Source organism: Felis catus, chromosome E3 (genome assembly GCF_018350175.1).
Source record: "Felis catus isolate Fca126 chromosome E3, F.catus_Fca126_mat1.0, whole genome shotgun sequence".
NCBI classification, from domain to species: Eukaryota; Metazoa; Chordata; class Mammalia; order Carnivora; family Felidae; genus Felis; species Felis catus.
Window position 1 is genome coordinate 32,185,208 of NC_058383.1, and position 110,401 is coordinate 32,295,608.

The 110,401-nt window shown below is 53.6% G+C and overlaps 2 protein-coding genes and 1 long non-coding RNA gene across 18 annotated transcripts; 2 read left to right on the plus strand and 1 right to left on the minus strand.

Moving 5' to 3' along the window:
- Positions 1–287: 287 nt before the first annotated feature.
- On the plus strand, positions 288–12,989 carry DEXI (Dexi homolog). The gene is made up of 2 exons (XM_023247033.2): positions 288–1,221; positions 12,321–12,989. Exon 1 carries the CDS (start codon positions 785–787, stop codon positions 1,070–1,072), a length of 288 nt encoding a protein of 95 aa, XP_023102801.1. The 5' UTR covers positions 288–784; the 3' UTR covers positions 1,073–1,221; positions 12,321–12,989.
- A 3,149-nt stretch (positions 12,990–16,138) lies between these two features.
- On the minus strand, positions 16,139–62,555 carry CIITA (class II major histocompatibility complex transactivator). Of its 16 annotated transcripts, none has more exons than XM_045047500.1 (21): positions 54,318–54,575; positions 49,267–49,426; positions 39,157–39,300; positions 38,846–38,941; positions 36,583–36,645; positions 36,327–36,401; positions 33,986–34,030; positions 33,284–33,436; positions 32,727–32,861; positions 31,290–31,454; positions 30,712–30,780; positions 28,319–29,969; positions 27,340–27,498; positions 26,387–26,458; positions 23,786–23,866; positions 23,105–23,197; positions 21,152–21,238; positions 18,667–18,750; positions 18,403–18,486; positions 17,690–17,796; positions 16,139–16,933 (listed from the first exon to the last, which is right to left on the minus strand). In XM_045047500.1, the coding sequence occupies exons 3-20, from the start codon at positions 39,278–39,280 to the stop codon at positions 17,721–17,723; spliced, it is 3,312 nt and encodes a 1,103-aa protein (XP_044903435.1). In that variant the 5' UTR covers positions 39,281–39,300; positions 49,267–49,426; positions 54,318–54,575; the 3' UTR covers positions 16,139–16,933; positions 17,690–17,720. The 16 variants fall into 16 exon arrangements, 14 of the variants coding, with proteins under 14 accessions (XP_044903435.1, XP_044903432.1, XP_044903434.1 ...); XM_045047497.1 differs by lacking the exon at positions 49,267–49,426 and adding an exon at positions 40,771–41,202 and having other exon boundaries at positions 54,318–54,574; XM_045047499.1 differs by lacking the exon at positions 49,267–49,426 and adding an exon at positions 51,302–51,383 and having other exon boundaries at positions 54,318–54,574.
- A 30,403-nt stretch (positions 62,556–92,958) lies between these two features.
- Positions 92,959–103,509, plus strand: LOC123382594. Its single transcript, XR_006591181.1, has 3 exons — positions 92,959–94,616; positions 101,800–101,979; positions 102,101–103,509. It is a non-coding gene; the product is annotated as an uncharacterized LOC123382594 (long non-coding RNA).
- Positions 103,510–110,401: the final 6,892 nt, after the last annotated feature.

A 110,401-nucleotide genomic window follows, 5' to 3' on the forward strand; every position in this document is an offset into this window, starting at 1 on the left:
GTTTGCGGTTTCCTCCAGCTTTCGTAGCCCCTAGGATACGTGCAGGTTCGAACTGTGTTCTGTCTCTTTCCCCTCCCGCTACTCCGTGGGGGATTCTCAGAGCGAATTGGATTTGAGACCTGGGCGGAGCCCGGAACCAGGAAAGCAAGTCAGAGGCCAGCACCCCGAGGGGCGGAGCGAAGCGGTACCGCCCCCGGACGTCTCGGACCAATGACCGCGGGCGTCGAGCAGGCCAATGAGCGCGGGCAGCGGGCGGCTGGCCAATGAACGCGGGGCCGCTTGGGAGGCGGTGCTCGGAATGCGACCAGGAGGGCGACGCGGCGGCCGCAGCCATGGGTGCTGGGCCTGCGGGGCCGCGGAGGGGGCGCGAGGAACTGCCGGGCGGGGCTGAAGAGACAGCCGCCGGGACTGGCCCTCGACGCTGAGCTGCGGTGGGGCCCCCGCCTGCTCTTGGAGGGCCAGTGAGCGCGAGCGGGGCGCGTCGGAGGAGCCGGGCAGCCGCGGGCCACCTCAGGGGGGCCTCCCTGGCTGCCGGGAGGATCGAGAGGGTCGTGTGGGCACATCTGGGGGTGCGTGGACCCCGCCGGGCGCTTTTCAGGGGCCAGGGAGCGTCTGCAGGGGCCGCGGCACACCGGCGGGGGCACCGCCGGGGCCCAGCGCCGCCTCGGTCGAGCCCCCGGGGCGTCCCTGCATGGCTGAGCTGCCCCCTTGCCGGCCGCCCGGGCGCCGCAGCGGCTGAGATCGCTGGGATCGCCGGGCCGCCGCCGCCCTCGCCGCCCCCTGCATGCCCGGCGCCCGGGTCGCGGCCCACCTGGACGCGCTGGGCCCCCTGGTCCCCTACGTGCCGCCGTCGCTGCTGCCCTCTATGTTCTACGTGGGCCTGTTTTTCGTCAATGTGCTGATCCTATACTACGCCTTCCTCATGGAGTACATTGTCCTCAATGTGGGCCTCGTCTTCCTGCCCGAGGACATGGACCAGGCGCTCGTGGACCTCGGCGTGCTCTCCGACCCCGGTTCGGGCCTCTACGATGCCGACTCGGAGCTCGATGTCTTCGATGGTTACTTGGAGTAGGCTTGGCTACCGTCCTCCCCTCCCCCCCAACGACCCGCAACCCTCGGCCTGGACCGGCCGCCCAAATCCTGCCGCCGCTGCTGGTTGGGGTCATCGTTTGGCCAGGGATGGGACCCCCAGGACGAGGCCCTCACTGGCCTCCAAGACCTGTAAGTGCCCTTTCTGCACCAGATGAGGATGGGTTGGGGCGCTGGCGAAGAAGAGGGTGGCATCTCCACACCGGACACACACCCTTCCCCCAGGCTTGGGATTCCTCCATCCACCTCCTGGAGGTCTATTTAAGATGCCAGGAATGGCCAGACCCCTGTTAGGCCCTTAGTTGGGGCTGCAAAGCTTTCCCCGGTGAAGGTGACAGTCATTGAGGGGAAGGGAGACTGAGCCTGAATGGTGTTGGGTTAGCCACGGTACCTACTGCCACAGCTTGTGGAAAAGCCTTTGCACCTAGATCCCTTTGAGGCAGATCTGTCAGCACCTCGCCTCTGCCTCCATCTGGCTTGATGGTGACCTTGGTTTTTCCGGAATTCCCATAGTCCCGGAAGGATAAAGACTTGGAGTGTCAGAAGAGCTAACACGCTGGGCACGACCACCTTTGTCCCGTAGCCCTTTCGGGGACTGGGTGGGGACTTGAGAGCAAGGGCTCAGGGCCGAGGGCGTAGGAGGTGAAACCTCCTTCAGCAAAGTCTGCACTTCCTTTTGGCCTTGGGTTTGCTGCTGTTCGGGAGTCGGGTTTCAGGGTGCCGGGCAGTACCGCAGCTTGGATCTGCCAGGGCCGCCCGTTTTGCAGGTTGCTTTTGCAGACTAGGCAGGCTGGGGCTGGCTCCGCCTACGGGGTTTGCAAGATCTCAAGGAGGAGTAGGGGCCACCGGATCTTTGCACTGAGGTGTTAAAGCCCTGCCGCTGGGCTGGGACCAGGAAGCTGCGCGTCCTGCCTGCCCCACCTTGTGTGTCGATGGGAGGAACATGAAGGTCCAGGAAGGAGGAGGGCTTGGCCACAGTCTCCCAGCCGGGAAGAGAGGCGACTGCACAAGATGAGAGGACACACAGGCACTTTTTGGCTGAGCCCCTCCGCTGTTCGGTGCTGCAGTATCACTAAGCACAGGGCCCGAGTGGCAGCGAAGGGAGGATATCGAGGCAGCAAGGGCTCCTTTGAGAAAACAGACACTAATGCCGCTCGCCCCGCGCAAGCTGAGTTAACGCCCCTCCTCTTGTTGCCTGTCTTTGCCAAGATGACCATAGTCAGAGGGAATGCCGGATGGGGCAGGACCCACTGGTGGTAGTGCTGGGGGCTGAGGGCTCCCCTGAGGGACAGACAGTGACATTTCTCTGAGAAAAGCTTCACTTGAGCTCAGTGCGACCTTAACAAGAACCAGGTGCCAGGCAGAGTGTCAGCCACTCTTGCATACCTACCCGGTCTGCCTACCTACCTGCCTGCCATCCATCCATCAATCCGTTCTTTGATTGAAGAAAAATATTTACTGAGTACACACTGTGCCTCGTGGGTGAACACAGTGAACAAGAGAGACTTAGCCCTGGCCCTCCTGGCATGGGGAGAGAAGGCACAAGCAGATTCCCAAGCAAGGTATCAGATTTTCTGGGAGCCATTAAGACATGTGGGAAGGACCTGGGCCATCCTTGTTGAGTTCAGCCCTTAGAACAAGTGCCTGGCATCTAGTAGGTACTCAGTAAATGTCTGTTGAGTGAGTAAAGCAGAATAGAGATGGGCTGCTTTAGAAAGGGGGTGTCAGAGAAGGTCTCTTCCAGGAGATGACATATTTGAGCTAGCCCTAAGTTGGTAGACAGAGCCAGACTGAAGATCTGGGGAAAACCAGTCCGGGCACAGGCAATGGCTCGTGCCCAGGCAGTAGGGTAGGAGAGCTGGTTTGTGCCGCCACCAAAATGAGGCCACTGTGGATGGAGAGCAGCCCCAGGAGAGGTCAACGGGGCAGGTGGGGGCAGACCCTACAGGACCTGGGAGGCCAGGGCCACGAGCAAGGGGAAGCCAGCAGAAGGTCTTAAGCAAGAGATGACTTCAGCAGTTGTGGGCAGAATGGGTTGTCGGTGCGAGTGTGGATCAGGGAAGCCGTTTGGGAAGTGTGTAGTTGCCCAGGCTGGAGGCGGCGGGGGCTTGGCCAGGGCGAGGTTGGTGAACACGGAGAAACAGACTGAAAACACCTTGCGAAGCTAGAATCTGTGGACTGTATTCAAAACCTGTCCCACGTATTGATCATTCACCATGCCTGGTGCTAGGCCCTTTGCACCTGCTTCCACCAGGCCCCAGTGCTAGGCCTTGGAGAGCCTAAGATGAATCTCTGCCTCCAAGCCAAGCGCTTGACTTTGAGACAGCGTAAGTTGGTGAAGAATGTCTCATTTTATCTCTTCACCACATCAACAGAAACACTTCCCCTTCCAAATGAAAACATTGGCATGCTCTGAACCCAAAACTTAAGCCCAAATGCTTCGTCAAACTTCGCAGCAAAGGCTGTTTGAGCAGAAGCACCAGGAAGCATGTCTCAGGGACACCCTTGCAAAGCTGTCAGAGTGGCGGGGCCCAAGCTGGGAAGCAGGAAGGCCTGGGGCTGGGGGGCAGTACTCGAGCCCCATGGAACGGGGAAGTCACGCACAGCAGTCCTTCTTCCCCAATCCCGAATCCAGGCCTAGGCGGCCTTGGCCCCGGGACCGGGGAAGCCCAGACCCGGGTAGGGGAGGGTGGCCAGTAACAGGAAAAGCCTCTGGGAGAGATCTAAAAATGGTCCGACTGCACCGCATCTGTGGGCCCCTTTCTGTAAGCAGAGGAACATCAGTAGTCAGATCTCTTTCCTCCTGGCTCGTTCTCACGCGGACACATTCTCAATGTTACACACGACAAGGTCACAGAAGCACTGACAGGGGTGGAGGGCTGGCCAGGCATCAGGGACTGGGGAGGATCTCAGGGTGCACTCACTTTCTCTCCTCTTTTTCCTCTTATGTGTGTATGAACATGATACCGTTCATCAAACATTTGTTTGAAGGAGGCAGTATTAGGGTTGTGATTAGGAGCACGTACCTGGTTCAAATCCCAGTCCGGGCTGTGACCTTGGGCATGTCACGTGTCTCTCTGTGGGTCAGTTTTCTCTTCTAAGGAGCGGGGGAAATGAAATCTATCTCACTGTGAGGATTAAATGGGATAGATGTAAAGCTCCTAGGCCCTCCTGTGTCCAGTCAGTGATCATATTCATGTTAACCACTGTTAGCATTAACAGATGTAATGGAAAGTGTGTATGCTCAGGCTTTGGCAAATGTATAAACCTGCCTGTGCACTCCTACATGAATATTCACATCCCCCAGTGAGCCACGGAGGACTGCCTTCCTGAGTGCTGGGTGGGTTCGGGTCTGGGCTCCTAAAAGAGAATTCCCCCACTGTCTTCCCAGCCCGGGACCCTCAGGAGACCTTTCCCACTGCCTGTGGTCTCCCAGGGCCACCAGATCTGGGCCCCGTAGAGTCGAGGCTGCACTTTTCCTAGAGTGTTAATCATTGCCCAGGAGCAGGAAGTGGGGAATCAGGAGCTCCTTCCTTCCCAGGAGAAAGGCCCCTGCGGCTGGCCTGAGAGCCTTCGGAGAGTCCTCACATGCCAGCGTTTCCGATGCAGAGGCAGGGCAGCTGGATTGATTCGTCCCTGTTCTGGCACGGAGGGAGGGCTGTGGGAGAGAGCCTCTCCGCACCAGAAACGGAGAGCCTACAGGATGTTGCTGTCAGTCACTGGGGCCTGGTGTAGCTCAGATTCGGAGCTGGAGTAACCAGACTGTCGGGCTACCTATTATAGGGGCTCCTGGCTTCCGGGTCCTGACCGGGTGCCACGGCTGCTCCTTCTGATCTACCCGCCCTGGTCCCCTCCGTGCTAGTCAGCAGCCTGTGCCATGAGCAGAACACCCAGGCTGGTGTGTCAGTGCCCTGCTCAGAAACCCAGAATTTCTGCGGGGATGTGGACAATAGATTCAGGTCACGGGAGATCCCTCAGGCAGCTGGTGGAGCTCGTGGGGGCGGGGGGGATGGAGAGGGGGAGGAGAAGTGTCACGGCAGAGGAGGGAAACCAGATAGCTGTGGTCCAGGCAAGAGACAGGTGCTGATGGCAAGGGGAGGCAGGTGCACCCCTGGCCTGGCCGACTTTCCACTCTGTCCTACTGCTAGGTTCACCTGGAAGACCGCTGGCCGTGGGACGCATGGGTGCCGGCTGCCCCTCTGGGCGGAGAAGGCCCCATTAGGGAGGGGTGAGGAGCCAAGGAAGCAAAGCTGAGGAAGACAGCAGAGCTCCCCAACCCAGTGCTGGGTTTGCAGGGGCTCGTGGGGGTGGGGTGGGGGGCTCCCAAATCCCGACCCTGGAATAGCGCTCGCAACTCTCCCAGGCCTGCTGCACAGACCCTGTCGCTCCTTTTTGCTGAGTTTTTTTTTTAAACCAAACTTTACCTTGAAGTAATTTCCCAATTAGGCAGAAGTTTCAAGAAGAGTGCAGAGAACTCCCCTGTAGTCCCCACCCAAAGTCACCAGTTGCACTGATTGACATGTTCCCACATTTGCTCCCGAACACAACACGTGCTTGCCCTGCGCGTGTGTGTGTGTGTGTGTGTGCGCACATACGTGTATGTGTGCAGTTACTCACCTGAGCCGTTTGAAAACGGATTGCAGACCTCATGTTCCTTTACCCCTAAATGTTTCACTGGCTGTGTGCTTAGCTCAAGGACATTCACTGCCATGACCACAGTCACAGTTGTCAACATCGGCAAATTTAACACCGTTGCGAGCCTATGAACCAGATTCAGTCTGTGACTTTATTCAGATCTCACCAATTGGCCCAATAGTGGCCCTTTCACAATAGAAAGGCAGAGTTGAGGTCCCAGATCCCATCCCAGATCACCCTTGGCCTTAATTGTTATGTCTTTCGAGTCCTCCTCGATCCCGACCAGCCCCTCATTCTGTCTTAATCTTTCATGACATTGACATTTTGGAGGAGCACAAGTCTCAATTTGGGTTTATCTGATGTTTACTCTTGCGATTAGGTTCAGATGATGCACTTTTGGCAGGAACCCCGCGGAGAAGTGAGTGAGTGCCCTTCTGAGTGTATGGTTATCAGGAGACACATGACGTCTGTCCCACTACTGGTGATGTTAACTTTGATCTCTGGCCTAAGGTGATGTCTACTGGGTCTCTCCACTGTAAAGTTCCTGTTTTTCCCTTTATCACCTGCCGTTGTGATCAAACTAGTTTTAGTATTTCATCTTTCAAAAATCTACTTTTTTATGTGAATTTACTTTTTTATGTTTATTTTTGAGAGAGAGAGCGAGAGAGAGAGAGAGCATGAGCAGGGGAAGGGCAGAGAGAGAGAGGGAGAATCGGAAGCAGGCTCCAGGCTCTGAGCTGTCCGCACAGGGCGCCACATGGGGCTCAAACCCGTGGACCGTGAAATCATGACCTGAGCTGAAGTCGGACGCTCAACCAACTGAGTCACCCAGGCACCCCTATTTAAATTTATTTTTAATGTTTATTTGTGAGAGTGAGAAAGACAGTGTGAGCAGGGGAGGAGCAGAGAGAGAGGGAGACACAGAATCCGAAGCAGGCCCCAGGCACTGAGCTGTCAGCACAGAGCCCAACACAGGGCTCAAACCCGCGAGCCATGAGATCATGACCTGAGCTGAAGTCAGAAACCCACCTGACTGAGCCACCCAGGCGCCCCTATGTAAATTTATTTTTAAAGGGATGTTTATTTATATCGCTGAACACAGAAAACCAACATTACTAGGCATGGATGAAAAAGTGAGTGCCAAAGTCATTAACCTCTGGCCGCATACCAAAGCCAGCTAAAGGCCTGGGGCCTCTGGGCTGCTCTTGGTTATGGGAGACCAGCCACTGTCCAGTAAGATAGGGTAGTGGTCGCACCTGCGGAAAGGCTCATGCACATTAGATGAGAGAGTGAAGGGGCATGTAGTCAGATCCTGAATGACGCTGACAGTGTTGATGGTGTGTCAGACCCAGAGGGGACTCGCCCGGGGCCTTCCCCTTTCCTCCAGTCCTTGTCTCCTCTTGGGGGCCAATTACCAAGGAAGATGTGTCTGTTTGGGTGGCCTTTGAAGCAGCCCTGGGTCAGGCACCCAGTGAGTCGAGGCGGCGATGCTGGTGCCCTCACAGCTGTCATCCCAAGCCTGGGAGTGGCTGGGAGCCACTTCCGACTTCCGGTTCCAATCACCACCCCACCACCCCCTCCGAGGGGAAGGCTTCATTCCTGGGATTCCTTCCTGGCCTTGGCTGGGTAGTTAAAAATAGCTGCCTCTCTCACATCTCCTAGCTTCCCCTAAGCATCACCCATGAAGCAGGCAGGGCTGGGCTCATTAGCTCCACTATACAGGGAGGGAAACTGAGGCTTGGGTATGGTTAGTGACTCAGCCCAGATACCCAGCTATGAGGTGGCCAGTTGGGCCTCCTAGCCTCGCTCCCAGTGCCTCCTTGACGTTCTCTGTCACTCTTGGGCACCTGCTACTTTTCCCTTAGACCAGAGAAACCAGGCTGAGGCTACTTCACAAGCCGGGGGTATCTGGCTAGCACTAACCGTTGCATTTTCATAGTATTTTTTTTTTTTTAGCATTGCCTTTGGTGTGTGACAAATGATACTGTTTTTTATTCATGAGAGTGACATAAAGGTTCCTTTAAAAAAAAATTTTTTTTTAAGTGCATTCATTTAAAATACCAAATAAATAATACTCCAGGCAGTTCTTAGGCAAGACTCGAGGGCAAAAGTTGCCATGTCTTAGGACCAACCAACTGGAGACACATTTTGGACCAAGAATCATCACAAAACTGACAACTGATGAGTGTCAGCATCTGGCACGTGAACCAGACCTGGGTTCGAGAAACCGACCCTTGCTTCTCCAGAACGCTGGCTTCCCTGGGGGACACGGACCCAGGCGGCTTCTCCTTTCTGAGCCCCTTCCGGCCGTGAACTCTTGGACCAGACAAGGCAGAGGTCCTTCTGCGGCACAGCCCGTCACTGAGGCCACAGCGGAGACGCAGGGCGTTTTGGTTCTGGGTGACATCTGTCTGTAGCTGCTTTAATTGGTTGGTTGGTGAGCAGTGGGTTTCCGGCAGGCAAGGTCCTTGGAGGACGACAGGGCTACTGTTTTCAGAAGGCCCCCAGCACGGAAGAGGTGCCCTGCCTGGTGTGTTTTCTAGCTGGGAAGTGATGGAAGGCCTTGTGTATACCAAGGCCTTGTGTATCGTAGGCATTCCACCAATGTGATTTCATAGCCTCACCACAAACATTCCAGGGAGGTAGGCACTGTCCTCTGGTTTCAGATGAATAAACAGGCCCCGAGAAATTAAGTTAATTTGCCTGAGGTCACACGGCTAGGAGGGGGCAGAGCCTGAATCCCCACAGATGGGCCTTGCCCTGACTGCCCCTGAGGAAGCCCGCAGGATGGCTGAATCGAGACGAGAAATCTCCTTTCAGCACGTCCAGGGCATCGCCCCACCAGCGCCCTCAAGACACAAGGGCCATTTTCTCACTTAAGCCAAATGCCAAACCAGGCAGCTTCTCCACCGAGGTATTGAGCTGACACATTGTTCTTAAAATGGCTCAAGTGCCCAGCTGTCATTCTTAATGACAGAAATGAGTCAGCTGGCCACTCCCTCTGTCCGGATCCGGGGAGTAGCGTGGAATGAAAGGTTACAGCTTCAGAAAGAAAGAAAGGAAAAAAAAAAAAAAAAAAAACAGCCATTGGCCAATGAACTGTCTGTCCTGCACTAAAGATACTAGAAGGTTGGAGAACGCCCTGCCTGGGATTCTGCAAGCCGAGGCTCCAGGATGCTTTCAGCCTGAGGCTTTGGGTGCCCTGGAAGAAGGCGATGAATGAACCTCAGATCAGACTGCGGAGGGGAGGTTCAAGTCCTGGCTCTGCCCTCTGCGAGCTGTGTAGCCTTGAACAAATTGCTGAGCCCTCTCTGAGCCCCATCTGAAATTCCGGATGATGAGCCTGCTTGGCCCCATCTCCTGAGGTGCTTCTGAGGCGTAAATGAGCTAGGACCTGCGTTAAAGCGCATAGCACGAGGTAGAGTTACCACCTGTCCAAGATTCTCTTTGAGGGGCTTGCTGTGAGGCCAGACTTGCAAGTTAAGGAACCAGGGGATCTTTAGCAGCCACGGCAGGTGGCAGAGATGAGTGGTCTCAGGACACCCTCCAGAGGACACACAGACCTGGGCTGTCCTCAACTTGCTGTGTGACTTAGGGCAGGTCACCGCCCTCTCTGGGCCCTTTGTGGAATGAGTGGGACCGACTGATGAGGGTCTCTCACACCCCACGTGACACCACCAACAATCACTGCTGTAACGTCTGAACTGTTACTTGTGTCACTGTTTTCTTTCAACGAGCTCTTTTTAAAGTGAAGTGATGTCCTGGAAAGACCGGACCCGTATATTCCGATCAGAAGTGAAACCCAGCAACATTTGCCATAAATAGGTGACCCTGCAGATAGCACAGTGAAAACAGAGCCGTGGTGAATACAGCTGGAGCCGGTGCCTGTGGAGCCCCGGGCCTGTTCAGATGGGAGATTAGGCCGTGTGAGAGACACAGGCCAGCCAGACCGCCGCTTGCCTGGACTCCGTGCTGGTGGTAGTCACCAGGATTGGGAGAGGAGTGAGTCCCCGTCCTGGGGGGTGACTGTGTGCTCTGACATCCTGTCCACACAAGTCTGAAATGGGCTTAAGTATGATCCCCGGTGTTGGAGAGCTCTGGAGTGAGCCCTGCTCTCAGGAGCACCCCGGCAGGGAACCCCAGAGATCCCTCGGAGGGAGGGGAAGCCAGGGACACCTTGCTAGATGGCTGAGCTCCCTAGTGCTCTGGCCACACCCCTGGCTTCCCCTCTCCATGCCAGGTCCAGTGGGGAGGGGGGTGGGGCCCCAGGACGTGAGGACTTGGCCTGTGCCATCAGTGGGAGCCAGGGAAGGTCTCAGAGCAGTGGAAGGATGTGTTCCCAGCTGGCCTCTAGAATCTGGCAGAGAACACGAGAAACTTTGCAGATTTGGCCCCTCCCCCTCCTCCACCAAGGCCTGCCTTCTTGCTCCCTTCCCCCACCCCATAGGAAAGTGGGGGGAGCACGGGTCTAGGACCTGCCTTGCTCTCATCGCCAGCCCGCCCGCCCCCCACCTGGCATGTTCTTCATGCATGGCCTCACCCAGACTCTGGGCTCCATCTGTCCCTGTGCTCTGTCCTGTCTTTGACCTTCGACTGCAATTGCTCACAAGATCGTGTCTCAAAGGCATGACTGCATTTATCACGGGGTCCCCAGCCCCCGGCTCAGGTCCTGGCACACAGGATGTGTGAAATTAGGTAGGGTTGAAAATCTCCAGGGGCACGAAGCCCTGGGGAACTGAGCATCCCAGACAAGTTACTTACTGTCTCTGAACCTCAGTGTCTTCATCTGCAAAATGGAATCGTAACAGTGTGTCTGACAACTCCGGGAGTTGTTAGAGCTGAATGAAATGACTTAGTGCCATGGGCCATCTTGGGCATGCTGTCCCAGGAGTGGACCCTGGGACAAAGATTCAAGGGCAAGTCGCTTATTTGGGAGGTGATCCTGGGAACTACTGGTAGGGAGTGAGTCGGTGAGCCAGGAAAGGGTTGTGTCATCCAGTAGGTCACCACTGCAGGCCTGGGCTCAGTCCTGCTCAGGGACTCTGGGGGCCAATGTAGGGACAAATATGGCTCAGTCGCCTCAGCTGTGGAGTGCAGGAGCTGGGGTATCGATTCACCACCTTCCTGGCCATCACTGGTTGGAAGGCAGCTGTGGGGGGACCTTGGCTTTGCCTGCGGGACACCAGGCAGCCCTCGGGCAAAGAGGCAGGTCAGCATGCCCTGGAGGGGTGAGTGGAGGGAACAAGCGAGGCACCCGCAGCTTCCGCCCTGGGCTCGTGGCACTTAGGTGGCTGCTACCTCCTGAGCTTTTACTGATTGTGATTGTTGTTGTTACATCCAGTGCCAGCTCCGCCTGTCACAGGTGTGTGACTTAGGCAGGTCACTTGGCTTCTCTGAACCTTGGGGAGATGCATGGTTCTCAGTGGAGGTGGTTCTGCTCCCCCCAGTGACCCTTGGGAACGGGACAAGGGTACATTTTTAGTTGTCGCAGTGCCCGGGGGTGCTACTGGCATTTAGTGGTCAGGGACCCAGGGGGGGGGGTGCTGACAACCGTCCTACAGGGCCCAGAACGCCCCCCTCCACCTCAGAGAATTGTTACACCTCACATGTCGGTGAACCACAGTCCATGTCACGTGTTTCGCATAGACGGTCTATCGGATGCGTGACGGCATTTGCAGAAGTGAGCCGGCAGAGATGAGGCACAGAACTGGGGCAGGAGGGCAGGTGGGGAATGGAAGACGCCGCAGAGACGCCGCCACCCCGCCGGACGCAGAAAGCGGAGGCTACGGGAAACGGGGAGCCGCCGAAGGGCCTGGCCGCGAGGATGATGCCATGTCCTCCGAGGACGAGCCTGGTGGGGCTGCGGAGTAGCTTGGCGACGGCCGCAGCCTTCCCGTAGCCTTCCCGTAGCCTTCCCGTCGCATCATCCAGGCGGGGCGGGGGGCGGGAGGCGGGGCCAAGCCCCGCCCACGACCCGAGCTTGCTCGGCTGCCCTGGGGCTCAAGTGGGCCAGCAGGCTCTGGGTGACCCCTGAGCAGGCTGCCCTCCTTCTTCGGGTCCCGATCCCCCTCGTCCCTCCCAGGGTGGACAGTCCTTCCTCTCCAAAGGGAAACTGCCCTGGTTCTCCAGTCCAGGCTCCTTAGAAATCAGGCGAACTTATTGTTACAAAGTTATCAGTAATGGGACGCCGGGGTGGGGGGTGGGGTGCTCAGTCGGTTAAGCGGCCTACATCGGCTCAGGTCATGATCTCACGGTTGGTGGGTTTGAGACCCGCTTCGGGCTCTGTGCTGACAGCTCGGAGCCTGCTTCTTATTCTGTGTCTCCCTGTCTCTCTGCCTCTCCCCCACTCACGCTCACGCTCTGTCTCGAAAGTAAATAAACTAGAAAAAAAAAAAAAAGGTATTAGTAAAAGTTGTAGGAAAACACCCCCAGCCCGAGTCTGGAGCTTCTGATGGTTTCTGAATGCAAGAGATGGGGGAAGGCCTCCCTGCCCTCCTTTGGCCTCCCGGAGCCTGGAGGTTGGACCCAGATATACCCCCAAATGGGTGGCGGGCCGTGCTTCTGTGCCAGTAACACCCCTTTTCCCTTCTCGTTAGGCCTGCTTCCCCCGAGAGCTCCGTGCCAACAGAGAGGTTTCTGTCCGGACCCAGGAGGGTGGGGCAGAGAGATGGAGACTGAGAGCCGAGGCCCGGAAGGCCTGTACCCCTGTCCCCGGGGAAAGGCAGGGGCATCCGAAGACCTCCCCCACCCTCAGCGTCGCACAAATGGCCTTGCCTTGGCTTCTGACCTTCGCGTTGGCGATGGATGTTTACAGGAACCCAGCCAGAGTCTGCCTCCCCGCTCTTCACCCCCGACCGCTCCTGCTTCTCCACACTTCGTCTTCCGAGAGGATGCTTCAAACTGCGGACCCACTGCGGAAGCCACTCCCAGCTCCGTCGGAGGCCAGCGGAGCCCAAAGCTTGGCCAGGTTTGGCCCCGAGGCTGGTCTTAGATGCAGCGACTATTTCAGGGAGTAAGTCAGAAGGAAAAGAGGCCAAGGATCGTGTCGGGGGCGAGGGTCGGGCTCGACTTATTCGTTTCCAGTTGCTCGTTCTGCATCAAGTTGCCAGGACTGATCCGTCATGCGGGGGGGGGGGTGCCTCGCTGCTCCGCTGGCCAGAAATGTTGTTGCAAATGTGAGCGGTATGAATACTTGATGTCGATAAGCCTGTAAAAGCAATACTTAGGAGGCTGACTTCTTTCAATTAAAAAATGTATGCAACCAACTCCAGCCTGTGGGGGCCCTGCCTATTTTCGGGTTTTTTTCATTGAGATTCGGGAAAGCAGCCCTGATGCAGGACCCCGTGCTTGACAAAGGGGCAGAAGAGGCCAGGCTTCTCCAGCTTGGGGCCAAGCTGGGCTGGCGTGGGAGTCCAGCCTGCGGGGCGTGGTGGCCCGGATCCCAGAGATGCACCCAGAGACTTGTGCTAGGGATGATGGCGGGGAGGGAAGGAGACACCATCACGTGCACACCGTGTTAAGCAAGGTACAAGGATTGGTGCGTTGGGTGGGTGGGGACACAGGTGAGGGGGGGGTCAGGCCGCCTGCAGATCTTCAGGGAAAAGGCAGCTACAGCGCCCCATGTCTCCCTGTGCTGAGAAAGGGCGCCAGGGAAGGTGACCAGGACATATTTGAGAGACCCAAGGAGAGACGTGAGCCTGCGAAGGGAGATGCTTTCATGGGGCGAGAGACCGGAGGGGGAAGCTGAGGATTTGTTTAAAAGATTCAGTAGACGTGGAATCAGGCCATCAACACACAGCGTGACTCCAGACAGATGCCCCGGCCCCTTCTCCCACCCAGCGAGTGGTGCCCTGGGAGCGATTCCAGCATGCTGTGCCCATGCCTGTGGACACCCACTCCCCCAAGGAAAGCGGAAGGCAGGTTTGCCTCCTGACTCCCTCCTCTACAGGAGTGTGGCCTTAGGCAAGCCACTTCTGAGAAATGGGGACGGTAATTTACGTACCTCATAACGTGACTTGGTGCTGATTACCAAGGTCCCCACTGGGCTCACATGGCTCCGTATCAGGACTCACAGCTTGGCAAGCAGAGCCCACACTGGTTTGCAGCCCCCATGTGCCCCCTTGTCCAGGTGCCTTTGTGCAGTGCACAGACCGCCCAATCACACCAGACAGCCCTACCTGGGGAGTTTTTTTTAATTGACTAAAATACATGACTTCCCAGAGCAGGCACCTTGAGCATTCTATTGAGTATGCTACCGTGCCCTCAGCAGATGTTTGTGGAATGAAAAAAGGAAAGAAAGCAAAGTGGTGAGGATCATTCCTTCCACAAACATTTACTGAGCACTGACTATGTTCAGGCACCTTGCTGGGTGCAGAGGACAGAGCAATGAACAAAGCAGACAGGTGACCGGCCCTACTGAAGCCCACATCCCAGAACAAAAGCAGACAACACAACAAATAAACATGAAAAAGAAACGACAGACCAATTTGGAGAGTGGGAGTGAGGGGCATCTATTCAATAGGGTGGTCTGGTAGACCTTCCTAAGGAGCTGCTGTCCTTTAAACGGAGTCCTACAGGGTCAGAAGTTGTCCCAAGGGCCAGGAAGAACATTCCAGGCAGACGCAGGAAGAAAACACATATTCCTATGTAATAGGGACAGCTAACAAGTATTGAGCTGTATGCCAGCTCTTGTCAGCATATTAGCTCCCTGGATCTCTGCGTAACCTCCATGAAGGAGATACTGTAACTATGCCCACTTTTCGTATGATGAGACTGAGGCACAGAGAAGGAATCTGCACAAGTGGTGAGCTGGGCGCTGAGCCCAAGCAGTCTAGCTCTGGGGGTCTGTGCTGCTGGCCCTAGACCGTGGTCCCTTTGAGCAGGAAGGGTTTCACACAGTGTTGGCACAAAGTGATCATTACCGATATTTATCGAACACTTATTATATCCCTTGCACGGTGATAAGCACTTTACATGTATCAGCTCATTTAATAAATGGCAGCTATCATTCAAGAGTCCGAATGATGAATAATCACGGCCTCTGATGGGAATGTGTCATCTCTGAACAGACCGAAAGCAGTGGGTATGATGGTGCCCCCCCGCCCCCGCCGCCCGGCTGAGGGGTGCCAGCAGAGGCCTGCACTGGGGTGGGGGGGGTGGCTCAGTGCTCACCCCTGTGGCTATACAAACGGGAGCCCGTGGATAGCATGCAATCCCCAAATGCCGGGACCCCCTGAGGAGTGATGCCCCAGCTATTTAAAACCCAACCCTGGGGGCACCTGGGTGGCTCAGTCGGTTGAGCATCCGACTTTGGCTCAGGTCATGATCCCGCAGTTCGTGAGTTCAAACCCCGCATCGGGCTTCCTGCTGTCAGCGCAGAGCCCGCTTCGGATTCTTTGTCCTCCTCTCTCTGTGTCCCTCCCCCACTCACACACTCTCTCAAAAAAAACCCCCCAAAAACCTAGGTCACAACGCCTGGTGTCCTTTGCAGCTGGGCCGAGAAAAAAGGCCTCCACCTCTTCGCAAGGACCGAATCCCTGTGACCCTCCTAACTCCTGCCCCCCAACCTTGGGAAACAGAGAGTTGGGACCCAGGCATCAGGGCTGGTGCAACTATAGCCGAACAGACAGCTCCCCCTGCCACCAGGAGAAAGCAGACTTCTCCTGAATCAGGACTTCTGACCAAGTGGGTCACGCTCCAGCAAAAAAGCAACAACAAGAGCCGAGCTGGCAGCGCTCTGTGCAGATGGCAAAGCTTCTGGTCCCTTCCAGGCTCACCTCGGCCAGGGCAGGATTGCAGCTTGACTGAGGAATGGCTCCCAGCATAGAGCAGAGGAGAACATCCCCTCTGCAAGGCTTATGGTGCTTCAACTTACTGATCCCCAAATAACAAACTGTCCACCAAAGCTCAGGAAGCCATAGAAAGATCCTTTCCAAATAGACAGGACTTGGGGCCAACATGGTCTCTGCTGGGGGTGCTACGAGGAGTGGGGGGCTGTAGAACCCTGGCCCCTGTCCTACCGAGCAAAGAATAAGGAGGCAGTGATGCTTTGTGACTCCCAAGTCTGGGTTATAAAAAGGATGCTTCTCCCTGTGGTCCATGGTTCCTGTCCCTGTCCCTGTCCCTGTCTCTCTCTTCAGTTTTGGGTGATCGCCCTTCAGCACAGCCACTGTGCTAGGAAGAAGTCCAAAGCAGCCCACGTGGAAAGGTCCTCCTCTGGCAGTTCCTTAGAGGAACCAAGACCCTAGCCCCCCAACCCCCAGTCAGCATGGAGTGACCGGGCCTTCAAATGATGCCAGCCCCAGCCTTCAAGCTGCCCCAGCTGACACTGAGTGGGGCGGAGACGAGTTGTGCACCAACCTCCCCCCCCCCCCCCGCCCCCAGCACAGCGCACATAACAGGCGTGTGAGCAGAGTAAACGTGTGTGTTGTTTTAACCCACTGCATTTTGGGGTAGTTTGTGATGCATTTAGATAACCGAACAGCGGGCATCCCCCACAACGGCGATCGTGGTAGAAACTCCAGCCGTGGACATGCGGGCCCTTTATACTGTAGTGAAAAAATGACCCAAGAAGTGAAGGCCGAGAGGCAGGTGTGGTTCCGGCCCACTCCCCTCCCCCCACCGTTAGGGCACGGTCAGCTCTTTCCGGCTCAAGTCCAGTGTGTCTGGCCGGGCGGAGCTTCGACCTCGACAAAGTTAGTGCAAAACAGTGAGTCCTGGAGACGGACAGCAGCTGCCACAGACTCCCCGCCTGTCACAGGGAAATCGGCAGGTGGGGCCAGCCGCCCGTGTCCTGAGAGCACCCGGCATCCTTGTTAGGAGAGCAGTGCAGAGAAGTGACTTCTCCCCAGGCGGACAGGGACCTGGGGAGGCAGAGATGTGGCCACCTCGATCCCTCACTCCGGCCCGGCCACGGCTGCCAGGAGCGTCCTGTGGGATGCCTCAGGGCCCCTGGGTGGCCTGCGTCACCACCGGTCGTGCACCCGTCCGTCGGGGCCGGCATCGACCTGGGCCCCGCAGGAGCCTGGAGCCGGGCCTGGGTCCGTCCGCAGAGCAGGCCAAAGGCCTTCCCAGAGCTGGGTGGGGGTGGCCCTGAGCCGGTAGGGCCGGGCGCCAGGATGCTGAGGCTCACGGGCGATGGCCCAAGAAGCACCGCGTCCACAAACAACCAGTTCAAGGTCCAGCGTGGTCGGCGTCCTCAGAGAACATGCTGTGAGAGGCCAGGAGAAGGGGTAGGTCAGAAAGCTTTAGACGGGGCAGCTTGACCCAGGAGGGAGTGCTGTCAGGACAGGGGCGGGGGGGGGATGGGGGGGGTGGGGGGGGTGGCGCCTGGGTGGCTCAGTCGGTTAAGCGTCCGACTTCGGCTCAGGTCACGATCTCACAGTTTGTGAGTTCAAACCCCGTGTCAGGCTCTGTGCTGACAGCTTGGAGCCTGGAGCCTGGTTCAGATTCTGTGTCTCCCTCTCTCTCTCTGTCCCTCCCCGGCTCACGGCCTATCTCTCTCTTGCTCAAAAAAAAAAAAAAAAAAGTTTAATAAAAAAGATGGGATGAGGTGGAGATGATGGAGGAGGGAGACATCACGGGTTGGGGGAGCGTGGAAGTGAGGGGACCGTCATTGCACAGAAACCTGTAGAGCAAATGCCTATGAGGACACTGCAGGACAGCCAGCAGGCTGAAGCAGCAGGGTGGCTTGGGGACCTCTAGAAACTCTTCTCAAAGCTAAGGGCTGTGGGCCGTGGACAGCCACCCCCACGCCCTGCCCCCACCTCCCACGCCTGGCCACAGGGAGGACGCCCAGAGCCCGAGTCCCCAAAGCCTTTAAAGTCACCTCCACCAATCGCAGGGGGACGCCCCAGATGCCACACGGTCCAGCTCCCACCCGCCGCCCCCGCCCGCTTTTTACAGACTCGGACTTCACATCACACTGACCCCAGCAGCCCCCGCGGCTCTCCCCGTCCAAGCCCACCTCAGTCACCTTGTCCCGGGCATCGCGGAGATCACTTCAGGCTGATCCGCGCATCCAGCTGCTGTAGGTGCTCGTGGACGCCAAACGGGATGGTGGGCGTCCACATCCTGCGGTGGGCATGGCATGCAGGGGCCGGGTTAGAGCAGAGACGGGGGCCCGGAGTCCCCAGTGCAAGCCCTCAATTCCCTCCTACCTCCCTGAGGCCCCTTTCTTTAGACCTGGTTCTGCCAATGACTTGGCTGTGCGACCTCAAAAAGGTTAGTGAGCCTCTCTGTGCCTCGTTCTCCTCGTCTGTAAAGTGGGTCTCTTAAGATCTACCTTGGAAGATAGGAGTGATTCTGTACTGGAAGCACCTTGGAACAGCATAAGGTACTGACACTGGACATCAGACATCGTTGGGACAAAACAATACATAAGTTGGAACCAAACTGCCACATTTTCCGGGTCCAAAATGATAGAAAACAAGTGCCTTCATAGCGTTCACCCTAATGCATTGGCCATTTTCAGGTACCAGCCGCTGTTCCGAGTGCTTTGTACACGTACATTATTTTAAACCTCAAAGAACTGCTTGGGGGTAAGCATTGTTCTCGCTCCCACTTTACAGACAAAGAAACTGAGGCCAGGTGCCACACTGGCGAGGGCCACAGTGGGATTTGAGCTCAGGGCTCACAGGAGGGCTGGCGGCCCTCTGCCCGCCGCGGGCTGATACTTACGCCAGCGTCTCCACGTGAGGGCACTTTCTCAGGCTGGCGGCCAGCTGCTGGGCCCCGGCGGCTGTGAACTTGTTATACTGGACACTGGGGAGAGACACCCATCCTAGGGTCCGGCCCCCATTCGGGGCTACCCAGCCCCAGGCCACCACGCTCTCAGCAACCAGACCTCAGCCCCGCCCTTCCCAGGGTGCCAGCAGGAGAGCCCGCAGCCCTGCCCCCGCAAGCCCCAGACCCCGGCCACCCACTGCCCCTGGGCATACTCACTCCAGCACCCGGAGGGACCCCATGTCTGGAAGCACATGCGCCAGGCTCTCGGCTCCCATGTCACAGATGCAGTTATTATATAAGCTGCCAAGACAGAGGTCGGGGCAGGGGCCGGGGGTGCCGGGAGGTCAGGACCCAGGGGGATCCACACCCAGCTGGATTCCGGCCCCATTTTACGGAGGGGCAAACTGAGGCCCCGAGAGCAGAGGCTGCTCCTCTGGGGTCACACAGTGAGCCCAGGGAAGCAACGGGACTTTAGCCGAAGTAGCTTCCAGGCTGAGACTTCACAGGTTCAGATCCCAGCCTCGGGGTTTGCTGCCTGTGTGACTTTTGGCAAATGACTTAACTCCTCTATGACTCAACTTGCTCCTCCATAAAATGGGCATGAGTAATTGTGGGGAGGAATAAATGAGTTATCGATGGCACAATACCCAGAATAGGACGGGCATGTGGAATGAACTTAATACTAGCTGTGGTTATTACTACGTCTGTGGCTGGGGAGGGGGCGTGGGCTCAGGATTATATGAGTGACCGTGGATGGTGTGACTAGCTGTGGGGATAGTAGGGGAGAGAAAAACTCAGGGCCAGCTCGGGTTTCTGCGGCGTATCCCCAGCTGGTAAATAACATGATGGGTGTCACTGGTGCGAGCAGCTGTACCCTCATCAACAACCGTCTTTTTAACAAGCCAGGTCTGCCTTGGTCCTCATTTCAAGACCACGACTTGGCCATGACTCAGCCTCAGGGCCATACCGCCGAGCTGCATGTCAAAAGCAGCAGGTCTATACTGCAGCAAAGTGGATTCAGGCTAAGCTCCAGCATCCCCTGATGTCACAGGTTGGCCGGTACCGAGGGGAGGAAACAGGTCGAGGCTTTGCAGTTTCTTTCTGGGGTGGGTCGTAGGACCCAGGAGGTTCCCCGTCTGCCCAAGGACAGAGGATTCTTCCCATATTTCACTGATGCCAAGATATGCAGGTTCATATTTGAAGATCGTTGAGATCAGGATGTGTCTGATAATGAATGTTTAATTAGCAGCGTGTTGTCCTCTTAATGGGGTCTTACAGTGGATGGCATCTTAGATTGCATAAAGGATGAGGTCTTTTAAAGTGGCAGATCAGAGATTGCCCCGATATGCCCCACCAAAAGCCCCCTCCTGACCTTCGAGGGCCTCCCTGCTCAATCTGACCTCCCCTACCTCTCCCACCTCATGTCCCACCCTGTGTCCCTCATTCCCGGGAGCCAGCCACAGTGGCCCTTCTGGCAAAGACTCGGACTCTTTCCCACCTCAAGGCCTTTGCATCTTCTGTTACCTCCTCCCGGAATGCTGGTCCCTGAGCGACTCCCACAGAAAGGGAAGGGGCTCCTGACCTCCTGGGTGAATTCACTACTCCCATTGTACCCGCTTGGGCCCTTGTTTGTTTCCTTCCCAGCATGAGTGGCTAGTTTAAAATATTTGTGCCTATGCTTACTTATTTATTATGCATGAATAATGCATGAATTTATTATGCATGAATAATATAATGCATGCATTTATTAGGCCTGAAGGCAAGAACCGTATCTGTTTTGTTCATAGCCGTATCTCCAGTTCCTAGCACAAGTTCTGACCCATGGTTGATATTAGAGGCAGTTACATGCCCTGCACAACTCTAGGAAGTGCCAATCCCATAGACTGCAAGTTGCACAATATACGACCCACACAGCTGCACATGGCAACCCTGGCTGGAAGGATAAAAAATGGATGTGTCAATAACTAGATGAACCAGATACCATCTCCCTTGGAAACATGACTCTGGCTGTCTTAGGCGGGTGGTGAGGGCTGAGGAAGGAGCAGGAAACTCCTCCCAGCCTGGGGAGAGAGGAGAGAGACGGAGCTGAATGACTGGGGCTCTGGTCCAAGCTCCCCCACCCCCCAATCTGTCCTGGGACCATCAGGGAGCCAGGCGGGAAGTAATCATAGAGCAAGGGGTGCTATGCCAAGGCCCATCAGAAGGTGGCGGTGCAGGCACTGTGTGAGCGACTAGAGCCAGCCAAGGCTGCCTTCTAGAAACCGGCACCCTGGGCAAAGGCTCAGTCCTGCCCTCCCCTGGGGAAAGAGGACCAGTATTTATGGTGCACCCCAGCCAGGCACTGAACCAAGCCCTTTCCATAGGCCACTGGGATAGTACCCGTTTTCCAAAGGAGCCAACAGTCTCGCATGAGTAAGCAACTTGTCTAGCTTGCCAGGTGCTCTTTTCCCAGGACCTGCTATCCTCTCGTTTTGGGGGGGGGGGGGTCGTGGCATGGCCCAGCTGCAGGGGCCTGTGCTCATACTGGATTTTCGGTCAACCCCCCCACCACCTACCACAATGGCAAGCCACACAACAGTCTGCAGGAACCGCCTCTGGCCCCAGTGCTGGGCTTTGCACCTGCACAGAGCGGGGCTCTCAGCCCTCCCCCGGCCCGCCAGCTCAGCGCCTGGTCGATGGGGGAGAGGGGGTGCCCACTCACCTGAGCCTGAGGAGGGACGCAGCCAGCGAGGGCAGGGCCTCGGCGAGCTTGCAGGCGCCCACGTCGGTGATGTTGTTCTGGGACAAGCTGCGGGGACGGGACAGCAAGGGCTTAGCACCAAACTTGTGCCCACCCACCCCGGGGTAGAGCCGGGGAACTCTCGCTTCCTCCTCGCAGGGTGGCCCGGAGCAGCAAACACGTGCCCATCTGCCTCGAGGACGGTCGTGGGGAACAGGCTGTGAATGGCGCTGTGGGTAATGCGTGCTCTTAATAAAGAGATACTGTTCTGTCCTGTGGCTGAGTGGGAGGCGAGGGTGAGAACCAACGAGAAAGAGATCACACTCCCCCCCCCCCACACACACACCTGTTCTAGGATTGGATACCATCCCCCTTCCCCCTTTGGCCCACAGCTCCACACTGTAAGTGAATAAGTATTCGTATTGTTTACTGCCAGATCTGTTTTGTTCCTGACTGTATCCTTGTGCCCACATCGGTGCAAAGTACATGACAGGTGCTCGGTACGTAAGTGGGGAAAAGATGACAGGAAGGAAAGGTAGGACGGGGAGGGAAGGAAGGAGGTAGGGGGCGGGCAGGGAGAGAGGGAGAGCCAGCTTCCCCACAGTGTTACCTAGAATGCTATAAATTAGACGGGACGCCTCAGTGTCCCTGCATTCAAGGAAATCCCATAGTGAATCCTGCGGCTGTCCTGGGTCCTGATTACGAGGCGGAGCGTGCATAGACTTTGATGACAGTTTCAATAAACGACCATGTAGATTCTCCTACACTGTATCCATCCACTTCCCGAAACCCAGGACAGTTTGTTTGTTTTTTTCATAAATATTTATGGGGTGCCTGGATGGCTCAGTCTGTTAAGCATCGGACTTCAGCTCAGGTCATGATCTCATGGTTGGTGAGTTCGAGCCCCACGTCAGGCTCTCTACTGTTCGTGTGGAGCCTGCTTCGGATCCTCTGTGCCCTCACCTCTCTCTGCTCCTCCCGCCCACCCTCTCTCTCTGTCTCTCTAATAAACATTAAAAAAAATAAACGTCTGCTATTTTGGTAATGTTTTGGTGACAAATCCTCTTCCGTTTTTCCTCCTTCACCAGCCCCCTCCTCCCTGTCATTTTCTCTCCCTACGTGTTAATTATGTTCATCACTGTGCACTTCATAATTATAGATTTATTTGTTTGCTCACTTGTTTACTAGGAGATCCCTGAGGTCAGGGGCATTGTTTTGTTTAAAGCTGGGAAGCTAGGTCTCCAGGCCCTCCAGTGGTGCCTGCACAGGCACAGAGTAGGTGCTCCTGGAGCATTTGCTGATTAAAATCTTTTTGTTTTTGTTTTTGTTTAATTTTTTTTTCAACGTTTTTATTTATTTTTGGGACAGAGAGAGACAGAGCATGAACGGGGGAGGGACAGAGAGAGAGAGGGAGACACAGAATCGGAAACAGGCTCCAGGCTCTGAGCCATCAGCCCAGAGCCCGACGCGGGGCTCGAACTCACGGACCGCAAGATCGTGACCTGGCTGAAGTCAGACGCTTAACTGACTGCACCACCCAGGCACCCCTAAAATCTTTTTTTTTTAATGTTTATTTATTTTTGAGAGAGAGAGAGAGAGAGCATGAGTGGGGGAGGAGCAGACACACACACACACACACACACACACACACACACACACACACACACACAGAATCTGAAGCAGGCTCCAGGCTCTGAGCTGTCAGCACAGAGCCCGACGCGGGGCTCACGCTCATGAACTGTAAGAACATGAGCTGAAGTCGGATGCTTAACCGACTGAGCCACCCAGGCGCCCCGTGCATTTGCTGATTAAATTAGCACGATGCTCGAGCGCACGCGTGACTGCATCAGGGAGCAAGTGAATGACTGCATGGCTGGGTGGACACGAAAGAAAACGAAAGCCAAATGCCGCAGGAGGGGCAGCCCCGGCACTCACTTGAGGGTCTCCAGGGCCTTGAGCCGCGGGAAGGTGGCCGACAGCTGCTCGACACCCTCGTCGCCAATCTTGTTCTCGCTCAGAGAGTCCAGGCTGCAGGTGGCATCAGAGGGAGGAGCCGTCAGCCGGGAGCCTGGAGGCCAGCTGACCAGCAGCCCCCTCCCATGCCCACCACCCCCCACCTTGGACACGCCACAGGCAAACTTTTGAGAGCCGGTCTTCATCCCCCAGGGGCGCCAGCTGGCCAACCAGGGGACAAGGTTCTGACTCTCCAGGGAACTGAATCATTCCTCCCCCCCCCACCTCCTTCACCCCCGGAGGCCTCCTGAGCTTTGACAGCTGCCTTAACCTCTTGGGATCACCATCGTGCAAGGGGATCGTGCTCCCCGACCCCGCCTCCGCCTCCCCATGGGGAAGGTGGGAACAGCACGTGAGATCCAGGACGGAAGAGTCTCAAAGGTCACGAAAGGATTCCACTGTTTTGTTACTGGGGATTCTCATCCATAGCTTCCCTGCGGTGGGGGCCTCAGGCCATTCCCACCAGCCGTACTGAGGAGGCAGCAGGAGAGAGGGAGGAAGGGCCAGATACAGAAAGACTTTCTTTGCACACCTTCCTCAGGGCCAGGGTTTGGGGTTATTGAAACCAGAGGTCGCAGGGAAGGTACCCGAGTCCATACTCACTCCAGATGCTGCAGGGAGGAAAAGGCCTCGAGGATCCTCACCAGCTTGGGAAAAGCCTGGGGGCCTGAGATGGGGCCCAGCCTAGGAGGCAAAGAGCAGACGTAAGAGCCTGGAACAGCCATAGCTCCTTAATTTGGCCCCAGGGTAGGCTGGAAACAGCACAGAAGGCAGGCTCACCTGAGGTCTCTTCCCCTTCCTGCCTCCCTAGGGCCTTCCCTCCCCTGACCCCCACCAGATGCCACCCAATCCCTTTTGTTCCAAAGCCCCCCAGGCCCCAAGAGGCCAGCTGGGCTCCCGGCCTGCGGACGTGGTTCCCACATTCTGGCCTGACAACCCGCCAGTCTTGAAAAAACACGGCTTACTTATTTGCCATTACATTTTACTAACAAATAAAACTGTTTATGGAGCACTTATTACGTGCCAGGCACATGCTGGATCCTTCGCTCAGATTAGATTTCATCTCACCCGCACAAGGACTCTGAGCTGAGGGCGCTTCTTAACCCCGTTTTACAGATGGGGAAACCGAGGCACAGAGAGGTTACCTAATCCACACAAGGTCTCACAGCCTGGCTCGACATCCATGCCTGACCTCCAGGGAATGAGAAAAATAAAGACACCAGAGGGCTGTTTTGTCCTGCTCTTAAAATACAAGGTTAAGCGTCCCCAATGTGAAGACCCGTCTTTGATTCTGAAATGTCATAAAATGCCCCTTCCTAGAGAAAAACTTTTGCTTGTTTGAACGAACACCTTTGATAATGATGAAGAGATAGTAACTGAAATCTCAGTCTGGGAACCGCCAGCCTCACTAAAAGGTCACGAGGCGGAAGGAGTCCAAATTCTGATTTGAACTACGGGCGATACCACTTGGCTCCCGTGGGGCCTTGTGGGCAACTCCCTTCACCTCCGTCTCTGTGTCCTCAGATTCAGCCCCCATCTCAAGAGCTTGTCGGAAGGATCACAGAATTCACGCATCGAATGTCGATTACGTGTCTACAGACATGTAACAGACAGAAATCCTGGCCCTCATGGAGATGACAGTCTGGGGGTGGGGTCCGGGGGGCAAGACGGATGAAGAAATCGGTAAGTTGTCTGGTGCGGGAGACAATAAGTAATACAGAGAAAAGTACGGCAGCGAGGAGGGTGAAATTGTACTTTGACACATGGGAGTGAAATGGCCTCGCTCAGTGGAAACCAGAAGGAAGTGAGAAAGTCTGGACACGGGGCGTGCAGATACCTGGGGAAGAGCATTGTGCGCAGAAGACACAGGCCGTGCAAAGGCCCAGAGGCCGGTAGGTGCCTAGTGAGGTTGGAAGCCAACCAGGAGACTCATAGGGCCGGAATGGAGTGAGCAGGGAAGGTGGCCCGGGAAACTGACGGGTGGGGAAGCAGATGGGGGCCGAATCCGGGAAGAACCCTCTCCCCCAGCAGAACCCACGGCCTCATCTCCAGGCAGATGGGGCCTGCGTGCTATCTGGCACCGCGGCTGCCCGTCACACACCCGAAATAGGTCTTTCCTTCCTTCCTTCCTCAGAACTTTCTCGTGGCTTCTGGCCTCCAGGTGGCTAGTCTCCTGGTTCTGGGCCGTTCCACTTCACAACTCTTGTTCCCCAGAACACAGTTTCGGCCTCAAACTAGGGGCTTTTTATGCTGAAAATACTTCAAAGCCAGAAGGGGCCCTTGGTGATTGTTTTCATACATTTCCTCTTTTCAGCAACATTGTTGTCTCTGCACAAACGTGGCACCTTGTCTCTGTTCAAAACAAGAAATGCTTGGCTTTTTCTGGGGCGCGGGGGAGCAGAGACCACGAGGGGCAGGCTGCTTGCGGGGGACCAGCGGGGGGCCTTGGGCAAGTCGCTTAACCTCTCTAGGCCTCAGTTTCCTCATCTGTAAAACGGGGGAAGATAGTGACTAGCTCCCGGATCACCTACGAAATGCGTTGAGGACACTGTAGGCGTTTAATAATTTCTTCCTAATCATTAGAGGTGACTTTTAGATCCCCAACCAGGATCGCCCACGAATTTAGCTTCTTCCTCTGTTGGGGCAAGAGCCCGACTGACCTGACTTCTGTAACTCCGGAGAGTTGACACCCTCTAGGCCTCAGTGTCTTCATCTGTACAATGGGGAGAGAGTAACCATGCCTGCATTCTGCATGGCCTCCCTCTCTGGCTCATTCCTCCTCTGTCCTCAAGCTTCAACCCTTCAGTCACCTTCTCTGCAAAGTCCCCTGTGACCTTCCCCTCAAATCTGTACTCCCAGCCCCTGAGTCACTGCCACTGACCGCAGGAGGTCATAATTGTCTATTTACACTAGACTGCAGCCTCACTGAGGACAGTAGCCTGGGTCAGTTGAGTATATCTGCCCAGTGAATGAACGGGAAGGAGGACGTTCACCGGTAAACGGGCCATGTAGCTTCACACCCGAGAAACTGCAGCCCCAGCCTTGACCGGCCAGGCCCCAGATGCTGGATGCTGGTGTCCAGAGGGGCGAGGCCAGAGGCTAAGAATGATCTGGGGGACCCATCTCCATCTGGGTGGCACAGGCCCAGCTAATGCTAGATGAGACGCCTCGTGGGGACCCGAGACGATTCACTCCTTTGCTTACGCGAACTCTAGCTTCTTTAGATCCCGGACCGCAGGGAGTTCTCCAGCCGTATCTTCTGAAGAACTTCTTGTCCTGGAGAGAACAGGCGGGCAATGTTAACGGGGAGCAGGCTCCTCGCCTGTCACTGAGCCCCTAAGTATCGCAAGATGCCTGCCCCCGTGTCCCCAGATTCCCCAGAAGGTCTGCCTTCCTCGCGACTGTTGTGGTCCTGTTAGAGACACCTCAGACGGGACGCCTGGGTGGCTGAGGCGGTTAAGTGGCCGACTTCCGCTCAGATCATGACCTCACGGTTCGTAAGTTCCAGCCCTGCATCAGGCTCTCTGCTGTCAGCACAGAGCCTGCTTCAGATCCTGTCTCCCTCTCTCTCTGCTTTTCTCTCTCTCTCTCTCAAAAAAATAAACATTAAAAAAAAAAAAAAAAAAAAAAAAAAACCTCAGACCAGGACATTAGGAAGGATTACTGCAGGCTTCATGGAAAAGAGCCTCCGGGTAAGCACTTAATACCCAGCCCAGACAGCACGTAGTAGGTGCTCAAACAATGGATGAGGGCAGAATGAGAAAACGTTGATCTGTCCTCAAGTTTCCTCTGCCCCCTGGACCTTAGAGCTCTGTCATCCATAAAATGGGAAGGATCTGGGCCCCGGCTGCCTTGAAAGGTGGCCATCGATATCACTTCTGTTACCAGAAGGAGAAGGCATTTCCTTAACTCTAAGCAGGGAATCTCTCGCTTGCTTTGGCTGAGAACGAATGGGGTTCGTGGTGGCAAGTTTTGGATGGCACACAGCGTGATCGGTCCTGGAGGCTCTGCCCAGTGGGGAGGGGTGGCCGCAGCCTGGAGGAGGGCACGGGATGTCCCAAAGGAAAGGAGGAACACTAACGGCCAAGTTAATATTGGGTCCTGTCTGTCCTCAACCTGCATGTTCTGAGCCGCCTCTCATGCCTCTTCCTCCTCACCTCTGGATCTGCACGAGGTTGCCCAGATCTTCCACATCCTTCACGGACTTGGCCTTGAAAGGCTCGATGGTGAACTTCTCCTCCACCGCCCGGAGCAGCTTGGCCTCCCCACGCTGCTGTAGAGACTCCCACAGCCCCACCATGTCACTCAGCGCAGCCCTGTGGAGGAAAGGCCTCAGACCCAGGCACAAGGACCGGGCTAGACCATAACGGAGGGGCAGCTCCATGAAGGGACCTCCTACCCATTCAGATACTTTCTGTTCCTCAATTGCATCCCTACTTCAGGAAGCCCCCCAAGACCACTCCAGCTCTTATTGATTCCTCCCTTTTCTCAACTCTCCCAGTGGTTTTGTTTCCCTTTTTGCTTTGGCTACCAGGAAGCCCCGTGCTAAAATCTTGGTGGAACCACTACAGTGGTTTAGGACCTTACGGCTTGGGTAATGTATGTTTAGGCGGCTGGTGGGAGAGATTCTCTGTAGATTAGGCTGAAGTGATCAAACACATCCCTGAAGGATTTAAATGAGCCAAGTTAAGGGATCAAAGGGCTACGTAGAGTATGGTCAGATGTCAGTTCTTGAATAGAAAGCAGAATGGAAAAGGAGAGAATGGAGGTGGGGGGAGGCCAAGGGGTGGCTGTGGCCTCGATCTCCCCATGACAAAATGGTGGCTTGATTAGGGGACAGCGAGAAGAAAATGAATTTGAGCCCAGATCAGTCTTGGATTCTAAATGTGGCCCCGTGCCCGGCACGTGACAGGCCTCCAAATAGTAGTGGAAGAGGCTGCTCTTCCCTCGCTGTGTGACCTGGGGAGAGCTGCTATCCCTCTCTGAGCCTTGACTTCCTCATCTTAAAAAAATGGAAGGAATCACCCCTGCCCCTGCCCGGCTACGGTGCATAGGAAGTGACGCCCCGCAGAGCCAGCACTGGGCACAGCCCCAAGACCGTAAGCGGAAGCCCCCTCCCTCGGCCCCTGCCCCCACCTGAAATGGGTGACGCAGCTGAGTCCCACGAGGCTCCCCAGTCCAGGGGGGTCAATGCCAGTGCTGCAGAGGTCCAGGGAGAAGTCTCGGCCCGCCGCCTCCAAGGCGCTGCCCAGGACATAGGTGTGGGGAGGCGTGAGCCGGGTGCCCACGAAGGAGAGGCGGGCGGGGAGCCCCTGCACCACGTGCTGCCAGAGCCCAGCGTCCAAAGTCTCACGGGTGCAGTGCAGCAGCTCCAGCAGCTGTCCGGCCCGCAGCGTCCCCGGCTGCAGCCGCTTCAGGTACCTGGTGAGCACTTTCTGCTTCCTGTCCTTCAGGGTGGCCGCAGCAGGCCCCGCCAGGGCCCCGAGGCAGTCGGCGTGCGGCTGGAAAACCAGCCCCGCCAGGAACCGCGGCACGCCCTCCAGCCAGTTGTCGTAGGGCCTCTTCTTCCTCGGGGTCAACGCCAAGTACTGTGGCAGCTCCTTGTCCTTGATGTCGCTGCTCAGGGCCAGCCACACGGCCCCCAGGAAGCACTGCAGAAGGAAGCTGCAGAAGGCCAGCCCCACCGCCGCGGCCCCTGGGGCGGGCTGCACCAAGCCCTTGGCCACGGCCCAGGCCCTCGCCTCCGCCGACGGGAACTGGCTCTCCAGCAAGGTGCCCCGGCGTCTGCGGCCCAGCTCCCAGGCCAGCCTGGCCAGTCCCGCCAGGGCCCCCGGGGGGCTGTCGCGGGCGGCAGGGCCGAGCAGGCCCACGTAGAGTCCCGTGAGCGTGGAGGGCAGCTCCGTCTCGCCCCCCAGCTCCAGGAGGGCCTCGGACAGCTGGCCCACGGCCCGGCACAAAGTGGGGCTGTGGCAGTGGCTGAGGAGGAAAGGCTGGCCCTGGAGGAGTTCCAGGGCTCTCTCTTGGCGCTCGGTCGCCCCTGCGCACTCCAGGTAGCGCGTCAGGTAGGTCTTGGCCTGCTCGGCTGAGAAGCCGGCCACCTCGAACAGAGCGTCGGCCTTGCTCAGGCTCTGGGCCAGGCGGCCCCGGGGCCGGGCCGTGAGCAGCAGGGTACAGCCCCGCAGCAGCTTACGCTGGAAGAGGCCCGCCAGCAGTCCCCGGACGGAGTGGGGCTCTGTGCACACGGGTCCACAGGCGCTGTGCAGGAGGCCGTCTTGGCCTTCGAGGCCCTCGGAGGCATCCAGGATGAGCAGAACCCGGTCGGGCCTCCTCCAGACGTAGCTGAAGACCTCATCGTCCACCGGCAGCGGCCGGGGGCCCAGGGAGAACAGCAGATCCTGCAGGCGGTAGGTGTCCCCCCCACGGTCCAAACAGTGGCAGGGGAGGTAGAAGACGAAGTCGTACTGGGGCAGCTGGCCGCGGGCCCAGGCCCGGCTCGCTTCCCGGGCCCAGCGACTCTTCCCCTGCCCCGCTTTACCCAGCACAGCGATCACCTGCGTCTCCCGCGGCCGCCGGCGGTCACCCCCCGCCAGCAGCACCTCGGCCAGGCCCCCGCGGGCCGGCTGCCGCTCTGCCCAGTCCGGGGTGGCCAGCTCCCTCTCCTGGCTTTTGCTGCTGCTCCTTTCCAGCCGCGCCCTCACCAGGTCCACCTCCACCAGGATGCCTTCCGGGCCTGCGGGCTCAGCCTGGTACATGTCCCGAAGGGCGCTGCAGAACTTCTCCACCCGCTCTGCGAAGACCCAAGGGTGCGTGTGTGTTGGGCGGCGAGGGTGCCGGTGGCAGGGGCGGCCACCACGAGGACAGCCCAGGGGCCAGCCCGACCGTCACCAGCTTCTTCCCCCACTGCCTGCTTTGTTACTGCTTCATTCAGTTACCCAGACATCTGTCCGTCCGTTCACTTCCGCACCCATCATTCATTCGCTCGTCTTCTCCCTCGTTTATCCATCCACCTGCGCATTTACTCACTAACCCCCTTCTGCTCTTGCTCGCTCGCGACAGGAAGGCCACAGGGCAGGGGGGCGGGGTTAAGGGTTAAGACAGCGGAATCCGCGTATCTGGTTCAAACCCCAGCTCTACCGCTAATTCGCGCGACCTTGAGCCTGTTACGGACCCCGCTACGTCTCGGGGGATGGCCCCGGTCGCTCCTCACGTGCAAAGCGGGGACAACCTTAGGATTGTTCACGGCGTGCGTGATTCGATCTGTCTACCGTGCTTGGGAGGGTACGCGGGACGGCATAAGACATAGGGACTGGGCCATTCCCCCATCCCACCTTCCATCAGTCCCCTCCCCAGTGTCGGCTCCTTCCTTCGCCCACTGACCCAATTACCACTCTCCCCTCATTCATGCCCTCAGCCTGGAAGACAAGAGGGGTGGGGCAGAATCAGATGAGCAAGCCAACAAAGACAGGCTGAGTGAATGAGGGAAGTGGGGTCCCCCCGCCCCGGGGCACAGAGAGTCAGCCAGCACTCACCAGGCCATTTTGGGAGCTGGCCGGAGACCCCGTGAGCTGCCGGGGATCGGGTAGGGGACATCTGCTCCTCTGAAGATGAAAAAGTTAGGGTAAGGGGCGTGCCCTGGGACTGCCCCATCTTCCAGGGGGGCATGCCGTCCCCTGAGCGTCCCAAAGGCAGAACGGACAGGGGAGGAGTGTCCCCCAGGCAAAGGTCATAAGGTGGTGACCTAAGGTTGTATCCTACCCAAAGACACCTTTCTGGGCCAGCTGCACTGTTAAAAATTTCACCAAAGTTGTAAAACTCACAATAGCTATGGAAAAATCGAGGTTTGCAGACTCTGCTGACAATTCAGAAGATCTGGCCACGCTGGGGCTGCTTTTCTGCCAGGGGGCAATTAGCTAAAGGCCGCGACGCTCCTCGCACGCCCTCCCATGCCCCCCATTCCCTGGAGACGCTCCCTGCCTCGTTTTATCCATAAATGCAGCCTGCTTGTCTCTGTGGGTAAGCTCAGCTCACGGACCTGACCGGGGCGATTCCTTCCCCCAGCGCCTCAGTCCTGCTTCCTGTGACTCTCCTGGGCCCCAAGCGTCCTTACCTGTCACATCTGCACGGGAGGTCAGAGCTGGTTCCGGCATTCCGGGGAGGTCAGCGGCAGACGGGGCAAAGGGGCTGGTGGAGCCGGGCCGTTCTGGGGATTTGGGGAGGCTGTGTATGGCGGGGCTGCTGGAAGGAAGCACCTGGCTGGCCTGGGGCACCTCACCTACATCGGGACCAAGAGAAGTGTCAGAAGAGCCAGGTACCCACCCAGGAACCCACTCGGGTCATCCCCATCCCCATCCCCATCAGGCTGTGTGGCTTGGAAAGTCTGGGGAGGAGACAGGGGAACTTCCAAAAGAAGACAATTTCAGGACAGGACTGAGAAAGGGCCTCCGGGGTTACATCTAGCTCAGCGAGACTTGATTTCCCCATCTGTGAAACGGACACAGTCAGCTCATAGGGAGCTTAGGGCAAGGGTCCTTCTAACACTCCTCCTGCACTGTGGTCAGGGCTCACGTTCCTGGATGTCAGGGATGTTCCCTACCTCCTGGGGTCCCAGCACATCACACAACAACTGGCATATAACCTCTAAAGGATGCTCTTGAATTGGGTGCAAGTTCCCCACCCCCCCTCCGGCTCCACCCACTCTCATGTCCCCGAGAGCCCACACGAGCCTTCCCCAGGACAACTCAGCGTGGTAGGTCAGCAGGGACCATCCTGCGGATCAGAAATGAGGCAGTTCCGACAAAGCTGTGCAAGGGTGCACACCGCTGTTCACCACACTGCAAAAGACAGCGAGGGACAGCCCCAGCAACTCTGGTAAGCATCTCTTATCGTTTGGCTTGTGAAGGAGCACGTACTGAGGTTGTGATTGTAAAATGTAATAAAGTTTAATAAAAAGAAAAAAAAGCGGGGTGCCCAGGTGGTTCGGTCGGTTAAGCATCCGACGATTGGTTTTGGCTCGGGTCACGATTCTCATGGTTTCGTGAGTTCGAGCCCCACATTGGGCTCTGCGCTGACAGGGTGGAGCCTGCTTGGGATTCTCTCTCTCTCTGTCTCTGCCCCTCCCCTGCTCACGCTCTCTCTCAAAATAAATAAACATTAATGAAAGAAAAGATCACGCTCTCTCTCTCTCTCAAAATAAATATGAAAGAAAGAAAGAAAGAGAAAGAAAGAAAGAAAGAAAGAAAGAAAGAAAGAAAGAAAGAAAGAAAGAAAGAAAGAAAGAAAGAAAGGCAAAACCCAGACTTAGTGGGGGGAAATGACACTTGGAAGGCCATAGGCACTGGACGGGTCATTCACCCAGACCACCTTGGGGAGCTCTGCTCTTCTCCTTTGATTTGTGGGAAATGGGGTCAGAGGAGGGCGTTCTGGGGAGGTTCACGAGAAGGTGCTAGGCTACAGCTGCCTACTGCCTGAGGTTGGGGAGGGACGGGATCAGGGAGTAGTCAGGTAGCAGGGAGAGGGGTGGGGGGACCAAGCCTCGGACACTCACCTTGATAGATGACCATACCAGATACCCCTGTCCCAGCCCCTGAGATTTGCCAGAGCCCCTGGGGCAGAGTGGGGACGATCTGGATGTGTCCAGCAGAAAGGCTCAGGCAGCTCAGCAAGGAACTGGAAGGGGGCACTGTGAGAGACAAAGGCGGTGAGGTGGGATCCTCTGGAGCACTTGTGTCCGTCTTCCTGTTTTTGTGATTATTTGATTGCCACCTGACTCCCTTTCTAAAGGGCTCTGATGTCCCCCAGGGCGGCAGCTGTGTCTGTCTTGCCCATGGTGGTGTCCCCAACACCTAGCGGAGTGTCCGGGCACAGGGAAGGTGCTTAGTTCATAGCTGACCAGTCCCTGCTATGTCTCCCAGGGATGTGTCTCCTCCCAAGGCACATTCTCCGGCCCGGGCTGAGCTGATGGGGACCCAGAGGATGGGACTGGCTGGGATGGAAGCGGGTGACATGGACGGGGTGGGGGTCCTGTCCCCGGCCGCCCCTGCCTTGGCCACTCTTCAGACACCCCCAGGGGTGAAGCCTACCCCCACCAAGTTCCTAACCTACCAGGCATCAGGATGGTCTCCTCCAGCCACCTCTGGCTGGATGCTGGCTCCTTGTTGAACACAGCAGGGGGTGACAGGCAGGGCAGAGCTGAGGAGTCACTCACGGACCCCACCAGGAAAGTGCCAGTCACCATGGGCACAGCGAGGGGCTCAGCTGTGAGGAAGGAAGTCCTATCAGAATTAGAACTTTCTGAGGGCCGGGACTAGGCTTCCTCCATTCGACTATCAGCTGTTGCCTCACTCCGTCCCCGCTCAGGGGCTGGGCTCCCCACCTTTGCAACAACAACTGGGTGGGAGAAGGCGCGGGCCTGGGGGAGAGGCTCACTGAGGCACGGGGGCTCTCAGGAGGCCAGAGGGTGCTGGGTGACCAGCTGACTCTAGGTGACCCTGTACTCTAAGAGGACCAGTGTGGCCTGAAGGGGCAGCGGAGCAAGGCAGGGGGCAGGGTCTCAGCTCTGACTCAGAATTAAGAAGAGGGGGTGTCGGGGGAGAGGCTCTGAGCAGCCCTGAAACTGCAGAGCAGCGGCTATGGAATCACGATCTGGGTCTGAATCCCAACCCCGCCTCTCACTGCCTTGCGATCTCGGACGAGTGACTTCACCTCTCTGAGCCTTGGCTTTCAACTACCAGTTTCTACAGGCACCTAAAGAGGCCCTGGCTTTCCTGCCTCAAAGTCTCCCTGGGCACCCCCCACGCGGCTCACCCAGCTTCCTGTGCTTCGAGTCCAGGGGCAGCTCCTCTGGGAAGGCTGCAGAGAGAACATCATGGTTAACTGCCCCAAGGAAGGTGTGGCCCAAGCCGTGAGCGGCTCATGAACCCCAGCAGCCCGTACGGCCTTGCCCAAACCCCACCTTTCTTTGAGAGAGAGAGTAAGAGAGAGAGAGAATCTCAAGCAGCCTCTATACTCAGCACGGAGCCCAACATGGGGCTCGATCCCATGACCCTAGGATCATGACCTGAGCCGAGATCAAGAGTCAGACGTTGAGCCGACTGAGCCACTCAGGCGCCCCTGCCCAAACCACAGCCTGCGGCACCCAGGGAAATAAGGCACTGGCAGAACGCCAGTGTCCCTTCCTAGCTGTATGTCCCTTTGGGTCCCTTCCTAGCTTTATGTCTTTGCAACGTGGCCTCTGTGAGCCTTTGATCGCTCATCTGTGCAACGGGGGCGGGGATCCCTACCTTGCAGGAGCACACTGGAAACCCACAAGGTAAACATGCAGCCCCAGCACACCAAGGGAGGAAAACCCTATGCGTCCCTCAGCAAGGGGCTGATGAAACAAATCATTGTTCACCCACCCAGGGACATTCCACACGGCCCTAAAAAAGAATGAGAAGAATGTCCCCAGAATAAAATGAATGGATGAGTGGGTGGATAAAGACGGACAGATGGATAGAGACGTGGTAAGGCAAATAGAGCCAAACATCAACTGTAGGATGTTCGTGGTGCATACGTGGTTGTTGGCAACACGATTCTTTCACCCTTACTGTATGTTGAAAAAGATCACGATAAAATGTAGGGGAAAATATTTATCAAATTAAAAAAAAAAAGCCAGCAAGCAAGAGGAACTTTCCAGAGGCACCACCATGTGTTCTCCACCAGGGACACAGAACTGACCTCCCAGACACGTTAAATGAACGTGCAGAGCGGCATTTAGTAAAACTGTGATGATGTGTGGGGGAAAAAAAATTTTTTTAAAGAGTTGGCTGATAGACAAATAGAATATTTCCTTCTTTTATGTTTATTATTTATTTTGAGGGAGACGCAGAGAGAGTGAGCAGGCGGAGAGGCAGAGAGAGAGGGAGTCCCAAGCACGGCCAGCACAGAGACCAACGCGGGGCTCAAACCCAAGAACCGCGAGATCATGACCTGAGCCAAAACCAAGAGTTGGGTGCTCCACCAACCGAACCTCCCAGGTGCCCCCAAGACAAACAGAATATTTCTAACAGGGTAAAAAGGAAAGTGGGAACATGGGTCGTTTTCAGGCAGGGAAACTGAGGAGCTGGGGGACAGGGGTGGGAGGGAGATTGGTTTTCACTGAATATTCTTTGCACCTTCTGAGTTTCTACAGCATTTCTCTAGCCTGCCCCTGCTCTACCTGTTCAAAAATGAAGAAATAGGTATGAGTCCGACAGAAGGTCCAGAGCACTGGAAGTACTCAATCAACTGTTACACCCATTTTACAGATATTTGCGGTCAGTGGACACTTAGTGACGGGCTACTGCAGGCACTGTGTTAGATTCCTGGGATGCAGTAACGAGTAAGGAAGACAAGGCCCCTGTCCTCAGAGCAGGGGACTAGTCTAAAAGGCAATACATACAATAAGTCCAGATTGTGGCAAGCGCTAAGGGGCGAGGAGGGACACAAAGTAAGAATGAGTGAGGCGATCTCTGTGGAAGGGGAGTCAAAGCAGGCCTCCAGGAGGAGGTGACCGGTTAGCCAAGACCTAAAGAATGCAAAGGAGCCCGCTTGGGAAGACCTGGGGAAAGGGCATTCCCGGCTGAACAGCAAATTCGGGGGGCCCTGAGGCTGGGAAGCGTATGTGCGTTACAGGAACGGAAGGAAGCCAGCGTGGCTGGGTGTACTAGCTCGTGGGAATTTTCGAGAGGTGGGAAGGGCCACACTGTATAGGCCTTGTGTATGTATTTTGTGGCCATTGGAGGGTGAGCAGGACAGCAAAACGATCTGGTTTGCATGGAAAAGCCCGTGTTGACTGCCAGGTGAGGACACGTTAAGGAGGCCTGGAGACTGAGCAGGAGGCTCAGAGAGGCGCAGGCACTTTGCTGAAGGCCACACAGACCATAAACAGCAGATGGAGATTCAATCCCAGTTCTTGCTGACTCCAGAACCTGTGTTTGAAGACACCTCCCTCAACCACAGGGTCACCAGGGAGGAGCATGAGGGGAGCGGTGGGTGGAACATCCAAACCCAGCAGAGCAGACAGGACTTAACACGGGCAGCAGCCGGGAGCCACAGCGGGCTCTGGAGCCAAGGCACGGCCAGGAGTCAGGCAGGCTGAGGGCAGATCAGCGAGGGGCCTACTTACATCTTTTCTGACTTTTCTTTTCCTCCAGCGTCTCCACACTCTCGCCGATCATTTCTTCCAATCCTATATGCTCGACTTTGGAGAAAAACCCAAGACACCAACATACGGTCAGTGGGCGTCCAAGGTGAGCCTTCACTGTCCCTATATCGGGGCGGGATCTGACCACCCTTCAGAGGGTGACCGTCAGGTGTTACGACGCTCCCCAAGGAACAAGGAGGAAAGAGACGCAGGCTGAACCAAGAATCCCCCAACTTACTGAAAATGCCTTTGCTCAGACCCTCCAGTTGTGAGTCCTGGAACACGTACTGGTCCAGTTCCGCTGCCAAGATCGGGAAAAGGGCAGTCGGTCAATGAGTTCTCTGAATGCCTTGTGTGCCAGACCTTGGGGCAGGCACCAAGGAACGGTGGCCCCCCGGGCTTGGCACACACACTGTTTGCAGAATGAACGATCACACGAACGAAGGGACACGGAACCTTCCCGGGCTCTGAATCCCACTGAAGGGATGATACGCACCCGTGAAAAGTCACCTATTGCCACAAAGTAGTACAGTGCAGTATAGTACGGTTGTCACAGGGTTTTGAGTTTAAATTCAGCTCCACCCCCATTAGCCCCGTTAGCTGTGCAAACTTGAGCCAATCGCTTAACCTCTCGGGGACTCCATTTCCGCATCTGCGTGATGAGAACGCCTGATGCCTACAATCCAGGGACGGGTGGTCTGGATTAGAGGCTCTACCTCCGAGTTAAGGCATCAAGCGCAGGTAGCCAGCATACCGTAGGTGCTCTTTGCAAAATCCTTTTCTAAACACTTTACACCAAGCAGCTCATCCAATCCTCAGACATCCCACGAGGCAGGTGTGATTAGGTGATTAGTATACCCATTATGCACCTCGGGAAGCCTTCTTCTAGACCTATGCCAAGATGCTTAGAGGACTGCATGCTCAGGCCAGGGCATGGCCTTCTAGAAGCACAGAGAAAGCCCACAGACTCGAGGGACGGACTTGGATGAAGCTTCTGCTTCCCTGGCTTTGGCCGCTTCAACTTCCTGGGAAGATGCTCTCGAGCAGAAAAGCCCCTAAATCCTAAGGAATGCTCAAATCCCTCATCAGTGCCCCCAGTTGTGAAGAAACATGAGTGCCCTCAGCACCAAACACTTCTGCTTCCTCAAGTAAGTTCCCAGGACGGAAAGGAAGCGGGCAGACTTCTCAGTTCTGTATTTTTTGAGACACACACAGTTACCACTCCTCTCCATTTGCTGCTTTGTGTGCTACTGGATTAACTGTGCACTGGGGGAAGACTGGCCACATTCATGCTGAGCACAGACCTGCTCAGCGTTGTGGTTCTTGGGCTGCCAGGAAAAGGGCCGCTAAGAACAGTTGTGTAGGTTGTTCACTGTACCCGGGTGCCCAGCAAGAGGACAAATGGAGGCCGCATCCTCCGAAGAAGGGACACCTTTTTCTAATTCAACAAAGCCTCTGTATGAGATAGTGGTGATCTTGCTGAGGAGGGAGACTTTACCCTACTCCCCTCCAAACACACACACACACACAAAACAAAACAAAACAAAACAAAACAAAACAAAACAAAAACCAAAACAACGGCAACACCTCTCTCCAAAGAGTTCTGCCCTTATCGGAAAGCAGAGCTCTTTTTAAAGCTGCAAATCAGCCTCTCAGCTTAAGCCTTAGAGAACCTCCCCACCCTAGACACTTTCCTTTTTGTGGCTAAAAATAAAGACTTTGAAATGAGAAAGACCTAGGTTTAAATCTCACATCTGCCCATCACTATCTCTACTGCAGCCTTGGGTACATGGCTTCGCCTCTTTAAATTTCAGTTTCCTCATTTGTAAGGTGGAGATACTAATTATGTCTACTTCCTTCGCTGTAAGGATTCAATGCAGTAACACACACACAGTGTCAGCACGTAACAAGGACCCCCCAGATGGTAGATACGACAAATACTAGAGTAGTTTGGCTTAGGAGCTGGGGAGAAAGGGGGCGGAGCATGGTAAGGACTGTGTAGAAGGAAGGAAAGAAATATAAAAGGGTATAGAGGGGCGCCTGGGTGGCTCAGTCGGTTAAGCGCCTGACTCTTGGTTTCGGCTCAGGTCACGATCTCACAGTTCGTGGGTTCGAGCCCCGCACTAGGCTCTGCGCTGGCAGTACAGAGCCTGCTTGGGATTCTCTCTCTCTCCCTCTGCCCTTTCTGTGCTCCCTCCCTCTCTCTCTCAAAATAAATAAATAAACATTAAAGAAATGTATAGATACGGAGGCAGAGGATGTAAAGGTGAGATCCGGTTTGCCTGATAGTGACTAGCGAAGGGGTCGATTTCCCTTACTGTTCTCCATCTCCCTTCTTCCCTGGAGTCTCTGTTTTCTAGCCCTTGGTCTGCATCCCCCTGGCCCTGATTTATGAGGGAGGGGCCTGTTGCGGCTCTTGGTGAATGGATGAGGTTAACAAAAGAGAAAAAGGAACTCTTCCCCTCGACTGGCCTTTTTCTGGGTTCAGAACGTTTCCTCACCGATATTGGCATAAGCCTCCCTGGTCTCTTCATCACCTTCCATGTCACACAACAGTCTGCTGAACTGCTCGCAGTTGATGGTGTCCATGTCGGGTTCTGGAGGGAAAAGTCCCTTGGATGAAGCAGAAGAGAGGGCTGGTGGGGATGGAAGGAGAGGCGGGGAGGGCCGGGAGCGAGCCCAGGGGTTTGGAGCTGTCCGTGGTGCTGACCAGAGCTCAGCAGCCAGAACGTCCCCTGCCGGCTAACTGTGTCCATTGCAGGCTGAGGGGGTGAGGAAGGACTTGGGAGGGGCCAAAGGGAGGAAAGCCCACCTGAGCAGAGCTCAATCTCTTCTCTAGCCGGGTCCATCTGGTCATAGAGGTGGTAGAGCTGCAGGGGGTCAGCATTGCTGTTGAGAAGCTCCAGGTAGCCGCCTTCTAGAGGCCCCAACTCCATGGCGGCACACTGCCCACTGCCTGAAAGGAAGACACGTTCAGTCATCGCATGGAGTGTTGGAAAGGTGTAGACAGTTAACCTACCACAGTTCCTAGCTGGGTCACTCGGTGAGGGCCAGGGCTTGGGAGAGCCAACGAAAGTGAGCAAAGGTGCTCACTCGTCACCTCTTACGTGCTCAGGGCAGTGGAAAGAGGAAGCTATATTTCCTTCCTCTGAGGAACTTATGGTCACTCTGGGAAGATGCCCATGATACAGGAAATGTGCCTGGGGAAATTTAGATTCAAGGCATCTTACACCTGGGAGCCAGGAGTCTTGGGTTCCACAGATGGCGCTACCATGAGTGACAACAGTTGAGATTTGTAGACCGCCTACCATATGCCAGACACATGGGCTAGCACATTCAATTCTCACATCAACAACCATATGAGGTAGACGCTATTACTATCCTCATTTTCCAGATGAATAAACAGGCTCAGAGAGGTGAAGTGACTTACATAAGATGACCCAAGTCCAAGGGGCACTGGAATTTTGTCCTGGACAGTCTGATGCAAGGATATGCAATTAAGTGTTATGCTCTACTGCCCTGGGTGACCTTGAGCAAGTCTCTGCTCCTTTCTGTGCCTCAGTTTCCTAATATGTAAATTGAAACTTCCTAATCTGTTGAGGCAGATTCTAAGAATCTTCGTTTGGTGAAGGGCGTATCAGATACCTTAGATATTACTTCAATTCAATCTTCCAAATACCCTGGACATGCCCACGTAAAAACTTGTATATGAAAGTTCATAAATGCATAACTCATAATAGCCAAAATATGGAAACAATTCAAATATCTACCAATGAATGAATTAAAAAATGTGATAAATCCATACAATGGAATACCATTCAGCCATTAAAAAAAGAATAAAGTACTGATACGTGCTACAACATGAATGAAACTTGAAAACATTATACTAAGTGAAAGAAGTCAGACACAAAGAGCCATATATTGTATACTCCCATTTATCTGAAATGTACAGAATAGCCAAATATTTACAGATAAGTAGATTTGTGGTTGGCTAGGATTAGGAGAGAGTTGTGGAGAAAACTGGGCAGCAACTGACCATGAGGGTAGGGTTTCTTTTGGGGGGATGCCAAAAATGTTCTTTAGCTGACTGTGGGGATGGTTGCACAACTGTGTGAATATACTAAAAAGATCACCGAATTGTGCATTTTATTTTTTTAGATTTTTTTTTGAGAGAGAAAGCACCTGTGAGTGTGGGAGGGGCAGAGGGAGAGGGAGAGAGAGAGAATCCCAAGCAGGCTCCACTTCCAGTGCAGAGCCCGATGCAGGGCTCGATCTCACAACCCTGAAACCTGTGCCAAAATCAACAGTTTGACGCTTAACTCACTGAGCCACCCAGGCGCCCGCGAATTGTGCATTTTAAATGGGTTAATTGTCCGGTATGTGAATTACCTCCCAATAAAGCCATAAAAACAAACGAAACACTGACCCTGGAAGATAAGCATTATTATCTCCGTTGTTCAGATGACCAAGTAGCCTCCCAGATATGCGCAGTTCTTGCTGGCTAGCATCACTCTGAAGCCTTGTCTGTGTCGCTCCAGGTTTCTGCCCCATTCCTAGTGGTCTATGAGTCCATGTAGGGTTCATTTCCTAGAGTTGCCTAAGTGGTACCATAAAACTGAGGAGCTTAAAACAACAGAGCCTTAGACTCTCACAGTTCTGGGGGCCGGAAGTCCAAAATCAAGGTGTTGGCTGAGTCGTGGTCCCTCCAGAGGCTCTAGGGGAGAGTCACTCCTTGCCTCTTGAAGTTTCTGGAAACTGTTAGCATTCCTTTACTTGTGACCTTGTGGCCGAATCACTAAAATCTCTGCCTCAATGGTTCCATCGTCTTCTCTTTGTGTCTTAAATCTTCTGCCTAACTCTGAAAAGGATACCTGTCATTGGATTTAGGGCCCAGCTAAATCCACCATAATCCAGGATGATCTTATTTCCAGAGCCTTAACTGAATTCGACCAGCAAAGACTCTTTTGCCAAATAAGGTCACATTTGCTAGTTCTATATATATTTTGGGGGCCACCATTAAACCTCCTATCCATGAAAAGCAGATGCTTGCTTGAAAGAATCAGACACAGTTTCTTGGAAGAGGTGGCAGAAGAGATGGCCTTGAAGGCCAAAGGACCTGACAGAGCCTTCTGAGTGCCCCTGCCTGGGTCACAAGAAAGTGGGGTTGAAGTGGGAAGGACAGCAGAGGGTAGGACCATGAGAAAACACACACACACACACACACACACACACACACACACACACACACACACCTCACCAACACAACACCTTCCAGCTGCTTCTTTTCATTTGACTCATTAACAACGTTCACCACTTATAGAGGGTCTCCATATAGACCACAGATATTACAGAGAATGAACTTTCCAGTCCAACATGTGGCCCTGGCTGGGGCTGCCTGTTGATAATGGGTTGGGTGGGAGCCCAATCATAACCCAACAGGAACCCAAACATAACAGACTTGCCTCAAAGGCCCAGCCAGCCTTGACTGGAGGAAGCAGAACTGAAAGATGGGGCCACCTCCCTTTTCTTGTCGTGAGACCAAGCCTGGGGGTTGGGGGAGAAGAATTCCACCACTCCCAGCACATTGGCCTGAGAACCACACAGAAAAATCTCTCTGGGGAGGTAAGAAAAGAACTCCCTTCCTTAAATCTTGCCTGCGGCCTTCTTCCCCTTTTCAATCTGGGCTACTTATCGACAGCTTATATCGTAGCAATCCGCCTCTTTTTCCAGGCAGCGGGGTCACCTGGTGACAACAGCTCTGGACTGAGCCCAGTAATTTCACGACTGAGTTGGGTGACTTTGGTCAAGTTACCAAAACTGTTTTTTCACAGGGTAACAAACAGGTCTGCCAGGGGCCTTCAAGTTCAACCTCCTTCACTCCGCAGAGGAAATGAGACCCTGAGAAGGCACATAACTCATACAAGGTCCTACAGCCTGTCTCCGGCCGAGCCTGCACCTGTCCCTCCCCAGAACAAGACTCTCAGTCCAGTGCTCTTTCCTGCCAATTGAAACGTTCCCATTCAATGCACAGCCCTGATCATATCTAGGCCTAGGAATAGGGACCAGGTCCTATCACAGATGGGTGATGGCAGGGAGTGCAGAAGGGAGGAGCCTGGAGAAGTTTAACCCAGCCTCACTTATTGACGGACTCAGCACCAAACTTTGGACAGCGACACCAAATGCCTTCAAACACCAGAGAAATACACCTGACGGAAGAGATAAAAAGCCAACTTGTGTGAGCTCTGGAGTCAAACGGCCTGTGTCTGAAACCACTCCTACCTACCAACTCGCCACAACCTGGGCAAGTTCATCGTATAAACCTCTCGGAGCCTCAGTTTCCTCATCTGTAAAATGGGAACAATAATTGGTCACCCATGAGGATCAGGTGAGCTAATTCTCGTAAAGCCCTCAGAAAGGTGACTGGCCCTTAGTAGGCCCTTAGTGAATTGTGGCTTAGAAGGGTATTGGCGCATGCGTGGTGCGCACAACGTGGGTGATCGCCACCGTTACCGTCGTCCTTATTATTATCAATTTGCTTCTAACCTCTGTGAGGTGGACAAAGGGACACTTTCTCTTTCATTCCTGCCTAAGTCACCACATGGGGAAGCCAAGCTTTCTGTCCTTTGACTCAAGGAGACCCCACGGGCCCCACAGGAACTAGAAAGCCCCACCGCCAGCAGTGGGACCTGGGAGGTCTGCTCATGTCCCCCATCACCACCTCTGAGAAGGTGCCTGGAAGAAAAGTCATCCAAACTCTGTGTCATTGGCTGAGCCCAGACAGGAAGACATCTACTCTCAGACACTCTCGACACACGCCTTAGCACCTCCCTTCCTGCTACCCCAGCATGAACCCTGCACCGGATGCACTTTCTCTTGAGTAGACAGGGGTTTGCAGTTCACAGTGGGCTTCTGCCTCCACCCCTACCCCTACATCTGAGCTCCAAAGAGCTCTAGGGAGAAGGCAGGATGGAGTATTAATGCCCATTTGATAGAGGAGGATACTCAAAACTTCGGTGACATGGCTTGTCCTTGGTCACCTGGGTGGAGGGTTTGAGTTTGAATCAAGGCTGGGAGGCATTAAGTGGGTGACTTAACCTCTTTGAGTATCAATTTTCCCACTACTTGATCGGGGTAATGACACTTCCCTTGTGGGACCAGTGAAAGGCCAAGAGGGGTCTCGGAGGCCTACAGGAGGCCCACGGGCAAAGGAATCCCATTGTGTTGGGACACTGCAGAGCTGGGACTCAGTCCCAAGAGTCTAGTCGCCCAAATCCATAGAGCCTCCCGTTCATGCCAAGATCTACGCACATCTTGACTTGGGACCTCCCAGTATTCCCACAACTATGTTCCCTATGCCTCTAGATGTTTAGGAAGTGCTTCAGAGGCCCCTAATTGGACTCTTTCCCCCAAAGTGCCACTCTAGAGGGGACTGGGGATAGAGATGGCTCAAATCACCCCAATGCAGAGGAGAGAGTCCCCTTCAGTCCCCGAGAGTCCCCGGGGCAGATCATACAGGCCAGGAGTCCTGTGAGGGCAGGAGCCCTGTCTACAGGCCCTAGCCCTGTCTAGCTCACTGATCCCCAGGCTCCAGCATGTTCCTGCACGCAGTAGGCTCTCTCCCTCCATAAAAGTGCTACGTCACTAGAATTCACAGGTGCCTGCTGAATGCCAGGCAGCAAATGCCATGGTGTGCAGACCTCATCCCATTCAGTCTAGCACACACGTTTGCGATCCGTATTCCCATTTCTCGGGTAAAGAAACAGGCTAGTGATCTGGGATCTGAACCAACTGCTTGGTTCCCAAGTCACAGCCCCTTCGAGTCACTCTTGGTCCCCAGCCGCCCCGGGGAGGTGCCCTCGCCTGGTGAAAGAAGGCGTGGGTGGCATGATGGTTTCTCCTTTTGAGGAGCTGTCTGGGGCACAGTGTAGAAGTGGTCTGTGTCTTTTTGGTAAATGAGCAGTATTTTTAGAAGGTCCTCTTTGAGTTCGCCCTCCCCCCACCCACCCCCCCTGACCCGGGCCACCACCTTCCACATCCAACCTGAGAAAAAGTTCCTAACCTTTTTGCCACCAAAAGCCCCTTTGGGGGCTCACTTCTGTCCCCACTTTGTACAACACCACGGGTTTTGAAAGACCGCACGCCCCAAAATGGTGTCTAAAATAAATGCATTTCTCTCTCCCCCTGGCCGAGGGAAATCAAGTATTGCCAAACTGTTCTAACTCCTACTTAAGTAACTTCACATCCACTGTATACGGCTCTCCCATCTGCCAGCGTCACGGTCCTTCGCTGCTGGGAGACTGTTTTGTGTTTGGGGCTGTGCTGGATACTCTCTGTGTATTATCCTGTTTTAATTGTCTGGGAAAGCGGTATTATTATAGTCATTTGACAGACAATGACAATGAGGCTAGACTCAGTTTATCAGATGGTTTCTTCGCAGAAAAGGGGGGGTGTGTGTCCTTGGGGGTCTAAGGTGGCATCGAGAGGGAGAAAGGGGTACCTCTGCTAACCCCAAAATCTTCAGCGCTGCTCTGCCCTGTGATAAAAGAGCATAAGAAAAAAATACGTCCCTGTACGTTGACTGTACTTCTCCTCCAGAGGAAGGAATGGAAGATCTTCTAACTGTGTCTAACGATGTGGCATTCCATTCCGGCTTCGCCTTTGACCTCCAGCCCCCTCTGAGCCCTAGTGGGTGTGGACACCACTCAGCCGAGGCATTTGGGGATTCTAGACTGCTCATGGCTTGTCAGCCTTTCCCCTCTGCATTCCCCCCCAAAGCCCCCCTGCCCCTGACCACCTTGCTGCCCGCCTTCAGGACAAACTGCTTCCGGAGGTCAGAGGGTGGCAGAAAGCCAGGAGCCTGGGGTTACTTATCTGCCACAACCAGCCCCTAGTCTGTATCTCTGTGGGGCTAACAGATCAAACAAGTTCCTCTTCTCTTGCACCTTGCAGACCTCCAGAGAAACTCTAAAAGACAGGCTGCACTTTTTCCCCCCTCCAAATCTGTAAAACATTGATTTACTAAGCATCTCCTACCAAAAAAAAAAAAAAATCTGGGGGCTCTAAATAGGTGTTTTTTTTTTTTAATTTTTTAAATGTTTATTTTTGAGACAGAGACAGAGCGCGAGCAGGGGAGGGGCAGAGAGAGAGGGAGACACAGAATCTGAAACAGGCTCCAGGCTCTGAGCTGTCAGCCCAGAGTCCGATGCGGGGCTAGAACCCACGGACCGTGAGATCATGCCCTGAGCCGAAGTCAGACGCTCAACCGACTGAGCCACCCAGGCGCCCCCCCCCCACCAACAGGTTTAAAACACAGTCCCTGCCAAGAAGCTTGCAATCGAGACTCCGATTCTATCTTAAGAGGGAGAGAAAACATGATAATGATAATACGGTGGTTAAGAGCGCATGCTCTGGGTTCAAATCGCAGTCCCCCCACTAACTGCGTGACCTCACATAAGTAAGTCACTGAGCCTCTCCTGGTTGCGAAATCTACTGCCCTTGGTTGGCACGGCGTCTATGTCACTAGGCTGCTGCGTCTTGTCTCAAGTGACCTATCCAGAAAGTGCTCCAAAATAGAAACAGTAAGGCATCACTTGACAGTGTGCGACTGGCCAAAATTAGAAAGCCAGGAAACGCCAAAGGCTGCGGGTAGGAGCGGGCTGGCGCGGCCACCCTGGTGAACAACCCAGCACCACTTAGAAGACCTAAGGATGTGGCGATCCTACAACCTTCCAGTTCAAGGTTGGGCACAGACGTCCCAAGGAAATGCTCCCATGGCCCCACGGAGACACCCACCGGACGACGCACTGTACTGTTTGTGGTGACAGAGTGTGGAGGCCATCCGGGTGTCCGCTGCTGAGGGAAGGACAGTAAAAAGTAGCCACGGCACTCCCTGGGGGGTGATGCCCTGATTAGAAGCAACAGACCACTGGGCGCCAGGGGGGTTCAGTCCTGTGAGCAACCGACTTCGGCTCGGGTCGTGATCTCGAGGTCCGTGAGTTCGAGCCCCGCGTCGGGCTCTGTGCCGACAGCTCAGAGCCTGGAGCCTGTTTCAGATTCTGTGTCTCCCTCTCTCTCTGCCCCTCCCCTGCTCCCGCTCGCTCGCTCTCTCTCTCTCTCTCTCTCTCTCTCTCTCTCTCTCTCTCAAAAACAAATAGACATTTTTTTTAATTTAAAAATAAAGAAGCAACAGGCCACACGCACACGGAGCAATGCAGGTGGAACTTAATAACGTAGTAGAGAGCAAAACAGTCAGAAAGAGAATGAGCTCTGAGAGCCCAAATCCAGAAGTGTAGAGTAACACCCGGGAGAAAAAGCAGCCTAGCCGACCCCTAAGAGCACAAGGATACACCTCGAATGCCTTTGAAGGCAAATCTCAGAACAGGGGAGGTGCTTAAAGGGGACGGAGGGCCCACAACCTTCCCTCCCAAGGGGGGGCGCCACAAAGAATACAGTTCAAAGCGACCCCGGATGGAAGTTTAGACCTTGGCCTCTGGAGAGTCGGACTTGACCATTTCAACCGGGAGGGCAGATACTATGGCGAGCTGCTCAGATCAGCCTCTTGAGGTCGAGGTGCCCACCTACCAGCTGCCGGAGGGCAAGGGGCTCACAGCTCTGGGAATAGCTCCAAGTCACATCCGCTTTCCAAGCGGAGCCCACATCCAAGGACAGGTCCCTGCGGGGTGCAAAGGTCTGGTCCGTGCCTCAGTCTGCAGGAACGCCAAAGGCTATCCCGGCTTCAGCGTGCTGGACCTTCTGTCGAGATTTACAGCAGCCCCAACCTCCCTCTGCCCCATCCTGCCTCTGCCCTCTCCCTTCGGTGCCCACACCTCACATGTCCACAGTAAACCCCCCACATGTGCAAATCTCCATTTCGGAGTCCGCTTCCTTAGGAACCTCACCTGAACCCAGCTCGTTCTGTTCTTCGGCAAGTGGGGGCTGGAAATCACACGGAACCCCACAAAGGACCCCCCAGAGACCGCCTCTGAGAGCTCGGGTAAAAGGCACGTATCTTCTCTGCCTCTCTCCCCAAGGACATTCACCTCATCGTGACTTGGAAAATTTGGGGGATTCAAGTGATACCTTGGCTGGTGCACGTGCCTGTAAATGGCACGGTTACTGGGGGCGAAGGGCCCAGGGGACCCGGGAGGAGAAGGCAGGAGACCCGGCTGCAGCTGGGGGACAAGGGGTGATCAGTGCTCGTCCAGAGCTCAAGTCCCCTTCCGGCTTGGCCGGCCTCTCCTGCCTCCAGGTGGCCTTCCCTCTGTACACCCCAACATTCCTAGCTGCTGCCGTTAATGACCTGGAAAGGAGCCCGACAGGTTTTTCCCAGGAAGACAACCCGAGCCAGGTCCTGGGAAGAGGAGGGGGGCAAGAATCAGCAAAGCCAAGCCCTCAGCTCCAGGCCCGACCCTCAGCTTGACCTAACACGGCACCTAAGCCAGTGCCACACTGAGATGAATCACAGGCCAGCCCTGCCTGCCAGGCTCTGAGCCCCCCGAGATATGCGATTGGCAGGCCTGGCTGCGAATCAAAACTGCCTGGAAAGGACGCTGACCGCACAGCAACCCCGGGCCTGACTCCCAGAGGCTCTGTTGTTTTTTTTTTTTTTTTTCCCCAGGGGTTCTGTGTTTTTCAACGAGCACCCGCTCCGGCCCTCTGACGCGCACCCTTGTCGCGCAGGAATTAAGATAGGCTTTATTTTCAAGGCAGCCTGAACTTCCACTCGCCAAGAAAACCCTGGACCCACGGGGCGCCTGGGTGGCACAGTCGGTTAAGCGTCCGACTTCAGCCAGGTCACGATCTTGCGGTCTGTGAGTTCGAGCCCCGCGTCGGGCTCTGGGCTGATGGCTCGGAGCCTGGAGCCTGCTTCCGATTCTGTGTCTCCCTCTCTCTCTGCCCCTCCCCCATTCATGCTCTGTCTCTCTCTGTCCCAAAAATAAATAAACGTTGAAAAAAAAAAATTAAAAAAAAAAAAAAAAAAAAAAAAAAGAAAACCCTGGACCCTCAGCTTCCGTGACTTTTTTTGAACACTGGGAAGCCGGCGATTCTCCTCCCGGCAGGCGAACCTTCCAGAATCTCCGTTTCTGCCACCTTTCCACTTCTCCCCAGCCGAGAACCCTGGAATCGGTATGAACCCTTCCTCAGTTCTTCCAGTTGTCCTTCCGAGAGCCCCCCGGCCGCCGTCTCCTCGAGGTGGCAGCCCCCAACCCCACAGCCCGGATTGTTGCAACAGCTACCAAGCCTTTGCACTAACCTAGTCTCCCAAACCTCGGGTGTTCATCAGCCAGCTTTACAATTTGTCTGGTCACCTCTGCAAAGCACCTGTTCTATAATTTACCTTTGTATTTTCCTTGAAATAGCCTTTAAAAAAAAAAAAAAACGAACGCATTTATTTTAAAAGAAAACTTTCCCTGGGGTGCCCGGGTGGCTCCGTCGGCAAAGCATCCCAGCTCTTGATTTCGGCTCAGGTCACTGATCTCACGGTTGGTGAGACAGAGACCCAGGTCAGGTTCTGCGCTGACAACGTCCCGCTTGGGATTCCCTCTCTCCCTCCCTCTCTCTCTGCCCCTCGTCCGCTCGCCCGCGTGCGGCGGAATGCACACACGCACACTCTCTTTCTCTCTCTCTCTCTCAACATAAATAACGTTTAAAAAAAAATGAAAGAAAACTTTCCAGAATTGAAGTCAGGAAATCAAACACGTACCGGCACGTGAATGCTCGTCGCGCACTATTCATGATAGACAAAATGTAGGAACAACTCAGATGTCCGTCAACAGACGAATGGATAAAACCAACGTGGTCCATCCAGACATGGGCTATTATGTGGCCATAAAAAGGAATAAAACACTGACGCCTGCTATAACATAGATGAACGTGAAAGAAGCCAGTCACCCGAGGACAAATTTTGTATAATTCCACTCACGGGAGGCACCTGGAGTCGTCGAATTCGTAGAGACAGAACATACAAGGGCGGTTGCCGGAGGAACGGGGAGTCAGTTTGGGGTGATGAGAAGGTTCTGGAGATGGATGGTGGTGATGGTTGTGGAACAGTATGAATACATGTAACGCAGCTGAACTGTAAACTTAAAAGGGGTTACATTGGTAAATTTTATGTTACCATTAAAAAAAAAAGGAAACTTTATCACTACCTCCCATGGTGGGGGGCACAGGGGGGAACTATCCTTGCCACTGAAAAAAAAAACAATGTTATCAAAATAAAGGCAACTGCTCTACTGTTCTGTTGTTCTGTTAACAAGAAACATCAGCAAGCGTGAGTGTTGCCAAAGACAGCTACACACAAAAATGAAGAAGGCTTGAAAAAGCATCAGGAAAGCAACCATCTCCACTCCACGAGAACCAGCGTCAGGTAATACCTCTTTAAGAACGGTCTTTGGACCACCCATCACATATGCCTCCAAGTCTGGAAACCTCCCTTCAGCCCACAACTTCCCCTCAGATCATTCTGTACAATTCCTCCAGAAGCTATAATGGTTACTCCTGGCACAGGCACAGTCTTTGGTGGTTTTTCCAAAGTACTTCTGTGCATGTCAATCACCAAGACCGTGCTCTTTGTTTTTGTTGTTGTTGTTATTGGTGGTGTTTGTTTTTTAACATTTCTTTTTGAGAGAGAGGAAGAGAGAGAGAGCGCGCTCACAAAAGGGAAGGGGAAGGGAGAGAGAGGGAGACACAGAATCTGAAACAGGCTCCAGGCTCTGAGCTGTCAGCCCAGAACCCGAGGCAGGGCTCGAACTCGGGAATGGTGAGATCGTGACCTGAGCCGAAATCGGACGCTTAACCGACTGAGCCACCCAGGCACCCCCAACAGTGCTCTTTGTTCTATCTATCTTACGGATGAACCTCCAAGAGGAAAGTCATTTGTTCAAGGTGACTGATGGCAAATCTGAGAGTCAATTCTAGGAGCTTCCCCTTCCTCTTCAGGTCACTTCCCTGACTGCCCGGGATTGACCCCAGGCCTTGGTGTTGAGTTCTTTTGTTAATTTCCTGACTACTCTTCACAAAATACCAGGTGCTGAGGTCTCAAGAGGTAAAACCGGGTCCCTGCCATCAGACAGACTTTGTTGTATCACCAAGACTCTCTCTGAGTACCCAGGACCTGCCCTGCATTTGTAGAGGCTCCCACTGTAGTCCAGTGCCTGGGCTCTCCACAGTCTTGGGTTCAAATCTTGACTGTACTATGTGGCCTTTGACAAAACCTCCAGGGGAAGTCCCCGTGGTTTTGTAACATGATGACAGTACAGGGTGCAGATCACTCAATGCCTCTCAATGCCTGTATGACCTCTGGACCTCTGACATAGGAGTCACCCAGATAAACAGTTTAGGACAGGCCCAGCCAGTGGAGCCTTGGGGGGTGGGACTTACACACTAAACAGCCTCTCAGGTGATTTCCGTGTGCAGGAAGCCGGAGACCCCTTGGCTCAGTTCTCTCTGAGGATTTTTCCATTGTACATCCTGGGATCTTGAAGACAGGTCCTTGCCTAAGGCAGCCTGGGGTTTGGACGGTGATCCCTTGCTGGGCTCTCCCCCTCTCTCCCCACCGTTCCACCAAGCCTTAGAGCAAGGACCACCCATTTCCTTAAACTTCTGATTGGCCGAGAATATTTCTTTTCTCGGCTGGTGTGGAGGAGGTACTTCACAGAGGGAAGGCGTCTTGCCAAAGTTAGGGACTCCAGGCGGCAAATGCGAGTGGGGTGCTGTGGGGGTGCCGTGGAGCTTTGTGGACCTCTGGGTTCCGACCCCCACCCTGTGTCACCTTGGATGGGGGGAGCGTGGGACTCAGAACACAGCTGTGGGCTTTGAGGGTCCCGGACAGAGCTAGACGTGACAGCTCCAATTCTGGCATTCTGGGGACCCCGGGGACACCCCCCTTTCTGGGGCTCCTTGGTTCCTCCGGTTGGGAGGCGTGGCTCAAGTCCCCAAGGTGAGAATGAGATGCCAACCTTGTTAAAGCAGTCCCGGAACGCTGCACCCCTCACGCGAGATGATCAGAGCGAGGCCAGGGATTGTATCACATTTCCGGACCTAAGAGACTCCATTTTAAAGCCCCGTCCGTGTTCCTTTCTGGCTAAGGAACTCCTGACCGGGGCCACAAGTGGCAAGGGTTTCACAAGCAGTTGCTCGTGGAAATGTTAATAAAGACAACTGGCGTCCGGATCCTGTGGGGGCAGTAAAGTTAACACCTACACAGCACAGTTTCATCCGATGGTACCAACAAAATCATAGGATTCTAATCAGAAACGGCTCAGCTGCTCAACACCAAATCAGCAGAGTTTCCCTCTCTCTCTCTCTCTCTCTCTCTCTCTCTCTCTCTCTCTCTCTCTCTTCTGTTCTTTGCCTCAAGCACATCATAACCCTTCCTTCTTTCCCACAAAACCCCCGGGGCTTTCCCCACATGAGCAAGAACACTTCTCTGTGCTCCCCGAATTGCAATTCTGAGACCTTCAAATAAAGGCCTTTGTTCTTTCTCAGTTTGTGTCCTTTTCTCGGATGACAGAGGTGAGGATTTCTCCAGCGGGCTCGGCTAAAGGTCGGGCTCCCCACAGCCCTTCCCTGCGCAGGGCACTCCACAGGAGGGCCTGGAACCTGGACTCCTGAGTCAGTTCGCTGAGCCGATCCAGCTGGAAAAGTGAGGCTCAGGGAAGGGCAGCCCGGCCCCCGGGGCCCCCGTAGAGGGAAAGCCTTGCGTCCCCCTCAGCGCAGCGCGCATCCCCACGTGCCTCTACGGATTCTAGGACACACAGACAGTGCATGTGGGGCGGGTTTGGTGCCCGTGCCAGGCTCAGCTCTGCGCCCCTCCTGCACCCCAGTCTGTCTGCAGACACTCGGCTCCTGCCGCGCTCCCCGCGCCCCGCCCGCGCTCCCTGCGCCCCCCCCCCCCCCCTGCACTCTGGGTACCGGCACCAAACTCAGCTCCCGTCTGCACTCCCGTCCCTGCCTTCCGGACCACAGATGCTGGAAACAGGACTTTCTGGGCCCCACACTCTGCACGTTCCCTTCTCCCTCCTCCCAGCCTTGCTGTGTGGCCTCAGGAAAGTAGCTGCCACCCTCTGAGCCTCAACTGCCCGGCCGACTTTAGGGGTGCAAGGGGACCCTGGTCACCTACCGCTGCTCCCCGGACTCCCACGGGCTGCCATCGGCCTCGCCCTCCTGCCAGCTCTGGAGCTGCGGCCAGACTGGGGCAGATCGGTTACCCAGCCACCCCACCTCACCCCCTGCAGCCACCCTTTTCTCTTTCACTTTCTCTCTGCAACTCGGGATTTGGGCCAAGCTGGGGAGTAAGCAGGCACCCACGCCTCCCCCTGCTGCACCCACCACGTGCTTTCTCTGAAGCGCCTGGGTTGTATCCCTCCACTCCTGGGCACTCCCAGAGCGTCTATCGCCTCCTGGAAATGGGCAGTCCCCTGCCTGAGGGGAGCGGGCGCCCACTTGCATGAAATCTGCAAGCCCGTCCCTCTTCCCCTCCTTCCCCTCGCTTTTGCACAGGTTCTCTCCAGCTCAGCCCAGCTGTGAAGGTGGCAAGCGACCCTCGCAGGACACAGGGACTCAGACACTTGCTCCCTGAGCCATTCACGCCTGGGAAGCCAAATGCCCTTGAGAGGAAAGAGGAAACTCCTCCTCCGGGAACTTAAAAGGCTGGAAACTGAACCTCAGCACCCCTGCCTCCCCTCACGGACCGGCCTTCCTCGACACACCCCTCATGGACCGGCCTTCCCCATTCCTCCTCCAGAGGTCTTGGACACCAGCTCCACCCACCATGAGACCTTGGGGAGGTCACCTCCTTTCCCAGGCTTGGATTTCCTGTCTGGAATTGAGGGGGGTGAGTCAAGGTGACTTCTGACCTGTCCTTCCCTAGCAAAACACCCAACAAGCTCTATTCAACAGAGCTGGAAAACTTATCAGAGCGTGGGTTCAGAGAAAGCCACACATTTCAGCGGTGTCTGAGGGAGGGAGTCCCGCCCCTCTCAAACACGCAGCAGCGACACCAATACTGTTGGGCTCCTACGATGACATTTAGTTCCTACAGTGTACCAGGCAGTGTGCTAGATAGACCCTGCTACCCTCCACTGTTATACCCCCCGGCCGTCATAGAGTTTTCCCCTTCTCCTATTTTTAAAATTTTTTAAAATTTTTATTTATTTTTGAGAGACAGAGAGCACGAGTGGGGAAGGAGCAGCGAGACAGGGAGACACGGAATCCGAAGCAGGCTCCAGGCTCGGAGCCGTCAGCCCAGAGCCCGACGCGGGGCTCGAACTCACGAACCGCGAGATCATGACCCGAGCCGCAGTCGCCGCTTAACCAGAGCCATCAGGCGCCCCTCCCCTTCTATTTTAACAGCCCAGGGAAACAGTCCCGGAGAAGGTTGGTGACATGTTCTGAGTCACATCGCACCCAGCCAGCGATGCAGCTGGGATTCACACATGCCGTGCTGACTTCAGAGCTGGTGCTAGATATCTCTGCTTTGGGGTCTCCCTCCCGCTCTTTCTCATCCCCCACGTCTTCCCCCAAACACAGTCTGGAAACTGGGGAGAGGGTAACATCTGCCCAGGCGCCTGGCTATTGCCAGTCCCCTGGCTTCGGTTTCCTGGCTTCCCCGAGGGATGGGGTGCGGTCTGGCAGGGATCCTGTCCTTCAAGAGCACCCCTCAGCGTTTACCTAGTAGAGCGAGGACCTTGTGGTTGGCTGAGCCAGGCCTTCGATGCTGAGAGCTAACAACACGCCTCCCAAATACTGGCCCTTGAGAACCACTTCAGCCTGATAAAGCACTCTCACGTGCCAGGCACCTGGGCCGATCTGAATGTCCCTCAAGTGGGAGGAAATAGCCAACTGCCTCGCTTTTTCCAACAGCCCCGACGGGACCAGGGCCCCTCTTTCCGCCCCCATCCCCCAGTTCCGAGATGGCCTCACCCTAAATCGAGAAGCATTCTCCGCCCCAACTTCCTTCACCAGCCTTTTTACCTTGGGGCTCTGGCAGGTAGGACCCCGCAGGGTGTGGAGCGAGGCAACGCATGGTCTGGGCAACGCAGTGAGGCAGCCTCTCTCTCCCGGAGTCTGGCAGCCCTGCCTGGTGCCCTCAGCCTGCCCAGGGATGCCTCTGAATGCCCAGGTCAGGGGCAGACGGCTTCATCTCGAGTTTATCCCCCCCCCACACACACCTCCCAGACCGCCAAACCTAAGTCAGCATGCAAAGGAAGCCAGCAAGGGACCCACAGAAAACTCTGCCCCTATGAAACGGCATCCAGCTGTCAGATTTCTCAGGCTGAAAACTCTCTAATTTGCCCACACTCCCTTAAGCCCTCCCCTAGCCTCTGATGTTAATTTCAGTTCCTTGTTGTGGACCAAATGGGGTAATGGGGTGAGTGTAGGAGGTTGAGAGTTGTCTCTTGCAGGGGTGGGAGGGGGTGGGAACCTTTGACCCAATGACGGTCTGAAATTATGGTGACCATGGTGGAGCACTGGTGACAGTTCTGCCATCCTCTCCAAGATGAGGCGGGGATCTGAGCCCCACAAATGCCTCGAGACAAGCTGAGGGGGGGGCACCCCCGGGGGGCCCACCCCCCAGGGGTCCGGCAGACTTCCCAGATTCCACTTTCCTCTACCACCCCGCCCCCACACCAAATCGCCCTGAATTTCCTGGGAGATGGTGAGTGGTCCACTCATTATTTTTATTCCAAGACATATTACACATAAAAGGATGCTACCCCAAATGTGCTCTGTTTACAAGCCAGACGGTTTGGGGTGACACATAGATGTGGTAATAAATAGCGCTGACTCCCCCCCCCCCCCCGCACACACCCCCTCCCACCGAGAAAGTTAGTGTCCTTGCAAGCTTCTCCCCATGCTCCTGATGGCATCCAGGAGAAGGTCTCCATCTGGGGCTATTAGGTCCTTAACACCTCTTCAAATGCATGAAATCCTTGTTTCACAGAGCGCAGCCCCCAGCCTCAAGCCTTCAGGAAGAGATAGCATCTGGCCAGACTTGTGTAAACGCTGCTGTGCCTTCCTGTCCCGTAGTTACCTTCTAAGGGTGGCCTTTCTTTTCCTTTCTGGTGGACGTAAGCCTTCCTTGGAAAACGTGGTTGGATTAAAAAGAAAAGGCGTGGGCTTTGAAAAAACACCTGTCAAGCAAAGAGCAGCATGGAGGGTGTGCAGGAATCACCAGGGTGGTGCTGAAGCGAAGGAAGTTTGGGCAGCCATGAAAAACATCCCCTGTGTTTTTACTGAAAGAGCACTGCTTTGGGAGTCCCAGGAGCGGGCGTCAAGCCCCTGCTGTTATTAGCAGGGGTGTGACCTTGGACCCCTGATTTCCCTTGTGTGGGCCTCCGTTGCCCCCATATGACATCAAGATAATAATGTCTTTGTTGGGTGATTATTTTCAGTCACTGCTTTCAGAAGTCCCTGGGAGGAAGTAGGCAGACAAGCGGGAAATGCTAATAGTCAATTTGAAACAGGGTCTTGCCTTGTTAGGCTAATAAAACAGACGTGACAGATATTACAAATCTCCAGCAGTCTCATCTTCCCATGACCTGATGCCAAGGGAGAGGTACCCCTGGGCATTCGGTCGTCTCGAGGCCACTTATGGGAGTCCTGTCCTGCCCTCGGAAGCAGCCAGTTCTGACAGCCGTGGCCAAGGCAGTTCTGAATCGGTTTCGTGCCCGGGCCGAGCTCGCAAGGAGAGTCCCGTCAGGCCGGAGGTGCGCCTGCGTGGATGCCTTCATCTGTCACCTGGTCTGATCTCAATTCTGCTACCTGGTCTTTCCATGTCCTCCCTGCCGCCCTCCAGGCCCACTCTCGAGACCCGAATCTGGCCATGCCTGTGTCGACACAGGTCTCTGAGCCAGGTGGTGATATGTGCCAGCCTGCACGATTGGCTGGTGCCACAGGCTGTGGATGAGCACAAGGAGGGCCTCAGCCATCGACACCAGGGAGGAGCCATTATAGTGCCCGCCCAGCCAGGAGCCCTTGGGCCCTGGATGTGGGCAGGGGCAGGCTGCCATTGTACCACTGAGGGCACCACTGCTCTAGCAAGGTCCCAGCCAGGACTGAACTCTTGCCTTCCTTTGAGCCATCCTTCAAGGCCTGAGTTTCTGCCCTCATCACCCATCCAGCTAACAAAGATCTTATACTTTATAAGCAACCTTGTGGCCACGTTTTTGGCAAAGCATCTTCCTATTTCATCACTATAGATTTGGTTGCCTCCAATAAGGTCGGAGTGTTTTATTTTCCAACTTCAAAGTCACACAACCCCGGGGCGCCTGGGTGGTTCCGTCCGTTGAGCATCCGACTTCGGCTCAGGTCACGATCTCACGGTTCATGGGTTCGAGCCCCACGTCAGGCTCTGTGCTGACAGCTCAGAGCCTGGAGCCTGCTTCGGATTCTGTGTCTCCGTCTCTCTCTGCCCCTCCCCTGCTCTCTCTCTCTCTCTCTCTCTCTCTCTCTCTCTCTCTCTGTGTCAAAAATAAACAAACATTAAAAAAAAATTTTTTTTAAAGTCACACCATCCCAAGATTGTTTGAATGAAGGAATGGAGTTTGAATTTGAACGATCCAGGCAGGTTCAAGTTCCAAACGGTGACGGGCCCCCTCTCCTAGGTTGTAAGTGCCTTTTATGCTTTTTGGGTGACCACCATAATCTCTAGCAGGTGCAAAAACAGTGATTAAGGAAGAAGAAAGGAAGGATGGAAGGAAGCAGGGAAAAGAGGTCAATAGAAACGCAGGTGAATAAATATGACTAAACTGATAGGTATCCAAATTGGACGGGTAGGAAAGTGCATGAGAACGCAGGCCCGTTCGTGGGTAAATATACAAGTCGTTGATGGGCAGGCAGGTGAGTAAGTTAATACATGAAAATATAAAAGAACAGATAAATTGACAAGTGCATAGAAGTGGGTTCTAGATCTCAGTTGCTGGATTGGGAAGCCGATATTGGTAGGTGGTTCTGTGGACCAGGTAAGTTGGAGGACAGGCGGGTAGGTGGGTGGGCAGGTGGCCGGAGAGATGAATAGAGACTAGGTAAGGACGCAGGTAAGCTGCCTAAGGTAACAGAGAACAGAAACCGCCCCTGGTTGGGTCAGGCGCTAGGCTTAGAGCCAAGCAGGGTATGGAACAGGCCAAAGGTCAGCCTGGGAAAACCCATGGGGAAGTGTCAGCTTCCCGACTCCTGGGGATAAAGGTGAAGCGCATCTACGTGGCTGTGGAGCCGCCCCCCCCCCCCACGAAAGGAGAGCAGCGGTTCTTGCCAACACGTCTCCTCCCAGGGGGCCCGGGAAGCCCCCCCGGATCAGAGCAGAAGCGGGTCTGGAAAGGAAAGGAAAGAGGAGGGCGGGAGGGCACGGCGCCCCTCCTCTCTGAGGTCTGGGTGCTGGTGGCTGTCGCATGCTGAGGGCCAAATGGGGAAGGAAGCTGGAGAGAAATCTGGCAGCCTGAGGCATGTCCCTCCCTTTCCAATAAATCACACAATATCCTAGAGGGAGACTTGGTTCCTCGGTTCCTAGAACAGAGTCCCGGTGCGCAAAAATAGCGCCTTGTGAAAACAGAGAACTCCAAGCAAAAGAACGCCAAAGGCAATAATCAAAGATAAAACCGGGGGCTGGGACTTTCCTCCAGCCTCGAGACGCTTGCCCAAAGGCACTGCTGTGCCCACACTCCATTCACAAACCCCGGGGTGGCTGTCACCCTGATGCAGCCCTCGGGGCTGTCGCTCCCCAAACACCACTGAGGCTGGTGAGTCGGAGTCTGCCCTCTTCTTGCGGGAAATGCATGTGCCCCAGGTTCGCTAAGGTCCCTGAACCCTTAGGGCACCACCCTGGGTACTGTTATCGCCTCCGTTTTACAACTGCTGGAAACTGAGGCCCAGCGGGGTTCCAGAAAGCGCTCACAGCCCTACCCCCTTGGAATTAGGGAGCCATGACCAGGCTGAGGGAGGAGACCATGCGATTAGCCATGTGTCAGCCCAACGGTGGGGGCACAGTGATGCATTTCTCAGATATACACAGCCCGCAAGCACTCAGCGTGGGATAGGTGTCCAGATGTTCTGTGCCCCCCCCCCAGTGAGACTAAACACAACTGTTTTCTCTGCACCTCAAACTCCTGGGTTATTCTTCCCTGTGCCAACCTTCCCGCTGCCTCCCCACTAGACTTAGCTGTCTAATGCCAAGCACTGCCTTGGATAGTCTCAGCTCCTGCCTCATTTAACCCTCACTACAGTCCTGGGAGCTTTATATCCTCACTCCCATTTTCAAGATGAAGAAACCGAGGGTCAGCGTGCTCCAGTCATGGTCACGTGCTTTGTAAGGGACAGAGCGTGGCCACAGACCCGGAGCTGCCCAGTGTCCGGCCTGGTCTTTCTCCATCACTGCCGTCCTCACTCTCCCTTCTCTGTCCTTGGATTGCCTTCCACGTGTCGTCACCCACTGTCACCAGAGAATGCCTGAGCGTTTGCTCGGATTCCCCGGGGAAGCTGCTTTGTTCCGTCGGGACAAGGACCTTGGCGCCCAGGCCTCCCCCGAGCTTGCCTGGGGTTGGACGCACCTGTGCAGCTTCGTGTCGCACAGAGTCAACCCCCCACGGTCGCGTCCCCAGAGGTAGGCTTTCTGCACGATTGCAGTCGCTGAAGATGTCTTTTGAATCATGCGCCTGATTTCCATCTGCAGTGGGCCAACCTGTCTGGGTAGATTTACGGTACCCCTTGGGGTTGTTTTGAAGAGGCAACCAAGCAGAAAGTACAGGGTAGGTCTGGACTTGTGAGATCCAACAGTCCCCTCCCCGGGCCATGAGCTGAGCAAATCTCTTAACCTCTCTGTGCCTCAGTTAACCCATCTGTGAAGTGAGAATAACGATACTATGTGAACCATCCGCCCTTCGGCCGCCCATCTACCTGCTCCCTCTTCCACCCACCCATCCAACCATCCCTCCACGCATCCATTCACCCACCCAACAGTCAACAAATATACATTGCACACCTGCCCAGTGCCAGACATTTGGGACGCGATGGGATCAAAGTACAGATCCCTGCCCACGTGGAGCTAATCTTCCAGAGGGAAGGTCAGACAACAAACAACAAACGTAATACAAAAGTAAAACATAGGGAGGGCGAAAATGCCAGTCTACGGAGGGGGCTGAGAGTGTGGATGGGGACCTGAGATTCTAAATGGGATGCTCAGGGTAGGCCTCACTGAGAAGGTGAAATCTGGGTAAAGAGCAGAGGAGGCGGGCCAAGAGGCTTTCTGGAGAAGAGGGTTCCAGGTAGTGGGACCAGCACGTGCCAAGGTCCTGTGGTCGAGAGCACGCCAGTCTCGTCCCAGGGACACCGGGGGTGCCAGCATGGCTGGGGGACAGAGCACAGGTACGGGACGAGAGCAGAGCAGTGACGAAAACCAGACGGTGACGGGCTTTGCGGGCCACGGTCCAGATTTAGATTTTCCTCTGAATGACGGGGAGCCAGTGCAGGCTTTAGCGCAGTGGAGGGTGAAGATCGTTAAGGGTTGTGGAGAGAGTGACAAAACCTTCACACGACGGTTTCCTTTTCTGAACCCCCCACTGAAACCAAAGTCAGGGCCTTTCTTTACAAAGCACACGGTTTTCTTTCCTCTTCTCCTTCCTCCCCCTGGAAGGCTGGCTCCCTCCCGGCTTGCCCCACACCCGCGCATCTGCCCGCAGTCCTGGGCGCCCCTGGGAGCCCTGGAGGGGAGCTGTCCTGGAGGACACAAGGAAAGAGCAGCGGAAGGAGGCCCCTCCTCTGTCTCCCAGCCCCCTAAAGGACACATCACCCCGGGCCTAGTTCCCTTTCTAGAGTCACATGGGATCCGAAATAAAAATATTACATCCCCGGGGAGGAAACAGAGTTAAATAACAGGAACCAGCACACAGAGGAGGGAGGGGCAGTCCCCACCTAAAGCAGCACGCAGTTTACAGGTAGAGGGGATGGCCTTGACCCCCCCGCCCCGCCCCGCCCACCCCCGCCCCCCGGGGTGGCTACTGCACCCCCATCCAGACCATGCAGGCAGCTTGCAAATCCCCGTGAAGAAATCAGGGAGATCGTTGGGGGGGGTGAGGGGGGGGAGACAGGGAGAATAAGAGACGTATTCAACAAACCAACAGAAACCACCTGGCGAGAACGTAACCACCAGGAAAACCAACCCCATGTAAACTTGGGTCTCGGCCAAAGGGCTGGAGAAAGAAACACACACCGCCCTGGTGGCTGGACCATCATTGAAACTGAAATTTAGAATTTAAAAATTGCCCCTCAAAGCCGGAAGGGGGACAGAGCTGGTCTGCTTTCCGTCCAGCCTCTCGCACTTGCCACCTGAGGACCCGGGTTGGTGTCCCCCCTGGGGGTGGGGTCTGTTCTCTGCGGCAGGCGATCGCTACCAGTGGTGTGCCTGGCACGCTGGTAAGTACTCGATCGCCGTGGATCGTTGTTATCCTCTCCCATTTTCAAGTTCCCCCGAAGCCACAGAGGGACCAAGCGTGACCGGAATTTGTCACTCCGAGTCAGAAAATCGGAAAAGCACGTATTTGGGTAAAGCAGGAGAGAATACACACGCGCCTGGAGGAGGAACTTTGTTTGCTGCAAAGCCAGAACCTCTTGCAAACAGGAGAGGAAGGCGTAAAATGTTCCAGGAGCCAGAGGTGGGGGTGGAAACGGCGACGTGGTGGAGGCTTGTCTTTCTGATTTGAGATGGAGTCAAGTGTCGTCAATACTCTGAAAGTAAGACACTCTTCCTCTCTTCTCTCTGATCTGGTTCCTTTTTATTTTTTATTTTTTAATTTTTTTAAATCTTGATTGAGTTTTGAGAGAGAGAGTGAGCTAGTGAGTGGGGGAGGGGCAGAGAGAGAGGGAGACACAGAATCCGAAGCAGTCTCCAGGCTCCAAGCTGTCAGCACAGAGCCCGACGTGGGGCTCGAACTCATGAGCCGAGAGATCGTGACCTGAGCCGAAGTCGGACGCTCAACCGACTGAGCCACCCAAGCGCCCTGATCTGGTTCCTCTTGGGTCTCTGTCTCCCTCTTTCTCTCTCTCTCTTCCCCCCACCTTGTCCCTCTTTGTCCCCCTCCTTCCTTCTGTCCCTTCCTTCCTCCTCTCTGTCTCTCTGTCTTTCTATTCTGTCTCTCCCTTCCTTTCTCTTTCCCTCTGTCTTTTGATTTGTGTCTCTTGCTGACAGAGATGCGCACACACACGGCATCCTCTGCTCTCCGGCGTCGTGGCCCCTCCTCTCTCTGGCGCCTCATTTCTCCATGTTGGAACCGCACTGAGCGCCCGTATCCGCCTTCCCCACTGGACCGTGAGCCCCTTGCAGGCGGGAGCCGATCCGTGCCCCCAGCCCCAGTGCCCAGCGCAGTGCCTGACCCCTCAGGGTCGCTCGGAGAGAAAATCGAGCAGGCATTTGATTGCACGCCTCCAGGATGGGCTTCTCTTAAGCAGGGAGGCAAGCACACCAGATGCGCCCCCCACACCAGCATCCCAGACGGAGCTCCCCGGGCACTGGCCGCCTCCCGCCAGCTCACCCAGGGGCCCCGGCTCCTGTGAGGGTCAGCCTTCCCATCCGGGGACAGGGATGCTCACAATGACTTCCTCCCAGAGAGGAGGGAAGATCCTTGCTCCACCTAGAGCCGAGCGGAGAGGATGCCGACTTACCGGCACGGTCCTTGTCGTCGGGGTCCCTCTCGGCCAGCGGGGCCTGCCACGTACCCCATGCCCACCTCAAGAGGGCCAAGCCTGGGTCTCCTTTCTCCAGCAGGGTCAAGGAGATCTTCCTGGCCAGGGCCTCGCCGTCAGGCTCGCGGAGCAGAGCGCAGTGGTACTCCCTGGAGAGGAGCTCCCTCTCCAACATGCTGTCCAGGAGGGCCCGGGCCTGGCTCGGCAGATGGCCGGCCAGCAGCATCCGGACCCGAGGCAGGATGGTCTGGAAGTGGTTCATGGCAGTGCTCGGAGGCAGGCCAGCTGCCTGGGCCAAAGCCTGGGATCTCTGCTCACCCGGCCCACGGCATCCAAAACATGAAGTGAAAACCAGGAGGAGGGAACCTCCGCAGTCAGTTGCCGTCTATCCCCGCTTAGGAAGGTTTCCTCATTTGCGTTGTAGGCTAGGGTGCCTTGTGTCTGGCTGGAAATGGTTCCGACCCCGCAGATATTGCTGGTACCGCCCACATGCCTGCGGCAGAGAAGCCCGCAGCCTCGGGTTCCGCCGGATCCAGCCTGGGATTTACGAAACGGAAGGGGTCTTGTACAGGGCTAGTCCTTCTGAGATGCTTTATCCTAACAAGAAGGCTGCTGGGGCAGACGGCTCAAGACAATTGGCTTTGGAGCCGACCTGCCAGGGCTCACACCCCACACCTGTTTGCTGATCGTGTGAACTCGACCGTGGCGTTGCTGTTCCGGCCTCCATTCCTCCGCCGGAGAAGGTTGGATGTCAGAAATGGTACATAACCTCACTGAGTTAGGTGGGGTGTCAGTAACCGTGCTGACCTGGAGTTGCTGGGAGAATTGAATGAGATAATGTCTGGAGAGCACCTAACACACTATCTACACCGTAATCATAGTTCAATAAATATGAGCCATTATTATTATTATTATTATTATTATTATTATTGCCTTTGTTATTATCGATGAATAGCACATCCGACTCTGTCGTATGTAATCCAATCTCAAGTTGCCTTGAGGATTAAAAGAAGTAATGCACTGAAAGGGCTTACTTAGCCTTGGACCTCGTAGGCATTTAGTGAACATTGGCTATATAAGAATATCATCCCTGGGGTACCTGGGTGGCTCAGTCCTTTAAGCAACCGGTTAAGCTTCCGACTCTTGGTTTTGGCTCAGGTCATGATCTCATGGTTTGTGAGTTCGAGCCCCGCATCGGGTCCTGAGCTGAAAGCACAGAGCCTCCTTGGGATTCTGTGTCTTCCTGTCTCTCTGCCCCTCCCCTGCTTGTACTTTCTCTCTCTCTCTCTCTCTCGCTCTCGCTCTCGCTCTCTCTCAAAATAAATAAATAAACTTAAAAAAAAAAAAAAGAATATCATCCCTGATTTACTAATGCACAAAACAGAGGTGTTGTGTAGGGGACAGTCTGTTTTAGGATTCTATTCAAAAAATTCCCACCCAATTTTCTTTTCTTTTCTTTTTTTTATTTAAAAAAAATTTTTTAATGTTTATTTGTTTTTGAGAGAGACAGAGACAGAGCATGAGTGGGGGAGGGGCAGAGAGAGAGGGAGACAGAGAATCCGAAGCAGGCTCCAGGCTCTGAGCTATCAGCACAGAGCCTGACAGGGGGCTCGAACCCACGAGCTGTGAGATCATGACTCGAGCTGAAGTCGGACGCTTAACCGACTGAGCCACCCAGGCATCCAGCCCAATTTTCTTTTTACAAAACTCATAGCTCGTTGCTCTCCCTGACCATTTTGAAACACACCTGTGACCCCATTTCCCATCCTGGCCTCAGCTTTACCATCTCTCAAGTGGGACCATTTTTGTTGTTCATTTAAGTGGGACAAGTAAGGATTTCGACCTCCGGCTTGCCTGCCTTGCTCCTCTCTGACCCACCCTACCATGGAGGAGAACTAACAATTCTAGAGACAACAAAACCAAAAAAAACAGCTACCTCAAGGCACGGGAGTGTGACCAGAGTGGCCAGATGTTGGAAGGGATTCAACACACAGAAGACCAGAGTGTTACTGGCGAATTCTCAGCTCGTGGGTTTAGCCTGAAGGCAGGTCTCCATCAATACTGTGAGGGGCAACTAAAACTCTGTTTTAAAAAAATGCAAAGTATTAATGCCTTACATAACCAGAGGACAGAATTTAGGGTAACAGTAGCTGCTGGAAAGTGGGAGTCGAAATTTCAGACAAGAGAGAGACAGGGGAGTTGCCCCAAATTCTGTGGCTGAATGGCCCAAACATCTAGCTGACTTCGCAGCCATGTACACATTCACCATCAGACTCCAAACAGCTCAGCTAAGTCTGCAGGAACTGAAGCGAGAGTTGAGTTGTAACCTACTACAAGGGTGGGGAGGGGGTAGGAGACTTTGCATTTGATTCCAGCCTGTTAAAACAACAACAGCAACAACAAATTAACCCTGTTTGGATTATAACAATCCAGAGTGTTTACAACATATGATGTGCAAGATATATCCAAAGTTACTTGACTATAAAGAAACAGGAAAAAGGCTTCCATTCTCAAGAGAAACAGACAATCACTGGACACTGACCTCGAGGTGACCCAGATGTTGAAACTGGCAGACAAAGGTTTTGAAAGCAGCGACTGTGACCATGAATGTAAAAGACATAGGGGCGCCTGGGTGGCTCAGTCGGTTGAGCATCCGATGTCGGTTCAGGTCATGATCTCGCAGTCTGCGAGTTCGAGCCCCGTGTCGGACTCTGTGCTGACAGCTCGGAGCCCGGAGCCTGCTTCGGATTCTGTGTCCGTCTCTCTCTGCTCCTCCCCAGCTTGCACTCTGTCTCTCTCTCAAAAGTAAACACTAGAAAACATTAAAAAAAAAAAAAAAGACATAAAGAAGGGCACCTGGCTGGCTCTGTTGGTGGAGCGTGTGACTCTTGATCCTGGGGTCATGAGTTCAAGCCCCATGTAGGGGGTAGAGATTACTTAAAAAAATAAAATTAAAAAAAAAACATTTCAAGAAAAAAAGAAAGAAAGAAAGAAAGATAAGAGAAAGTAAAATATAGAACATTTTAAGTCGCTGGATGGGATTAACAGCAAAACGGGGAATGACAGAAGAAACAAACTTTGAGATGGAGTGAGAGAAAGTATTTGATCTGAAAAACAGAGAAAAGATTGGGAAAAAGTGAGCTTCGAGAATCTGTAGGATTATATCAATAGCCCCAACTTCTGCATATTTGGAACCACAGAAGGAGAAGAGAGCGAATGAGGCAGGAAAAAGATTTGGAGACGCAAAGCCCCAAACTTCTCAAATTTGGCCAAAAGAAAACAAATGTGTGAAGCTCAGGAAACTTCAGGAGGGGTAAATACGAAGAAACCACACCTAGGTACAACACAAACTGCTGAAAACCAGAGATAAGGAAAAACCCATGAAGAACAGGTTACATCAAAGAGAGAATCTGTAGACTACTGACTTTTCATTAGAAACCATGGAAGCCGGAAGACAGTGGAACGATATCTTCGAAGAGCTGAACTTAACACACATTTCTAAACCCAGTGAAAATACCCTTCAAGAATGCAGGAAAAACAGACACTTTCAGGTAAGGGAAAAACTAAAAGAATGTGTTGCAGCAGGACCTGTATTTCAACAAATGAGAAAATACGTTCTTTCTGCGGGAGGAAAATGATATCGCTTAGAAACTCAGATCTACAGGGAGGATTAAAGAACATTCAAAGTCAAATATAAAAGATTGGGGTTTTTTTTCCCTCTAACATGACCACTTAAAGCAAAAATTGGAACATAGTCTCTGGCAATAGGCATAACACATATGATGACTATTGCCTAAAGGATGTTATAACCTAGAGGGTGGTTATTGACCTAAGTTGTTGCAAGATTTCTAGGCTGCCTATCAAAGTGTTAGAATATTACCTCTATGCAGGTTGGGGGAAATAGGAGACGTAGATTATAATCCCTTGGGCACCCACCAAAACATAATGTGAAAAGGTAGAGCTAAAGAGCAACCAGAAATTAACCCAGAATTCTCAATGAGGTGGGCTCTCAACTCTTGGTTTGAATAAGCAGTCTACCAGGATCCTGATGTTATAAGCTTTGTCCAGAAAGGCAGAAGGTAGAGATTCCAAAGCTCTTCTCACCTGACAGAGTGTTTGTACTTTTCAGGAAGCAGAGATGTCCATGTAAATATTATTCCCAGGGCAACACGTTATCGATTGGGATCATAAAAATTGCATACTTTTGGCAAATCAATAATGCTTGCAGGCTGCATATTTTAAAAGACACCTTTGTACAAACGGCATTTTTGAGAATAGTTTTACAGTCATAAGACAAAGCATTACTTTTTCACACTTCTCTTGTGACAGGACACTGAGATGGACACTTAGGCAAACGTTCTCAGCTTTATCAGAACTAACTTTGGGATGTGGTGTCTGACTGCTACAGCCAGAGACAAAGCGGAAACTCTCTCTCTCTTTTTTTTCTGAGATTTCTCTTCCCAGCAGTTAGGAGACCCTATAGTTTCTGGGACAAGGCGGTAACACCCACCAATTAGCCCTGAGAGAAAAGGGGGAGCTTCAAACTTAGAGGAGTTAGGAAAAGAAGGAGCCCAAAGGGAGTTTTAACAGAGGAAAAGGTGATATATCATCTTCAGCCATGGTTGTGGAAGAGAAGACAAGGATCAGTTACTGCGAGGGATAACGAAACCATGTTCTTTTTTTTTTTTTTAATGTTATTTATTTTTGAGAGAGAGAGAGAGAGAGAGACACAGAGCGTGAGTAGGGGAGGGGCAGAGAGAGAGAGGGAGACACAGAATGTGAAACAGCCTCCAGGCTCTGAGCCATCAGCACAGAGCCCGATGCGGGGCTTGAACTCAGGAATCTCGAGATCATGACCTGAGCTGAAGTCGGATGCTCAACCGACTGAGCCACTCAGACACCCCAGAAACCGTGTTCTTTAATACTTCATCTCTTAGGCACTTGAGAGAGAGGTCCAAGCCATGAGGACTCATCCTTGCTCATGGGAGGTGGGATGGCAGATAATGGAACAGCAAACACTGGGGACACAGGACCAGGGGTTAGGGTGGGTTCTCCTAGCCACTTGTGAGACTGCCTTCCTCCTTCCTATCAATGCAGCCACCACCCAGTCGTGTGCTTCATCAGGAACACCTGAATGCCAGCCTCCACTCGGCCAATGATTCACTGTGTCACCACAGGCAAGACATTTCCTCTCTCTGGACCACAACGTCGTCACCTGTGAAATAAGTGGGTCAGATTACATGATCGCTAGGATGTCTTTCAGTTTTGAAATACTGAAAGCATCATCTAACTGCCAAGCCCGCCAGCCCCAAAGCGTCACAATGTTATGTCTCCAGTTATTCAGGTCCCCCTGCGTGGCTTTTCTTCCCTCTCATAATCACACAGTGTGTACTATTATTTATCTGATGTTCTGCTTGAGTCTGGCTTGTTTATTTATCGCAGAGGGCAATGTCATGGCACCGTCACAGGTGGAAAGTCACGTCACGTGCCCAAGAGGAGTGAGCAACTGTGACAAACACGTGGAGAGTAAAACGATACAAAAGTTGAGGTTCTCCTGCTGATCGACGCTTCTGCTGCTGACATCCAACCTTTGTGACCCAGTGCAGTGAGCAGATGTTAGAGAGACATGAGAGGTAGACTAGTCTCCATTGGAGTTGCCTGCATATGCGCACTGGGGAAATCTGTAAAGGCCGTCAGTTAGGATGTAGAAAAGTGGAAACTGTCCTGCTCTCCTGGAGGGCATGTGCAATGGTGCGATCACCTAAGGTAACGGTTATGCAATATCTATTAAAATGGGAGAAGTGCACACCCAGCGTGCCCACTCCTCAGCGTGCATGGTGGAAAAATCCTTACACGTGTGCGTGTAACACACGAGGCAGCAGGATTTGTGATGGCAAAAATAAATAAGTAAACAAAAATGAACACAAAAAGAGATATAAATGTCTTCTATAAACATTCTGGAGTAAGTGTGGCTTTAATAAGTTAAATGCAATGGACCCAATGGAAGTGAGGAAGTTAATGGTTTACTTTAAAATAAAGTTAGTCCAATCAATTACACATTGGGCTCTAGGGTAAGTTTTAAAGGTTTAATGGTTTTAAGTTTTTACAATTTTCTCTGCTTCTGTTTCGTATCAATGTGCTGTGACACATGAAAACCAATAGCTGGGGCACCTGGGTGGTACAATCAGATGAGCATCCAATTCTTGACTTTGGATCAGGTCATGATCTCAGGGTCGTGGGATCGAGCCCCGTGTCAGGCTCCCTGCTGAGTGTGGAGCCTGCTTGAGAGATTCTCTCTCTCTCTAAGAAAAAACCCCAATAGGTGTGACATTCATGAGAATGTCATATTTCTAAGAGACCCTTAAAATAGGTTACTAAGGGCTAAGAATTCAGATACAGGCAATCCAGAACCTTCTCATGAGCTCAACAGCTAGTACAATCCCCTCACCTTTTGTGGCATTGGTCACTTGTGATCGCTTGTCTGTAATTTCTCCCAGAATCATTATAAGTCATGGGTCGATAGCTTGTCTGTAATTTCTCCCAGAATCATTATAAGTCATGGGTCGTTAGAGCCATCTGACTACACTTCCAAGGAAAACTGGTCATTTTAGAGAAAAGTGTTGTGTACTGAAAGATAGTGTCTTTAAATGGCTTCTGTTTGACCATCCCGCAACGGTGAAATGACCAAACTGAACTTTGGTGGGGGACAGCTATTTGGAGCCTAGCAAGGTGTTGGGAGAGTTTGAATTCCACTCCCGATTCTGTCTCTAGTCTGTGTTTCTTCAAATTATTTAACTTTCATTACAAATTTGGATGGTTTTTAAGCTCACTGCGAATTTCTGTATATTGTGTGTGAGGTTTAAGAACGCCCATCTTGGGGCGCCTGAGTGGCTCAGTCGGTTGAGTGTCGTGAGGTCATGATCTCACAGTTCGTGGGTTCGAGCCCCGCATTGGGTTTTGCGCTGACAGTGTAGAGTCTGCTTGGGATTCTCTCTCCCTCTCTCTCTGCCCACTTGTGCTCTCTCTCTCTCTCAGAGTCAATAAATAAACTTAAAAAATAAAAAAAAGAACACCCATCTCAGAGACGAAGGCATTATAATGTTTATGAACGGTGACAAATAACACTGTTCATATCTATAATTTCATTCTTCAATGTTTGCCACTCCATTAGCTCCCTCCTCCTGTGTGATATCACCACACATAGAGTCAGCTAAGCTCTTGTGATGTTTTGTGTGGCTTTAGGCTTTGACAACCTGAGAAGAACGTGTAAAGCAAGGTTTTGTGATTATGGCATCAATGTGACTGGCTTTTATTACTGAATGTTGAACTCAAACAGGCATAAACAAAAACCAGTAAAAGAATACCGTCATTTCATTGATGATAAAAAAAAAATCTCCCCAAGAGGGGCGCCTGGGTGGCTCAGTCGGTTAAGCGTCCGACTTCGGCTCAGGTCACGATCTCATGGTCCATGAGTTCGAGCCCCGTGTCGGGCTCTGTGCTGACCGCTCAGAGCCTGGAGCCTGCTTCGGATTCTGTGTCTCCCTCCCTCTCTCTGCTCCTCCCTGTTCATGCTCTGTCTCTCTCTGTCTCAAAAATAAATAAACATTTGAAAAAAAATATGTTTAAAAAAAAATCTCCCCAAGAACCTAGAAACAACTCCGCTATCCTTTAAGAGCAGAATAGGTACACAAGGTCTGTATGTTGCCATGATAGAATCCTACCTAACAGTTGAAATACATCAAGTAGGGCTACCTATTGTATAACATGCAAAGCTCAAAAACTTAATGAGTAGAAAACCAACCTGCGTTCCGAAGTCTTATCTAGGGATGACGTACACACGGCGGGGGGGGGGGGGGGGGGGGGAGATGGGCACGAAAATTGTCTTTTTAAAAATGTTTACTTATCTTGAGAGGGAGGAAGAGCAGAAGCAGGGGAAGGGCAGAGAGAGAGGGAGAGAGGGAGAATCTCAAGCAGGCTCCACACTGTCAGCGCAGAGCCCGACGCGGGGCTCGATCCCTCAAACCGTGAGATCGTGACCTGAGCCGAAGTCAAGAGTCGGACGCTTAACCGACTGAGCCACCCAGGCGCCCCTGTGCATGGAAATGATCGCTTATCATTTCAGGGCACTGGCTCTTTCTAGAGCAAAGAGGAACCATCACTACACGGAATGGCATCAGGGAGGGGACTTAGACCAATCTTCAATGCTTGACTTCTTTAGCAGAGTTGCAATTATGTGGCTCTTCACGTTCTCAGTCTTCATAACTTCTTGTCCGTCTAAAATATCCTATTAGGCTGAGTCATATGAAATTGCTGACACTTACAAAACCAGCCATTTCATACGGTGAGATCTGATACCGGGAGAATGATGGCTCTGGTAAAGCATGGAAAGGAGGCTCTCTCTCTTGCTATGGGATTCCTATTTTTTTTTTAATTTTTTTTTTAATGTTTATGTATTTTTAAGACAGAGAGAGACAGAGCATGAATGGGGGAGGGTCAGAGAGAGGGAGACACAGTGTGATTCCTATATTTAAAGCTTATTGGTGAACCCGTTCTTCGGTTCCCTGGTGCAGGAACCATACTTGGGGAAGCGTTGATTTAGTCAATGTTGTCACGATTCTGTCACAAATCGAGGCCTGGGGTCTGACCTTGGGGATGGCAAATTTGTGGGCTGAGGCTGGAAAGAGAGGGTGCCCAGGGGTCTGCAGAGAGGATTCGGTGCCACCGGGCTCATGATGCAGACCCCCGGACCCGGGTGAGTGTTCGGATCGTCCCTGGGGTCACCAGCCTGCAGAGCAGGAGACAATCTCACTGCATCTATCTCCGGCTCCTCCAGCTTGGGGATCGGTGATGAGAACAGTGATGTATTGGAATATTCAGATCCCATTTCTGGAGTGACAATAGTGAACGTCTGGCTATCACCAAAGGCACCACAAGGAAGGCATTAATCATCTCCTTTTGCAGAGGAGGCCCAGAGGCATGAAGTCACGGATGTTGATTGAGCAGGAAGCTGGTGAGAAACACCGGGCTGTGGATTTGTGAAAGGAGAAGAGGGTAGAACACAATGTCTGCTGGAGTAGCTACTTCCTCCCGAGAGACAGAGGAGACCAGCTCCCTGGGGCCATGGGCCCCGTGAGCATGGTGGGTCTGAGCCCTGTGGCTGCCGTGTGTCTGCCCACAGACCAGGGCAATGGACGGCTGGTCCCACACTCGGGGACTTCGCCTACTGCCTGCACTTCCTGGGTTTCCCCCCAAGGCACAGGGAGTCTACTGCTGCCTTGTGATGGTGGAGGTGAAGCGGGAAGAGTAGGTGGGGGCTGGCTGAGGGCTGCGGCATGATGACACCATCCACGGTGGCTTGTGTGGGCCAGAAGCGGGCGGCAGGAGACCTCGGTCCTGCGGATCTCCCCCGCCAGCACCGCCACCTTCACGCCTCCACCACTTCCATGATCCCCGCCATCATGTCCCGCTCCCCCATCCTGCCCTTCATAGCCACCACCCCTCCGCCAGCTCCAGACTTCCTCGTGGCAAGCACTATTCCCACCGCTGGTATTCTTATTATCACCATGATCTACGAAGCTTGAAAAAGAGTCAAGACCAGGTCTATGTGATTCCTTCTGACACTCTTTTCTTAATTTTTTAATGTTTATATTTATTTTTGAGACAGAGAGAGACAGAGCATGAGCAGGGGAGGGGCAGAGACAGAGGGAGACCCAGAATCCGAAGCAGGCTCCAGGCTCTGACCTGTCAGCACAGAGCCTGACGCGGGGCTTGAACCCACGAACCGCGAGATCAGGACCAAAGCCAAAGTCAGATGCTCACCCAACCGAGCCACCCAGGCGCCCCTCCTTCTAACACTTTTACCAAGGGAATGTTGGGAGTGCTTATCAACACAGAATTGGGCCCAGTATGGAGATGTCACCCGTTTCTCCCAGTGGGTCAGCTCTGGAGACGCAGAGAGGATCCAATCGTTCTCTACTGTAGGGTTAACACTTAGGCAAGGAATTTGGGGATCACAGGAACCTGAGGCTCAGAGACATCAAGTGCCCTCCTCAAGGTCACACAGCCAGTAACTGCCAAGATTTAAGGAGCCTGTGTCTGCCGTCGAACCCTGCAGGGTCACAGCTTAATCTCTGCCTTCGCCACAGAGCAAGGAGTGACACAAGTCCTTCACAACTCTCGAGGCGGTGGCAGCCACAGGGATGTGTCGCCTAGCTCTCTTTGAGAGAACCTGCCATGGGAGGGAGTCAAGGGTGGGAGTCGGCTGACCGTGGCCAGCCATGGATGCCTCGGGCTCTGCCTCAGCTTGCAAATTCAAGCCAGATGCTTCCAGGAAATCCCTGACCAATGGCTGAGCCTGCCAGTGACACAAGGTCTCGCCATTTCCGGGCCGTACGGGACTCTGCTATAAGCAACCTCCGTACCGGGCTCCCTGTTGACCTGGCCGAGCCTCCCGGAGCTGAACCATGGTCTGAAGCTCTTCCTACATAATCCTCCTGTCTTCCCTTTCTCTTTGCAAAGTGTCAGATCCACCTGCCTATTCCTGTTCTGTCTCTGCTTTATGTTTCAGTGGTACCACCGCCTCCCCCCCGAAATCATTTGTACCCCAACTCTGACTTGGTGTCTGCTTCCTGAAGGACCTCAAATGACATAAAGGTGTAAGTCTGTCTTCCCTCCTGGCCTTAAGATCTGACTGTAGACACACACACTCTTCAACCCTGTGGAGGGAGTATATGTGAACTGCTCTGTCTAGAAGCTATACAACTGTCATAAATCAACCGCGGTGTCATTAACACTGAACAGACACACACGGGGCCCATGCCAAGTGAAAGGAAGCCATGGGATAAGAGGCAGGGGCCGGTTTGATCATTAGCATAGGTAGATTTGAATCCCTGGTCTACCGAACACGCGCCTGAACAAGCCCTTTCGCTTCTCTGTGCCTTCACGCCTTAATTTCCTCATCTCTGAAATGATGTTAATATTCCAAACTTCCAGGCCTGTTTGGAGGTCTGAGTTATTTAAGGTAGCAGAAAACCCGTACACGTGGCCTGGCACATAGTAGGAATCCAACAAACGTATTCTCTCACTGAGCGCCTAACCCAAGCGTGAGGCTAGCATCGGGTGCTGGGGATCCAGCTACGATCGATAAAGACAAAAGTCCTGGCTCTCATGGAATTTATAGTCTCATTAGTTAAAGCTAAATCTGGAGCCTCTTGAAGATACTTTACCAGCTGTAAAAATACAAATAAGATAGGGCTCTCCTTTGAGAAAAGGGAACATGAGACCGACACTGTGAGTATCCCTTAAGAGGGAAATCAACTTTTGTTAAAGGAAAACAAAGAACAGTCACGTGGAGCTTTGGACGCCCAGTGCTGGGCAGTAAACTCTCTGCCTTGATGATTTAATGGAACATAGACTGAATCATCAGTGTGGGTTAGTTGGATGTAAGAAACTAAGGTCAAATGTTCTGAGTCAGAGTGCATTTTGCTTCTTTGTGTGAAGTCCTATTATCTCAAAGTCCAAAGAGATCCCTGTTCTCTTGCATGTATACAAAGTCTATGTTTACTTCTTCTAGTTATCATTTTATTATTTAGTTTTTAAGAATTTTTTTAATGTTATTTTTTTTGAGAGAGAGAGAGACAGAGACAGAATGCGAGTGGGTTAGGGGCAGAGAGAGAGGGAGACACAGAATCGGAAGCACGCTCCAGGCTCTGAGCTATCAGTGGGGAGCCTGACACGGGGCTCGAACCCACAAACCATGAGATCAGGACCTGAGCCGAAGTCAGATGCTTAACCGGCTTAGCTACCCAGGTGCCTCTCAATGTCCATTCTTTTTAAAACACAAAATGTTGGGGCGCCTGGGTAGCTCAGCCAGTTGGGCGGCCGACTACAGCTCAGGTCATGATCTCGCAGTCTGTGAGTTTGAGCCCCACGTCAGGCTCTGGGCTGATGGACCAGAGCCTGGAGCCTGCTTCTGATTCTGTGTCTACCTCTCTCTCTGCCCCTTCCCTGCTTCCTCTCTGTCTCTCTCTCTGTCTTTCTCAAAAATAATAAACAATAAAAAATTAAAAAATAAATAAATAAAACACAAAATGTTTATTTATTTATTTTGAGAGAGAGAGGGAGAGAGCACAAGTGGGGGAGGAGCAGAGAGAGAACCCCAAACAGACTGCATTGTTAGCACAGAGCCTGACGTGGAGCTCAATCTCATGAACCGTGAGGGCATGACCTGAGCAGAAATCAAGCATCGGACGCTTAACCGACTGAGCCACACAGGCGCCCCTTTCAATGTCCTTTCTGTTCTTTCCGAAATATGTTTAGTTATTCTTGACCATCTCTTGGGTCCCAATTTTTTCCCCCACACTCCTCTTTTCACCTTTAAATATATTCGGTGGTCTTGTGAATGTTGAACAACTAGTGCTCTCTCTAAAACATACAATTGAAAGAAAAAAGAGAGAAAGAAAAGAAAGAAAGAAAGAAAGAAAGAAAGAAAGAAAGAAAGAAAGAAAGAAAGAAAGAAAGAAGAGGAAAGAAAGAAAGAAAGAAAGAAAGAAAGAAAGAAAGAAAGAAAGAAAGAAAGAAAGAAGAAAGAAAGAAAGAAAGAAAGAAAGAAAGAAAGAAAGAAAGAAAGAAAGAAAGAAAGAAGAAAGAAAGAAAGAAAGAAAGAAAGAAAGAAAGAAAGAAAGAAAGAAAGAAAGAAAGAAAAGAAAAGAGGAAGGAAGGAAGGAAGGAAGGAAGGAAGGAAGGAAGGAAGGAAGGAAGGAAGGTAGGTCCATCCTAATCTACCCTGTTTGCCAATTTCCATGGTGTCAATACTCCCCCTGTGGCTGATTTAAAGCTACCAGTGGGGTACTGCTGAACCCTGAGCTGGAAAGGGATACTCACCATCAGCCCAAATAAGCTGCTCTGAGCCGGCTTAAGCCCATCACTGATTTTAAACTTGCTTTGTATTTATATTCTGGCATCTGACATCTGGGGGTCTGTTTTTATTGTCTATTATCGCTACTCATTTCCACTCAGTGCTGTGCCTCTTTCCCTCTGGGTGTGGGTTTCTGTTTTGTTTTGTTTTGTCTTGTTTTGTTTTGTTTTATCTGTGAGCTACTCATTTCTTTACAACTTCATTGTAGGTGATCTTTGTCCTGGTGTAAAATTAAGACCCTTGGGGCACCTGAGTGGCTCAGTCGGTTAAGCGTCTGACTTTGGCTCAGGTCATGATCTCACGGTTCATGGGTTCAAGCACTTGTGCTGACAGCTCAGAGCCTGGAGCCTGCTTCCGATCCCCTGTCTCCCTCCCTCTCTGCCTCTCCCCTGCTTGCTCTCTGTCTCTCTCTCTCTCTCTTTCTCAAAAATAAATACTAAAAAAATTGAACAACAAATTTAGATCCATTAGTAAGTTCTTTGGGGTCCAGGTCTATGAAGGGACCTCCCGTTAAATCCCCACCAGGGGTGTGTGCCCGACACTGTGGCCTGTCCTTAGGCTTCTGTAGTCTTGGAAAGGGAAGCTGAGATTTTCCAGAGTTTGGAAGAAATCCTCAGGAAAAAGACTGACTTTGGTCACCACCCACCATCTCTGACTTCATATCTGCTGGGACTGTGTGGATTCACTACCTTTGTGTCAACCAGCAATGTGTTTAAAAGATGAATTCAGGGGCGCCTGGGTGGCGCAGTCAGTTAAGCGTCCGACTTCAGCCGGGTCACGATCTCGCGGTCCGTGAGTTCGAGCCCCGCGTCGGGCTCTGGGCTGATGGCTCGGAGCCTGGAGCCTGTTTCCGATTCTGTGTCTCCCTCTCTCTCTGCCCCTCCCCCGTTCATGCTCTGTCTCTCTCTGTCCCAAAAATAAATAGAAAACGTTGAAAAAAAAATTTAAAAAAAAAATAAAAGATGAATTCAAGTATTTTATCTAGTATTTTAGTTGTTTCGATGGGCACAGCATCAGGGTATCTAATCCCTCATAGTGCTAGAATTAGATGTCTCTTTATGACTCCTTTTTTTTTTTTTAAGTTTTACTTATTTCAGCAATCTCCACACACAACATGGGGCTCGAACTCACGACTCCGAGATCAAGAGTCGTATGCTCTGCCGAATGAGCCAGCCGGGCACGCCTATTACTTCTACCGTAGAAATGACTTCAAGGTGCGTAAAGTTTAGTGGCGTTTGTTTTCTTACTCCTCTCCCTCCTTGGACAAAGTTTGTTGTTCCTCAGGCTAGAAACACTTGGCATAACTTCTAACAGTGGATTTAGCCCCTCACGTGACAAGTTGCATTAAATGAAAGCTGACGTACAGGTAAAACCAAACCAAAACCAAACCCTGCTCAAAACCAAACCCACCGCTTCGGAGCTCAGAATCTGCTCCTCCCTCTTGGTTCCCTGCAGCAGTGAAGGACGGTCCCTCTAGCTGGGCACCCAGATCATGACCTGGAGTCCGTTTTCGTCCTTCCTTCTATCTCCCCCCTCCCTGCGGTCTGTTCCCAGATCGTTTGATTACTCGGCCAGTGTATTTCTGGAGTTTCTCATCTACATGCATCCTTTATCTCTACCCATGGTGAAATTTTAATCCTGAATTTATGGATGTATGCATTTATTTATTTACTTCTAAAAGTTTGTTTATTTTGAGAGGGGGGCGGGCAGGGGAGAGGCAGAGAGAGAGGGAATCCCAAGGAGGCTCTGTACTGCCAGCACAGAGCCCGACGCGGGGCTCGAACTCACGAACCGTGAGATCAGGACCTGAGCCGAAGTCGGACGCTCAACCGACTGAGCCACCCAGGCACCCCAATCCTTCGTTTAAATCCTTCCCATTGCCTCTCACCTACCTTATTCTGGGTTTTCATCTCCTAGCACCTGATTTGGCAGTTCATCTTCCAGAAATCCCATGAGGTAGGTCCTATTATCATTCCCATTATACAGATGAGGAAGCTGAGGCTTGTAAAGGTGAAGCGAGGGCCCCGGGGCTGCTCAGTGGTAGAGCCTCGTCCACACAGTGGTCCAACCCAGAGTTTATGTGCCAGTTCCTAATCTCTACTTTTTTCATTTTCCTGCCTTCAGCCCCACCTTATCCAATTTGCTCTCCCCTTGGAGCAACTGGAGGGATCTTTGTAAACTGCAGCTCTGACCATGTACGGCCTCAGCCCTAAACCTTCCAGGGGTTGCCGGCTGCCAAGGGATCGAGCCTTAGCTCGTTAGTAAGGCTCATGTCCACAGCCTCTACAGTTTCGTCTCAGCCACACGACAGCCCCGTCACAGCATCCAAAGGGACACCGTGCACTTCCATCCTTCTGTGGCTTCAACTCACATTGTTGTCTAACTACCTACCTGCTCTCCTCTCCTTCACTTGGTGAACTCCTACACATCCCTCAATACCCTGCCCAAATGTTACTTTGTGGAAGACTCTCCTCATCTCCCCCAGGCAGAACTAGCCATTGTATACTTCGCCTTATAAGACCTTGGTGGGACATTCTTGATCTCTGAGGATCCTTGGTACCAGAAAATTCGTGTGAGAGCAAATCCAGATAGAACGGGACTACAGTTTCAGAGTAAATATTGAGTAACACACACACAAAAAAGGATTTCACTGATGCTTTCTTTACCACCTTAAAAAAATGAAACTAAGTGAAGCTAAAATGTATGGGTATCATTCCAGCTCTAGCTAACAAAATTACAACTGAAATTCTGTACTAATTCTTAGATCAAATTATGAAGCCAGCGCTAATATGTTTTTTTTTTTTTCGGTCGAATTTCCTGACAAAAGTGTGCTCGAAGTCATGATATGACACCCGTTTCTACAAGTGATGCACCACGATCACACAGTCATTTTTTGAAAAGATTATGATAATAGGCGGTCCGTTTCCCATCCGGCTTTTCTTAGCCTTTTCAAACTGAAGTTATTTTCTTGCAAGCGCCTGTCCTATCTCCTCATCAATATCCTACTGTTTCCTTGTTCCTTGGTCCAAGAATGGGATGGCCCAATGCTCATTTGTCAACGGCTTCCGGGTGCTTTGAGTGGTTCTCCAACATCAACTTTGGGAAATTCTGTAACTTTGCAAGGATGGCAAGATTATGTTGCAAGAGTGGCAAACCCTCAGACAGCCTGACCAACACCCAAGAAAGAGGGTGTTGATGTCATGGACAGAGCCAGACAATGAGTACAGCAGGGAGGGTTCGGTTAGGAGTCTAGCTAATTCTATAGGCTAGTGCCCATTTCCTGGCTCTGTTACACTATAGTTACATGAGCTGTTGCCCTTGGGGGAGGCTGGGCAAGGAACACAGCGCACCGCGGGATACTGTTTTTGCAACATCTGTGAGTCTATAACGATTTCAAAATAAAGAGTCAAACCTATTCTAAAAACAACTCACAGGGGCACCTGAGTGGCTCAGTCGGTTAGGCATGCGACTTCAGCTCAGGTCATGATCTCGTGGTCTGTGAGTTCGAGCCCCACGTCAGGCTCTGGGCTGATGGACCAGAGCCTGGAGCCTGCTTTGGATTCTGGGTCTCCCTCTCTCTCTGCCCCTCCCCTGCTCATGCTCTGTCTCTCTCTGTCTCAAAAATAAATACAACATTAAATTTAAAAAAAAAAAAAACAATTCACAGCCAAGAGGAGCCTAAAGGAACGCGGACACTAAATGCATTAGAACTCCTCGGCTCAGAAGTTAAACTTATAAGTGACCAAGGGCGCCTGGGTGACTCCGTGGGTTGAGTGTTTGGCTCAGGTCGTGATCCCAGGGTCATGGGCCCCATCGGGCTCTGCACTGAGTGTGGACCCTGCTTAAAATTCCCTCTCTCTCTCTCCTGCTGCCCGCCTCCCCAACTTGTACGCACTCTTTCTCTCTTTCTCAAAAAAAAAAATTTTTTTAATGTTTAAATTTACAAGTGGCCCGATACTTCATTAACATTTCCTTGAAAGGGTCTTTTTTGCTTTTCCTGGGCAATCTCGCGGAACCTTCGGTTTTCACGAAATCCTTCCATGGAATTCTGTGGCTATTTCCGTAACTACCCACCTTCTCCCGTTGGACTGTGAGTTCCTGAAAGCCCAGGGGTGTATCTGACCCACCTTTCTGTTTCCAGGGCCCGTCCTCGGGTTTGGCACAGATGAAGCCTCTGGTAAAAACGTAATGAGGGAGTGCGCGAAGGAAAACAGGGACGCAGTTTGGTCCCTGCTCAGCTCAGCCCTGCGAAGGGTGGTGCTGGATATGTTTCCTCTCAAAGCGTTGAGTCCCAGACGTGACGACACTTGCCGCAGGGGATGGGGGAGCTGCCGGAAGGGTCCGCTCGGCTTTCTCCGCGGACGCCTCGGTGAGGAGGGCTTGGGGAATTTCAGGGGTGGTATGTTTGGGAAAGCCCAGTTCTGGGCGAGGCCACCCCACTGCCCCCTGGAAGGTGCCCCTTCCCCTGGCTGCTCACCCGGGGCTCAGTAAGGGGCACTAGGAGCTGGTCTTGTGTTCCTGAACACGACTCTGTCTGCCTGGTGGGTATATCAACTCCCCCACTGTCCTGGCCTCCTTTCTTCTCCCCGAAACTGATAAAAAAAAAATAAGTCCCGCTCCCCATGCTTCCTCCCCTTAGGGGCAATCTAGGGAGCTCTTCTAATGTCATACTGTACCCACCGGACCGCAACTTGTTTTTCATATTTATGGTTAATGTTTTTTCGACATCTTTCCATGCCTGTGCGTGCAAATCTCCTCCGGTCGTCTTTTTTTTTTTTTTTAAGTTTATTTATTTTGAGAGAGAGGGGGGTGCCTGGGTGGCTCAGTCAGGCGGGCCTCCGACGTCAGCTCAGGTCATGATCTCGCAGTCCGTGGGTTCGAGCCGCACGTCGGGCTCTGTGCTGACGGCTCGGAGCCGGGAGGGTGCTTCGGATTCTGCGTCTCCCTCTCTGTGTCTGGCCCTCTCCCACTCCCGCTTTGTCTTTCTCTCTCTCAAAAAATAAACATTAAAAAACAAAATTTGATATTTTGAGAGAGCGAGTGAGTGCAAGTGGGGGCGGGGGACAGAGAGAGAGAAAGAGAGAGAGAGAACGGGAGAGAGAAAGAATCCCAAGCAGGCTCCGCACTGTCAGCGCAGAGCCCGACGCGGGGCTCGAACTCACCAACAGTGAGATCACGACCTGAGCCGGAATCAGGAGTCAGACGCTTAGCTGACTGAGCCCCCCGGGGACCCCGCTCTCCCCGTTCTTCTCAATAGCTCTGTAATATGGCACAGAATGGCTATAGCACTGTTCACGTAAACAGTTCCTCTTCGCTTCGGGCCTTGACGTTGACTTGGTTTTGACATAACACAGCAATGGCCGCACAACTTAAACCGCCCAGACGGTGCCGGCTGGTGGCAGACGCCCTCCCTAAAGGAGGCGCCAGTTCAGCGAACGGCCACGAAGCCGAGTCTTTCGGAACGAAAAGAAATCCCGCTCCCCGTGGTGATGATGGCCACCACGGCAGGAGAAGAATGACCCTCCCTTGACCAGGAGCTTCCTGAACCCCTTTTCGTGTCGCTTTCAGCCCCCTAACAACCTTGTGGGGACCGCGGACCCGGGGACTGGCTTTGCTCTTATCCTTACTGAGTCTACACACAATTAATGCCAGGTTCGTGCTGGATGCCGAGTGGGGGCAGGGCCGGAGCTGGTGACCGCCAGGAGGGGAAGGCGGTCTCCTGAGGAGCTCGGCTGCCTTCCCCCGTAGCCCCTGGGCCGCTTCTCAGCATCCTCTATCTGTAAATTCCTTCCAGCTTTGTGACTACAGTTGACATCCAGCATTGTGTAGACTTAAGACGTGAAAGCTTGTATATTACAATACCGTAACTCCAACCAGCCTTAAGGATTGATTTGCTTCCGGGAGCCTGGGTGGCTCAGTCGGTTCAGCGTCCGACTTCCACATAGGTCATGATCTCGCGGTCCGTGAGTTTGAGCCCCGAGTCGGGCTCTGGGCTGATGGCTCGGAGCCTGGAGCCTGCTTCCGATTCTGTGTCTCCCCCTCTCTCTGCCCCTCCCCCACTTATGCTCTGTCTCTCTCTATCAAAAATAAATAAATGTAAAAATAATAAAAAAACCCCAAAAAACAGAAGATTGATTTGCTTCTAGCTTATGCTCTCCTTGTTGGCTGACCCAACTCCTTTAGTTTAGTAGCAGAATTAATCTCTTTCCTTGAGATTTGCAGGCCCCTGGCCTGGAGGAGGGAAGGACCTGACTTTCCCAGAAGATAAGCCCTGACTGTCTTTGAAAACACCTGCCGCTGATTCAAGTCCGCTTAGGGTCCTGTCGACATATGGCTCACTCCCTGGGCACCAGCTCCTCCTGCGTGCATCCCCTCTCCCCTCCCCCCTGTCCAGGGCCTTCCCCTTACAACCCCTCTGGCTTCGCCTGGACCAGGAAGGCAGCCTTTGACGCGATCCTGCACCTTCCCAGCAGGACTTCCCAGGTTGCCGTCTTCCTGCCTAAAGCCACCGTTCTGTCCGGTAACAACATGGCTGCCACTGCACCTCCATCACATCACACCACCACCATTTCTTTTGGTGACGAGAACATTTAAGATGTATCGTCTTAGCCACACTCAGGTAAACAGCACAGTGTTGCTCTGACGGTCCATTACATCCCCAGAACCTCTTCGTCTTGTAACTGGAAGCCTGTGCCCTTTGACCAACGTCTCCCCGTCTCCCCCACGCCCCTGCCCCTGGTAACCCTCTCTCTCTTTCTACGAGCCCAGCTCTTTTAGCTTCCACCTGGAAGTGAGATCTTTCTCTGTCTGACTTACCTCACTCGGGACCATCCATGTTGTTGCAAACGGCAGAAAACGGGTTTCACTCTTTTTCTGCGGCTCGATAACACTCCGTTGTACATCTTCGGCACATCTTGGTCCCCTCGTCTTTTGGCAGATGCTTGCCGAAGCGAATGATGCTTCAACGAACGTGGGTGGGCAGGTGTCTCTTCGATACTCTGTTTCCATCTCCTTTGGATGTCCACCCGGAAGTGAGGTTGCTACATCCTATGTCGGTTTGATTTTTCATTTTTGGAGGAACCAACTTCCGTACTGTTTCCACAACGGCCGTCCCAATTTGCCTTCCCACCAACGGTGTGCCCACATCCCGCCTCTCTAGCTGCTCTCTTCTCACTCCCTGGCCAGTCGGTCCCAAGGCTTTAAAGACCCCCCACCCACTCTGGACTCCAATATAGACGTCACCATCCCAGGCCTCCACCATGAACTCTGCGCGTGCAACAGTCTATGCGCCTTCTCCATGTGGATGCCCCCGAGACCAGCGCTGACGTCATGCACTCGCCCGTGAGCAGGTGCTTGACATCCTGAGTCATCGGGGAAATGCGGACCCACATCACGTCTCACCCACTGGTTGCGAGGGCAATAGAAACGGTGAGTGACAGTGAGTGTTGGCAAGGATGTGAAGAAACCGTATCCCTCCTCCAGTGCTGGTGGGAACGCAAAATGGCACAGCAGCTTTGGAAAAAAGTTTGGCAACCCCTCCGAAGGCTGCACAGGCAGGGGCGCCTGGCTGGCTCGGTCGGAAGAGCGGGTGACTCTTGGTCTCGGGGTCACAAGTTCGAGCCCCACGCTGGGGAGAGCGATTACTGGGACCAAATACTTAAATAAACTTTAAAAAGTTACACGATTGTCATGTGACCGAGCAATTCCGCCCTCAAGTGTGTTCCCAAGAGAAGGGAGACAGGTCCACACAAACATTTGTGCACAAGTACACATTAGCATCGTTCAGAATAGCTGAAAGGTAGCTACGACCCAAGAGCCCGTCCGTGGGCGACGAGGGGATGAACAGAATGTGCCACAGCCACGCAGTGGGGGGTCCGTCACCCGCGAAAAGGCACGACGTACTGGCTCACGCTGCCACGTGGTGAACCTCAAAAACATGATGCTGGGGGCAAGGCGTTAGTCACAAAGGGTCCCATACTGGATGGTTCCATTTATATGAAATGTGCAGAATACGCAAGTCCATGGAGACGGAAAGTGAGTCAGTCGTTCCTAGAGACCGGGAAGACAAGAGGTGGGACTGCGGATGGGATTTCTTTCGGGGCGATGAAAATGTTCTCACGTTACATAGTGAGGAGGGCCACATCGCTTCGTGAATGTACCAGAAACCCCTGAAGGGGGACACTTCGGAAGGGTGAATCTTATGGTTAGGTGGATTTATCTCAATTTTTTAAAACGTGAAACCCCCTTTTGGGGCGCCTGGGTGGTTCCGGAGGTTGAGCGTCCGACTTCGGCTCAGGTCATGATCTCGCGGTCCGTGAGTTCGAGCCCCGCGTCGGGCTCTGTGCTGATGGCTCGGAGCCTGGAGCCTGTGTCGGATTCTGTGTCTCCCTCTCTCTCTGACTCTCCCCCACGCCTGCTCTGTCTCTGTCTCTCAAACCCCTTTCAGAAAAAACCTTTTTTATGTAACAAACGATTTCCTCTTCCAAACTGATGCGGCCACCGTTGTTGCCTTTGTCTGTATTCTTCCCGGTTCCTCAAAGCCTCCGTCCAAGCCATCAGTGAAGAATGTGAGCTTTCCCTCGGAAATTCCTCCGGAGTCTGAACCCTTGTTACCAGTTCCACCACCACTGTCTGTGTCTGAGCCCCTAGCCTGTGTCACCGGTCCTCTCCTGTAGCCACCACCGCGTATCATCCATCCAGCAGCCAAGGGCCCTTCGGTAAGTGTAGATTGCTCCTCTGAGGGCTCACAGCCCCGGTGGCTCCTGTCTTGCCCAGATGCAGAGCCCAGCTCCTCCCTGTGCCCGTGAGAGCTTTATTTTTCTCCGTAGCGTGTGTGGGAGCTCTACAGGGACAGGGATGTTTCTGTGTTGTCCACTGTTAAGTCCCCAGGACCTGGCACCTCCTAGTTGCTCAGTAAATGCCTGGGTTTTTTTGAATATTTTTTTTAATGTTCATTTATTTTTGAGAGAAAGAGACAGAGCGTGAGTGGGGGAGGGGCAAAGAGAGAGAGAGACAGAGAGAGAGGCACAGAATCCGAAGGAGGCTCCAGGCTCCGAGCCGTCAGCCCAGAGCCCGACGTGGGGCTCGAACTCACGAAGATCATGACCTGAGCTGAAGTCGGTCGCTCAACCGACTGAGCCCCCCAGGCGCCCCAGTAAAGGCCTGTTGAATGTGTGAATGACTGATGTTGGGGAGCACCCCCCAGAGGATGGGGAGCAGGAAGCCCGGAGCAGGGAGTTTGTTCCCAGGCTTACTGCAGGAGCTCGACCCCGGGAAGTCTGGCCGGTTCAGCCGGAGGAGCATGTGACCCTCGATCTTGGGGTTGTGGGTTTGAGCCCCACACTGAGTGTTAGAAGTTATGAAAAAAAGGAAATGCACTCCAAAAGGCAAACAAACAAGGGTTTGATCCTTCCTGTTTCCTATAACCCTCCTAACAGCCCTCTGAGACGGCGAGTAACTCACCTACTTCCAGATAAGGACCCTGGCGCTTAGACATAGCTTGACCGAGTACCCAGCACAGGGCAAGCCTTCGATTAATGTTAACGCTAGTGCGGGGGCCCCTGGGTGGCTCAGTCGGTTGAACGGCCGACCCTGGCTCGGGTCACGGTCTCGCAGTTTGTGGGTTCGAGACCCACATCCGGCTCAGTGCTGTCCGCTCCGAGCCCGCTTCGGATCCTCTGCTCCCCTCTCCCTCTGCCCCTCTCCCGCTCATGCTCTGTCTCTCAAAAGTAACTAAACATTAAGAAAACACTATGGTAGTCGTTTTTGTTATCACCCCCCCTTCAACCAACTCAGCGCACCTCAGCCTTCTTCCTGAGACAGAGCCAATCTGCTTCCCCGCTCACGGAGTTTGCTAATCCCTCCTCCTTGGTTTTACCGCCATCGATCCCCCCATCTAGAATCCCCTCACCCTTCCTCTCTTCTGGGCAGGAGCCCTAACCCGCTGGCGCCGCCGGCTTCCCTGGTGCTTCCTCCAGGCAGCCTTCTCAGATTGCCCCGCCCACCGCTCACTACTTCCATATTCCCCTCCCCTCCGCTCCTGGTCCGCTGGCAACATTGTAGCTCTGCTCGAATCTTGCCACCTCACCAAGCGTTTTCACCGGTCAAACAGCATTCTTTGGGGGGCCTGGTAAGCCTCTCCCAAGCTGTGTGACCTTGGGCAAGCTGGTTGACTTCTCTGAGCTTCGTTGGTGAAGCGGAAAGAAAAAGAAACCCGTGTGTTTTAGGCCTACCGTGGAGCTCACCTGAGACATGGGAAGTGAGACACCTGTGCCCAGCACATAGTGAAGGGCTGGTAAAGATTAGTCTTGATTATGATTATGATTATGATTATTACGAGTTATTACTATCCCAGAATGACCCTGCAAGCTAGATAGATGTGCAATAGTGAACTGGGACTGGAGCCCGGTTTCGTGCCCTTCTGCTCGACTCCACCTTTTAGGGCTTCATTTCTGATAGTTTACTTTAGGCCCACCGTGATCTTTGAATCATTCTCCGATCTCTGCTTTCGCCCAGCAGTGATGACAATGCCCTGTGGCTTCCGGGCCTTCGTGACTTTCAAGGGCATCCTCCTCTTGGCTGTCCCACCTGAACTGCCCAGGCGCCTACGGGGCGGGCAGGGCACATCCTCATTTTGCAGACGGGATAACGGAGGCTCGGAGAGGCAAAACCGCTTGCTCACGATGTCACGGCAGGAAGACTAGAAAAGCCGTCTCGAGAAGCAGCCCAGCATTTCGTCCGCTCTCCCGTGCCGCCAAAAGGATCCGCCTTCCGCAGCCCCTCAACTCGTGCTTGTCACGTCCAGAGTGGGTGTACCAATGTGCGTGGTGCCATCTACAGAGACCCTTGAGGGAGGCGGGAGAAGGGACGGGTGGGGGGAGTCGCAGCCTCAGACGCGCTCAGCCCTGGGAAATTCTCGAGTCCTCGAGCCAGTCTCAGGGGACTCGTTCCTCCGCGCATGATCTGGGGTGGCGGGGAGGGGTGATAGCGGTGGCGGTTCTAAGTACCCAACATACTTTAGGAGAAAGTGTCCCAGAAACCAGTTGAGTTTGTTTATTTTTCGTGAAACTTCCTCCCAGGACGGAGAAACCACAGCGGGGAGTTCTCCTTTCCAAGTAAACGCATTAATGCGCTTCTCCAAATCGGAACTGAGTGGGGGACAAAGAGTCACCCCAGTTCCAGCAAACTCTGGCTCATCTCATCTGGGAAGCTGCCTTATTTATTGCTCACTGTTCTTCAATCAACAAGCACCCTGTAGCAGAGCCAGGGGCCCTGGCAGGGGGTGGGGGCAGTGAATGTGATTTGCAGGTAGAATGATTTTTTTTTTCAAGTTCATTGTTATTTATTTTGAGAAAGTAACAGAATGCCAGTGGGGGAGGGGCAGAGAGAGAAGGAGACAGAATCCCAAGCGGGCTCCGAGCTGTTGGCACACGGCCCGACGCCGGGCTCGAATTCATGAACCATGAGATCATGACCTGAGTGGAGACCAAGAGTCAGATGCTTAAAGGACTGAGCCACCCGGGGGGCTTTTTTTTTTTTTAACACAAAAGGAAATGTTCTCATGAAGAATATTATGAGCTGGGTTAGACCCTCCTCCCCAAAGTCCTACATTGAAACCCCGAAAGCCCCAGCACCTCCGAATGTGACTGTATCTTTAAAGAAGTAACTGAGTTACAAGGAGGTCAGCCATCCAAGGTGACTGGGGTCCTTGTAAGAAGAGGAGATTGGAGCACATACACTCAGAGCGGGAAGACCAGCGAGGCACAGGGAGAAGACTGCCATCTGCAAGCCCCACAGAGAAGCCTCAGGAGAAACCAGCCCCGTGGGCGCCTTGATCTTGGACGTCTGGCCCCAGAATTGTGAGAAAATCCATTTCTGATGTTTAAGCCGCGCAGTCTGTGAGATTTTGCCACGGCGGCTTTAGCAAACGGGTACAGACGAAATGTTCTCCTTGGAGGGCCACAGTCTCCACCGCCTCCTAGTACCTCACACGTGCGTGCGTCACTCCTATACACGGCCTCTTTTCTCCTGGTGGTGTTTGAGTGTAGACCTACGGAACGGTCATTCGTGGAAGTAACACAAGTGGCTGCTTTTTCCCCCCTGAATGTTTATTGTGGCGAAATACGCGAAGCCTTACATTTCTCATCGTAACCATGTTTAACTGTGCTGTTCGGGGGTATTAGATCCATTCATGATGTTGTGCTGCGATCACCACCATCCATCTCCAGAACTCTCTCATCTTGTGAACTTGCAACTCTGGACCCGTGCAACGCGAAGACCCCATTCTCCCCCCTTGTCCCCAGCGCCTCGAGATTGCGACCACCGTTTTATGTTGTGGCTCTGCGAACGTGGCTGCTCCAAAGATCTCCCGTAAGTGGGATCATATAGTGTTTGTCTTTCTCTGACTGGCTTGTTTCACTTAACTTTTTGTCCCTAAGTTTCATCCATACTGTAGCCTGGGTCAGAACTTCCTTTTTGAAGGCTGAATAATATTCCATTGTGTGTGTGCATCACGCTTCGCTTATTTACTCACTCATCGGTGAACAGGGGTTGCATCTACACCTTAGCTGCTATGAACCTGGGGACACAAATATCTCTCTGAGACACTGCTCTCAGCTTTTTTTAGGGGTAGATGCATCCATTTCTGACGTTTACGCCGCACAATCTGTGAGATTTTGCTACGGCGGCTTTAGCAAACGGATACAGACGAAGTGTTCTCCTTGGCGGGCCAGTCTCCACCTCTCCCTCGTCCCCCCGCTAAAAGTAGCTACTTGGTTTTTCTTCATGGGTACACACTCAAACACCGCCAGCAGAAATGGAGTTGCTGGAGCACGTGATGATTCCACTTCTAATTTCTTCTGGAAATTACCGTACTTCTGTGCACGATCGCTGTCCCCTCTGAGAGTCCTGCCACTGAGGCAAAGGGTTCCACCTTCTTATGTCCTCAGTAACAGTTGTTTCTTGTGGCCGTTGTTAAAGCAGCCATCCCAACAGGCGTGAGGTGATACCTCCGTGTGGTCTGGATTTGCGTTCCCTTAGCGGTTAGCAAGGCTGAGCCCTTTTGCATGGGCTTATGGTTCGTTTGTATATGCTCTTTGGAAAAAGGGCTGTTTATTCTTCGCCCATTTTGGGTCAGGCTGTTGGTTGTTTTGTTGCTGGGTTGGAGGGGTCTTCTATATAATCTGGATATTAATCCCTTATCCGATCTATGATTTACAAGTATGTTCGCCCATTCTATGGGTTGCTTCTGTACCCTGTTGATCGTGTCTTTTACAATCGAGGCATGATTGTGTGTGTGTGTGTGTGTGTGTGTGTGTGTGTGACATCCACTTATCTATTTTTTCTTTTGTTGCCTGTGCCTTTGGTGTCACATCCAAGAAATCATTGTCAAATATAATGTCGTGAAGCGTTTGCCCTCTGTTTTCTTCCAAGAGTTTAATGGTTTTAAGTGTTACATTTAGGTCTCTGGTAACATTTTGAGTTACTTTCTTGTATATGGTGTGAGGTAAGGGTCCAGCTTCATTCTCTGGCATGCAGATATCCAGTTTTCCCAGCACTATGTTGAAAAGACTGTCCTTTCCCCATTGAATGGTCTTGGAAACCCTCATCGACAATCATTTGACCAGGGGGGCCTGGGTGGCTCAGTCGGTTTGAGCATCCGACTTCAGCTCAGGTCATGATCTCACAGTGGTTGGTGAGTTCGAGCCCCATGTCGGGCTCTGTGCTGATAGCTCAGAGCCTGGAGCCTGCTTCTGCTTCTGTGTCTCCCTCTCTCTCTGCCCCTAACCCACTTGCATTCTGTCTCTGTCTCTCTCAAAAATAAAAATAAAACATTAAAAAAAAATCATTTGATCGTATATGTGAGGGTCTAAGCACCCTATTTTGTTTTTTTAATTTTTTATGGTTTTTTCCCCAAATCTTTAAATGTTTATTTGTTTTTGAGAGAGAGAGAGAGAGAGAGAGAGAGAGAGAAGAGAAACCGAAGCAGGCTCCAGGCTCCAAGTTGTTAAGCACAGAGCCCGACGTGGGGCTCAAACTCACATGACTGGCGAGATCATGACCTCAACTGAGGTCAGACGCTTACCCAGTTGAGCCACCCAGGTGCCCCAACACCCTATTGTATTCTATTGGTCTATTTGTCTGCCTTTATGCCCAGGATCACATTTTGATTACTAGAGCTTTGTAGCCAGCTTTGAAATGAAGAAGTATGAGTCCTTCAGCTTTTTTTTTTTTTTTTCAAGATTGTTTTGACTATTTGGGGGCCCTTGAGATTCCATATGAATTTTAGCATGGATTTTTCTATTTCTGCCAAAAAACAAACCAGTACACTGGGATTTTGATAAGGGACTGCATTGAATCTGTAGATCACTTTGCATAATATTGACATCGTAATAGGATTAAGTCTTCCACTTCATGAAAATGGACTGTATTTCCATTTATCTGTGTACTTTTTAAAATGTATATTTATTTTTGAGAGAGAGAGAGAGAGAGAGAGAGAGAGAGCACACATGCGTGCAAACGGGGGAGGGGCACAGAGACAGAGAATCTGAAGCAGGCTCTGCACTGACAGCAGCATTCAGGGTGTGGAGCTCAAACCCACGAACCTCAAGACCACAACCTGACCAACCCGAAGTCAGACACTCAACTGATTGAGCCACCCAGGCCCCCTATTTATGTACTCTTTAACTTCTTTCAGCAATGTCTTATAGTTTTTATTGTATAAGCCTTTTGTTTCCTTGGTTAATTCCCAAGTATTTTATTCCTTTTGACACTATTATAAATGGAATTATTTTCTTAATTTCTCTTTTGGACTGTTCATTGTTAGTGTATAGAAATGCAACTGACTTTTGTGTGTTGGTTTTGTATTTTCTACTTTGCTGAATTCATTTATTCTAAGTGTGTGTGGGGTGTGTGTGTGTAATCTTTAGGGTTTTCTATGTATAAGTTCATATCATCTGCATAAAAGAGATCACTTTACTTCTTCCTTTCCAATTTGGATGCCTTTTATTTTGTTTTTCTTGCCTGATCTGGTTAGAACTTCCAGTATTACGTTGAACAGAAGCGGCACGAGTGGGTAGGTATCCTTGCCTTTTTCTCATCTTAGAGGAAGAGCATTTGGTCTTTCACTGCTGAGTGTAATGTTTGCTATGGGTTTTTCATGTATAGTTTTTATTGTGTTGAGGTAGTTCTCGGCTATTCCTGATTTGTTGGATGTTTTTATCAAGGACTAAAAGGTGGGGGAAGGGTGGGGAATTTTGCCAAATGCTTTTTCTGCATAAAATGAGATGATCACATGACTTTCTCCCCTGTCATTCTATTAGTGGGCCGTATTATATTGATCAATTTTTATATGTTGAACCATCCTTGCAATCCAGAAGTAAATCCCACTGGGTTACGGTATATAATCCTTTTAATATGTTGCTGAATTTGGTTTGCTAGTGTTTTGTTGAGGATTTTTGCATCACTGTTCAAAAGGGATATTTGTCATTTTCTTGAAGCGCCTTTGGCTTTGGTGTCAGGGTAATGCTGACTTCAAGGAATAAATTTGCCTGACAGTGTTCCCTCCTCTTGCCTATTTTAGAGAAGTTTGAGAAGGTTTGGTGTTAGTTCTTTAAATGTTTGGTATAATTCACCAGTAAGTCCATCAGGTCTAAGAGCTTTCTTTGTGGAGAAATTTTTTTATTGAATCTCCTTACTTGTTATAGATCTATTTGGATTTTCTGCTTCTTCGGTACTAGTCTTGGTGGGTCTTGTGTTTCTAGGAATTTGTCCATTTTATCGAGGTTGTCCAATATGTTGGCATACATTTGTTCACAGTACTCTCTTATAGTCCTTTTTATTTCTGTAGGATTGATAGTAATGCCCCATTGTCATTTCTGATTTTAGTGATTTCAGTCTTCCTGCTTTCTTAACCCATCCAGCTAATGTTTTGTTAATTTTGTTGATGTTTCCAAAGAACCAAATTGGGTTTCATTGACTTTCTCGGTCACTGTTCTTTTCTCTCTTTTGTTATCTATGCTCTAATTTTTATTATTTTCTTCTTCTAGCTTTGGATTTAGTTTGCTCTCTTTTTTCTAAGTTCCTTAAGTTATAAAGTTAGGCTGTTGACTTGAGATCTTTCTTGTTTTGTTTTGTTTTTGAGAGAGAGACGGAGTGAGGGAGGGAGAGAGAGAGAACTTGTGCACAAGGCGGGGCACGGGGGGGAAGAAAGAGAGAATCTTAAGCAGGTCTCACACCTAGCATGGAGCCCACTGCAGGCATGGGGCCCGACGTCACGACCACAAGATCATGACCTGAGCCGAAATCAAGAGTCAGACACTTCATTGACTGAGCCACCCAGGTGCCCCTTTCTTGTTTTTTAATGTGAACATTTATAGCTGTTGAATTTCCTTCTTCATTCTGCTTTCACTGTGTAAGTGTTGGTAGGAATTACTCCCGAGTCTCCACCTCCCACGACTGCAAACGTACCACCTTCAACATGCCCTCTCACTCCACTCGTTGGAGCGAGCTAGTTTAAGAACCACCATTCAGGGCCGCCTGGGTGGCGCAGTCGGTTGAGCGTCCGACTTCAGCCAGGTCACGATCTCGCCTTCCGGGAGTTCGAGCCCCGCGTCGGGCTCTGGGCTGATGGCTCAGAGCCTGGAGCCTGTTTCCGATTCTGTGTCTCCCTCTCTCTCTGCCCCTCCCCCGTTCATGCTCTGTCTCTCTCTGTCTCCAAAATAAAAAATAAAATAAATAAAATAAATTAAAAAAAAAAGAATCACAAAGTCTTGGGGGCGCCTGGGTGGCTCAGTCGGTAAAGCGTCCGACTTCAGCCCGGGTCACGATCTCGCGGTCCGGGAGTTCGAGCCCCGCGTCGGGCTCCGGGCTGATGGCTCGGAGCCTGGAGCCTGTTTCCGATTCTGTGTCTCCCTCTCTCTCTGCCCCTCCCCCGTTCATGCTCTGTCTCTCTCTGTCCCAAAAATAAATAAACATTGAAAAAAAAAAAAAAGAGCCACCATTCATTTGTGTCTCTGTGTCCTTCGTTTCCAGAACATTTTCTTGTGTTATCTTTTTGGTAATTTCCTCTCTTGGCCTTCTCAGTTCTCTTTCTGGAACCCCTTCTCTTCAGATGTTGGTCATCCAGCATCGACCCTCTCATGAGTTTGTCCTTTCCCTCCTGTTTTCTGCCTCCTTTCTTGCCAATTCTCCGGTCTCTCCTTTCCCTACCCTGCCAGTCAGTCACCATCTATTAACTTTTATCTTCCAAAAATGTGTTCGTTTCTCTTGTCTATTTTTTTTTTAATTTTTTTTTCAACGTTTATTTATTTTTGGGACAGAGAGAGACAGAGCATGAACGGGGGAGGGGCAGAGAGAGAGGGAGACACAGAATCGGAAACAGGCTCCAGGCTCTGAGCCATCAGCCCAGAGCCCGACACGGGGCTCGAACTCACGGACCGCGAGATCGTGACCTGGCTGAAGTCGGACGCTTAACCGACTGCGCCACCCAGGCGCCCCTCTCTTGTCTATTTTTATCTCCTTTCCATTCTCTTTCTCTGTTCCCCTCACCTCTTTTTTTTTTTTTTTTTGGTCTATTCCTGTATATGTATGCAGTACATGTAAACGTATATGTATGCAGTATGCAGATAAAGTGATAAAGCCCATTTCCAGAGACCTCCCCGGAAGGAGAACGGTTAAGGCCCACCTGTCTCATGTACCTGCTCTGATTTTCTGTCCCCAGAATGTCTCTTATTCTATCCAGAAAGCAGAATGGTGGAAATAATAGAAACAGGTAGAGTGAGGGCACTCCAAATCCTAACCCCCAGTACTTGTGAATTTGATCTTATTTGGAAATAGGTGCTTTAAAAAATTTTTTTTAATGTTTATTTATTTTTGAGACAGAGAGACAGAGTGCAAGTGGGGGAGGGGCAGAGAGAGAAGGAGCCACAGAATCTGAAGCAGGCTCCAGGCTCTGACCTGTCAGCACAGAGCCTGACAAGGGGCTCAAACCCATGAACCGTGAGACCGTGACCTGAGTCAACATTGGACGCTTAACCGACGGAGCCACCCAGGTGCCTCTGGAAATACGATTTTTGTAGATGTAATGAAGGATCTCCAGGTAGGCTTAGCTTAAAGGGGCAGTGGGCCCGAAACCCAATGACAGGACAGGAAGAGAGAAAGGACAGGAAGGATGTGAAAACACACAGTCACAGGGGAGACGGCCACATAGAGATGGAAGCACAGGTGTGATGCCTCCATGAGCCAAGGAACACCCAGGATTGGTGGCAACCACCAGACCCTGGAGGAGGCAGGGAAAGAGTCTCCCCTAGAGCCTTCGGAGGGAGCATGGTCCAGCTGTCACCTTGCTTTTAGACTTCCGGCTGCCAGAAATGTGAGAGAATCAATGTCTATTGTTACTACCCACCCAGCCCTAGAAACTAAAGACAGAGCTGGATTCAAATTCATGTGCCCTTAAACAACTCACTCCACCACTCAAGGACACCTCGCTTCCCACCCCCACCGCCCAGAATGGAAATGGAGCCGAGAATCTCTCTCTCCCAGCACCGCAGAATTCCCTAGAGGGCTTTTGGAAGCCCAACCCTGAACTTTCCGGATCTGGGAATCTGCCGATGGTGCTGGTCTCAGGACCGTGGCTGTGGAGGACCCCAGAGCTGGGCCAATTAGAAGAAAACAAACGGCAGAAAACTGAAACTAGGAAGAGCTGAGTGAAGGGAGAGGAGCAGAGACGCAGGGAAGCCAGTGGGTTGTGTGTTGGGAGGGAGTTAGCAGGGGAATCAGAAGAGTGGCTTTCATTCGGAGCCGGCTTCGGGCCCAGGGGACACTGGCCCTGTCCGGAACCCTCTTTGGTTCGTACAACCAGGGCAAGCGGTCCTCCTGGCGTCTAGGTGGCGGAGGCAGGGGACTCGGTTAAACATCCTTCGGTGCCCAGGACAGCCCCACCACAGAGGATGCCCTGGCCCTGGATGTCAGTAAACACAGCAGCACAGATCAACGGTTCTGTTGACGGGCGGGCCCCAGCATCCGGGTGATTGTTGCGGGCAGCCATGGTGAGACCCACTGGTGGAGACAGTCGAGAGCGGTATTTATCCACAGATCCCACAGGGACCTTGTTAAAATGCGGATTCGAACTAGAGGGCGGGGCGTCTGGGGCAGGAACCGAGGTTCTGTGTTTCCAACAAGCTCACGTGTGATATGGGCTGCCTTGGTGGGGGTGGGGGTGGGGGGTGTCCCTGGCATCTCAGAGGTTTTTCTACATCTCTTCTCTGCCCTTTGAGATGTAAATCTACCACCCGGAGATCTCTTTCTTCCAACACCAGGGGAGCCATCTCTCTGAAGCTCAAACGTGGAGAGCAAGTTCTCTCCCAGTCCTGGAGGAAGGTTAAGGGCCCAACTCTGTAGGCACCTCCCACCCAGCTGCACCCCTGCCTCCTGGCACAGGGACAGCGGCCCCGTTGGCTTCCTCTCCAGCCAAGTGTGAAAGTCCAGCCACCCAGACGGGCCTCCTTCCCACCCCTCTGCGCCTTTCCCTTAGCCAAAGCCTTTCATTTCAGCCAAGTCCAGTCAAGTTCACGCAGGGCCCTGTTCCTGATTGCAATAGCAGAACTGAATAAATTTGTCCTCTCCACGTTGTTAACCGGCTTCCGGCTGTGCTGGCCTCTGACTCAGGGTTCCAGGGATTCAAACGCGTAAGTAAGCCCCGTCTCCTCCACTGCCCCTTCTCTGCCTCTCCCCGCCCCCCCCCCCAATGCTGGGGGCTGGGAATCTGCCTGTGGTCCTGGCTGGTCAGCCACCTGTGCGGAGAGCAGCGGGGAGGTGCGGAGGCATCCGGAGGCCAGCACCCTCAGCGCAGCCCGGCCCCGTAAAGGCCCCACTTCTGGAGAACTTGCTCCCAACCACAGGATCCCCGCTCCCACCCGGCTCTGTCTTGACCCCACCGAATCATCTAGCTCTCCCGGTGACTTCTGATGCCAGACCCTTGCAGATGCTCCCTCGTGCCTCTCAGACCACACACCATGGCCTTGAAGGTTTGTGTCTGGCCTGTGCCCAAACCCCAGCCAGGAGAGGCAGCGGCCCAGACAGAGCCCCGGCTCTCGGTTTCAGGCTGAGTACAGGTGCTGGAGGCCGAGCTGAGACCAAGAACCTTAGAAGCGATGTCCTGGGTCTCCAGCCTCAGGAAACCCCCTAAAACTCCCAGCAGGCAATAGCGGAGGCCCCACAGACCGCCCTCCCTCTCGACTTGGGAGTGTGGTTTCCCTCCTGGCAGCTCCCCAGCCTCCCCAGCCTCCCTGCCTCCTCCCTCCGGGGCGTGGAAGCTGGGAGGAGTCCCCGGGAGGCAGGCGAGGCGGTCAGTTCTTCTTGGAACTTGCCTGGCTGCTCTTCCCCCAGAGAGACAGAGAGAGACAGAGAAACCACCTGCAGGCGTGCTCAGACCTGGGAAGGATTCCTCTGAGCCTGGAGGGCGGAGGGCCCCCTGTGCTGGGAGGGGGCATGGGGACACACTTATGAGCCGTGAGCCACGACCCCTCTCCAGGATGGAGAATATTTTAAATCCAGAAAGGAAAATGGAACTGTGCTATCGGAAGGCAGGACAATGGCTCCCCTGAGGGAGGGGCCAGAGGGCTGGATGCTCAGCTTGGGAAAATGCATGAAGTTGACCTTTTTTTTTTTTTTTTAATTAATTTTTAATGTTTATTTTTGAGAGAGAGAAAGCGTGAGCAGTGAGGGGCAGAGAGAGAGAGGGAGACACAGAATCCGAAACAGGCTCCAGGCTCCGAGCTGTCAGCACAGAGCCCGATGCGGGGCTCGAACCCACAGACTGTGGGATCATGACCTGAGCCGAAGTTGGACGCTTACAAGACCGAGCCGCCCAGGCGTCCCGACCTTTTTGGTTTTGCACTTTTTTGCATGTATGCTATGTTATGCTTTCACAGATTTCTTTTGCACTTCGGTAAGGCTGTGGAGAACAGTCTGGCAGTTCCTGAGAAGGTCCTGGAAAGAGATCCTGAGATAAGGATTCGGGGAGACGTAATTTCTCTAGGAAGGAATCCCAGAAGGGGAAGGAAGCTAGAACAGGGGAAGACCAACCGGGGGTCAGTCCCACCCAAGGCCAGGGGACTAGGGGTTTATCCTTCAGCCCAGGCCTGCCCTGAAACATTCGCCCCCTCCCTGTCATCTGCACGGGCTGAGAGCGCACGGGCCAGGAGCCCCAGGAGCTTGCGGTGGGGCACTGGGTGCCCCAAGGGGCACAGGAGGGCAGCCGCCTCCGCCCCGCCTCTGAGAACCCTGAGGAGCCGTGGAACCCTGGGCGAGCCCTGTCCCACAGGCCACAGTGTCCTTATCTGGAAAGTCCACAGAGGGACCAATAAGGGCAGTGTTTTCAGCCTGAGTATCGTGCCCCTGAGGTGGGGGGGGGGAGACCCCGGGCCGTGTCTGCAGACATATTCAATTGTCCCCTCAACTGGGTAGGGGCACGTCGCGGGAGGAGGACAGGGGTGCTGGTACACATCCTCCAGGGCACAGGACAGAATTCTGGGACAAAGTTGTCCGGCCCGATGTGACCACAGCATCACAGTTGACCACCTCCAGGCTCGGGGGAAGCTACAAGCCGTCTCCAGCTGGAACACGCAAAACCCCAAGTGCATCCACAGCAGGTTGACGCTAACCTCACGCTGGTCGGGAGTGACTGTCCCCTCCCCCTGCTGAGGTCCCGGCTGTCCTTCCGAGGCTCCAACACCGCTGTAGACCTTTCCCGCCACCACCCTCGCAACACCGGGGCTCCCCTAGTGGTCAGTGGGGGCTGAAACCAGGACCGTTGCCGGGGCCTGGGGATCGGCCTGGGGGCCCTGATGCCTGAGAACCTTCATTTTGAGGCGGCGTGATTTGGAGGTAAGTGCAGGACTTGAGGTCACACACACCCGGACTCAAGTCCACTCTGCCAGTGGAGCCTTGGCCAACCTGCTTAACCTCTCTACAAAGCAGCCCTTGTATTTGGAGAGTCTGCCCTTGGACCAGGACTGGCATGGAGACCGCTGTTTTTGTTGTTGTTGTTGTTGTTGTTGTTGTTTGTGGTCAGCATTTTAATACTGAAGGTCCTTCTTCCTGCGTGGCAGTCCCCAGGATCTCTGATCAGGCCCTTTCTGCCCAGCCCTGGAGCCTGGATGGCTGCCTGTATCTTTAACTTGGGGCATAGAGCAAACATTTTAAGTCAAACCATCCCAAACGTAACCTGCACGGTGGATGGATATCCATTTAGCCATTTATGCACGGCACGGTGTGGGAGAGAAGACGGAGGAATGGCCGCTCTAACAAAGACCGGTAGAGGAGTGTTTCTCTCTCCTATAAAAGTACACATGTAAGCCATTCGGAGTAAGTCCTGTGGCTCTGTGACTCAGAAACCAGGCTCCCTCTCTTGTTCGGCTTTCTCGGCTTTGCTCATGGCTCCCACCTCGTGATCCAAAGCGGCTGCCGCAGCTCCTGTCGCCACGACCGTATTCCATCAGGGGGAAAGACGTAACCCGGAACCACACTAACCGCAGGGGAGGCCAACGAAAGCAGTCATTAGCTGACTGGGGGAGCCAGAGAAAAATTCGCTTTCGGTGGAAGAAGGGATCGGGGTCAGCTAGTACTTTTTGCCACATCTAACAGAAGGACAGAATAATTTCACCTGCGTGGCTAGGTGAACACACTAATCGAGTGGGGTGGGGAGAAGCCACCCACGCCCCCCAAAACCTCGGCAGGCTGACGGGCGAGGGGCTGGAGTGAGGAATGCGCGCCTTTGGCAAAACGGTCAATATTTTCGTGTTGTCGGCCGACACGCGCTGGGTGTGCAGGGCAGGAGGAAGCGGAGAGAGGCCTTGCTGCTCCCAGCTGACACGACCATCAGCGTGTTGCACACCCTCAGTCCCTCCGCCTCTGCTTACGGAACGTCTCTTGCTCACCGGCCCCCGCCACGGAGGGGAAAACAAACCCAGCCTGACCCCAAAAGACTCTCACGATGAGTTGGCACTGTCCACAAGCCACGTGGGAAAGTCCTTCGGTTAGAGTCGCGTCTGCCCCAGCATGGGCGATGGGGGAGGGGGAGAGTGGGCGGGGTCCGCGCATCCTTTATCAGCACCTGCTGCCTGAGCTCACCTCCCCTGCCTTCCGGCCACATCCCTGCCCCTCTTTTATGACCCAGAGTGTGGAGCCGGCACCCCGGGCCTCCCCTGCAGGCAGTGGGGACCCCTCCCTCTGAAAGCGGCCAAGGAGGGAGTGTGGCTGGTCGAGGGGAATAACACCCGGGTGGCTTGGAGACCACGTAGGGGTCCGACTCACCCCGGGTTGCTGCAGTCATCTTGGTTTTAGCAACCACAAGTCCTGCACCGCAAGTCCACAACCCCTTGGGTCTGGGCAGACTGGGAGGGTTGGTCACGCCGGAACCCTGACCCTGTCCGGTCCCCTCTCCCCGCCCCCTCCCCCCAAACTGTCTCTCAACAACCTGGCCGCGCATCGGCATCATCTAGAGGGACTTGCAAAAAAATGCCGCTGCCCGAGTCCCACCTTGGACGGGTTCATTCAGAGTCTCCGGGGTGGGGCGGGGCGCGGGTCTGGTGAAAAAGTCTCCAGAAGATTCTAATGTGCAGCTGGGGTTCGGAGCTCCTGGGTCTGTGCCGAGTTCATTTGGGGATAGATGTTTTTTCCCTTCCAGATCAGGTGGGAGCTGAGGAGGGGTGAAGGAGGAGCCCTGGCCTGGGTTTCGTCGGTCATTCGTTCATTCACTGCTTGTATAGACAGCGACCATCATGAGTCAGGCCCTGTCCTGGGGCTGGAGATGCGGGCTGGGGAAGAGGGCAGTGAGGACCCATGTTCAATGTCGTGGGGACCAGGCCGTTAGCAAAGAGTTCACCTGGATACGTGCCGAGGAAGATGCTCTGTTGAGCCATGTGTCCAGGGAGCGGGGACCAGGGGCTGCGGCTGCCCAGATGTGGTGTTGTTTCCCTTGGGCTGACGTCACAAACCGCCACAGACCGAGGGGCTTAGACAACACGGAATTATTCTCTCCCAGTCTAGGCACTGGAGGCTAAAGTCAAGGGTCCCCGTGGCGGCTCTGGAGGGGACGCTGTCCCACACCTCTGTCCCAACTTCTGGGGCCTGCCGTGGATCCGTGGCGCTCCTTGGCTCGTAAACACACGACCTCCACCTCCGTGTCCACACGGCCTTCTCCGTGTCGCTCCGTGTCTCCACCTGCTTCTCTTCCCTCTGTGTCCTCTCTTCCTCTAAGGACGCCGGTCCCTGGATTTAGGGCCCACCCACGTAATCCAGGATGGTCTCCTTTTTAGACCCTTCATGACATCCACAAAAACCCTTTTCCCAAATAAGGTCACGTTCTCAGGCTCCAGGGGTTAGGACGTGGACACATCTTTTCAGGGACGACAACTCAACGTCCTCCAGGTATGGGCGGGCAGGGAAGGCCCCTGCGGACGTGTTCTGGTGGGAATCATCCTGAAGCCAATGCCAGAGCGAAGATGGCAGGGGGGGTGGGGGGGCGGGGATCACAGGAAATGCTGCTGGGGACAGGGGAGTGAGGCAAGGGACAGAAGGGACCAGTTTGGGGCACACTATTGAGCAGATAACCCCCGTGGGCAACGGGGCTCAGTCCCACCAGGGGGCCTCCAGGAACCCACCCGCCTGCAGGTAAGGATGTGGGGCATCAACACACCAGGTCCTACAAGTCACTGGTGGGGACTTTACCAACCCCCACCCCGCCACTGGGCCTAGCAGCTTCCGGAGGACAGAGGACACCCCCGAGCAGATCATGGAGGCTGCAGAAATGACGTTTGAGCCGCGGCCCCGGAGGATGCGACAGGGCCGTGTGACAAGTGTGCCAGAGCACGTGGAGGGAGGGCATGCCAGGCAGAGGAGACGGCAAGGGCAACCCTCCTCTCCCCCCCATCCGGGGCAGGAGCAAGCTCCCTGCATTCCCAGGACGGCAGGGGGGCAGGGTGGCCGCCTGGAGCCCGACGATGGGGGAGTTTCCGGGGCCCATCGCAGCACAGAGTCAAGAGCTGAGATTTGATCCTGGATCCGGCCGAGGGGAAGCCTTTGGAGAGTGTTAATCGGGAGTCCAGCAGGATCTGGTTACCGCTTGACAACAGTCTTATCCGGGATTTCAGGGAGTGGCAGGCAAGGGCGAAACGGAGCAATTGAGCCGGGAGGGCTGGGCTCTGTGTCATCCAGCTTCTCATCTGAAAAGGGAGGCCCCCTAGCTGGGCCTCGTCCCTTCAGAAGGGCGCATGGTGACGCTGAGGAGATCCCCGAGAAGTCCCGGGGGCACAGCGGGGTGCGGGGGTCCTGACGCAGGCACCTCAGGCGGAAGTGGCCGTGCCTGGACCCATCAAGTTCAGGGGGAGGCCTTTCTCCAGGTCTCTGCTAACGGCTGATTTTTTCCAAAAGTGAATCGAGCTAAAGCTGTAAACTCTGAGTGCCGTGTCCTGGAGGCAGATAGACCAACCGAGTCTGAGAAGTGAAGACGAGTCTTTGAGGCACCTTGGCCGTGTCCAACCAGCCCTGGGGGTCCGGGCTCTGGGAGGCAGGGGCTGTGGCCGACAGCTCTGTGTCCCTGCCTCGGCATTCACAGCTGACCGTGAGGAAAGCTGACTTGAATTCTGAGCCCCCAGGAGCGTGGTGTCTCCAGATGGAATCTGAGTGCGGCCGTGGTTCAGTTAACGCCCCCCATCTGGACATGCCCGGACCCCAGCTGCCTGTGGTCCCGTCTTGTCCACGGCGCTCCTCCCCAGCTATAGCCAAGAACCCCGAGCGCGGCTACAAGTGTCCAGGAACTGTGGATACTCGTTGAGCGAGGGTTTGCTCCGTGCCCGGCATCGTGTGAAGCACTTTACCCGAGGAAGGGTGGTTACAGTTCCCACTGCAGAGTCCAGGAGACAGAAACACGGGGAGGCGGATGCACCTTGTAGCTTGCCCCCTCGCTCCCTGCTTTGTGCTCCCGGCAGGTGCCCGTGGCGAGGCTGCCCGGGCCTCCGTATACTGCCCGTGGCGCTTAAGTGCCAAGGCGGCTGGGCCGGGGACCGATTTTGTCACCGTGCCACGTGGTGCTCCTCCGTTCCTCCCTGTCCCCGGGTTCAGGCTGAGTCAGATTCACCAGACCGGAACCCTCTGTCCTCCCCAGTTAGCCTCATCGCTGATGCCCCTCCTGCACACAGATGATCTGTTTCCCCCGTGGGTTGGGATACCCTGGGTACCCACCAGGAGAGCCAGCTTTCAGAGCTGGGGGTCCTGTCTCTCCCAGGGCCCCTCAGCCCCTCTGGAAATGAGGCTGACAGGTCCGAGAGCCCTGAACACCACCACCCGCTAAGAGTCCTTGAGTGACAGGCACGTCGGGATACATATAGATTGGGGGAGGGGGGGTACGACCCACTTCTGTCCCTGGCAGCTTCAGTCCCCGCTAATGTGGCTTGTATGTCGACGAAGGAAGGCACTGAGCGGCCACTGACACACTTAGGGTCATTCCGAGCCCAGCTAGCGGGTGGCTGACGTGGGGTGACGGACCCGCCTTCAGTGCATTCGATGCGGGGTGGGCAGCAGAGTTCGAGAAGGTCACCTGGAATAGGGTGGGCCTTCAACCGAATATGACTGGTGCCCTTATAAAAGGGAAATTTGGAGGCGCCTGGGTGGCTCAGTCTAAGTGTCTGACTTCAAATCATGGTCTCGCGGTTTGTGAGTTCGAGCCCCGCGTCGGGCTCTGTGCTGACGGCTCGGAGCCTGGAGCCCGTTTCGGATTCTGTGTCTCCCTCTCTCTCTGCCCCTCCCCCCACTGGCGCTCTGTCTCTGCCTCTTTCTCAAAAATAAACAGTGCACAAAATTTTTTTTTAGAAAGGGGGGAAATTTGGACACAGACATGCACACAGAGAATGCCAGGTCAAGGTCGGTTATGGTGCCAGAAAAGTATCGGAAGTTGGGAGAGAGGGCCCGGAACGGATCCTTGCCTGGTGCCTTTGGAGAGACAAGCAGGCCTGGCAACGCCTTGATCTTGGACTTCTGGCCTCCAGAACTGTGAGAAAAACATTTTTTTTCTGTCGTCTAAGCTACTCAACTTGGGGTACTTTATCATGGCGTTCCTAGGACGTGAATACACTTTCTGCGGGATATTGCCTAATAACACATGCCTGCACAGCCTTCCTTCTGGAAGCACGCTCCCGCCTTCCTCCCTGGGGACGCTGCCTGCTGCCTCCTGTTCTCACGAGTCCTTGTCACAGAGTGGGGTCCGCTCCTGGGCAATACGACCTTTCAGGAGCGATGGCAAACTTAACAGGTCAGAGAACGTGAGTGAACAAACTCGTGGCTGGGTGGGGTGAGCCCCGTCTAAAGGGGGACAGTCCCTGCTCAGCTCCTGCCATGGGGGACACGGGCTCCGTGTTGCCTGAACTCGCAGTTTCTCGAGAGAAACCAGAAACGTGGATTTCCGAAACAAATGGTGACATCCAATCTTTGAATGTTAGCAGTCGACGCCCCTTTCTTTTGTCGTTTTCACCTCCTTGGGTCCAGCTCCAACACGTCTGGAGATCAGATCTGGCCCCGCTTGGCAACCTCCGGTCGAGACTGCACACCCCAGCCTTGGGTGACGGGACGGGCTGCGGGCAGGACGCGGGACACGTGAGGCTCTGCTGCTGGTTGGCTGTGCACACCTGCTTCAGAAACCTTCCTGAGCCTCAGTCTCCGCATGCATAAAATGGGTACCGTCTCGCACACCTTGCTTACCTCCTGGGGTGGCCATGAAGGCGGAGGGACGCGGTTTATTTAGCAAACGGTGCGTGCCGGCAATGTTCTGACCGTGTGGCAAACCAGTCTTCTACTCCACCCCAAGAGCGCTCAGAAGGGGGTGCCGTGAAGACCCTATTTCGTTCGTACAGAGGCTAAGTGACTGCTAAATGTCCCCCAGCTGACAGGCGGGGGCAACGGGCTTTGCGTCCAGGCGAGCGGACGGCCAAGTATGTGCCCTTAGCCGACGCATTTGGCTGCCTCTTGGGAGGCACTGAAATTCCACACGGTTTTGTCCTCTTTGTTTTTTTTTATAAAGGGGGAGGAGGGATGGGCACCCCTTGGCTTCTTCTTGGGGAGCTCTCTCTCAGCCAGCAGCTGCTGCCCCTGGAGGAACCGGGCGCGGGTTGTCACGGCGGCACAGGCTTCCTGACCCGTCTGGCCCGGGGCCAGTGTGCCGGGCCAAACAACCCACCGCCTTTTCTCCTCAGCAGAGGATTTCCCGTAAGCAGCAGCTCCCTGCCTGTTGGCTCACAGACCTGCCAAGACCCACAGTCAGGAGACTGCCTGGGCTCCTCCTCCACGGGGCTAGATGACATCTGGGGGCAGGGGAGGGAGGGTTGGCGCTTCCCAGCTGGGACCTGGGCTACGCTGCCCACCCCACCCCAGTGTGTGGCTGGTGCGTGGGTGTAAGAAAAACCTAGATCCGGGGGCGCCTGGGTGGCTCAGTCAGCGGAGCATCCGGCTTCGGCTCAGGTCACGATCTCACGGTTCCTGAGTTCAAGTCCCGCGTCAGGCTCTGTGCTGACAGCTCGGAGCCTGGAGCCCGCCTCAGATTCTGTGTCTCCCTCTCCCCCTGCCCTTACCCCACTCGTGCTCTGTGTCGGTCTGTCTGTCTCTCTCTCTCTCTCTCTCAAAAATAAATAAACATTAAAAAAAAATAGCTTAAGCAAGAAAGAAAAGCCTAGATCCGGACCCCACCCTCCAGGTGGGAATCCAGGCAACCATTCACTTTGATCCCAAACACCCTCAACCACACAATGAGTGGAGATCTGCAACCTGGCACAACTCCCAGAATTGTGCCCTGTTTATTAACTTACTTTCAACCGGACACTTGTCAAACGTCCGTAGCGTGCCTGGCCCTGGGCTAGGTGGACAGAAGGAACACCTGCTCTTATGGAGATAATACCCTAATGGTGGAGAGGGGTAGATAAAGGGGGATAAAGATTGTTTAATAAAAAAAAAAACAAGACAACCAGAAATCATGGAAAGTGTCAGAAAGAGGACAAGACACGTCGAGGTCCCAGACCCTGGAGAAGGAAGTGAGCAATTCGGTGAGACACGAACCGGGAGTTAGGGAAGGCCTCTCTGAGACAGGCCTCATATTTTCAGTCCCAAAAAGACCTGGCAGGGAAAGCAGCAGGTGCAAAGGTCCTGAGGTAGGAAAAGAACTTGCAGTTTCTGAAAACCCTAGAGTCTGGCCAGTGTTACCAGAGCATGAAGAGTGACGGAAGGTGAGGTGGGAAAGGTCTGCAGGTCCCCTCCAAACGGGGCCTGGGGGGGTATGATGGTGGAGACCATCTTCTCTAGAAGGGGGCAACTCACTGGACCTCCAGCTGCTGGGGAGATCCCAGCATGATGGTCCCCCCCACCCAGCACGGGACCTGGGGGAGGCACCTGCCACTTTCCTGCCACTACCGGAGGAGACCAGAGATGCATGATGGGTAACAGCCACTGCCCCCTCACCCAGCTTCTTTAAAAACATCTTTTTTAACATTTATTTATTTTGAGAGAAAGAGAGACGCAGGGTGTGAGTCGGGGAGGGGCAGAGAGAGGCAGACACAGAATCCGAAGCAGGTTCCAGGCTCTGAGGTGTCAGCACAGAGCCCGACGCGGGGCTCAAACTCCCGGACTGCCAGATCGTGACCTGAGCCGAAGTCAGACGCTTAACCGACTGCGCCCCTAGGCGCCCCTCCCAGCGTCTTGACAAGGCCCAGCCTTGCTGGGGACCCACCATCTCTGTCCCTGGTCCCAGCCCTTGAGCAACAAGAGGCTCCCTCTGTCCCCTGATTCCTCCCTGGCCTGGAGGGATGGCATGCTGCCTGGGAGGCCAGTGAGTCACAGCAGAGCTTCGTGTCCCTTTTGTCCCCTGGCCTGGAATTTCCCCTCTTGGGGGAGTGCCCCACCGGCCTCAGCAAAGGCCTCGCCCGCCTGCCAGGCCAGGGCAGACGGGAGCAGGAAGCGAACTTCTGGAACAGAAGGAAACTTCATAGGACTTCAGAGAAGGAGGCCTCAGCATGGAGGGACTTCGCGGAGGGGACGGGAAGTGGCAGCTGCAGGAGGGAGCGTCGGCACACGGGCCCTCCATGCCAGGCACTAGGCGGAGGTCAACCCCTTGCTCCCATGGGCGGCACCCCCTGAGACCCCGCAGTCCTAGGATCTGCCAGCCTGGCCCCTGGTAGGGCTGAGGGTCTCCCAGGGGAAACTAAGGCAACTCAGTGACATGGACCTTGAGGGCAACAACAAATCACTTTTTAGTGTAAGTATGTCCCACGCAGTATTTGGGACATGCTTATTCTAAAAACTATCAGTTGCTTCTCTCACATTCAGATCTACCTGGTGTCCAAGGTCCCTCCCTGGTGTCTGGGCAGCTGTCCCTGTGCCTCTCGCCCTCCTGCCTCCCCCCAGATACTCCGCCCACTTCACAGGGCTCCTCCCACCCCACCCCACCTGGCCTCTGTCCTTCACGCTGGCGGCAGGGGCAGTGTGCCCAGGAAGGCAGAGCACGGGGCAGCTGGAGGAAGGTGGATCCCTCCTGTGGGCTGCTCTGGGTCGGGGGGGACCCTGTCCACCTTGTCGGGGGCAGGCAGTGCCCGGAGTGAGCCCTGGATCTCTCCCCAGACAGAGCTCAGCTGTGCCCGGGGCCTCTGTGAGATGGAGAGATCATCGCTTCCCTGGACCCTCCCGGGGCCCTTCACCCACTCGCTCACTCTCTTGCTCAGCTGCTCTAGGCCGTGCACGGGTCTAGGCACATGGGCACAGCACCTAGAGGGACACACGGGCCAGGCCAACATTCTAGTTGTGGACAGACAAAAATAAGCAATTAAAAACAAGTCACAGAGCTTCTGGCTAAGTGCTCTCAACGTCCCAGACAAAGCCGCCTTATCCGATGTGGGGGCTGCAAGTCACCAGGGAGCCCCTGAGAAGGGCGAGGCCAAATGCAAAGACCTCCAGGAAAAATAGCAAGCAAAATATCTGTTTCATAATTTAATGGATTACATGTTAAGAAGATCACGTTTTGGGGACGCCTGGGTGGCTCCGTCAGCTAAGCATCCAACTCTTGATTTCGGCTCAGGTCATGATCTCTCAGTTCGTGAGATCGAGCCCCATGTCGGGCTCTGCAATGACAGTGCAGAGCCTGCTTGGGATTCTCTCTCTCTTTCTCTCTCTCTCTGCTCCTCCCCGGCTCGAGTGCACACATTCTCTCTCTCAAAATAAATAAGTAAACTTAAAAAAAAGATGATCATGTTTTGGCTATAACGGGTTCAAGAAAGGGACCATTAAAACCAATTTCCCCTGTTTCTTTTTACTTTAAAAATTTTTTAATATTTATTTATTTATTTAGGGGAGAGCACAAGCGGGGGAGGGGCAGAGAGAGAGGGAGACGCAGAATCCAGAGCAGGCTCCAGGCTCTGAGCCGACAGCAGTGAGCCCGATGTGGGGCTCGAACTCACAAACTGCGGGATCATGACCTGAGCTGAAGTCGGACGCTCAACCGCCTGAGCCACCCGGGCGCCCCGCACACAGCCTGTCTTTGTACATTGACACACGCCGTACTACCCCCTTCCTCATGATATTGAAGGGAGCCCCCGTGTCTTACATTTCACCTTAATATGTGGGCATGTAGCTCTAAATATATCTTGATAAACAAAGCTGCGGACAATGCCACTCATAGGTGAGTGCCCGGGAGAACTGGAGGTCCATTCAGCCACAGCCATGGGCCGGAATGTTCCTAGCATGATTCCTCGTCACCAAGAGGTAGCCAGACGTCCACTGATGGATGAAGGCATAAACAAAACGCCCTCTATCCATACAAGGAGTCGTACAGCCAAAAAGGAGCGAACCCCTGACACCTGCTACGAGGTGGATGAACCCCGTGAACACGATGCTGAGGGAAAGAAGCCAGAAGCAAAAAGCCACATGGTGTAGGATTGCATCTCTACGAGGGATCCAGAAGAGATGAGTCGACAGAGACAGAGAGCAGATGATTGGTTGGCAGGGGCCGGGCGGTGACTGGTATTTAGTATCGAATTTCCTCTCGGGGTCACGAGAATGTTCTGGAACGAGATGGTGGTGATAGTTACACCACGTTGTGAGTCTACTAAAACCCGCCACACGTCATACTTTAAAAGCGTCACATTTTATGGTATGCGAATTCTATCTCAGCTTTTAAAAACCACCACGTCATCATTATGCCTTAAAAGAAAACAATAAATCGTCATCCTTACTGTTAGGGATCTTGCCCAGCACCCCTTCTAGGGCTCATTCCCTGACTGGCCCCTAAGTATCTTTATTTCCCATCGTTGTTTGAATCACATCCTAAGAAGGTTCACACGTTGTGTGTGATTAACACATGGATAAAGGTCTTTAAACCAGAAGGTTCTTCTCCCCAGCTCTTTTCTTGCGATGGGTTCGTGGAAGGACCCACGCCCTCTGCCTTTGCATCTTCCCACGGTCTGGGTTCCGTCGTATCCCTGGGGTGGAAGATCCCACATTCCCAGTCTGGCTGGCAGCCCGAGCGGGGCACCCCACTCCACCCCCAGGGGTGGCTGGCCAGTTGGTAGACGACAGGGAGCCAGGTGAACAGGAAGGGCTAGGCCGTATCTGTAAAGCATTTGCTGAGTGAATGGGGGTGGTGGTTGGACACCAGGAGGTCCCCAACAAACCAGACCCTTGCAGGCCTTCTTTCCATGGAGCGTGGATTTCGCGGGGCCCTCCCACTGCGGCTGGGGCCATGCTTGGCCCCGCGTGGAGGTCAGGGCAGGACAGTGGGGCCTCTGTCCTCAGCCAGGGGGCTTACACCTGTCCCCTCCCATCAGGTGGCCGCCAAACTCCCATCCTGGCCCACAAAGCCAGGCGGGACGGGACGGGCTACCCTCCGCCGGCTGGCCAGTTTGCATCCAATGCTAGGACACGGCCGGGTCTTTCCCTGCTTAGGGCCTTTGCACCTGCTCTTTCCTCAGCAGCAGCACTTGTTCGCCACACATGCTGAGGCTCGTGAGCTGAAAATGTGAAGTTCTGTGTCTCCCTCTCGGTGTCTCTCGGCCCCTCCCCACTCGAGCTCGTGCTCTCTCTCTCTCTCTCTCTCAAAAATAAGTACACATTAAAAATGTTAAAAAGTGGTTTGTTGTTGTTCTCAAGTTCCATTTCACTGAGCTCCCTTATTATTACTCTTTTTAAGTAGGCTTCACGCAGCGTGGATCCCGATACGGAGCTCGAAGCCGAAACCCTGAGATCAGGACCTGGGCTGAGATCAAGAGTCGGACGCCCAGCCAGCTGACCCACACGGGCATCCCACGGGCTCCCTTTTGTTTACTTGGGAGATCCTCAGCCCTACTGAGGAGGAATGACAGGGCCACCGTCAGGGTGGGTCTTAACGAGTACCACCCACGGCAATGCAGGCCTAGGGATGACAGGCCTTGGAGGCTGCAGCTTTCGCCCTGCCCGATGTGGGGGACAGGCTTTTCCAGCCCCAGGTGTGACCCCCACCAAGCCTCTGTGCCAGCTGTCTGTCTCCCGCGGGGTAAGGATCAGAACATTCCAGCCAGGCCGACCCCCTTCCCCCCTCCCCCCACCACCGCACCCACCTCCCTGGTTGGGCTCTAGGCTCTGGAGTTAAGTCATGTCAGTTCACACCCAAGCTGCTGCTTTCTGAGCCAGGGCTCCTGGGGGCCCAACTGCGGGAGAGGACGGTGCTCAGTCCTCTGTCCCCGGGGCCATTTGCCCCGGGGCCCACAGTAGGTGTTTGGGAAAGGGCCACCAAGCTGGGTGTGCAGTTCCTGTACTCCCATTAAGACAGACGTGTCTCAGTGGAAGGAGTGATTCTGATACGGGGCTCACTTCCTCTGTGCTGCCCCAGGCCCCTCTGCTGATGACCACGAGTGGCCGTCACCAGAGCCGCTGTTTCCTGAGCCCCAGCTCTGAGGAGGGCATTCTCCATGTGCTTTCTCCAGGTCTTGCATCATCCGTGATGACGGGGCAGAGGGAAGGTGTGGCCCCATTCTACAGGCGTGGAGACTGAGGCCAGAGAGGTGAAGTCCCCTGCTCGAGACCATCCAGACAGGAAATGGTGGAGCCGTGTTCCCAGTCTGGCCTGCCCAACTCCGGGTGTTGACCTCCAAGGACCATTCAGAGGCCAGTGGGCGCCTGAACCTGGAGGCTCTTTCCTTGAGGTTGGTCTGGTCCCAGGGCCAGGGATCAGGGACGAGGCCGCTCTTTGAAACTGCACTCCACGCCCTCCTGAGCCTGGACCGGCAGAAGGTGACAATTGTCAGGATCCCAGTGGCCATATTCAGCGGTAACAGTGCGAAGGGAGAAGGTCAGTGTTTCCCCAAAGTCTCTGCCCTCAGAGATTCTGAGAGCCCATACTAAAGGCAGATGCCCAGGCCCTGGCCCTGGAGATTCAGAAGGCCTGGAGTGGGGCCCGGGAATCTGCCTTTGAACCAGGAGACCCAGGTAAATCCATTGCAGCTGATTTCAAAGTCAATGATGACTTAATTCCCTGCAGAACCCAGGTGTTCCCTGCCTACCCCTCAAATTCTGGCTGACCCTGCCGAGGGCCAGCTGGGAGAGCGTTTCTTCCTGGGGATCAAATGCTGAGCCCCCAGGTCTGGCCCTGGTATCTGCACCCTCAGCCCGTGCCCTGATGCGGACAGGTCAGGAAGGGGCAGAGTGGCACGACCTTGTATTTGTGGGGTGACTTCCACGTGGCAGAGGCACAGCTATTTCTCAAGGCACCCCCCAACCAGATCGCCAAGAATGACAGTTTGTCCCCAAATGGGATTTCCAAGGGGGGTTTCCTACCTTCTCACCCCCGTGGGGACTCTCTGAGCCCCAACTTAACAGATAGCAACAGCTGGTGACTCTCAGAGTCGGAGGAAAAGCCCCTAAATGTTTTGCAACGGCTTCTCACCTCCACCTGCCCTCCCTTGAGTGTCCCACCCCAGGCAGCTGGGGACTAGTGGAGTCAGGAGAGGGGGAGGGTCCTTGTCCTGGGCCAGGAAAGACTTTCAGGCGGCCAGCCTTCCTTCCTGGGAGATACCTGGGGAGGCCTTAACATCCGGAATCACTACCATCACTGCTAATAATACTTATTTTGTGCTCAGTGTGTCTGGCCCCCGGATGAGTGAAGATCTCACTGTGCGCAACAGTGGTTGTTGGTTGCAGCAGATTCACCTGTTGAAAGACAGGTTCCAGGGTCTGCATTCCAGGCCTTCCCAATCTCCAGGGCTGGGCCTGGAAATCTGCTTTTCATAAGGGCCCAGGGGGCGGGGGGGGGGGGGCGCAGAATTCTTGGGATCAGAGACGTTTGGGAAACATTGGCCTTCTCCAGACGCCGAATGAGGCTGCCCATCACTGGCATTCGTTCACGATTCGCTAGTTCGCTAGCCCATACGACAGTTATGGGACCTCCGCCTCATTCACTGGCCCACCCTCT

Bases quoted from the DNA above. Each gene is read 5' to 3' on its own strand.
- CIITA (XM_011290572.3), bottom strand. From the start codon at position 62,277: ATGAACCACTTCCAGACCATCCTGCCTCGGGTCCGGATGCTGCTGGCC. The intron at 39,301-61,994 runs GTAAGTCGGCAT...TCTTCCTTTCAG, and splicing joins CGACGACAAGGACCGTGCCG to GCAGTGGGCAGTGTGCCGCC. The intron at 32,862-33,283 runs GTAGGTTAGGAA...TGTCTCTCACAG, and splicing joins GGAGACCATCCTGATGCCTG to TGCCCCCTTCCAGTTCCTTG.
- DEXI (XM_023247033.2), top strand. From the start codon at position 785: ATGCCCGGCGCCCGGGTCGCGGCCCACCTGGACGCGCTGGGCCCCCTG.